General features: G+C 47.8%; 11 protein-coding genes and 1 long non-coding RNA gene across 16 annotated transcripts; 7 read left to right on the forward strand and 5 right to left on the reverse strand.

Annotated features, from left to right (window-relative positions):
* Positions 1-18,878: 18,878 nt before the first annotated feature.
* Positions 18,879-23,796, forward strand: LOC135805505 (uncharacterized). Its single transcript, XM_065319545.1, has 3 exons — positions 18,879-19,651; positions 20,748-21,098; positions 21,651-23,796. Exons 1-3 carry the CDS (start codon positions 19,507-19,509, stop codon positions 23,057-23,059), a joined length of 1,905 nt encoding a protein of 634 aa, XP_065175617.1. The 5' UTR covers positions 18,879-19,506; the 3' UTR covers positions 23,060-23,796.
* Positions 23,797-24,774: 978 nt separating this feature from the next.
* On the reverse strand, positions 24,775-25,236 carry LOC135807370 (MORN repeat-containing protein 4-like). Its single transcript, XM_065321236.1, has one exon. The coding sequence runs from the start codon at positions 25,234-25,236 to the stop codon at positions 24,775-24,777; it is 462 nt and encodes a 153-aa protein (XP_065177308.1).
* Positions 25,237-27,231: 1,995 nt separating this feature from the next.
* LOC135805506 (tartrate-resistant acid phosphatase type 5-like) lies at positions 27,232-34,208 on the forward strand. Its single transcript, XM_065319546.1, has 7 exons — positions 27,232-27,668; positions 28,990-29,130; positions 29,529-29,733; positions 30,784-30,865; positions 32,499-32,610; positions 32,821-32,947; positions 33,862-34,208. Exons 1-7 carry the CDS (start codon positions 27,372-27,374, stop codon positions 33,921-33,923), a joined length of 1,026 nt encoding a protein of 341 aa, XP_065175618.1. The 5' UTR covers positions 27,232-27,371; the 3' UTR covers positions 33,924-34,208.
* Positions 34,209-35,111: 903 nt separating this feature from the next.
* LOC135805507 (ABC transporter B family member 1-like) lies at positions 35,112-45,943 on the reverse strand. The gene is made up of 18 exons (XM_065319547.1): positions 44,809-45,943; positions 44,290-44,410; positions 43,507-43,631; positions 42,965-43,014; positions 42,668-42,728; positions 41,963-42,098; positions 41,470-41,658; positions 41,174-41,208; positions 40,109-40,184; positions 39,733-39,806; positions 39,294-39,387; positions 38,966-39,027; positions 38,468-38,594; positions 37,973-38,106; positions 37,545-37,598; positions 36,963-37,079; positions 36,463-36,585; positions 35,112-36,205 (listed from the first exon to the last, which is right to left on the reverse strand). Exons 1-18 carry the CDS (start codon positions 45,409-45,411, stop codon positions 35,918-35,920), a joined length of 2,469 nt encoding a protein of 822 aa, XP_065175619.1. The 5' UTR covers positions 45,412-45,943; the 3' UTR covers positions 35,112-35,917.
* A 1,117-nt stretch (positions 45,944-47,060) lies between these two features.
* On the forward strand, positions 47,061-48,146 carry LOC135805508 (eukaryotic translation initiation factor 3 subunit H-like). Its single transcript, XM_065319548.1, has one exon. The coding sequence runs from the start codon at positions 47,110-47,112 to the stop codon at positions 48,073-48,075; it is 966 nt and encodes a 321-aa protein (XP_065175620.1). The 5' UTR covers positions 47,061-47,109; the 3' UTR covers positions 48,076-48,146.
* Positions 48,147-48,947: 801 nt separating this feature from the next.
* LOC135805509 (estradiol 17-beta-dehydrogenase 8-like) lies at positions 48,948-56,358 on the reverse strand. The gene is made up of 8 exons (XM_065319549.1): positions 56,081-56,358; positions 54,540-54,844; positions 53,847-53,939; positions 53,592-53,677; positions 52,260-52,344; positions 51,812-51,854; positions 50,235-50,309; positions 48,948-49,516 (listed from the first exon to the last, which is right to left on the reverse strand). Exons 1-8 carry the CDS (start codon positions 56,115-56,117, stop codon positions 49,500-49,502), a joined length of 741 nt encoding a protein of 246 aa, XP_065175621.1. The 5' UTR covers positions 56,118-56,358; the 3' UTR covers positions 48,948-49,499.
* Positions 56,359-56,821: 463 nt separating this feature from the next.
* LOC135805511 (uncharacterized) lies at positions 56,822-62,250 on the forward strand. The gene is made up of 3 exons (XR_010551147.1): positions 56,822-57,076; positions 60,284-60,437; positions 61,703-62,250. It is a non-coding gene; the product is annotated as an uncharacterized LOC135805511 (long non-coding RNA).
* Positions 62,251-69,471: 7,221 nt separating this feature from the next.
* Positions 69,472-81,033, forward strand: LOC135805512 (syntaxin-1B-like). Its single transcript, XM_065319550.1, has 9 exons — positions 69,472-70,071; positions 71,864-71,947; positions 72,942-73,041; positions 73,508-73,582; positions 73,763-73,833; positions 74,532-74,714; positions 75,922-76,011; positions 78,854-78,901; positions 80,329-81,033. The coding sequence occupies exons 1-9, from the start codon at positions 70,033-70,035 to the stop codon at positions 80,479-80,481; spliced, it is 843 nt and encodes a 280-aa protein (XP_065175622.1). The 5' UTR covers positions 69,472-70,032; the 3' UTR covers positions 80,482-81,033.
* Positions 81,034-81,180: 147 nt separating this feature from the next.
* Positions 81,181-82,323, reverse strand: LOC135807386 (zinc finger MYM-type protein 2-like). The gene has a single exon (XM_065321237.1). The coding sequence runs from the start codon at positions 82,321-82,323 to the stop codon at positions 81,181-81,183; it is 1,143 nt and encodes a 380-aa protein (XP_065177309.1).
* A 6,835-nt stretch (positions 82,324-89,158) lies between these two features.
* Positions 89,159-93,930, forward strand: LOC135805514 (putative phytanoyl-CoA dioxygenase). Of its 2 annotated transcripts, XM_065319556.1 has the most exons (5): positions 89,159-89,514; positions 91,345-91,434; positions 91,982-92,115; positions 92,521-92,605; positions 93,075-93,930. In XM_065319556.1, the coding sequence occupies exons 3-5, from the start codon at positions 92,012-92,014 to the stop codon at positions 93,186-93,188; spliced, it is 303 nt and encodes a 100-aa protein (XP_065175628.1). In that variant the 5' UTR covers positions 89,159-89,514; positions 91,345-91,434; positions 91,982-92,011; the 3' UTR covers positions 93,189-93,930. The 2 variants fall into 2 exon arrangements, with proteins under 2 accessions (XP_065175628.1, XP_065175627.1); XM_065319555.1 differs by lacking the exons at positions 89,159-89,514; positions 91,345-91,434 and adding an exon at positions 91,778-91,885.
* Positions 93,931-95,588: 1,658 nt separating this feature from the next.
* LOC135805513 (hormone-sensitive lipase-like) lies at positions 95,589-104,511 on the reverse strand. 3 transcript variants are annotated; one of them, XM_065319551.1, is made up of 4 exons: positions 102,855-104,506; positions 102,424-102,507; positions 101,700-102,082; positions 95,589-100,285 (listed from the first exon to the last, which is right to left on the reverse strand). In XM_065319551.1, exons 1-4 carry the CDS (start codon positions 103,248-103,250, stop codon positions 100,093-100,095), a joined length of 1,056 nt encoding a protein of 351 aa, XP_065175623.1. In that variant the 5' UTR covers positions 103,251-104,506; the 3' UTR covers positions 95,589-100,092. The 3 variants fall into 3 exon arrangements, with proteins under 3 accessions (XP_065175623.1, XP_065175624.1, XP_065175626.1); XM_065319554.1 differs by lacking the exon at positions 95,589-100,285 and adding an exon at positions 100,316-100,490 and having other exon boundaries at positions 102,855-104,511; XM_065319552.1 differs by lacking the exon at positions 102,424-102,507 and having other exon boundaries at positions 102,855-104,500.
* Positions 104,512-124,527: 20,016 nt separating this feature from the next.
* On the forward strand, positions 124,528-139,245 carry LOC135805515 (pleckstrin homology domain-containing family A member 4-like). Of its 2 annotated transcripts, none has more exons than XM_065319557.1 (11): positions 124,528-125,541; positions 128,356-128,455; positions 129,207-129,315; positions 130,899-131,017; positions 132,091-132,320; positions 132,932-133,025; positions 133,630-133,711; positions 134,113-134,145; positions 134,474-134,580; positions 136,400-136,526; positions 138,274-139,245. In XM_065319557.1, the coding sequence occupies exons 1-11, from the start codon at positions 124,890-124,892 to the stop codon at positions 138,394-138,396; spliced, it is 1,776 nt and encodes a 591-aa protein (XP_065175629.1). In that variant the 5' UTR covers positions 124,528-124,889; the 3' UTR covers positions 138,397-139,245. The 2 variants fall into 2 exon arrangements, with proteins under 2 accessions (XP_065175629.1, XP_065175630.1); XM_065319558.1 differs by having other exon boundaries at positions 133,633-133,711.
* Positions 139,246-141,259: the final 2,014 nt, after the last annotated feature.

Here is a 141,259-nt window from a genome sequence, read left to right on the forward strand (position 1 = left end):
TACTTTATGCGACCTTGTGTCAAAAGGACAAAATATGCGAAAATATGCGCAAGCATATTCGGGCCCTCCCTACTTTGTATTCATGCAATGTAAAACCGTGGAGACAATGTGCAATAAAACGATGAAAATACTTCGAAGTATGAAGAAATAGTGTAGAGAAAAATAAGGATTCAAACAAGTTTTCGTACAACACTCATCAGGAATCGTCGTTGTACTAAAGGACACTGAAACAAAATTGAACTATTATAGAAAATCTAAGTTAGAGAAATTACACGAAGAACAACAGCAGTGAAATTTACAAGTGTGAATTTTAACAATGAAAGCGAGAGCAATAACGATTGCGTGTGCTAACAATAAACAAATGTTTATTTTCCTGATTTCTTCTCCAGTGTATGTTGTATTGCATTTTAAATCACATGGCGCCAGCACCCCTGCAGAGATAGGGGAAGATCCAAGGAGTACGGAACCCGCACTTAGGCGCACTATCACCTCCAGCTACAAAAAACCCCGCCCCCTGCACCAGGGAAGTCGCAGCTCTGTGGCGTCCAGCCCGTCAAATATGCAGCTCTATATGTGGGAGGGATTAATCCTGGCTGCCACGCAGATGGAATTGTACATTGGTGCAGGGATCGGGACGTTGAGGTCGTATCATGCAACATTTCAGAATCCAAATACTTTGGCACCGCTTTTGCACATGTGCTGATAGACGCAAAGGACATGGATACAGTCAGCAAACCCGACTTCTGGCCGTCAAACGTCTCTGCCCGACCCTGGAGATTCAAATCCGATGATGATCGCACTTCAGGCAGAGAAGACCAGCGTCGCTACTCAACGGACGAGAAACAATGACTGAAGTCAGATCAAATCTAAATCCTCTTGCCCAACCCTTTGTGCCCCACGCAAGTTCTTCACACCCTTCCCCTCATTGCATTACATATTCTTCTATATCTATTGGTCATATTAATATTTGTAGTTTGCGAAATAAGCTTTTCGTGTTGTCCAAGCTTGTCCGGGTCCATAACTTAGACATTTTAGCAGTATCAGAAACATGGCTCGACAACAGCATCTCGGACTCAGAAGTCGACATCCAGGGGTTCTCAATGCGCCGTCTCGACAGAAAGTGCAATTACAACTGCTCCTGTACAAATGGAACACCTTGCCAAAAGCGCGGCGGTGTAGTGATTTACAGCAGGTTGCAACTTGGGTTTAAGCGGATGTTGATTCAGCACATCGACCTGGAAATGGTTTGGTTGCGTTCCAAAAAACGAGAAGCAGGTGAATCATTCCTCATTGGCTGTCTCTACAGGCCACCGTCCGCACCGGCGGCTTTTTGGCAATCTTTACAGCAAGTCATGTATGACATTCAGGGCGAAGATCTCATTCTGATGGGCGACTTAAATGTTGATTTCTTGTCCCCTCAAACGCATCATTTTGACAATTTGAACACATACCTGCTACTTCCCCTTGATCTGAAGAATATGATTACGCACCCTACACGGATCACACCTACATCTAAAACACTTCTCGACTGTGTACTAACGAACATGGATTGTGTTGAGCACGGAAGCGTTCACTCCTGTGAGTTCACCGATCATGAGTTTGTTCACACCAGTATTATTTTTCCGAAGTCAATTCCAACACAAGGACAAATATATCGATCCCGCCGCCGTGATTACAGTAAGGGCCTAAGGCCTCTGCCTCTGATCTCTCTCATTTATTGTCAATTTCTGATCTCGGCTCCTTCTCGTCCCCGTCGGTCGATGTAATGCTAGAAGAGTGGCAAGGAAAATTTGAAGACGCCTTGGATGTGGTTGCACCCTACATAATATCACGGAGACAATCCCCTGGAAAAAGGAAGAAGTGCCCATTCATGACACCGGAATTACTAGCTCTCATTAGGCGACGTAAAACCGTCTACAGAAAGTACCGCTCGTCTGACTGCAGTAGTACGGTTCTACAGAAGGAGTTCAAAGTTTTGCGCAGCAAATGCAATTATAGCAATAAAAACTGCTTTATGGCAGTTTTCTAAAAAACGTTATTGTGTTCTAGTCCATGGACCTCGTCTAAAAAGTAAGAAATTAACGAAATGTGATAGCCGAAAATTAAAATTTCACACAAAACCTCACAATAATCACAACACTTGAAATGCTGCTTTCAACACTAAACTTGTACTGCACCAACAATTGGCAACATGCATGTATAGGAAAGAGGATCACGAGGAGAAAAGGTCTTCTACGGTACATGTAGCTTTTCATTCTGTGTGTGATTATTGTGAGGTTTTGTGTGAAATTTTAATTTTCGGCTATCACATTTCGTTAATTTCTTACTTTTTAGACGAGGTCCATGGACTAGAACACAATAACGTTTTTTAGAAAACTGCCATAAAGCAGTTTTTATTGCTATAATTTCTTTTGTTTTTTTCTGTCACCAATTAATGGAATGCCCTATATCATAAAATGAATAATGGAAATGATGGCCTTCACATCAATACCGTATTATACGCATGTTGTGCAAGCCTTTTCTTGCAGAAAATGGCACTAGCATACAGTAGAGTCGCGCGCTGAAGAACGTGGAGCCCAAGAACGTCCAGCCTGAAATACTAAGAACGCCACAGCCTGAAGCTAAGAACGTCGGTGTTGGTTTTCTGGCGGCTTGTGGGACACATATGATTCAGTATGGATTGGTTCTAAGAACGTGTTATAAGAACGCAGCCAGCCCAGATTACTGAAAAATAAGAACGTCCCAGGCTAACCCCTCGGAAACAACGTTCTTGGGCGCGCGACTTTACTGTAATGCATGTTCTTCGGCGGGGAAACATGTGAGTCGTGGTCTGGTGGTGGTGATACTTTTTTTATACGGAGGTCATTCTGGGCATGTTGCAACTTGCTGTTGCAGAATTTCATGACTCTGTCATTATCATAAAATTGTCTTGCCTTTCAGATATTTCAGTTTTCCCCACCCTTGATCAGATTTATTTGAGAAATGTAGCCAGATGTTTTTGTTGATTCTGTGTTCATAATGGTTTATAATCATGGGTTATCGTGACAAGGTCATCCTGCATCATATTGCACTGAAATGGTAATCCTGTTGATGCCGATACAACTTTTGGAAGTAGTTCAATGACTTCAAACTGTTAATCCACGATTTTCTAAAACAACACAGCAAAGGAGGAACAATAAACATGTATTAGAATGTAAACGAATACATTGCTGAGTCCAAAACCTCGTTCCAACAACTACACTGATCCTGAGGAGAAAAGGGGCAAGGCTATGGTTGGAGGTACTGAGAGATAAACAAGGCACTCCACATAAAATCTTACACATCTTTTGGTGAGTATGAATGATATCCAGTCGAACCTCTTTATGACGAACACCAAAGGACCGATGGTATTTATTCTGTGAGCTTAACCTATTTTATAACCAGAGAATACAATTATATCTCCAATAGACATACGAATGGATTTCTTCTACAGCGAAAGATTCTAAGCCACACCAACTCATTGACTCGTCTCGTATGAAACAATTGAGTCACTAGAGAGATTCTGCAAAACGAAAATGCGTACAAACTTTCGCTCTACATCATGAAGTGCGAAACTTCGCACCTTTGGACGCGAAACTTGCAGGGAACGCGAAATGAACTGTCGTAGGAACTTTCGTGAGATCGGGTCATGGCGTACGTGCACTTGGCCCGCGCAAACTACGAAAATGTGCAGAACGCAAAGTTCGTGCAAAATTCGCACACACTTTCGCAAGGACTGTCGCGGAACTTCGTTCGAATTTTGGTTTTGCAGAACCTCTCTACTAAACCTTTCTTTAGCAACATGACGGCAACTGAAACAGCAACAGAGAAAGTACGATACATGTACTCCACATCCTTACAGGTACTACAAACAGATTGCAGATCGTAATTCTTGCTTTGGTGGCACGAAACTTTATTTGGGGCAGTGCAATCTCGGTGGTACTCACAAATCAAACAGCCCAGACTTGAGTAAACAAATCCAATCATACAAGTACGAGATTTTCACGAGACGAGACTGCACCCATTGGCTTGTTTCGTATGAAACAAACAAGTTACTGAACCTCTCCACAATAGAGATTTCCCCTGATATGCGAATTTATTCTGCAAACTCGGTCAATGGGTCTTTGAACCTTTCCCTCCAGATTGGGAACTGCCAACGATAGTATGCCACTGACCAGGGCCTTACTTGTAACGTACCAATGTACAATGAATATGAGTATTTCGACAACACATCTAACATAAGCCTTACCGTCAAGAAGTTGAACTCGCGTTCTTCGCACACTGTAGACAAGGGCAAAGGGATAAAAATGGATCTAAATCCGAATAAAATCAGCACACGTTTCCGTAAATGAAAGGTGAACATAAGCAAATGAATCGAAGGAAACCGGTCAACTTAGAGATCACCTGTCATCGAGTATTCCGTAAAAGGAGGCCTCGCAGCTCGGCAGCAGAAAAGCAAAATTTAGAGAAGAGATCCTGTCAACTTTTCCATTATTTATTGCATTCCGCCCCAAAATCAGCACACTTTTTCTGAATGAAAGAGTCAACACAAGCAAATGAATCAAAGGCAACTGGTCAACTCACCTGTCATTGAGTAATATTCCGCGAAAGGAGGTCTCAGCAGCGCCGAAACGAAATAAGCCAGGCCATGAGACGAAATATCCGAAACAGCTCATGCAAGAAGCAGTTCCAAAGAAGGAAGTTCCTCGCGCATGCACATCCGAACACGGATCCGCGGACTGCATGCACAACTGTCTGCCGTGCACGTGCACAGCACACGGCTACCACGCGTTGGTAGATCTAATACCGAGCACCTTACGTAGAGACTTACGTAGCCTAACTGAAATACCGAGCACCTTACGTAGAAACTTACGTAGCATAGCGATGTCGTTTTTTCTGCCATGTGAACACAATAATAGAAAAGCTGACAGGATCGCTTTTCTAAATAACCTTTATCGCCAACTCCGAAATGCCCACTTCCGCTCCATCTGTGACGATTACCGGCGAGATCCTAGGCGTCTTTGGAGCACCATCAACTCAGTCACCCGGCGCACAAACCCTAGAACTGAGCCTCTCCTCCAGGCAGATACCTTGAACAGGTATTTCCATAGTATTGTGTCAGATCCGAACCCGGCTTATGTTGTTCCAAGTGGTACCTCAAGACCGTGTGACTTGCACGAGTTTCGCCCTATTTCTGAGGATGAGGTACTTCGGCACCTTCAGAAACTCGACGGTACGAAAGCGCCTGGGCCAGATGGTCTTCTCCCGAGCATCCTGAAGGCCGTTGCACCAGTTATCGCCTTCTCCCTCACCCTAATATTTAATACATCTTTGTGCACTGCTGTGTTCCCGACACAATTCAAGTTGGCTAATGTCACGCCGATATTGAAATCCCGTATGGGCGATCCTACTTCTCCTTCGAACTATCGTCCTGTGTCACTCACGTCGATTCTGGCTAAGACTCTGGAACGCCTGGTTCTAAATCAGGTATGTGACAGTTTGACCATCGAAAATCACCTCCACGATCACCAATTTGGGTTCCGACCAGCTCGTTCCACGACACAACTGCTCACACTTGCTGTAAATGATTGGAAACTGGCCCAGGACCGCGGAGAGACTACCAGTGTAGCCTTTGTCGACCTCAGCAAGGCGTTTGATCGCGTCCAGCATCAACAGTTACTCATTGCGCTCCATGGCATGGGTGTTCATGCAAGCGCCCTGCGTTGGTTTGCGTCGTACCTCGCCGGGAGATCTCAGCGTGTCGTCACGCCAGCCAGCCAGTCCTCAAGTCTTGCAGTGTCTCGAGGAGTTCCTCAGGGAAGTATTTTAGGCCCTACCCTCTTTAATGTCTACCTGAGGGACCTTCCCCGGCTTGCGGAGACAGCGGGTTCAAAATTACTGATGTTCGCAGATGACAAGACAGTCTACTCTAGTGATCCGTCGAAGGCGCGTTCCGAAGCCAAGTTGTCATCGGCACTGGAGATACTAAACAACCACCTTGACTCCATTGGTATGCAGATAAATACCGACAAAACCGTTGTCATGCAAATCCATCCCAAACGTGCCACAGGGAGTCAGCAACAACAACAAAGGCAACAACTGCAAATCACCTTGTCAAATGTTACGCTAGGGGAAGTGGAAAGCACCAGATGCTTAGGAGTCGTTGTTGACAATAAGCTGTCCTTTGACCAACACATTAACAATGTCGTCCGGAAAGCCTCACGGAAGATCGGTGTACTGCGTCGATCTTTCCGCCAGATGAGCCTGTTTGCCCGCCGTACTTTCGTTGTCGGTGTTATTCAGCCTGATCTAGAATATGCTCTCCCTGTATACCTTTCGTTTCTATCCGCTAAAAATAGAAACAAGCTAGCCTCACTCCACCGGCGCGCTGTACGAGTTGCTTGTGGCGCATCACCCCAAGCTAATATCACGCCACTTCTTCACCACCTCAATGTTTCCTCTTTCCAATATCGATCAGTATTTTTGTTCCTTGTATTCATTTTCCACTGTTACTGTATTAAGCCGGCTGTTTGCTTGCAGTCCCTCTTTCCCATCTGTACGTCTACCCGAACTACTCGCGGCTCTACAACTCATAACATGAGTATCAATCGCTATAGATCTATGTCTGGCTTTCTGTCCTTTTCAAGTAAATCGGCTCTTGCTTGGAATTATTTACCAGACGACCTGAAGTCCTGCACTACTATCGCAGATTTCCGCGTCAAATTGGCTATTTGGCTAAAAGACAGCTTAACTCTTAATCATTGTTGTGATTTGCTTTCAAGCAATGTGCATAATCAGTAACTTGATGTTGCTGTTTTTGTTTTTTTTTGTTTTTTTGGTTTCCCGTTCTCGGGGCCTTCTATTCGGTACTCTTTGTAGTTGTACTTCTGTACTGTTGAGCTATCCGAATTCAAATAAACATTAAAAAAAATAAAAAAAAATAAAAAATACATTGTGTTAATTTTTGCCCGTAAAAGAGGCTTGCACTTCATAAACAAATGTTACTTGCAAATGAAAAAATGAACAAACAAGAGAAAGAAAGAAGGCAGGACAAAGTGATAACACATAACAGCAGTACATTTCACCTAGAACATTAACGGCCAAGCTTGGCCGCACCAAACACGACACGTTGCTTGAACAATTTCAACCCAATTATACTATCTTTCTGTACACACAAATTAGGCTTGTACAGACGCTGATAGATAGCTTCCAAAACTTGTTTGAATCCTTATTAATTTTTCTCTACACTATTTCTTCATATTTTCATCGTTTTATTGTACATTGTCTCCACCGTTTTACATTGCATGAATAAAGTGTACACAAATGTCGATTCAGATTATTGATTGCGGTTATCCGTAATATACATGTAATATAATCTTTATTTCAGGATTACCCAAAGGCTGACGCCTATCGGGGGGATCTCCTATTTGTGTATATACAAAGAACTGATTGGAGTTGGAAAAGAGAAAATGTGCAAAATAAGTTCGGAAAAAAGATAGATGCTGTACAAAAGATACAGTGAAAGAACAAGCAGTGTAAATCAATGATTGCACATCAAAGGGATACCATGTACCAGTGCAGTCGAACTGATACTTTGCAATGTAAATACGTAAATGACGCTTGAATTCTGTTAGGGAACCTAAAGTTGTCAATCGGGGTGGGAGACAATTCCAAAGTGCACCAGTTTTCTGTAGGAAGAGAGGCATGAGAAAATGCGGCCATGTGAGTTAAACATGAGCTTTTTGGGCCTACGCGCACTACGTGAGATGGTAATCGCAAAGCGAGAGAGATAGTCTGGGTGGAAATTGATGAAAACATCCAGAGAAATGAAGATACGACGAAATTGCAGGGATTCCAAGTGACACAATCTATTCAAATTCGATTTTGGTCTATTTTCGCAGACCTCAGGAGTCGCCGGTAAACCTTAGCCTGGAGTACATCAAGGGACTCTAACCGAGCGGATGTGATCCTAAGTAAGGGGCCATACAGGAATGGCATACTCAATTGCCGGACGTGCGTAAGACTTATACAAGAGAGCAATGTGTGATGATGGTAAAATGTCGGCCCATGAAGCATAACAGATTAACGCGTTGCTAGGGACTTCCTGAAGATGGTGTGGAAGTGGTCGTGGAACTTCAAACCATCACTGAGCTCTACACCAAGGTGATTAGCAGAGCGCCCAAATCCGATTAAAACGTTGTCCATGGACACAGAGGAGGATTCAGGAATGTTGTAATTGGACAAAATGAAGTTTTTTTCAGGAGAGAATTTGCCATGTATTTTCTGTGCCCAATATTGGCAGGTGGCGAGATCCTGCTGGAGGTGGGATAGGTTCTCATCTAAGGAGTTGGATACATCATGAGCATTTAGAAGAGTGACATCATCTATCAAAATTTGATAATAATAATAATAATAATAATACTAATAATAATCAGCAAAAAGAAAGGGTGAGCTATGGTTAACTATATCAGGAAGGGAATTGATATACAAAAGAAAAAGTGGAGGTGCAAGGTGTGAACCCTGGGGGACACCACAGTTTAGCATATACTGGGATGACTGAGTTGCATCGAGCTTCGCACTTAGACTATGGCCAAGCAAATAGGATCTAACTCAGACATGTGCCTCTGGCGCCATGAAGGTATTCATGTGGCTCAGGAGCGTGGGATGGTGCACTTTATCAAAAGCTTTCTGGAAGTCAAGAAATGCACAGTCAAACTTCTGCCCTCTATCAGAGAGACGGGCAATGTGATGGGTCAAAAGAATGAGTTGATCCATAGGTGAATTGACTGGGCGAGATTATGCAATGCCGATGAAGATAGCTGTTCAGATGATGGGCTATGCGGGATTCGAAGAGGAGGCTGATGGGATGAAGCAGTGAAATTGGTCGATAGTTCGTGGGCAGAGAGCCTTTGCCCTTAAAGAGAGGAATGACCGTTGATGATTTCCATGCAGTGAGAAATTGTGATGTGGATAGACTAGAGTTGAACAAGTAAGACAAGGACTCACATAATAGATCGGTCATGGAACGAAGAATCGGAACAATTTGACTGAAGTTACTTGGAGTGGATTTTCGAGACGAAAGGTGTGTGAAGTCATAGTGGACTTGACCTGGTGAAAATGTAGGCAAATGGAACTGAGTAGCGCTTTAAATGTGGGTAAGGCTCGACGACGGTTTTCCTGTTGCTGCTTGGTCAAGTCATGGTTCACGTATATGGTGTGTGTACCATGCTCGAGGCCAAATCGGTTCTGTACGAGGTGAATAGCAATTTCTGGACATGAAAATAAAATAGAGGCCCACTGGCTGTGTGTTTTACATTTTTCATATCTTTTCATATCTATTGTATGGCCTAATCCTTCATCTTTCCAAATATGTGACAAATGCTCATGCTGTGATCCCAGAACTTTATAGCAGGATGTTTTCGACAGGCCAATTTTTTGGCCTAAATTTCAGTGTATGGAATTCTGGACATGAAAGTAAAATAGCGTCAATAGGCATCCTACACTGCACCATTTTTGTTATTTTTTCTATTGGTGGACTACAGTTGGCCTCTTCACACTTCCAGCCACCAGGTCCAAGACTATACAGCGTCTGAAGTGGAGTGCACATGGGGAAGCCAACGATTCGTCCATTACTTCTTATTTTACTCAAAATTCTCATGCGACATAGTACCACAAAACTCGTCGAAATGCCTCCCAAGAAAAGGCTATCAACAAGGCACCGACACGAGGAGAAACTACGACACCCCAGCTGTCAACTACAACAAGAAAAAACTTCATCAACCTGACTGACTTGACTCTACACGCGACGAAAAATTATTTCACTCGAAATGTCCAGAAATGTACAATGTCCAGAAATAGCAATTTACCTCGTAGTAGCGTGGACTTTGTCGCAGCATTGGCTTTGACATGCACAAGCCTTGGTTTGGGTCCTGAAAGCCTCCCAATGCGCTTCGCCTCAATACCTTTTGGGTCGACATTTCGAACTAAAGTGCTGATAACGGTTGGGGGATATTCTCAGCATCGGACTCTGGGAGTCCCGAAATGACGTTGTTCTGGACATGGATGTCTCTTCCAAAACAAGTTCCCGTACTGCGTTGCTTTATGTGGGATTCGGCAGCCAGTGTTGGGTGCGTTTTCGGAGCCGCAGTTCTGGTGAACGACTCAACTGTAGTGCTGAGCTTGCGATTGTGGTGCTCCAGTGACTCGACTCTCTCTCATTTAGGTCACGGCAAGTTTTTTTCAAATCGTCTACAGGCACTTCCAAAACAATGGCGGCCATACGCTCATCCCAAACTTCATGCATTGCTTTTCGAAACTCCCCAATGAGACACAACACCCTCCACGTGCATGCTCCCTACCAGTTCAACATCTTGATTGGTTCTTTCTTGATTCGTTGCACAATGGGACAAGGCAATGCAAAAAGGCGCCTCATAGAGTCATTTGGGGAGGAACGGCCAGTAATGGCCGGTATCAGCTTGTGGTGGATGGCCCTTTCCAGTGGCTCCAATGCCTGCTCGGAAACCTTCATCGTCCGGCATACCGGTACAAAAGACCATTTACTTCGTATGGCCTGGCACAAAGCGGAATATGCTGCCTGGGGCTGACTCTGAGCTATCTCGGCCAGGGGCAAACTTCATCGGTCCACTAGTGACTTCCGGAATTTGTTGTTAATTAATATACTCCTGGCAGAATTGGGAGGTCCCTATCGCAGCCCCTAAGTAACGTGATCCTTCACAGGTTTAATATGATTATATCCGGGATATCCGTAGATCTACCCTGGAAGAGAGACTGGGCCTCCTCCAAGGCTCCATGCACTGCTCTTTCACAACCAGCACTGGTTTACATTTCTTACATGACACGTGATCGTTGCCGGGGCCATGGCCAATAGGCGATCTTCCCGCCGCGGGCATAATCAGGCCATCAGGACCGTTTGACGTCATTTCGGGAGTTTCAGGACCGTTTGACGTCATTTCGGGAATGTTCGGACCGTTTGACGTCATTTCGGGAATAATTTTTTGACCTTTCGACCTTTGACCTTCCCTAATATGTTGCTTCGCGATGTAAGAAATCAAATCAAGCACGCTCTGTCTGTCATGCATGATGGCTGAATCTTGCCCTTGCCTGCAGCCCTCGGGCCTACGGCCCTTGGGCTGCAGGCTCGGGCAAGATTCAGCCATCATGACCTCCTGAGCGTGCTTGATTACATACCTTATTGGGGTATGCCCGCATAATCCGCCGGAGCCTAATTCATCAGACTACAGTTTCACTATGATAACTATCTACTTGTACTTGGTGAAGTAACTTAGTTGTAGCAAGGCTACCGTAAAATGTCGTACACTGATAGATTATGTTCTTGACAGGTGCATAATCGTCATTAATTTTACCGGTACATGTGTCATGTAATTTATCGGAGTGCTTTGCTGCCACGCGTACAATCATCTGGCAAACTGACATACTCAGTACAAGTAAACTGAGAAAAATGTGTGAACACACGAGAGAGCTTTACAATGAGTATGTAGGCTAGAGTACACTGCCCAGTGAGAGCTGCTAAACACCTGGCAGAGAACACATCGCAGTTTACCTAGTTATGAGACCTTGGTCGTTTTGAGAAGCTGAATCCCTGTAGATCTACTCTCCTGGCCTGGCTGTGGTCCGCAGTGCTCCTGCGGAGTGCCCTCCAGTCCAAGTGAATCTTGGTTGGTTTGGAGTCATAACCGTGTTGAGCAACCAACACAACATTGAACAAGACTTGGCCGACTCGGGACTGGCGTCTTGTTTGAAGCACAAAAGCAGCTCCCGAGTCTTATTCAAACACAGTACGTACGTAGATCTACGGCTATGTAATCATTATGGTTTTTCAGACTCAGGAGGATTTGAAGCTGCTACTGGGACAGTGGGAGTCCCCCGGACTGCTGTCGGTGGCTCTGAACGGCGAGGACAGACCGGACGGTCTCCACGCGGATCCTGTACAGGCATGATGCTCAGGACAATTCTGTTTCATTGTCACCGATTTTGCCAGGCTCGACTGGCCGTGATTCTGAGCTGCTTGTTTCTAATTGTGGCACTGCTATACTCGTTGGTCGTGGTGCCAGTCAGAGAGAAGCAACTTCGAGCCGGCAGGATTCTTCGGCCCCTATTCAGGGAATTGTCAGTGCAGCCTCCTTCTCCCAGTCCTGCTGCAGCCGCTGACGTTAGGCCGGCTAGGCGAGTTAAAGTGCCATTGGAACATAGATCAACGACTAACGCCGGTCAGACACATACAGCACGTCCTTCAAGGGCGGACGCAGCGCAGCTGATCAAGTCTAAAAGTAAAACTGCTCAAAACAATGGATCAATGCATGGTGGTCTGTTCAATTTTCAGGCCCCTGATGGGATACTTGTTGCTAAAGCATACCGCATGAGCAACGACACAATAGTGGCAATTGTCCAGCGGCCTATACCAGCACCAAACCCATCCCAGTGTTCCTTTGGCAAATATAATTCTACACACGTCACATTCAAGAATGCAGCCAAGGATATTCATCATGCGTACGTTGGTCCGATGGCCATAGTCTGTACTTTTGGTCCAGGATTTCCGAGCAGCTTTGCAAGTATCCCGGCACAAACCAAACTTCAAATCCACGGCCTTGTGGACGACTGGCATGAGGCACAGGCCATCCCTGTGTTTGACTTTCGTCCACAGCTGACCAAGGTGTTTGGATGGACAGTATGCCTTCCAGCACTACACGGCGATCTGCGCTACAAGTGGTTGGCACAGTGGATGAGTCATTATGTGGAAAAACTTGGTGTGCAGCACGCCTTCATCTACAGCACCATGACACCGTCGTTGACACTTGCACAGCTTGCTGACCAGGGTGTCCAGTATGCCAACACACATGCAAGTCTCTTAGACATCGCATCACAAGTCCTTTTCCGACCGTATTACTATGCTCAGAATTATGCCATATGCGACTGTCTGACTTTGAACCGACACATACAGACTGAGTGGGTTATGTTCCAAGATTTCGATGAGGTGTTGAGCATCCCGTCGGATTTTTCCAGTCCCCTGAACTACTTTCGCTCTTTTAAGCATGCCAGCGCTTTAACATTTGGCTCGTGGGGAATTGATATGCAGTCTTGCCTTCCCGCGGAGAGTGTGACAGAGTCAGATAGGCACTGGCCATGGATAGCGAGGGGCAAACGGAAGCCAGAGCCACACTGTGGCATCATGTGTACAGTGAAGAACACAGGTAGACGGAAATATGTTCTACGGCCGCAGCATCAGTACATTCTGACTATACACGAGGTTAGAGGTCATGAACACAATGTACAGCATCTTTCAGCAAACAGCAGTTGCTTGCTGCATTTTCGAGGTGCTACCGGTTCTACACAGCAGTTTAAGTGTATTTAGTTGATAGTGTTGTTCTCTGTGTTGCAGCCACACACACACACACACACACACACACACACACACACACACACACACTCACACACACACACAAACACACACACACACACACATGCGCGCATGCACGCATGCACACACACACACACACACACACACATTTTCTTTATTTTTCAGTTTCTTGACCTTTACACTTCTCGCTTTTGTATTCAGTGCGCTATTTTGGCCGTGATGCTGAGACCTGAGGTCAGCGGAGCCGTCAGATGTGATAAAAAATGTCGTTGTTCGTGGGCTGTGGTATTCCAGAGGTCGAAAGTAAGCAGTCGAAATGGTCACTGCGTCTGAAGATGATGTCGTCGTCGGCGAGTTGTTATTACACCCGAGGTTCGTATCCACGAGGTTGACTTCAACTTAAGTTTAAAAAGTCCATAAAATGTACGCTAGTTAGCATACACCATCCCATTGCACTGCTAGTTAGCATACACCATCCCATTGCACTGTGCTTGCTTCTAGAACTGTGGCTTTAGTGCTTGGGCCGATTGGCGAGGCTTTGCTGTTCATTTGACAATGGTTATTACTACAGGTCATTGCCGTCCGTTCGACCAGTCAATCCCAGCACCGCCAAAGACGCCGCCTTACAAGTTCGAACTGACCAGCTTTCCGCAGGATACTGCGCACCCACACCGGTACTGGTACCTACACCCAGACCACTGAGGCCAGTGACCACACACGTATCCGCGGCACTGACGAACGAAACAGGACTTCCTCAGAGTCGACAGCAGACCATGCCAGGCTCGAAGTAACTGCGAGTGGTGTTTGGGGAGGTCGATTTTTTAGTACTAAGTCCACTATGCTCCGGAATGAATGCGGAAAGTGGTGGCGGCACGGGGCCCTGCTGCTCAGCCGACCTTGGTGGTCCCGGCGTCTGCACAGACAAAGCGCGCCAAGAAAAATAGAGAAAGACATAAGAGAGGGGGAAAAACAAGACGAGAGCAAGACATGTATACGGAAGTGCAGCGCCCAGTATTAGCGCCCACACATCCACTGCAGAAGGATAACGATTAAAAGATATGTTGGATAGGGAAATGGGGGTCAATCAGAACTTAAAGAGCGCAAGTTGCTCTCTGCCACATTTCCTTGAAGGACTGCAGCTGTTGTGGGTGCGGTGCAGATTGCAAGACGTGTCCTGACAGGCTGTTCCACGTTGGGATGGCGCAATCGGGGAACCCATTGCGGAGGCTACTTCGGGTTTGTGCCGGGAGTGTTGCTGAGCAGTCTTAGTAGCCAGCCTGGTCGATGGTCTGCACGGAGGGCGTGGGTCGGCTGGGGCTGGTAGCATGGCCGTTTAAAGCGGATTCGCCGGGGGAAGATACGATAGCTTGAAGAGGAGCGACAGGGATGCAACCATTCTGCGGTGCTCCAGGCTGGGAAGCCAAACTCCGGGGCCGATGATCTTTAGCGGCCTGTGTTGCATCTTGTCCAGGCGGGAGGTACTGGAGCCCATCCACGCCAAGGAGCAGTACTCCATCAGAGACAGAGGGCGGACAACCCCCTTGTACACAGTTGTGCGACCTCCGGCGTCTAGGACTCAGAGGAGGGCGGGGGCAACCTTGGCAAGGAAATGGAGCCGCTGCGCAGCCTTGGTTGCAATGGAGTGGAGGTGGGTTGAGAAGGACAGCTGAGTATCAAACGTGACACTGAGCAGCCCGCTCCTCCGGGATGGCAACTCCTGCAAACAGTACTGGTGGCATGGCTGGCCAGTGGGGGTGGCTTACGGTGGTCAATGGTCATCGCCTGAGACTTGGATGGCTCAAATGTCACTCTCCAGTCTGCGCCCCACTCAGCGACACTGTCCATGGCGGCTTGGAGCTGCACTGTGGAGTCGGCGATGTCGGATGTGGCAGACAGGCACTGGTAGAGGGTCGTATCCGCATAGGTGGCAAGTAACATAGTTCGGAGCCCGCAGGGAGATGGTCCCCACAATCCACAATCGTTCACATGCATGTACCAGCTGCAGCCTACACGTAGTGTGGATTCGTCTGTGCTCCAGGCAGTCAGTGATGCTGCCATTCGCTAACTGTTCTTGGTTCACTTCATGTATCCATTTTGTTATGACTGTGTAACCGAATGGCGCCTAGTAGCATGCACTATGATCCGACACACCGCCAAAGACAACAACCGACCGCTCCTTCTTCGTTCTAAGATTCTGTTGAGTAAGAAAAGTATACGGTATTATATGTGACCAAAAAGATAGTGAAAGAAAAACCTAGCAAAGCATTGCAAGCCACGTTGGTTCGGCTGCGTTGGTTCAGCTGCACGCTAGTGCAAACATACAGATCGACAATGTTGTGCGGAAACCAAACATCACAACATTTCCAGAAACTAACTTGTTCACACCTACATACAATCATGAGTCCATACCGACGGTCCGTGTCTGGTCTGGTTTGTTATGTTAGCAACCTAGATTAGAATGCATTGACCACATGGATTCGATCACAACTGTATTATTATTTCACAGAGAAGGCGGAGAGCGCGAACGAGCGCTTTTTTCTTATTTTCACGGAGAAGGCGGAGAGCCCGATATACATACGATCGTACGAGCCGTACTCCGGAACATTTCACTACCCGAAAACGACGTATAAAAAATCCGTAGCGCCTACAATGTAGCTCTACACAGACTACAGATTTTGGCACGGAAAATCGTACTCCGGAACCTCGTACCTCTCTATGCAAAACTAATAATAATACTGTCTGTAAAGAAGAGCAGGGAGTAGTATAATACGGCTTCCTGATGAAGAGTAATACATGTCATTGGTCGGGTAGGCGCAACGGATTGCAGAGAGACGACAGCAGTGTATTGACTATTGGCAATGATAACCGCTAATCTGAAGTGAAGAAAGAAAGTGAACAGGCTATGATGAAAAGGTTGCCCAACACCGCAACAGCAGTCCTGTGAGTCTAGAGAGTAGAGTACAGGAATGTATAAGGGGAGCATGCATCCTGATATTTAAAGTGTTCCTAGAGAGAGTTAGTGGCCCAAAGCCAATGGCTACGGCGAAGATAGTGGTGCGCATTTGCCTTGAAAGCTTGGAGGCTCTTGAGGGATGGTGGTTTGGTGAATAGGGAAGCCGGGAGCGTGTTCCAGGTGTCAATGATGTTGAACGGAAATGTACGCTGAGGGGAGAGTGTTAGCAAATTGGTATGGATGGCCGGCGGTTTGCCGACATTGCCTGCAAGTTACAGGCTCAACAGGGGCATTGAGGCGAGGAGGAATCATTGTTGTGGGTAGAGGGGGACCTGGCAGGCACAGCAGCGTGTACAGGAATGACCATGCTGCCACTGTCCGCCTTGCCTGAACCCTCGAGGCTCTACAGCAGCACGTTGGGCCCCAGCAGGATGTGCAGGGTCTGTCGCTGAGCGCGCCGATGGTGCTCCGGGTTGGTGGGAGCAGCTCCCATCCAGGCAAGGGAAGCATACTCAAGAAGTGGCCTTACGAAGCCACGGTGCACGACAACTTGCCAGGACCGTCCAGGACTCGAGCTGCCTTGTACAGCAGTCCAATGCGTCAGTTCGCCCGGGCCGCAACTGTCCGGATGTGGGCGCCAAACCTGAGCTTGGAGTCAAGCGTGACATCCAGGTTCTTCAGTTGCTGCTGCTGGGGGATGACCTCACCACCAAACGTGGGAGCCGGCATATGCCAATGCTGCCGACGGCTGGAGATGTGGAGACGCTGAGATTTTGGAAGGCTCAAACTTCACTGGCTACTTCGTTCCCCAGGCATGCAGGCCCTGCCAGGGCATTGACTGAAACTACCTCAAGTAACTTTACTTGCAGGTTCTCCGCTTTGTTCACGGCGTCTGGACGTGCTTGTGCACAAGCGCACGGAGTGGTGTTGTCTGCGAATGTTCCCATCGGTCAGTTTCTGGTGCCAGGCAACCGCCAGCATCATCGAATGGATAGTTAAATGGGCCGAGTATACTGCCTTGTGGCACCACTGCAGAGATGGGAAACCGGTTGGAGCTCTGGCCACAGATGGCCACTTGCAGTGAGCGGTCTGTGAGGTAGGCGAGGCTAGAAGAGGACCCTGGACGCCAATGGTGCACGATTTGTGTAGCACGCCGGTGTGTGAGACCTAATCAAAGGCCCCAGCTACATGTGTAGTGTACCGGTGTCTACAGTAAGGACCTCCACACATGATCCCCGCACTGGCACAATACAAGGCCCGAAGTGAGTGTCAGAGGGGCCTAGAGTCCACGTCGTAAGCCGACGACACGACTGCCAACAACAATAATTATTAATTTTGCAATGGTGATAGTAAGTATAATAATATGTACCTATACTGAGCAGGTACAAGGCCAGACAGGATAGCACCATCATTGCCATAATTCCAGCAAAATGTAGCATAATCACTGGCATAATTTGGGCATACTGGAAAGTATAATTCAGCATTTTACCGAGCATAATCTGCCAAGGGCTGTTTGTACTGAGTTCACCATACCATTAGATTGGAACGCAGCATAGTATAGCACCATCGTTGGCATTATTCCAGCATAATGTACATGTAGCATAATCACTGGCATAACTTATAGTTTGGGCATAATGGAAAGCATAATTCAGCAATTTACCGGGCATAATCCACTGTAGGGCTAAGCAAAGGCTAGCTCCCAAAAGTACAGTCATGTACAAGCATAATAATTCTAATGTACCGGACGACCAGCACCACAAACTATGGAATCCAGTACCGATGAACGCGATGTCGTCTTGCGGAGTCTAGTAGAGACTAACTGTAGTAGAGAGTCAAGGATCTGCAACGTTGCTTTATTTGGGCCATGCGCAGGCCTTATCCCAAGGACCACCGAGTGGATATCACTCAGCAGTCTGCATCTTTCTGCAGAATGTGTCACTTCGTGCCCGCAGACCTGTCTCCAGTTATTGAAGTCCACAGGCGCAGATCAAAAGGCGTGCTGCGTGCACCACCCCCCCCCCCCCCCCCCCCCACACACACATCTCTACAATCATGTAGATCTACACGTAGGTCTAAATGACTGTACTACTGACTGTACTACTGACTGTAATACTGTTATAGTATTATACACCCATATCCCTCTTATCCCGACCTCGACGTTACGGGCCCCTCACTACCTCAGTCTACCGGGTAGATCTACACCGTGGGCAAGTTTTAGTGGAAGACTGAAAATATTACTACAGCACTCTTTTGCCAATTTCTGTGGCAATAGTGTTTTCATAACATACCAGATCTCTGGCACTTCCCCATCAAAGCGTAGATCTACGTGATTCAGAGATAGAGATATGAATAGTAGTCTAAATGGTGTCTCTCTCCCTCTGAACGACTACGTGCGGATTTCGAAGGTGTCATCGATGGATCCCCTGTCATATGAATGCGCATCGAATCACACTCATTCGCGAACATTAGCAGTGTTTTACCAGAGCTTTGACAAGGACAAAATCTTTTCTTCGCCCAATATTATTAGCACACCGTTGACAAGGACAACATCTTTTCTCGTGCTCGTCCGCTCCAATCAATGGGCTGTTTGATTCCTCCGGAGCATCAGCTTGCTTGTGAAACCCATTATATGATCAAAGATAGAATCTGAGGACAGAGAAAGTTCATGGTTGATGTCGTGAGAGGACTTTCCTTTTCGGTATTAGCGCTCCTTTGACTGGTCGCAATCCACCAATGGCACTTTCCTGAGAGCAGTCGGGAACTGGAGATCTTATAATAATATTATCGGCTATCTACGTATTCCTCTGTTTGAGGCAAGCTGGATCTCTCGCCACCGTGCGTGCTACCAATAAGAGCGACAAGAAACCATCTGACCAGCTGTTCACCTCCCTCCGCAGTGGGTGTGCAGGCGACGGCGAAGTAGCGCTCCCGGGAATCGCTGCACTAGTGGCACGGGGTAGTACGTTGTGGTGTGTGCTTGCGCGCGGGCGCGAGTTTGTGTGTGTGTGTGTATGCGTGTGCGTGTGTGTGTGTGCATGGTCCCCACCTACGTGTGTGCATGTGCATACTCGTAGTCAGCATCGCGTCATCTGTAGACAAATAGCTGTGCGTGCACCGTGGATGCGGCTAAGATCACAGCATGCAGCGCCAATGGACTGGACATATACAGTGCAGCCCTAGCCCTGTCTGTAGACGCATGATTATCACTTGGCTGAGTATGCCACTGATCAGCACACTGATAATGCTGGTCGTGATCTTGCAGCAAGGGGCCAGTTTAGCTGAAGGTGAGCACATCAACGAGGGACGTTGCACCGTAACACGCTAACACTGTTTACACATCTGTACTGTAGTAACTCCAGCATTCCGGGTTTTTTTCTGGGGTATGTCTGTCGGTATGTCTGTCTGTATGTCTGTCGGTGTGTCTGCCTGTCTGTCTGTCTGTCTGCCTACTGGTTTGTCTGTGTGTCCATCTGTACCTTTCTCTTCTTGTCTATACATACATACCATGACTGTCCGCGCATCCGCCCACCCATCTACCCGCAACTGCGTCCATACATCCGGCAGTCCTTCCATCTATTCCTCCCTCTTCATATCCATCTATCCTGCCATCCTTCAATTTTTCTGGCCATCCATCCGTCAACCCACCCATCCGCTCAACCCGTCCTGTCCATCTATCCCCCACCCCCAACCATACTTCAATCTGTCTAGTGATCCACCCATCTGGCCATCCATCCATCCATCCATCCCTGCATCCATCCATCCATGCATCCATCCATCCATGCATCCATCCATGCATCCATCCATCCATCAGCCCATCTATCCTGCTGTCCACTCATGAACAATTATCTATCCAGTATCCACCCATCTATCCATCCATCTATCTGTCTGGCGATAAACCTATCCAGCCGCCCAATCATCAACCCAGCACTCGTCTATCTATCCTATCATCTGAACACCATCCACTCATCCATCCATTTGACTGTATCCAGCAATCTCTCCATACACCCCCCCCCCCCAATATGTATCCATGCATCCACCCACCTGTCTTATATCTACCTCTGTACTAGTGGCACAACGAACAGCAAATTCCACCACTGTTAGTACCGGAATCTTTGTTGTCATTTTTAAGACACATAAACACCAGGCCTAACCAGATATTCTAACCTATCATTTCAAACTTGCAAATTTGAGAATTCCTTTCGAAATAATTCCTAGAACTGATCTTAGCTCAAATAGCGTTTCAATAAGTAATTGAGTGTTCATTGCATTGCTAGTTTGTATGTGTATCACATTGCTATGTTTCTGAGTTGATCACTGTAAGGTATGAACATTATGTATGTGATTTGTTGTTGGTTGATTCACTAAAACTACCACCTGCAGACAAATTCATCGTGAGCTTACCGGCCACGACTTACTATGATGAGCACAGTATTGCATCTGCCTCGCTAGTGCTTCTAACCTGCGCCATCAGGGGCAACTCCAGCTCGACGAGAATTTCTTGGTCAGGGGTGATGATCGATGCCGGGACAAGTGGGCAGGTTGGATCACAGACTGACCACCGTGTCGGACCCGGCATTAGTTCACAGAATGTGACAGAAGACCAAGGCGACTCGCTAACCATCAGCACCATATCACTAAACATGACCGACCTACTGCGGCGCAAAATCGCACACGTCCGCTGCAGGGCTGACAATGGCAACCTATCATCAAGAACCGAGCTGAAACTGGCAGGTATGGACATCATTGTGAGAGCACTTTCAGCTTGCACTGTGGCTATCCAGGGTTTTCTGACCAGTCATTTCACATGCCATTCTTGAACACAAACAGCTTTCTGGTACAGTATTCTGCAGCATGCGTATATGAAGGGAAATATGAGAGGCGCTGGTTACTCCTACGTGGGCGGCAGCACTCCTTCTGCCGAATTTGACTTTTGGCCAACTCACGATCGCCGTCATGAGCACACGAGGAGACTGCCAATATGCTTCTTGTGTGCGACTCCAGATAGCAGGGCATGAAGCGTGTGGTCCACGTAACGTTAGAAGCAATCCGCTTTGTCTGCTATCACTGCCCAAGTTGCTACTTGCAATTTTTGAAATATGAGGCTTCATGTGATAGTCGCATCGCAAAATTTTCACTTTTCAGTGTTTTCAGTATGGTCCAATCAGCCATCATACTGGTACCATTCTTAAGCCGTCTCTCCCCTGGAAATTTCAAAATTCGAAATCTTCCCCTTTTCAGTCCCTCAGACTTGTGAATATTGGTTTTTCTTTTTGCTATGTGTAGGTCAACCCCTGACTTGTCCGACCGCCGCTTCCGCCATGGATCGTGCAACATCAGCACAACGTGCTGCGGCCTCGGCAAGCCCTGATCCAGGCCAGAGTGACTGCGTGGTGCCACTGATTGGGCATACAACACTCTTCTGGGCGGTGGTGGGCGGAGGAGGACTGGGCTGGCTGGTAGCCCTGACAGTCACCGCCATCTCGTGCTCCTCTGCCAAGCGCAAGGGTAAGGACAGTGGCAAGAGGGATAACCACAGGGGTCCGGCGCAGAACAATCAGCGCGGTGTGCCAGAGCGGACGAGACGCGAAGAGCAGCGTCGGCAGCGGGAGGCCGGCGAGGTACGCCTCAGCATCTCCGCGCATCAGCTCATGCACGCCAGCGACAGAGAGGAGGACACGACACTTTTCACCAACCCGCTCTTCGAATCGGAGTCGCTAGCTCGCCGTGTGCAGTACACTCAGCAGAAAAGCACGGCGGCGGCACGCAGACCGTTGCCCCTACCGTCTGAGATGCACGAACCCGGGGCAGACCACTCGCTCACTAAGCAACACCTACCTCAACACCATCAACAGCAGCAGCACCATCATCAGCAGCATCACCATCAACAGCCGCAGCACCAGCAAGAGCAGCAGCCACAGTCAACATCTGCACATGCCTCAAGACCTATGTCGATTGATCTACGTCCACCCGCGCCTTTGCCACATAATGCCAAAGCCGAACTGCCGACCACCCTTCCGAGATCAATGTCAGCCGATAACAGCAGGCCTATCACCAGCCCCACTCATCCTGGCTCTGCCCAACTGCAGGGACAACTGCCCCAGGTAGCACTACAGCGCCTGGCGTCGAATCAAGATGTGCGCGCACCACCCGCGATACCAACAACACAACGTCCCACTCTGCCCCGACCAACGCGCTCTGCCACCGACCTAACCCAGGACCCGGGGACGGGCCAAGTCCTTTTCAACACGTCGAGGAAAGAGAATCAACATACTCCCGCGGCGAGCGGACCCGCATCTCACGAGTCAACTTTACTGGCCTCATCGCATTCCAATGCGTCGGGACTGGAGAGCACTGTTAGTGATTATCTGCTACCGATGACCATTAGTGAGTCAGCGGCGTGGAGTAAGCAATATCCATCGCCTCAGCCGCAGGAGTATGTCATAATGAACGACGGCGGAGAGCTGAACGAGGACGACAACTATCTCGACATGGTCCACGTCCACAGCGGCCAGCCGCAGTTGCCCGTTGGGCCCCTCTCACCCTCGTCCGACACTGAAGAACTACTGGCCAACGGCGGAGGAGTCATTGCAGAGCAGTCTCGGGTGGCCATTCCACGACGTACCCGCCGCTTGAGCACGCCGAGCGGAGCTCCACAGTTCCGTAGAAATGTGAGCGGGAAGATGAGGGAGTGACACAACGCGTTAGCCAATCTCAAACGCACTAGTACTTTGAAGACTGCCATGCAGTTAATTAATACGTACAGATCTAGGTTCTAAAACAAACTTACACACTCGCAGTCTTTCCATGGTCTGCAGAGCTGCTTCAGTTGCACAGAGCAGCATGCGAGTCTGTATGTACTGTCCGTGATAGACATAGTTAGAGACAGTTGTAAATTAGGAAGTTCACCACCGCCACCACAGGGTATGTCTCAGCTTCAAACTTTCAAGCCAATTTTATGCACCAACCTCGGTACTACGTGTAGCAGTTCAGATGCAGAATAATGTGCGGCACTGTTGTGGAATGATGTGATCGAGCAGGAAAAGACATGCCAACGCATGTTGTATAACGGGTACGATCACCTGTGCTTCCTCATAATTATTATGACATCATAGCGAACTTAGAGAGCCACACCAACTTGCCACTGATCACGACACACACATGTACACATAAACACACAGGAACACACACACACACACATACACACACAGTGACACACACACACACACACACATATATATATTATAATATTATTACAAGTATATCACTTGGTTCTCTGCCCTGTGCGAACCCATTTTTTTTAAATAATTGCCAATTTTACCTCAAAGCTGCACTGTTTGTATGTTGTAAACTAAGGTAAAAATAAGAATGATCACTGAGAATGCATATTGGCCTCACACACGCCTCACACTATAAATGTACATTAACTTTATCGTATAGTGTGCTGGCTCAATGAATGTTAGCAAAGTCACGGACAACAAAAATTAACAGATTATAACACGGCAGGGAAGACTTTGGGCAAGAAAGCACCAAAACAGTTTTAAATTAATCTTACTTTGAAGTTCTACATACTCGTAAATTAATCAGGACAGGGCTTTAAAAATGGTAGGCCGTCGCCATCGAAATAATTGATATCGATTTAATAGTGTCAAAAACGTCGCAAACTTTGGATTGCATCTCTACAGCTTCAGTTAGTCTACTTGTAGATATTATAAGAGTACTTGTGATCCAGCATGGATCTACATGGTCATCTACAGTGAACTTCTCTCACTCCGGTAGACTGCCAGCTGCTTAAAGTTAGTACAGCTGCCATGGTAAAAGGAAGTGAGCTGGCGACACCAGGTGCCTCCTGGGAACCTTCTTTGCGGGAATGGTATTGATAGAAGCAAACAATTATGCCACACCCATGTTCTGACGAATATGCACACACACACACACACACACACACACACACACACATTACGATGTCCATACTCAACTGCGGTGGAGCTACCTTGTTAAATTGTAGAGTTTTGCTCCACTCGGTCTCTATGTGTGGTGCATGTGTTTTCTCGCCATGTGTAGAATGCATGAGCAGGTGTTACCAGCAACAAAACAAGCACTGCTCAGACTTTCAGTGGTGAAGAGGTCCATGGTATCATCAGCAGGTCCACGGTCTCATCAGCAGGTCCACGGTCTCATCAGCAGGTCCACGGTCTCACTACAGGTGCATGGTCTCTTCGCTACATTCTGCAACAGTTACACAGTACATGTACCAGTTACTGTCCAAACGCACTACATGATTGTATTCTGATCGGCGATCATCTTATCTAACCCAGTGCAGAGCTGTTGAACAGAAGAAGACTGCTGACTTGCTGCCATGATCCTCAAGGGGATAGCTGTGAACATGACTGTTATGAGACTGGAGAGATTACTTGCACCTGGCTGCCTCCTTGTCAGCTTGCTCGGCACACGCCACTGCCTTGCTAACAAGCTCGTTCACACTGGATTCCGACATACGCGACACGGAGCCATTAGCAAAAGACCCACTGACGGACATCAGCCGTTTGCCAACAGTCGTCTGCAATCTGCCCGAGGTGACCTGGCCAGTGACGAATTTTCCTTGGAAAGTGGACGAGCCCTGACGCAGCTCACCAAATCCGTGGAATTTCCCCTCTCTGAACTCCCCTCGGTATGAAGAGTTATCATCATACGTCAGAACTCCCACACCATCACAGTAGCCATTGTCGAATCTACCAGAGTATACTTTTCCATCCGCCAGGGTGAGTGTGCCAACACCTTTCTTCCGGCCATTCGAATTCGACAGTTCTCCTTCGTAGGTAACTCTGGCCCCGTACTCCACCAGCCGATGAGTAGTTCCCTCGGTCGCCATGTGACGTCCTTATAGGATACCACAACCTCTACCTGACAAACAACTACCGGTATTACTTTCCTCACAAGTAAGTTTCAACAGCCCATTTTCCTCACATTCACATCACATTTCTTCTTCTTTTCTGCAAATGTGATGCTCCTGATCATTTTTCTACACTACAGACCTCTGAATCACGTGAAACATCGTACTTAAATCTTTGCGTACTATTTTGCGTAGCATTTTTCAAAATCATGGGAGTGTCCTACTACTAGTATCTCTTCTGTCATTGAAATAATTATGTGGTATTATTATCATGTTACAGTATATGTATATGTTTGATCAAATTTTACAATGTGAACTGCACAGAACTAACTTCAGAAGACTACATGTACATGTTCAAGGACAAGATGAGGTGTGCATTTTCATTACGGATGTGCAAGAGTTTTTAGCTGGCATGCCGTACTGGAAGGCGCCAGGCCCAGATCATACGGTGTTCAGTGGTACTGGATGAAGAAGTTTACTTCTTTGTATACTGCAATGGCCCGAATGCTTAACGCATGTCTGCAGGATGCCGAAGTGCCAGCTTGGATGAATCATGGTCGCACAGTTCTGATCATGAAAGACCCTGGCAAGAGTGCAGCTGATGTCACCAATTACCGACCAATTACCTGCCTTCCAGTCATGTGGAAGTTATTCTCCAGCATTCTGAGCAATAAGACCACACCCCATCTTGAGGCGTCATCTCTGCTGCCTGATGAGCAGAAAGGTTGCAAATGCGGAACTTATGGCACTAAAGATCAACTCGTCATTGACCTGGCCGCTATGGCGGACAGTAAGCGTCGCAGAACCAATTTGGCCATGGCGTGGGTCGACTACAAGAAGGCCTACGACATGGTTCCCCACGATTGGATTGAGCGCTGTTTGGAGCTGTTTGGCATACACGAATCCGTACGCAGACTTATGACTGTTAGCATGGCTCAGTGGAAGGTTGACCTTTGGAACAGCACGAGCAACTATTACTTGGGATCGGTGGCCATTCAGCGTTGTTTACCTACGTAGCTACCATCATATTTAATATCCATATGATGCATGGCCCCACCTTTGGCTGCTGGATGCCAGCCCGGTGGGTGCCTATCTCCGGCCTTCAGCCGAGTGCTAATGGATAATAAGATGCTCGTGGATCCTTCTTTTGCAACACATATGTTGGACTCAGTAGGCAGTTCAGCCCCTATATGAGGTCCGCACCCTCTACAGAGTCCATTGGTCCAAAGAAACCACTATATACAGTTCAAACTTGCAATCAACTGTAAGGACATCAACTGCAAAGTTTAGACGTACATCACTCCCTGTATAGAGTCCAGCCAATTGGCTTCACAGTAAATAAAGTTCACTTGTCCAAAATCCATACTGGTAGTACCGGTACCGGTATGGTGACCGTACTCAGTTCAAACTTGGAATCAACTGTAAAGACTTTTAGGTAGACATCATTCACTACATAGTCGGTCCAACATATATATTTTATACATCGTATAGACGACCTCATTGCGACCGGTTGGGCCAGTCACTCTCAACTCCGCTGAGGAGACCTAACAAGGTGGAAATAGCTACATGACTGTGATGATGTAGACCTACAGTGACATTATGCAGCTGTCCAGAGATTGAGTGCACAACAGGAAGATGTACATGTACATGTACTTGAAATACTATGCATTGTAGTTTGAAAGTAACATAGTTGAAGTAGAAGTTTCCCTAGACAGTTGTCTAAGGTCCTCGTCCTGGCTAGTGCTCTATCAGTCTATGTCTTTGGTTGAGGCTTCTTTATTATTAATAGTACAATGGTAGATGTAGACATGTAGACCAGCAGACTCTACCTGCATACTCCGAGACTCTAGTAGATCAGCTACCATGGCTACGGTTGGGGGCGTAGATCACAAAGAGGTCACGCGGCGATACTGAACCTGAACAGGCTGAAGTGAAGCTGTGGGGCATTTTCAATGATTTGCAGCACAGGCCAAAGACATACTATTACTAGTATAAGTGTTCAGTTTTCAGAAGCCAGGCCTCGAAATAAGAAAACAGTGCCTTCACTTCAGTGGGTTTGTTGCGTGGATTTATCATTATTATCACTTGGCAGTCGTCGTCAAACAAGAAGAATCATGCTCTCGGCTAGCGCGTCGTTCAGTGTTGTGGTCGCTTTGCTAGCCACAGCCGGAGGACTGCAAGTATCCGCAGCTTCGGTTGAAGTCGTTGATTCATTGACGTTCCTGGCGATCGGTGATTGGGGCGGATCGGGTCATGAACCATACACGACACCGGCTGAAAAGAGCGTGGCCAATCAGATGGGCAAACTTGCCTCTGCAATCAACTCCAATTTCACGCTCGCCCTAGGCGACAACTTCTACACCGAGGGAGTGAAAAATGTGGATGACCCCAGGTTTAAGGAGACTTTTGAGGTGAGCTAGCGATAATCGTGATCGTGCTCTGCTCACTCGGTGACTGTACTGTCTGCAGCAGCACTTGGTTGCAGGTGAAGTCTGAGCACTGGGTTTTGCAGACATGAATGCCATCATACCAAACATAATAATACAATACATGACGAGATGAAAAGAATGACTGCATCAGCGTGCTGGGAGATTGCATACCTACACGTACACGTATTGACCCAGCGGCGTCGGACACACTACGGTCACTACGGTATTGACTGTACCACTCTTTGCCCTCGGGCCTCGACACCCCATGGATCAATAAAATGCACCCATTTGGGCTTTAAATTTCGAAAAATATTTCAGTGGAGCCACTCCGACCCCACAAGTAAATTCTACTTCCGGTGGTTGACCGTACCACCGTAAAGTTGGCGTAAAGTTGGTGTTTGATTACTGTACTGCTTGATGTCTGAATTCCAATTTTTTTTCTATTTTTCTTTCTTTTCCTTTCCTTTCCACTTATCCCGTTATCGGCCCTCTTAAGAGTTGTGTGTATCACTGTTGAGGCATCCGATGGTAAATAAAATAAATACTACTACTACTACTAAGTATCTTCCGACACCATGTGACCACTTTACACCATGTGACCACTTTGCTTCTTTCAATGCCAGAAATGACGCTGAAGAATAACTATTATCTATTTCAATAGCATCAGGATTCTAACAAGGAAACAATTGTAGGGGCTGGGGGAGGGGGAGGGTTAGGGGAAACAAACAGTTCACCCGTTTCTCCATGCTCCACTATTGCCTTGTCACAAAAAGTGCAACGCACGGTTGCACCAAACGCCCAGAACGATTGATCTGTGGCCACATTTTCGCTGTGTGAGCTGAAAAAGGACAAAATCGAAAAATGAGTATGGTGGCATGCTATCAGGGTAGGGGGGCCGGGGGGGGGGGGGGGGGCTCTCCCCCCCCCCCCCACACACACACATACACACCATTTGGCTAGAACCCTGAGCATGAAAAGCAGGGAGAAGGTATTGTACTACTCATTGATGGCCCACACAAAGCCTGTTGACCAAGTCTATGAGGATGGGACACTTCTAGGCTGTGCCAAGTCACAGGTCCAGGCTGAATTCGGATATCATCTGTCAGCATCACACATGCCGCGCACAGTGTGTGTCAGGGAGTCGTAAAATACCCTGGTGTGTGTACATTGTGAATGATTGTGTCCAACGATTCATCATGCTCACATTGCATCATCATGCTCACATTGCATCATCATGCTCACATTGCATCATCATGCTCACATTGCATCATCATGCTCACCGATTGCAACTGTGTTTGTGCAGGATGTATACACCGCCAGCAGCCTGATGAGCAGATGGTACGTTCTGGCCGGCAACCATGATCACTACGGCAACGCCACGGCCCAGGTGGCCTACACAAAGCGTAGCAAGCGTTGGTATTTCCCGGAACTGTACTACAGTGAGGTAAGATCACAGTGTGCAGCACTGTACACTGTACTCGTACTACTACTACTACTAGTGTGTGCAGCACTGTACACTGTACTCGTACTACTACTACTACTAGTGTGTGCAGCACTGTACTCGTACTACTACTAGTGCAGCTGTCACTGGTCACAGGCAGTGATGCTACGCATGTACCATGCAGCAGTTACATTGTATGTGTGCCCTATAAGACGTCAGGATCCGTACACGTAGCGGGGGAGAGGGGGGGAGGGGAGTGGGGCATGTACCGGGGGGATGGGGGGTGGTGCTATGTACTGAACACAGTCATGTTTGATGATAATAATAATAATCTCTCCCAATCTGCATTACTTCTTTCTAATGACACATTGTGTATTCTGAATCGCCATGGTACCTACAAGACTTTGGCCATTCCTGGAGGAGCCACGGTGCAGATTGTGATGATCGATACTGTCTTGCTGGCTGGCCTATCGCATCCCGTCCATCGCTCACTGCCACCCGTGCCATTGGAGGACCAAAGTCTGGCCGATCAGCAGCTGCAGTGGTTGGAGCAGACGCTCTCACAATCGCAGGCCACCTGGCTGTACGTGTGCGGTCATTATCCAGGTAGGGTGTTGTTGTGCAGTCATTGTCCAGGTAGGGTGGTGTTCTGAGGTTATTATCCAGGTAGGGTGGTGATGTACAGTCATTATCCAGGTAGGGTGGTGCTGTGCTGCTGACCAGCCACTCAGGCTGTGCGGCCTCATGTCACAGAACAGCAGCCATGTAGACAGGCCACAAGCCATGCCTTGTAGGGCATAGACCCCCCCCCCCACACACACAGACACTACCGTGTAGGGCATAACCCCTTTCTACCTTGTAGGCCACGGAGCACAAGTGAGCAAGCCAAAACTTAGTCAAGTAGTTGCATACCCAGCTCAGAGTTCAAATGTTGGTGTGTGATCCCTAATTTCAGAAATTTTAGGTGCTCAAAACTTTAGGTATGAGAGCCAAAGTCCAGGTTCGGTGAACAGAAATTCTAGGTACAGAGAAGCAGTTCCCTATTGGATTATGTGTGTTAGTGTTTGTTCGGTTATTGAAATCATTTTAGGTATGAAACAGATGCACCGAAAGCACTGAATATAGGAGTGCACTGAAAATTTGTGAAATTACAGAACTGAACGCATCCACGGTTGGTGGCATACATGTGCTTACATTCTACATGTAGGTCCATCCCCTTCGGCCGGGGCCGGCCCGGGCTATATTCCATACATTCTGGCATACATACCGTACATGCAGGACGGGTGGATGCTAGCAACACTACAGTACAGGGGGTGACGAAGTGGCTTGTAAAACAGGAGAACCGTGACATCACATCGTGTATCCTGGTAGGTGTTGAGTCATGGCCGACTCTTCACCGCTGCGGATCTACACACACTAACTGTTATAGTGAACAGTGGATTCAAAATCTACAGCTTGTATGCATACAATGCCTGTGCGCTGGCTTTCTGTGGACGTGGGACTCAGTGTACATTCCACTGCCACTGAATTCCCATTTCAATTCCCGCCCTCATGCATGCAACATCTATTGCCGTGTTGGAAATGATGTGTGTACTTCACTGTACTGGCCACGGCTGGTTCACTGTGCTACTTTCTTGCACCAATGTCGGTGTGCAGTCTGGTCTATTGCAGAGCACGGCCCTACGCAGTACCTTGTAGACAATGTGCGTCCACTCCTGGAGAAGTACAAAGTCACAGCGTACGTCACCGTTGTGTATCTGTGCTTTGTTGATGCTTGTGTTATAAAGAAGAGGAACACCACCGTATTGCATGATGCGACTCTAGCAGTGATACTAGATGTGCTGTCACCAAATTAACATTGGTAACCCTAAATGGGTAGATGTCTGTATTTCGTGACAAAAATCCGGGTGTGGTTTATACTCCAGTGAAGCGTATACTCCAGTGGAGCGTATACTCCAGTGGAACGTATACTCCAGTGTGGCTTATACTCCAGTGGAGCGTATACTCCAGTGTGGCTTATACTCCAGTGGAGCGCATACTCCAGGGTGGCTTATACTCCAGTGGAGCGTATACTCCAGTGTGGCTTATACTCCAGTGGAGCAGATACTCCAGTGTGGCTTATACTCCAGTGGAGCGCATACTCCAGTGTGGCTTATACTCCGGTGGAGCGCATACTCCAGTGTGGCTTATACTCCAGTGGAGGGTATACTCCAATGTGGCTTATACTCCGGAGAATACTGTAGACACTCAGTGGGGATTGGTAGCGCATGGACTCAGTGCTGTGCCTCTGTTTGGAGGAGTCACCTTGCTGTCTCTGTGCAAGGAGTTAAGCTTGCTTTTTGCTTTTTAATGCCCACGGGATATGTGCCAAGGGAAGGGAAGGACGCACGATAAATAAATACCGCAGTACCGCTGCTGTTTGTTTGTACTGGATGCGTCCACTATGTATACCATCTCACCAGGTCTCTAGCCACTATGTATACCATCTCACCAGGTCTCTATCCACTATGTATACCATCTCACCAGGTCTCTATCCACTATGTATACCATCTCACCAGGTCTCTATCCACTATGTATACCATCTCACCAGGTCTCTAGCCACTATACCATCTCACCAGGTCTCTATCCACTATGTATACCATCTCACCAGGTCTCTATCCACTATGTATACCATCTCACCAGGTCTCTATCCACTATGTATACCATCTCACCAGGTCTCTATCCACTATGTTTACCATCTCATCAGGTCTCTATCCACTATGTATACCATCTCACCAGGTCTCTATCCACTATGTATACCATCTCACCAGGTCTCTATCCACTATGTATACCATCTCACCAGGTCTCTATCCACTATGTATACCATCTCACCAGGTCTCTATCCACTATGTATACCATCTCACCAGGTCTCTATCCACTATGTATACCATCTCACCAGGTCTCTATCCACTATGTATACCATCTCACCAGGTCTCTATCCACTATGTATACCATCTCACCAGGTCTCTATCCACTATGTATACCATCTCACCAGGTCTCTATCCACTATGTATACCATCTCACCAGGTCTCTATCCACTATGTATACCATCTCATCGGGTCTCTATCCACTATGTATACCATCTCATCAGGTCTCTATACAAGGTCATGTAGTGCAGTGACATTTCAAGCCACATTCACCCATCACAGTCAAACTCATAACCTACCACAGTAGTAGTAAAACAGGCCGTGAAGCCCGGCTGCCGCAAGAAGGGGGAGCGACACTCAGTCGGTCCAAACACAAAGTAGTTGTTACTGTCATTAGTGTTATGATTGAAATCTGATCTTACGTGTATGGCCGAACTCTGCTGTGACCCTTTTCAAACTGTTCAGTTATGTCAATGGACACGATCATAACATGCAACACATCCACCCACATAGCCAGGACGTTGACTACTTTGTAACGGGTGCTGGACATCTCATCGATGATTCCACGGCACACAAGGTCAGTGTGTGTGTGTGTGTGTGCGTGCGTGTGTTCAGACCATTGCCTGCACAACGATACAAAGCGTATCGATGATTGCATTAGTTATACCGCTGCTGTTTTCTTCTAAATCTTCTTATGACATTTCAACACTATTTGGATAGGAACTGTCATAATGACTTACCGGTATCTCTATGGTCTATCTTCATATGCATTACTCATTACATGCAGGATTCTGTGCCAAAAGACTCTGTTCTTTTTCACTACGGTCCATCGGATCACCTCTCAAGCAAAGGTGGCTTCACCAGCTTTGAGCTAACTGCGTCAAAAGCCACTGTTACCTTCTATGACTACACCGGTAAGGCTTCTATGTATGTGTGCTTGTGTTTGTGTGTGTGTGTGTACGTGTGTATGCGTATACGTGCATGTGAGTTAGTTCGGATGGTGGGTGCACGTATGCCAGATAGTGTTGGGTCTGTTGCCACCTGGCTCGGCTGCTTGAAGGTGTAACGTTGTACCTGCCACCTTTGTTTCAGAATTCTTATACTTTCTATTTGAAGCCCATACATACCATACTATACAATACCAAGTGTAACTGTGGAAAACTTCGGTATGTGTGCGTGTGTGTGTGCGCACATCCGTGTGTGTGCAGGGGCGTCGGTAGGAAGTGGTACGGCTCGACATTCAGAGGGGGTCCGGGGGAGACTTCCCGCAGGATTTTTTTCAAAAAACACTCAAAATACCCCTCTCAGAGGGTCTCCAAAGGTACAAAGTTCCGTAGTCGACAGTCTACGCGTTACACGGTGCAGTGAGTCCCAGTGACCTGACTGGTGCACCGGTGACGGATCGCAGCTCACGATCACGCGTGGTCATGTACAAACTCGATACCTCCATTTTTTTTACACCGGATTTGGACGTTCCGCGTGGACCACCTGGAGCCAAAAGTGGTACGGCTCGAGCCGTACCAGTCGTACCGCTTCCGACGCCCTTGGTGTGTGTGCGTGCGCGTGCGCACATGTGTGTGTGTGTGTGTGTGTGTGTGTGTGTATGTATGTGGAGTACTTCAGGTTGGACATTCTTGGTTTCCACATTCTTCCACGCACAACTCTACCGGATGAATCATGTCCAGTGTATTTTCTTTACCAATGTACAGTTTGGTATGGCCTAACAAAGCATTGTGTGTGTGTGTGTGTGTGTGTGTGTGTGTGTGTGTGTGTGTGTGTGTGTGTGTGTGTGTGTGTTTGTCCATTCCGGCTCTGCCACTGATTATAGGCAAAGTTGTCTACACCACAAGCAACACTTCACCTAGGAAGGAGGTGTCTGACAGAAACTAGTGATCTTCAACCCAGCGTAAACCTGTACTGCTGTGTATGGATGCTACTCCCTGTAACCATGCCGACCTGAACCAATTCTGAGGATGTCTGGCAACTACATGTGTCATCTTATTTTTACTCCATCTCCGGACAGCTTGCTGTTCTGACCCTGTTAGGTTAGCTTGTGATCATCTTATTTATACAATGTATGGTGGGAAGTGTTTTACAATGCTGCCAGTTACAGCCTTTGCTTACATAAAAATATGAAAAAGAAAATTATTATTATGAAGTGCTTTCAAAGCGAGATCTACGTTGCTGTGAGTGAGTCTATCGCACATACAGCAGAGTCGCGCGCTGAAGAACGTGGAGCCCAAGAACATCCAGCCTGAAATTCTAAGAACGCCACAGCCTAAAGCTAAGAACGGCGGTGTTACACTGTTGGTTTTCTGGCAGCTTGTGGGTACATATGATTCAGTACGGTTTTGTTTCTAAGAACGTGTTATATGAACGCAGCCAGATTGCTGAAAATAAGAACGTCCCAGGCTAACCCCTTGGAAACAACGGTCTTGGGCGCGCGACTCCACTGGACCTTGTTATCGTGGTATTAAAATCACTGTTCGCTTGAGACTCAGTAACTTGAGACCCAGTAAGTTAGACTGAGTTTTCAGCATCCGTAGGAACACCACCCGGGGCACCCTGCAACTTGAAGATCTAAGCGCAGATGCAGCTCCTAAAGCGGTGGGAGGGGAGTAGATCAGCCCACCAGCAAAGGGGTCAAAGACCGAAAAAATCCCATTCACTGCATCCATGTTTCCCCCGTGCCAGGCCACGACTCGAGTTCCCAATGCAGTTAACAGTAACTGGGTGTGGTGAACATACTGTAGGTAAGTGTAGCTCTGCTGGTCAGCTGATCAGCGTGCCCACTGCCCGGTGCACCTGCAAGCATGAATGCACTGTGTCTGTACATGCAGGCCGGGGGCGTTCCAGTCTACTGTAGTGGACTGTGGTGCGGTGCGGCAATATGCACACATCACATTGTTTTGCATGTGCACACCTGCATTGTCGAGTATAGCTGCACCACACTTGCTGTGTTGTCATGTCTTCCCCTTGGCTCTGTCTTCACTTCACGTTCTCTGCTGGACTGTGCATTTCAGTCTGAAAATTAAAATTAAAACTCAGTAGCACACACTCATCCACAAGAACGAAAGATCTTGAAACAGATTTTTATAATCATTATAATCTTTACTATCTTGTAACAGCATCTAAACCAGAAAGCTCTAGACCCACACGGAGAAAACGAAAAAAATATTGAAAGTAAACAACTCGAAAAAAATGCACTCAGACGTGCAGAGTAACACTGACAATTAAACTTGCCAGACAACCTAGGTGTCAAAATCCGTTCAAAACATACAAGTGGTAAGAAAAGGTAGAAAACAGCTGCTAATATAATACTTAATATAATACTAAATATTGTAATATGGCTAACCGGTTACTGTGAAATACTCGAGTCGGTACGAAGGCCAGACCGGCCACTACTGTCGTAACACTATGCATATATGGAGAGCAGGGACAGCAGTGGCAACTCGGTCACACACCACCAGGAGTACTAATCTTATGACTAGAGGATGATGTGAATGTGCGTACTGAATTGCCAGCACATGCATAGACTATAAATATTGTTTTAGAGTCAACGTAGATTATGTAACAGAGCACACACAATAGCATGAATAGACTTTGAGAGGATAAATAGTGCAAAAGTTGGGATTTTCCAATTGGGGCAATTTCATTACTCTTCAGGCCCAGAGGCCAAGGACGGAAGATGGGTACAGGTGAAGGGGCAGGGACGGAGAAGGAGAGAGAGAGAGAGAGAGAGAGAGAGAGAGAGAGAGCTGGTAAGGAGACCGATAACTCACAGAGAGGTGAGCTCGCAGCTAGGCACTGCAGCAGCAGCTGCGCAGGTATTCACTAAAACACGCTGCAAGCATGTACTCACGCATGTCTAGCAATTGTCTCAGCTAAACCTTAGTACTTGTGTACAAGGCTGCACTAGTACTAGTAGTAACCTCTGTCCGACGGCTGATGTCATCTTCGGTGGCGTTGACATCCGCCTCACTACTGCTGTCATCTTCGGCGTTGATTGGCTTTGTTCCAAGAAGGGCATTGCCAGTGCCAGAAATCAACAGGTCTTGATCACCCTTACCTGCCAACTGCCTCAGGACAAGGCGCTTGTAAACACCATTGATGGCGATCAACTCATCGTGCGTACCCTCCTCCACAATACACCCACCCTTCATTACCAGAACCTGAGGGAAATTGCAGTGCACACATGAGCAACAATGTCAAAAACATGCATTCACGACAACGTTACATTTTTCATGGAACCACTTCACATTGCGAGTTCGAGATCTTTTAAATATACTTCACTAGTGAAAGGATATTTCCCATGCACAGACCGTAATATGCCCATTAACTTAGTATGTGCTGTGTGACAGTAAAACGAAACATGTAGACTACCCACGAGAACAGGATGCATGGAAATGAGGGCTGTGCGACGGCTCACCTTGGATGCGTTTCGAACGGTGGACAAGCGGTGGGCAATGACGAGCACGGTGCGGTTCTCCATTGCACGATCAATGGCATCCTGAACCAGAAACTCACTCTCAGCGTCCAGTGCACTGGTAGCCTGGTGGAGAGAGAGTGAGTGAGTGAGACAGAGAGAGAAAGAGAGTAAGTGAGAGAGAGAGAGAGAGAGAGAGAGAGACAGAGAGAGAGGGAGAGAGAGAGTGAGAGAGAGGCAGAGAGAGAGAGCCACACAGCACACAGCACACAGCACACAGGACCAACACAGACAGTACGTGTGTACATACTGGTATCAACAACGGGTTTTTCACTGGCATCACGTCAGCGTGCCACTGTTACACGTACCAACACAAAAGGGCCAAATGAAGGTTTTCTCTTGCGCACTCTCACTGGACTGAGAGTGCAAATCACCTACTTTGTCAAAGCACTCGAAAATAGCCCTGTACGCATGCACTACTGTTTAAATGTGAGCAGACGCACCTCATCAAGAAGAAGAATAGACGGATCCATGAGCAGGGCACGGGCGATGGCAACGCGTTGCTTCTGGCCGCCGGACAAACGAACACCGCGCTCACCGACAAGCGTGTCATATCCGTCCTGCAACAACGCAAGAGCAACAAGCCAACCAACACACACACACACGCACGCACACACACACACGCACGCACAAACACACACACACACACACAACGCAAACAATTTATAGCTAAATGCATCCAGTGCTCCCGTGGTATATCCCAGAACAGCAATCACACATAACAAAAACACCCATTGAACCAACAGCAGCAGCAGCAACAGCAGAAGCAGCAGCAGAAGCAGCAGCAAAAGCAGCAGCAGCAGCAGCAGCAGCAACAACAACAACAATGAGAATAAAGATTTGAAACAACGCCATCGTGAGAATAAAGATTTGAAACAACAACCGCAACAGCAACCGCAACAGCAACCGCAAAAGCAGGAGCAGCAGCAACAACAGCAACAGCAGCAGCAGCAGCAGCAGCAGCAACAACAGCAACACAAAGAACTTAGCCATCTTGGGTACGAACGGATACAGTGAAAACTGACCTCAAATGCCGTGATGAAGTCATGAGCATTGGCTTTGCGAGCTGCTGATTCAATCTAAATCAGAATCACAAGTAATACAAGGAACAAGCAAGAGTTATACCACGTAGAATGCTCAGTGCTGTGTGCGTCTCTTAGTGTAACCAGCAATGAATCAATACCGATACTTCTTATTCGCATTGCCGTGTGTGTCCATTGTACCCAGCATGAACTCTACTTTTCAGTGATGCAAAAAAGAAAAGGAAAAAAGAACAAAATTTGATAGTACATATACTAGAAGACTTCTTGAAACCACTGGATTGCATGCTGTGAAGCCACTGTCACCTCACATGCAGCACTATACTGTACATAAGCATGAATCAGCATGATACAGCACGAATCAGCATGAATCAGAATGCATGCACAGTAGGTATTGTGCTGGCAGGCAGTACCTCTTCACGTGTGGCCGCTCGCCCATAGGCAATGTTCTCCGCAATGGTGTATGCAAAGAGAACTGGCTCTTGACCGACTAGGGCCACGTGCTGCCGGAACCAGGATGGGTCCAGCTGGTCCAGCTTTGTGTCCCCTACAAACATCATTCATGTACCACACACACATACACACAGACACAGACATACAGACACAGACACACACACACATACGTACACGTGCCCGGAGAGTACACGAAAAGGCATGACAACACGCAGATAGCTGTGTGACAGCAGGTGCTGATCAACGTTTATGGGCATTGTTTACATCACTATGGTAACAACAGAACTATATCTGGGACTGCACTAACAAGAAATGAACTTGAAGTAGTGGCACAGTCACATGACTAGTACATGCTGTATAACACTGCTGGTCTGGGTATAGCAGGTGTGGGCAGACCCTGCCAAGCCAAGTCTACGACATCCTACCCCCATCCCATCCCTCTCCCAACAACATACCTAGCAGGATAGTTCCAGAGTTAGGATCATAGAACCGTTCAATTAGGCTGACGACGGTGGACTTTCCACCGCCAGATGGGCCAACCATGGCCACCACAGTGCCAGGCTTTACCGAGAATGAGAGACCCTGTCAAAGAAAAGACACATCATATACACACAATGCACATACACACATAGCATGCACAAACGCACACCAGCAAAGCAGAAGAGCATCTTACAAAAGGCAATTCAACATGAAAATTATAAAGTCTCCAAAACACTCACAACCTTCGATGACATGCTTTCTAGTAACGCTTGTCTTTAAAAGCGGCTTAGCGCGATGCACTAAACAATTTAAGTTGAATGCCCATACCGGTGACACACGCCACACTGGAATGTGACAACGCCGTGACAGGCAGCGCCTCTAGCCGCCTTAGCAAACATCCCTGCTTCTCCTTGCCAGCGCGCGGCGAAGAAGGAACACCTCGCTGCGCAGTGTGCACCAGCATGAGTACTTACCTTCAGCACCTCCGTCTCTGGGCGCGACGGGTACGTGAAGTGAACATCCTCAAAGACAATACCTGACAACGCAGCATCGCAAACGCAAACACAGAGCACGGAGAAATCAGCATCAGCAGCGTGTCAATCACGTACTAATGTAAACCACACAACTCTGCAGCTCTGGCTAAACTATGTGCTGCGCTTCCACATCGACACAGCAAAGGAACGCTTCACACGTGAGACCCTCGGCAATGGTGAGTCCGAAACAGCCACCGGTCTACACAGTGACCAGCATTCATCAAGCCAAGAGTACAATCGCCAACTCTGCCAAAAATGTTCAACTTACGGCCCTGCAGGGTATCCTTGGAGACACCACCCTTGCAGTTCATTTCCGGCTGCCGGTCCATGAGCTCGAAAATGCGGGTAGAGGCGCCAACAGCCTGAAAACAGACAACCATAATACCAGCAGGTAGACCAGCATACTATGAAGATAAAAGCACAAAGACTGCACAGTCACTGAGATAGTGATGTGACAATGTCCCTGTTACATGCTCTGCTTGAATAATGGTGTTGGGAGATGCAGTCTGCAAAGGACACATCGTCCAGCATGTAAACAGCTCTGCCCTGGCCGAGGTGTGCTTTCGCAACACAGAGCTTTGGCTTAGGAAGTACCCAGTGCCCAGTCAAGCACAATCATTCAGACAAACATGGAAACCACTACATACACTAACAAAGCAACCCGCCCCCAACGGCAGAGGACACAAACACAACAATCCGAAACTAACCTGCATAAAGTCGCCGTACAAGCTGGTGATAGTTGCAAACGCGGCGGCAATGGTGATCGTATACAGCATGAATGCTGCAGGTGAAAAAAAGACACAGGACTGATCCTCTTCAGTGCAAATCCAATCACAAAATGAGCTCTTGCTCTCCAAGGACACTGGACCACAGAGACAAAGAGCTGGTACATTGTAAATTGTCTCCGGCTCGATTTTGGTGCGGGAGGGCCTGGGAATCTCTATTTTTTGGTCTCGCCGAACAGTGCAAAATACTGATGTCACAGACGCATACACGCACACGAACACACATGCTTGCACACATGAGCATGCATGCACGCACACGCACACACACACACACAAGGAGAAATCCCGTTGCGCTTACAGAACAGAATTCCCTTGGTGATGTGTCCATCAACCACCAGCTTGGCACCATACCACAGAACCAGGGCAATGGCTCCCTGTACACATACAAAACATGACAACAAGCAAATCATGATCAGGGAAAACAGAAAAGACTTGCACCACTGAAGATGAAGATTCGTTGAGAGAAATAACTTATAGCTTGATACTGAGCAACGCGTTTTGATAGGTGTCAGACAGTTTCTTTTCTTCGCATCCTAAAATTGACGAAAAGAGCAGCAACCTCTTAAGACCATACTTGCGTATTCCCCGCTACCAAGACAAATGAAAGGGAGCATACATCCCCTATACAGGTGTGCGTTAGAAACACAGCCAGCTTAGGAAGGACACTGGATAGAACCGTACTACTGGTTCTACATCACACTACCCAGAACTCCCCAGCATTGGTACATGCTTGCAAAGCCCGGCTACAGGAGTAGCATTCAAAGCAGACGACTACATGTACCTACTGTAAAGGCCCGTAATAAGGCCGTGGGCGGAAACATTAGTGAAGGGCCAGGACGTGGGCGTCAATTCGGACCCGGGCGCTAAAAGTGAGCCCGGGCGTTATTTCGGATAAGTGAAGTAAGATTTAATATTTTCACATCATGCCGTACTGCCGTATGTACATAACAGTTATAAGGTAAGCACAGTGTACCATGGTGTACTGTACACTAAGTTTTACTACGGTACCGTACATACACGTCGAGCTGTGCATGCACTGCACTGTGTGTACTGGGCCCGTGATGTCGCCGGCGGGCGTTTACACGGAGGTGGGCTAGAAAAATGGGACAAGAGTGTTGACATCTGGGCGTGCACATGGGCAGCGGGCGTTATACTGGGTGGGTATTAATACGGGCTTTTACAATCCCTGATGATGGTTATTTTTATGACCGAAACGTTGAATTGAATTGTTTTCTGAAATGAATTTGTGAAAAGCAGTGATTGAGTGTGAGCCAGTGTTGCTCACAAGCCAAACTTTACTTATGAAGCTGCGTGATGCGTCCTACAAGATTTTTTAGCCTGAGTTTTACAGTATTCAGCTCACCTGAGATATGACTGCCACGACTCCAGTGAAAGAAGCTGTCCAGCATACACACAGACAAAAATGACCCAATGAGACAGAAACAGGTACAAGCAGTTCAACCACTCAGCCATTAGAAGAGAAGAAGAGACCTGGACAAGTCTGTATGTACAGTGTGGAATGCAGAAAGTCACAGCGGCTCACAAAGCACAGGAAGGTGACAGTAAAACGATAGAGCGAGCTGTCATCAGTACTAGTATATTCCAGGCAACGGGAGAGATGCGGGTAAGGATTTAGGACTAACTTGGACAAGGACATACCAATGGCTCTTGCTAGTTTCTTGCCATACATATAGCTCTTATCAATATGCTTGGCATAATCGTCTTTGGATCTGTCTTCGTTGGAAAACGATCGCACTGTGCGGATGCTGCTGATTGTTTCTTCAGCGGCCGTTGACGCATTGCCCAGCTCTTCCTGGAAACTCTTGCGTACAGATTTCAAGACAATACCTGCACATGAAGACAATCAAATTCAACACGTTAACAGCTAAATACAATGTGAAGCTGAAGCACCCAATTATATTTACACGACAGGGTTAACCTTTAGAAGCCTCTCGCTCCCTCTCCTCTCTCTGTCTGCCTAAGTCTGCCTCTGTCTGTCTGTCTGTCTGTCTGTCTGTCTGTCTGTCTGTCTCTCTGTCTGTCTGTCTGACTCTCTCTGTCTCTCCACCATCACTCACGACTACGTACTCTTACACACAAACGCTGCAGGACAAACGTACAAGATGTGGTGGACCGGTATCTGCAGGCTTACCATACTGAACAGCACCAATAGCGATAACAGGCACAATCGACAACAGCACCAGTGTCAGCTTCCAACTGAGCGCCATCATGAAGCCCATGGAGGCCATGACGTTAAGGCAGTTGCGTATCAACATGGAGATGTTGACCTGGACAGGAAGCAAGAATGAAAGAAGTCGTCTATGAGTAATTCCGATTTCGGCACTTGTCTTCCGGTCCGACCACTCAGCCACTCACTGAGCCATTGTCCAACGCGCACATAAACACCAGGCTGGGCAAGGAGTGATTGAGTGATCACAGCAAAGGGAAATCCCCCAGCTAGTACCATCCGAGGGTACAGCAGGTGCATTGTTTACTTGCTACAGATTGAAAAACCTATTAAAACAATGCAGCACTCAAAGCAATTATACACTTTGGTAGGGCTTGATTCCCTCATGCCTCCCCCAACCAGCTTACGAACTAGGATCATCTCCTGATGCTGTGTATGAGGAAAACTAAAGTGCGAAGTCACACACACACATGCACAACACAACACACCGTCACCGGTACTGTCCAAGGTGCAAATGCAGCAACCAGACATGAAAAATCAGGGATTGTGTTTCTCACTAGCAACAGTGCTGCAAAAGGAACACTCAGAAGCAGCTACTCATACGATCTCCCTAAACGTACATTACGCCTTACATTGCTCAGCAACTCCAGGAAAGAAGGCAACACTTACTGTAAGGGCGTTCTGCAACACTTGCGTGTCGGATGACAAACGATTAGTAAGATCTCCAGTTCTGCATACCAACATACACAGATACAGTCCACACAACTGATCATGACACCACACAGATACAGTCCACACAACTGATCATGAAACCGCACAGATAAAGTCCACACAACTGATCATGATTCCACCTCATACCATGGCATTATCAAGCACAACCTTAACCCTACGATTCGGAGTGAGCGCTTCCTCTTTGTCAAACTGTCGGTTAAAAAACTGAACATGCCTGAGCAAACGCACACTTACCGGTTCAGATCAAAGTAAGCCACTTCCTGGTCAATGATTGCCTTGTACAGCTATGCAGCACAGCCATGAATACAACAGCAAGCATCACACAAACAAAACCCAGGTTCATCACATGATAATGTACATGACATGATGTCCGATGTGTACAATCATGCTATCATTAAACAGTTGAAAAGGATCGATAGGGCAGCCAGATCACATCCACGAGCCAAAATCATACTGACGAAAGAGAGAGAGAGAGAGAGAGAGAGAGAGAGAGACGGAGAGAGAGAGAGAGAGAGACGGAAAGAGAGAGAGAGAGAGAGAGAGAGAGAGAGAGAGAGAGAGACGGAGAGAGAGAGAGAGAGAGAGACGGAAAGAGAGAGAGAGAGAGAGAGAGAGAGAGAGAGAGAGAGAGAGAGAGAGAGAGAGAGAGAGAGAGAGAGAGAGAGAGAGAGAGAGAGAGACACACACACACACACACACACACACACACACACAGAAGCAGACAGACAGATAGACAGAAAGAAAGAGAAGCAGACACAACATGGTGCCGCACTTACATCGACGCGAATTCGAGCCACCAACCTCTGGCCAGCCAAAGTAAACAAGTAGCTACGGAACATTGCAGCAACTGCACCCACCATGAAGACTACGGTCAAACTCAAGATCTTCTTGTTCACATGTGCTGCAAAACAGTGGAAATACTTGTGTAAGCATAATATGTTCTCCTGGTATACTGCAGCGCGGGCAGGCGGTTAGACAGGCAAATGTGAGGCGTACATACATGGACCTGTCTATGGTCCATGGAGCAATATTCTAGTGTAACAGACTCAGTGGAAAGTGCAATCACACTACTGTAGCGTGCACACCAGTTGCAGCACGCCTGATGTCGATGGAGGAACGTAACAAGAAAGAGCTTGTCGGTTCAAAGACAATAGTCACAATTCACTTCGAAGTATTTCGAAGTACTTGCAAGACTCTTTCATGTCATTGTTGTGATCACTCTCTACTGTCATCCTCCACTGATGTACGCCATCTCATTGCATGGCCAATGAAGCATGTTAGTCTGTGGCCATCATAGAGACACACCACAGAGTGCTGTATGAACTCATCAGCAAAAGGTTATTTTAGGACACCACCGAATCTTCTCAAAAACTAGCAAGGCAACAGCACCTAGGAAAGCTACTATATGTGTGTGTGTGTGTGTGTATGTGTGTGTGTGTGTGTGTGTGCTGTGTGTGTGTGCTGTGTGTGTGTGTGTGTGCTGTGTGCGTGTGTGCTGTGTGCGTGTTTGTGTGTGTGTGTTTGTGTGTGCGCGTGCGTGTGTGTGCAGCGTATTATACCTTGCGCATGATTGGTAGCACTAGTAGCATCAACGACCTCGCCGAAGAAACGCGGTGCCAGTGTTGTGCTGGCCGTGGAGAGTAGAAGAAAGAAACAGCCTGGAAGGAGTAGTTCGAGTTCCTGCAGTCACCCAGCAAACACAAGGTATGCAGTTGTAGCAAGTTGAGACCATGAAACAGAGGCACAGAGATAGTGGTAGGTAGTGGTAGATGTGAAGCGGATGAAGCAGCAATCAGCCCTAACATTTTCAGTTATAATGTGCAAGCTAGTGATTTGCAGCTCAACTACCAGCCGAGTCTATTCACATTGCTTAGTGCAGACTGAAGCTTGTACCTCTTGTTTAAGTTAGGACTGCACACCATACGCACACACACACACACACACACACACACACACACACACACACACACACACACACACACACACACACACACACACACACACACACACACACACACACAGAACACTGCATACTATGTCCAGGACATCTCAGGACAACCCATGATCTGAGGACTTACCCGGCGCATAAGTGATCCCATTCGCTTCCAATCGACTTTCTTCTTCTTACTGTCCTTACCATCGCTACCTTCAGCATCATTGCCTTCACGAGACTCATCTTCGCTGGCTTCCAGGATCACTCGATTGCGCAATCTGTGCATTGCTCGCCAGCCGTAGGCAAAGACTGCAATTTCCAGAAAGCAGAGACCAGCAGTGACACTGAGTCCGATCAGATAGAACAAGTCCATTTTGTCGTGCTCTGGAACGTGCCGATCCACCTGGTTCAGTATCACCATCACTAGCTTGACGACGAAGAACAGCGCGCACGCTCCCAGCACGAGCCCCGTCACGCGGCGGCGAACGGTTATGTTGTCTTGGTGTTCCTTGTTGTGCATATCACGTCCGGATAGCTTCACGAGCTTCTCAATGCTGATGGCACATGCGCAGCATACCGCCATCCGCACCAGGGCCAACACAACTGCATCCAAGATCCCAGTGCGGAACTTAAAATGTGTGATGTGGTCAACGAAATAATCGGAGTCTAGCTTGTCTGCTGTAATCCACGTGCATACTACAGCTAGGCAGTCCACTGCCAGCAGGAAACAGAACGAAACAACATACATTCTAGCAGGCAGCTGACGATCCAAAATAGTGGTATTCTGCAGCTAACAACTACTTCTTGACAAGTACATTAAAGTGCCAGGCCGGAGAAGAAGTGATCATGCGAAGTATACGGCCGGTACAGTTGGGACGCACGCCCAGACTAAAACCTGATGATCACTTGCACTCGGTTTTACCTGAGTAATCTGATTTCGCAATCAATAATTACTGTACTTGCATTGACCAATCTCTGACAGAAGAGGGGATGAGCATGAGGTTGACAAACTGCTTCCAGTAGTTAACAAAAGTGACTAATGTACGTCCACGTCTCTGGTCAGATAACAATAATTAGATGGAGTTGGAAATGACGCGTTCTTGCAGGAGGCTGTTCAGACGACACTGACGTGAACGTGAACTGATCCTGGAGCACACTCTGTCTCCGGAGCTCCAATGGTCTCAGCTCGGGAACATAGTCATTTCAGACTCAAGTCTCTCTCCAAAACACGTTCACATGGGTCATGGCATGGCATAGCTGATGAAAGCTCGACCAGGTACGCACGTGCACTCATTGCGCCAATAATGCAATCCATGCAGGCTGAACTGTACTAGTCATAGTAGTCTGTACTGTACTGTGCCGACCGTGTACGACTACGAGTATACAGCTAGCTGTAGAGGAGACGGCTCGATACCGGGACGTTTTGACAGCCAAATTTGTATAGACCCAAACCGATCATCAGCGTTGATTTTTCACTCGAAATATGTTTGTGGAAGGAAACTGGCATGTTGAAGTTTGCTCTGGGGCCAGAGTCAATCGAACTGAGCCACTCCTTTGTGTTGACCCATTGCCTCCAAGTTGCCCAATTTTTCGCTTCAAAAAAGTTCAAATCAGAGGTGGCTCCAAACCGGACACGTTTTAGAGTGCCCGTCAAATTCACTCTGAGTCTGAAATTAGGTAATTGCTATCGCTCCACGACGGCCAGTACAGAGTAACAATAAGCCGTGTGTGTGCTTCCATTAGTTTTGATTGGTATGCGGTGCTTTATTGGCGAGAGGCGAGCCGCTGTTTACCTGCGACAAGAAGTTGATTTTTCGAAAGTCGTAAAACTCAAGTCGCAGTGCGAAGCAACACGTCAAAAACTCACCTGCTTGATATGGCGCTTCTGGTCATCGCAGAGCCATGAAATTTTGGCTCGGAGTATAACACATCGTAGTCTCACTGTGACATATGTTTTCTAATCAAAAATACAAGAGAGAAAGTGAATATTGAGTCCGTTCCGGTTTGCAACCGGTGTCCTATTTGTCTAATTTGAAACCGTCCCCTCTACCTGGTGTACGCGATCGATCTGATCTTTTGCTTTTTGACTGAACCGGTCCATGGCATGTGAACCGCAACCAACCACTCACACTTTTTTTTGGACTGCACCATGGAGTCGTAAAATACCGGTATTTTACGACTCCATGGACTGCACAATGACGCGACGCCGCATTGACACGTGACGTAACGTGACTTGGGATTAATGGGAATGAGCTCATCATGCACGCACTCCACGCGTGCACGATTGAGTACCATCATACTACCATGGCAACTTTCGACAAAATGGCGACGGCTGGTTTTTTGCCATTTTTCGCATAATGTGCTTGTAGGTTGGTAAAAAAGCAAGAGAGGCAAAACTTTCTTTGTGTTGTTCTGCTTTCGGCAGAGTATTTTTTAAAGTTTAGCCATGGCGTCGGCCACTACTTCTGTTCGAGTGGACGGCCTGGTGTTGCTTAGAATCCTTAGACACTGCCATGGATACTCCAACGAAGCTCCCATGGACATTTGCAGCGGTGTTTTGCAAGGCATGATCAATGGATCAGTTTTGGAAGTTACTGATTGTTTCGCCGCACCGATGGAATCAGAGGAAGACGAATCAGATGAGACGATGGAGTACTCCGAGCAGATGCTTCGGCTCGTCCGCGAAGTCAACTCAGATCACGTTCAGGTCGGCTGGTATATCTCCTCACTGGAACGCTCGCCGTTCAGCCGTATGATCATGGAAAGTCAGTATCAGTATCAGCGCAGTCTCTCGCACGAGCACTCTATCCTGCTGTTGTACAACCCAATGGAGACATTGCAGGGCCGTTTGAGCTTGGAGGCTTACCGTCTTAGCAGTAAGGCTATGGAGGTGATGAATGAGGGTACCTTCACTGAGAAGAGCCTTCACGACCACAAGCTGTCTTGGTCATCAATGTTCGAACAGGTACCACTGGAGCTACATCGTTCCACTCTTGCCAACTCCCTTCTCTTGGAGCTGTCGTCATCTGGCGCAGTTGAGCCTCCACATGAGTTCCTCACAGTTGGTGGCGGCTCGCAACTGGAAACTTGCATGCGTCTAATGATGGACACAGTCGATGACGCTTCACAGGATATCAACCGCTACAGCCAATTCCTCAAGCAGCAGCAGCGCCAGCAGCAACAGATCTCAGCGTACAAGATGCGCCGGCAACAGGAGAACGCCGCACGCCAACAGCGTGGCGAGGCACCTCTGCCAGATGAAGACCTTGACAAGATCTTCAAGCCCATGCAAGCACCGCAGCGTCTCGATGGTCTGATTATCAGTCAACAGCTTAGCTCGTATGGAAAGCAGCTGAAGGATGTTGCCAGCTCAAATCTCTCCAAACTGCTTGTACTGAAGTCCATGCAGTAGACACTTTCTCATGCTCTCTTGCTTTTTAAACATCTCATCCATGAGCAACAGGCGTGCTGGCAGATACCATAGACGGACAGACATACTGTGTGCAGGTGTACACCAGTGTCGAGATGGGGGTGGATGGGGAGCGAAATGTGTGCATGTACTGCTCATTGAAATCCAGTCCAGTCACTCAAGTTTGCGCCTTGCACCATGTCGCAGCCCAGTGTTCGCAGATCTAGAGCTGCGCAACGCCTGGCGCGTACCTGAGTAACGCGACTGGATTGCATTGAGCAGCATTGTACATGATTGTCTGTCGTGTGTGTTGGCATTGTTTGTGCCCATCATGTGTGTGTCACAGTGTGTGTGTGTGTGTGTGTGTGTGTGTGTGTGCTGGCTTAGCTTCTGTTCCCTTGTGGCGACCGTATCGCAACATGAAATCCGATATCCAGGAGCAAGTGAAAGCCTGGCTCAGCCCAGTTGTATAGGTATCTTTAGAATTGGGCCGGTATGAATGCTCTGATCTTTGCCGTGCAGGTTCTTATTGGCTATGTTTAATTTCGAGTTTGGGTCCACCCAGCCTTCCATTTTACCCCGCCATCTGGCACCATCAATGTACCGGCATTCTGCACATCTGCAAGTTCGATATGTGTTCTGTTTGAAGAGCTTGCCGATCCGATGATGGAATAGGTGGTGCCCAGGGAGCCCTACACATAAATTATTATGCTACCTGGTGTGGTCCTTTAAAGGCATCTTCAAGAAAATTGAACAAGTTGGCACATACTGGGGTTGCCGGGATTTCCACTCGGAAGTTTTTCCAGGAGTTGTGAAGCAATCATCGCCCTAGCTTACGCATACTGTGCATGTCCTCTCCTGGGTTCAACTGTTGGTATTATGATATCTTGGGTCACACCGACACAGACCCAGACTGATCTCATTCTGCCTGGAGCAGACAGTGTGTCTGTTACATTAGAATTATTGCGGAGACAGCCAACTAAGATCAAGGACAGTTGAGAAGAACTAAGCCTACGAGTGTACTGTAGCAACACAGGTTCTGGCACTATTTTGAAGTACATGAAAGAAGAGAAGAGGAAAAACAAAGGGTTCTCTTGTCAACATTGTTATAAATCATTGATAATTTATTGCGGAGATAAATGGGCAGATTTCTCAAGGGAACCAAGAAAGAAAGATAACGGTGAAAACAATGCTAGGGGTTACAAATTTCAAATACGGTTACTGTAAAAGATCTAGACAAGCCCAACCAGTGAGCTGTTTTATGAACAAGCAAGTCAAAGAGTATTTTGTTGTTGTAAGAAGGGATTATCATGCACATCCTGTGGTTATCGAGCAGGATGCCAGGCACATAGCAAAGCTGTGCGCACCAAGTGATGTCAGTGTAGCTTGCAATTATATGCTTCTCCTCAAGTGCAGCTCCCGCATTTTCACATGTACAGCCCACCTAGCAGGAAAAGATGACAAACGGACAGGAGCCCATAGTCAGCTATCACATACACACATACACACACTACAGCCCCGGCATCCCGATCACCATGAGTCGGACAATTGGTGCTCGGGGTAGCAAATGTGGAAATACAACAACCTAGTACCTGTGAATGAAGTGCATGTACTCGTAGACCCCATCTCATTCAAATATGGCACAGTTGGTAAACGGTTCGTCGTACCCATCTTCTGCAGGTCCCCGCAAGTCAAATTCAAATGAGTGATTCGAAGTACAAAGTGCGCCCGCTGGATAATTCGAACTCTGTTAACTTTCCGCTTGTTGCGGGGAGTTTTCTATGACATGCCGTCTGTGCATGAAAATTTTGTCAGGTGCGGACAGGATTCCACTTCATGCAGGGTCTGGTAAACACAGGGTTTACAGTGCATGTACACACATTGGCAACATAACATGTACACACACACACACCATTGGACGCCCATCGCCGGAGGCGATGATAGCGATGCTACAGCAGAAGCCATAGCAGCTTGTGCTGGGATTGCACCATTCAACAGCTTGCAAAGCTGAAGAATTGGCCGCCACTATTCAGCCTGGTCTACACCACACAGCTATGAAGTGGCTTTTTCTGGCCAGTGAATCCCTACTTTTTACACTCACACACACACACACACACACATCTGCGCGCACACGTGCACAGACATCTGGATCTGAAACATACCAGTCACTTCAATGCAGGTTCCTGTAATGTAGGAGCTTCTTTCAGACGCCAGGAACGCTATGCAGTGAGCCACTTCTACTCATCCCCGACAGTGGACAAGTTGGTAGGGCAAAACAGGCACACAGAGAAGAGAGTACACACAGCAAAACACACGCACATTAGTTGCTTAGCTCTTAAAGCTACGGCTAGTTTAAATCAGAGCCGGGCATAGCATGTAACTTCTTCGGTTCTCAGGAAACCAGGCCCTGCATTGCAAGTAAATAATTAACTACAACAGGATCTGTATACTATAACCAGTCCTAGATTAGATGTAGCCTACCAAAGTAGAAGGGAGCTTATCCATCTACACCTAAAGTCAACACCAATATTTACGTATGGAGACGGTTTATGACTCGGTACTGCAATACTGGCCAGTAAACCCCGACGCCTGGCACACGTTTAGCACCCCGAGTGAAGCAGTCCTTGATACAGTGAAGCTGTGCAAGCTTACCGGTAGTTCAAACTTCCACCATGCCACTGGTACCAGGATTGTAGCCAGTCTGACACAAAGAGGGGGGGGGGGGGGGGGGGGGGCTGGTCAGCTTCTAGATACCGTACGCGTTCGAATACAAGCCCCCCTTCGAATAAAGCCCCCTCCCAAATAGAGCCCGTGTGTCAGAGGGAATCGAAATAATAAAGCCCTGTCTCGTATAAAAGCCCGGGGCACGCAAAGTCTGTACTATGCAGTACATGAACCGTGTACAGTATGCACGTGCAATAGGGTGTACTTACTGCACACACACTACAGGCATGCAAGGGTACCTACCGCACAACAAATCGAGTGCAGTCACTGCATGACTGTACTAATCAGCAGGAATAGGGTGAAGCAATTGATGTTTCTATTTTAAAAAAATAAAGCCCCCTCTCGAATAAAGCCCTCTCTCAAATATACCCCCCCCCCCCCCCTCAATGTGTCTTCTGGAAAATAGAGCCCCAGGGGCTTCTATTCGCGCCTATACGGTAGTTGCTAGATGTGCACGTTTCAAACATGAAGATGGAGTATTGCATGCCGGTACAAATGCGGATCTATTTTCATTATTTGCTCAACTACTGCACTGAACCAATGCATTGGGTTACCCTTCAGCCGCTACATGCATGCATTCCATCGTGTAGACTTGTAGAGGGAAATTAGGCGGCTGTGCTACAGTTGTGGTCGGCGAAGTCCACCCAAAGTGCATATTTGGCGCCCTCAACTTGCACGACCCTTGACGAAGTAGCACGAATGCGGCTGGACGTACACATGAAGTACAGTGATGTAAACGGAACTGGTTCAAGCCGCCAGTTTTGCACTTTGGGTCGGATTCCAATGACCATAACTGTAGGTCCAACCAGGCATTGTACCACCACAATCGATTTTGAAAGGGGGCGGTGAAATTGAAATTGATTTAAATTACAACACTGTGGGCAGTTCTCGAGTGAATGGCCAGATTTGCTGGTCTGCAGCAGCAGCAGCATTTCCCTTGCCGCTACGGGACACTGCATATACCGGTAAATTACTTGAAGTACTAGTAAGTTATTAAGCTGGATGGTGGACATACCCTCAGCCAATCCCATGCGCTTCATTGGAATTTGCGGTACGATCTGTGAGAAGCGCAAGAGTAAGTAACACAAATACAACTCGCCCAAAAACAGGCACAGTCAGAAAAAGAAACCAAGGAAAGCCTACATTGGACTTGCAATGTTCTGCCTTCACTACACTGCTTTGCGTGGTCCATTCTGCTGGATCGCAAGACTAGGCTGTAAAGTGATCATTGAAGCCAAAACACGCAGCCGGCTAGCAGTCAATGTCCAGCGGTATAGGTGGACTGGTTCATGGCGTTACGGGGAATCAGATAATCCTGCTAATTCTGTCATCAAAACCCGGTATTGTACACTAGTGTGGGTTGTTAATCGGCGTGTAGAGCGGTGGTGTGGACGGGAGCTGGCTGCTTTGAAGGCCACCTAGTACCTGGGCCACAGTGCTGATGTCACTGCAGCTTTCCCTACCTTGGCAAGGACTTGGTCAGGTACACCCTTCGTCATCGGCGTTTCAATGAATCCCGGCATGACTGCGTTGCACCGAATACCATGCCTTTGGAGCAAACAGTGAAAGAAGATAATACTTCATTGAACACGAACGCATACATGTTTGCAGACGACATTTGCAGTAATACCATATTTTACCTGTTATAGTCGAACCTCCTGTACTTAGGGCCTCAATTTTCTGGGGTAAACCCGGTTGTAAGTCGACTGCCCCTTATTTACTTCGGTTGTTAGGTCATAGGGTTGGTTCACATATCGCCGGTACGTGCCGGGAGTCACCGGGAGTGGGCCTCTTGCAACCTCTCCCGGCGCATTGCGATTATGTGAACCAGTGCAGTCGTAACAAAATCATACGGTAAAATGTCGCAAGGGACCGCCGGCAAAGTTGGACAGTGCCCAACTCTTGCGATCTGCCCCGGCGCCGATCCCATAGAATTTTGACCAAAAGTGGTTTGTGAACTGTTCGCACCGGTGATCGCCGGTGCCGGGAGCTAGACTTTGTGAAAATTTCAAACCAAGACTCATCCTAAATTTTCCTAAATTGAAGCTAAAGATGAGGTCCGTTCGCCATTCTTGTAGTCGTTTCAAGGTGGCAAATTAAGTCAGCATACCAACCTGTCCTTCTCGGATGATCTTCTTGACTGTTGTGCAACTTGACAAATACAATTGAAATAATAAATGAAAAATACGAAGGATACATAGACAAGTTCGTGTGACTTCATCAATGTTTGCACGCATAATTTCGACACCACCGCTTACTAGACTGCAATAAAAGGTGTAGAAGTAGTATCATGATCTCCAGTAAAAGGTAGCACCGAGTGGCCATAACCGAAAGACCTTGAAATACTGAAAAAACAAAGAATTCAAGCTTCAATTGGCAAACGTATCGTAGCATTTGGGCGCATTCTGTACTACTTTGTAGTAGATTCGGTACTCGAACCGTATGCGCAACGGATCGGGAGCTGGCTCACCGCCGATGTCTTGTTGCGGCCTCGATTTGGCTTATGTGAACCAACCCATAAAGAGACAACTTATAATAGTTGAAATACGGTATCTCCTATGCTTGGTAATCAGCAAAAAGTGATCAATCACATGGAAATGAGAGACTCGAAGAGAGGTTCACAAAGGTTGTCAGCTTATAAGCTACATGTACACCAGTATGGGGTTTCCACACTTTGGAATCACGTTGCCCAGCTTCTTCATTACGCTATCAAACAAAAGGAATTTTAGAACAATGAACATGCCTTCGGCCATTTATCTGGCCATCTTTAATAACAGCACCACAGTTATGCTCACCTCGCAAGTTCTTTTGCTGCAGTCTTTGTCACGCCAACAACACCAGCCTTACTTGCGGCATAGTTTGATTGTCCCAAATTGCCCACCTGCAAGCAAACACACATACAAAATCTCTGCCAAAAGAATCCAATCCTCGAGGGCGTGCACACTAGAGCTGAAAGCAAGTGTTCAGACAGGCATTCGCATGTTGTTGAGCGCATATTCCGCACAGCTGCCACATGGCATGAACAGACGGTACCATACCATTGAACTAACCTTGCCAGATATGCTGGATAAGTTAACGATGCTGCCACCTGCACCGCCTTTCTGCATGACATCCGCAAACGCCTGCGACATTAGGAAGGTTCCCTAGTAGACAAAGAAAAACCATACAATCCAAGTTTCTTGGCTAGGTAAGCCCACACACACACGCGCGCGCACACACACACACACACACACACACACACACCTCAGACCTGCCCATTGCAGAAGCGATGATAGCGAACAGCTATGTTAGACATAGTAACTTGTGCTGGGATTACACCATTCAACAGCTTGCAAGGCTGATGAATTGACCGCCACTAATTTTAGCCTGGTCTACACCACAGAGCCGATTGAAGCGGCTTTTTCTGGCCAGTGAATCCCTATTTTTCATTTTTACATTCTTTCTTCATTTTTCGACACACACACACCACACCACATACTCCGGCATGCACTGGCTTCACTCTCTCTCTCTCTCTCTCTCTCCCTCCCTCCCTCCCTCCCTCCCTCCCTCCCTCCCTCCCTCCCTCCTCTCTCTCTCTCTCTCTCTCTCTCTCTCTCTCTCTCTCTCTCTCTCTCTCTCTCTCTCTCTCTCTCTCACACACACACACACACACACACACACACACACACCAAATTATCAAGAACCATATTCACGCACACCCCTATACAAAAAAATACACAAAATACATTCCAACAACAACAGACCTTCAAGTTGACGTTGATCACTTCATCAAACTCCGCCTCAGTCATCTTCAGCAGCCAGTTATCACGTGTAATGCCGGCGGCGTTAATTAGAGCTGATACACTGGAGTCTGGACGCCATTGTGAAATCTCTTCCACCAACTTCTTTACTTCACCAGCCTTGCTGACGTCACACTCCACTGCCAGGCAGCGGTCTTTGGGCATGTTCATCTCGAGCAGAGAGCCACCGATCCGATCCACGGCAGCAATGTGCATGCCCTCATCCAGCAGGATATTCAGCGTGGCTTTCCCAATACCACTGGCTGCACCTGGAGAAATCATTCACATCAAACAAAAACTCTGCTTGAGTCATTGTGCACGCCATGACTGCTTTGCAAGATTCATATGTGCACAGGTCGTCTACCAATAATGGTAACAGACCAGGGACTAACCAGGGACCAGGGAAAAGCTACGCACAGAGCAGTGTATGCCTGGCAGCCATTGTTGCTACCTATGTATATATAATATACAGCTATACAGTGCACTTTGCATACAATCGCACACAGCCAGGATCGGAGGATTGCTACCTTTCACCCAGCAGAGCGGTGCAGCGCCCAGCACTATATTTTCCGTGTGCAGAAAGTATGGTTTCATACTTTATAGGTTTGGCGACACGGCACGAAAAGTCTCAGAGGCCTGCTCTAGCCTACGCTGCTGTCACGCTAAGTGGACGTTTGAATGGCGTGCAGACAGTCAAGGCATTTTTTGACATCAGGCATATCATCGTGCTGTACCTCTTACTAACCCCCAAACCTGTCTGCCACCCACAAGCTTCATGAGCAGGACATGACGAGAGAATTCGCGAAGCCGAGCGTGCCACTTTCTCGCCTTTATTTTTCGTGTTTGGTCGGCACTAAGAGCGTTAAAGCGATGCAGTGCACCATGCATCTCATCTGCATGCTGTCTGCGACGTCTGGGGATGCTACTAGCCGCATCATGGGACAGCTCCGCCGCCAAACTGGATGCTGTCCTGCACACGGCGGTGCTTCAGTGATGGTCCGTGGCAACAGATGATCCGTCCCGCAGACTTGGTAGTGGTGACTGCTCGTGCGAAGTACCAGTGATCCACTACAATGCCATATCGTGATTAGTATGTGTACATGACTCTAATCTACTGTTGTCGACATTGAACTACATTGGAAAGTCAAGCGGCCACGGGACGCTGGCCGTGAGCACTGCTGGATGCATGCTGGTCCATTTTTACAGCGTTACAGTGAGTGTACGCGCTAAGCAAGTAAGGGTGCCGCCAACCCCAAGGACTCAATAGACGTGTGTATCTCACAGTAAATACCTTGTGCTTCGCAGTCCTGTTTTATAGTCCTGCTTCATGGCCCTGCTCACACAGTCCTGCTTTCCCAGCTCTGCTTTACCCCCCTGTTTCATTGCCTTGCTTCACGGCCTGTATTCACAGCCTGTATTCACAGCCCTGCTTCATAATTATTTCGCCCTGTGTACTCCAGCTTACTCCAACTTACTCCAGCTTACTCCAGCTTACTCCAGCTTACCAGTAATAACTGCAACTCGACTTGCAATCCCAGCCATGATGATTGTTTTCTCAGTAGAGCTAGATATATTCGAACATCCAATTTCAGCCAGCCAGAATAATGTTCAGTGCAAACAATAAGAATGTCTACAGCTACAGAGCGCTTTATCAACAACGGAGGGCCAGGATAGGATATCGCACAATTCCCAATCGCTTTCCATCACCCTCCAGCAGCTCCTTTTGTGTTTGGTTTAAATACAACAAAAATAGTTGACATGCATGCACATCATCGCCACATGCAAAATTTTAATGCAGTCGCAAAAAGCAAATTTCGCTCGAAAACTTCTCGGTAGATCTACGAGGGAAACTCCCTGTTCTGACTTGAGTGATACGTCAGTGCAGTGCCACTGGCATGGCGCAGTGCGGTGCAGCGAAGAAGAAAAAAAGAAAAAGAGAAGTCTACAGCACGAGGTATTCCCAGGCGGTCACCATGGTCACCCATCCAAGTACTAACCTCGCCCGACGTTCAGGGCTAGTACTTGTACGCGAATGACTGTTGGGACATTCTTCCAAAACATGACGTCACAGAATTCGTAAAAAAAAGACAACTTTTGTCGCAAGCGGCTAGCCTGTCGCGCTCGCGAGACTCATCTTGGGCGCGCTCGAGCTGCGAAGCGCGACACACGAGCGCGACCCAAACTGTGTCACGTGTGTGTCGAATCTGACTGATCGCCTTCGATTATTTATTTTCGTTCTACTCGACAATTCCAAAAATCAGTGCCATTGGCTTTAGCTTTGCCCTTGAACTTGAAATCTCGTGCCTTATTCTTTCCGGCCTGGGGACTGGTGTTGGATATTGAACGGGCGGAGTTATCGCCGGGATGATGGATGAAGGAGGTGATGGATGAAGGAGATGATGGCCTAAACTTGGCTGCGCGCATTCTCATTTTCGCGTGGCCTGCCACTAGTGTTTCGCAGATTCACAAAGGGTGTCACAAGCATAGCTGGAGGAAGAAAGGTGAGAGAATCGGTTGCACAGTGCAGATCAACCCAACCATTTGGTTGTTTTAATTTTACTTCGCACAGTCAAACGGGATGACCACCCAATAAAATTTCCGAACGTGACATTTTTGTAATTTATTGATTTTCCCGCATTATACCACAGTTTATTATTGTTCAGGTTATTTCACTTCAACTTTTGAGGTATGAATTCCTTAACTGCAGACTCGACATGCAAGCTCCATACTGACCAGGCTGTGTCAACATCAGGTCACGGCTTGTTTGACTTTGTCCGTTAGGCTGTGTTTGCATAGATATTCTGATGGCGTCAAAGACAGTTAGAGATTTTGTTGGTCGTGTGTCGGGGGTATTCACGGTCCCCGCCGAAACTGAGAAGTGTCCTGTGGGTCTAGCCCTCAGCCCCTCTGCGGCAAGCAGTAAACTATATTTACACCAAAAAGCGCAAAACAAGACTTGATTTTTTACGCGGCTCTTTTCACCATGATAATTATTGTACACGTGTTTTGAAAATTTGAAATACTCATGGCAACTGGTGGGTGAATCATTCAAAAATGCAAACGTGCCCGCTGTTGAGTGCAGCCATGTGAATCCACACAGTCAATTTTCTCGTAAATCACTCGCCGTAAAACGTGCAAGTGGCTGTCGTGTGAATCGCCTATAACTGACTGTCTGCAGTTGTCGAAGTATTTCCCTGCACTCACTGTACTTTGTTAGAGATGTTCCGCATAACGTAATTACGTTACTTAAAAAATGTAGTCGATCTACGGAAAGTCTTAGGGGCCGTCCGTAAATATCGATGTTTTTTTAGAGACGATATTGGTGCTTCTCTCCCTTGACCCCCCTCCCTCCCCCCAGAAGACGCACATGTACATCTAGATCATGGAATCAATATTTTTGGATGCTCATGAAGTGCCCAGGATGTTGAGGGTCCGGTGTAGGCGTGAAAATCCCGCCGCACTCACGCAATAGCTGCATCGCCTGGGGGGAGCGAACCGGGTTGGCGCTGCAGTGCTCACAGCCATCGTGTACTGGTGTAGCCAAAGCGGCTACGCTCGGGCTTGAATTTTTTCAAATCCTTGTTCAGACAGTGAAGACTGCAAACTCTTGTGGAGTTCGTCCGTGTTTGTTCGCACTGCCTCTACGTCTTGAAAAAGGTCCTGCAGGCATCGTTCGGCCGATTTCCACAATCAATAGCTCATTCTTTTGCTCTTGAAATTCGCCATGGGCGTACAGCTTCCAATTTTTGATTTTGTTCTTGTGTCGCGAGTTTTAGCTCCGCGAACGGAAGCTGGTTTCACATTTCTTGTATAGCCATTTAGACGTCCGCGTGCAGGGATCGGCGAAACTTCAGATATTTACATCGATATTTTTCTGATGCTCGAAAAGACGCACATGGCTCAAACCCCCTCCCCCCCAGACGCACCAATATCGTCTCTAAAAAAACATCGATATTTACGGACGGCCCCTTACGTAAACTGCATGCGCATCTGGGTTCCGCCATACGGAGTTTTCAAATCATAGCAGACTCAGCAGAGGACGTTCAGGTTGGTTGTAACTCTTGAGTTTCATGCCGTTAGGCAAACATCAGGCAACTGATACTCGGGTCTACCCAACAGTGAGTCAGTATGCTTATAAATACATAGGGCCAGAAGCATAAACAAATTTAGCGCTAAATCTGGTGTAAGGTATGGGAAGAACAGCTGGTGCGGGCCACGGCGCGACAGTAGAAGTGCCAGGAGGGTGGCAGGCAACAGGCAGGTGTGAGCATGAAAGCGCAGAAAGAGGCGATGGGGAGGCAGTGTACAGCAGATGGGTGGAGGTGCCAGGAGGATGGCGGGCAATGGGCCAGTGAGATCGCTAGGGGGTCTTTGGGTGATGGGCAGGCGTGGGCATACTATTGACATCATGGATGTGTCCTCACAACAAGGCTCCGCCACGAGCATGGCAAACTTTACAAAGTAAGCCTTTCAGTGCAAGTCTTGGTGGCATGGTGTCTTTTGGGTGTTTTCTTAGGTTCCAAGAGACGCGGAGCTACATTGTGTGTGTGTGTTTGTGTGTGTGTGTGTGTGTGTGTTTGTGTGTGTGTGTACGCGTGTGTGTGTGTGTGTGTGTGCATGTGTGTGTGTGTGTGCATGTGTGTGTGTGTGTGTTTGGCACACGCCATGTACTCTCTTGTGCAGGTACTACACGAATGCGAAACGCGACAAACTCTACAACGTCATTAGCCTGGAGTTCACCAAGACTAAGTTGGAGCCTCAAGTGGAGTCACCCAGTCTGGTACGTCAGCAATCCTACATACATTTGAGAGAATCAAAAGCGTTTCTGCTGTAACTCGTGAGTTTCACGGTTTTAACCGATCATCAGACAGCAACTTGGACTACAATTTTCAGAAGATATGATTGATATAAGCTGCAATCAATCAATCCTATGCATGTAACGTTATATGTAGTACACTCTAAGTACAGTGAGTAGTAGGTCTACCAACGGCCATACACGTCCTACAACTACAGTGGCCCCTCTATAATCCGGCACCATTTGTGCCACTGAAAATCTGCTGGATAAGGGAGGGTGCTGGATTAACAAATCTGATTTACTGCTGCAATGTGCATGAAGAGGACATTTTGGCTACTGAAAATTGTGCTGGTTTATCGAGGGTGCTGGTTTATAAAGTGCTGGATTAGAGAGGGACGACTGTACATGAAAAGTCTGAAAAGTCATGTATAGTAGATACTGGTGTTTGCGACAATCGATCCTACACTACGTCTACAGCAGGGAGTCGTAAATACAGGTATTTTACGACTCCCTGGTCTACAGTACACTACACAGTCAGTGCAACAAGTGTGTGAAAGTCCCGGCCTGGAGCAAAAAAAAGAAAGAAAAAAAAGTACGAATAATCAAAAAAATTAATTCAGCCAGCACTCTTGACAACCCTACCCCTTTTTGCCCGAGGACGGATTTTTTAATTTTTCGAAAAATACGGACGACTCCTTACCTGTTCATTGGTTGAGGGAAAGATGCAAACGGGAAAACGTCTGAAGAAAAAATTGACTGGCGCCACCAGGACTCGAGCCAGGCGCCTTCACTTGAGGGCAGCGGTGCTCTAACCCTTCTTTACCGTTGAGGTTCAGTGTTAAAAGGTGTGACTAACTGTACTGTTTACAATGCGGCCGTGTGTGTGTGTGCGTATGTTTGTTGTGCACTGCAGGTTTTCTGGCTGATTCCTCCGACCCCAATCAATCTTCAGATCTATGAGCAGTGGGTGTTGTCGGGTAAACAGCAGGATATATTCCTGGGTGACATGGTCGAGAAGTGTGCCCGCGTCGAATTGAAACCAGGCTGGACTTTTGTCATTCCTACTGGTGAGTGAGATTGTGTAAGTGTGTATGTATGTATGTATGTATGTGTGTGTGTGTGTGTGTGTGTGTGTGTGTGTGTGTGTGTGTGTGTGTGTGTGTGTGTGTGTGTGTGTAAGTGTGTGTATGTATGTGCCAGCTAGTTCGGTTGGTGGGTGCACTTATGCCTGATTGTGTTGGGTCTGTTGCTAACGGGCTCGGCTGCTTGAAGGTGTAATGCGTGTGTGTGTGTGTGTGTGTGTGTGTGCATGTATGTGTGTGTGTGTTTGTGTGTGTGTACGTGTGTGCATGTGTACGTGCGTGTATATGTGTGTGTGTGGTTGTGTGTGTGTGTGTGTGTGTCTGTGTTGCCACACCTGCCGACATGTCAGTAGCCTGCTGATTTTGGAGGCATTTCACGACCCGCCGACAATTGACCTTTTCCTGCCGACAACAGACATGAAAATGTCCCGTTCTGACGTTATGCTTCGTTTAGAACTAAATTAGAACATAATAGAAGTCATGTTCCAGATTTTTGCTCTTACTGGTCATCGTGTTTGTTTTCATTGCTCTCTCCTATGGTGCTAAGTGAAATCATTATTCTGTCTCGGGGGAAAATCTGATAGCTCAATCTGAGTTTCACGCAGACCCGTGATTTTTTAAAGGGGAAGTATACCCTCTACAGCCACAAAGGAGGGTTCTCCTAGCACTTATCAGACAACCCCACTCGTACTCCAGCTCCAAAAAATACTTCTCATGGATTTTTTGGTCATACTTCGTAGGTAGCCAAAGCAAAAAGGAAGCCATTGCCCTCGAAAAAATCGCAAAATCCGAAGTACAAGCGTGCTGCTTGCTGCACGTTCTAGCGCCAGCCGCTGTGCAAAAACGTATGTTATTACCACAATGACGATGATATTGCTTTCACAACAATGACCACAACCTAACTGGGTTATCAGTAGGAGCAGTAACACAGCCTTACTGCTCTAAGTAGGATTTAGAAGAGAGTGAAGGGAGAGCAGACCGGGCCGGTCTAAGCAAGGAAGTAATCGGCATCAGAGGTGAGCACGCATCATCGCAGATCGTCTCGAATTGCGCATCACATCAGCGGCAAAATTGCTCCTGTGCATGCAAGTGGATTTCCTTGCACTTCTCAGTTTGGGAAATGCTCGATTATGATAATTCTGCGTGCGAGTGCACTAGCCCTGAACATACATGTAGGTGACCCGTTTGTGGTGTCTCATAGCCTACCTCACGACCTTCTGCTTTCTTTCTGCATCACTTGTATCTTGCAGGTATATCATCTCGTGACGACCACATTGAAGTCTGAATTTGAAGTGCGAAGATGCTTCAGCAACCACATCGTACTTTTCCATTGCTCATTGTGCTTCTACTGTGCATGTGTGTAACTTGTGGGGTATATATGTGATGACATTGTATGCTGGCGACACGGTCAGATTTTGTCCATGCGTGTAACGTACACCTGCGTGTTATGCATTGAAAAGGATCTGCCACTTGCGATCCTGGGACAAGTATCAGGTCAGCTTTGTCTTGTGTGGGCTGTACCAGATTGCTGTTCACTTTTCCATCTGTTGGATATGTGACTTTCTGCAAGTCTCTGGTGTATGGTGGCCACTTCTTTGCTTGTCACTTTGTATGATATTACATTCTGTATTCGCTGCTTCCATGGCGTGGTCTGCAAACTGCAATCCTTGGGCAAATGTCATGTTTGCTATGTTGTGCTTTGGCCGTCAGCTTGTCTACACGTTGTAGTTGAATTATTTTGTTCCACAACTGACTTCCTTTTAAAAGTACAGTGGCCACTGCTTTGCATGGCATTTTACATGAAGAATTTCCTGTTTGTGTCGTGTGCATGTGCGTATGTGTGCGTGTACCGTGTGCATCCGCGTGTTTGTGTATCTGTGTGCGGGGTAAGCGAGGTGGGGAGGGCTGGTATGTATCAGTGTGTTATCGCAGTCTCATGCCTACATACAGTACATCGCGCGCGTGTTCATCATGTTTACCTTCGGGGTTGGGGTGGGGAGGGAACGGAAAAAGAACTGAAATTATCCATAATATAAAAATCGCTCTGTGAGCGGTTCTGAAAAACCTTTACTGGCGCTGCCCCGTCGTAAAAGTAAGAAATTAAAACTGGCCCATTGTCCCCCCCAAATGTGAACTGATCCACCTAAATCGGGAATGACGGGACCCGAACGCACCAGTACTAGCACGAGGTCGGGAGGGCACAGGATCACAGCACATCATAGGGTAACACCATCACTAGTACATGGTATCAGTGGCAGTGTAACTTTGCTAGTACACATAGTTACTTCCATCGGATATCCAACATGGGAGTTCATCGACGACCATGGCCTGTGGACCAGCGTCCCCAGCTGCATCCACAGGTAGGAACCTGTTTGATTGATTGATTTTATTTGGATTTGCGAGACCAAACGAGCAGGAGTGCTCAATAACAGGGTAGCGAATGGTTGAGTTGTGCTATGTGACAATGTAGTGTGTGCGGAGGCCCAATACGATGTAAGGGGATGGGAGGAGAGAAGGCCAGCGGAGAGTCAAACTCAGAAGAGGGAGGAGAGAATAACTGAAGTACACATTTACTGTGCGAATTCAAATAAACCAGACAAACAGCAAAACGAGTACACAACTCACGAGAATAAAGAGGACTGGAGCACAGAATTGAACTGCTGAAGTACACAGCTGACGAGAATAAAGACAGGAGCACAGAAATGAACGGGAGGCAGTCTACGAAGTGGTGGTACCACCGGTGCATGCACCACGGTACATTATCACATTATCGGCTTTGCAAAGTTCGTGGGTACTGAATACCATGGTATGGCCAACTGTGTAGCAGTCTACAACGACTTACGTGTAGGGAATGGCAGCTTGGCGGAATGCTGGGATGTTGCCCATAGCTCGCACCGTGTCAGGTATATGGTTCCATAACAGGCAACCGCGAGATGCCGGTCGGCATTGGCCTGCTCGGCTTCTTGCTATTGGTTGTTGTAGGCCCAGACTGCGCTGAAGGCGAGTTGCTCCGCAGTTGCGAACAAACAGTGCCTGCAGAGCAGGACTGGCACGGTTATGAACGCACCGCCATACCAGCACGAGCAGTTTCTGGCGATATACCTCGTCCATGCGACAAACAGAGAGCCTCTCCAAGAGATCACTGGCCCTGGTAAATCGTGGTCGTCCGAACACCGCCCTTGCTGCGCGGTTTCGGGCCACCTGCAAGCGGTTTAGCTAGTTGTGGGTCAAGCCGGAGCCATATGCTGACGATCCATATATCAAATCCGGCATGATGACAGATAGGAAGTACTTGCTTCGACTAGCTAGAGTGAGGCAGTGTCGCGCCCGCCACAGGCTACCGATCTTCCTAGCAGTGCGTGAGATGCACCGGTCAACTTGCGGTTGCCAGGTCATTCGTTCATCGATTAAGACGCCGAGGTATTTCGCGCTGGTGGTGTGCGGAAGCACATCATTTCGACAGCGTACACCCACGCCCGGCTGCTGCCCACTGCTGCTGGCAAAAACCAATACATTACTCTTCTTTGCATTTAATACAAGACCACGAGCGTCCAGCCAACTTGAGAGGGAGGTAACCGCCAAGCTGAGCACATCAGACACCCCTTGCGCTGTCCGTCTTGCACATGTCAGGGCGATGTCATCCGCAAACTGCAGTGATGATGCCGGCGCAGATTCCGAGGGGATATCTCTGGTGTATATGGAGAACAGCATGGGTCCTAGTACAGAGCCCTGCGGCACACCACAAGTGCACCCTCGTGCTACTGCTGCGTTCGGGTCACGTCATTTGCGATTTAGGTGGATCAGTTCACATTTGGGGGTACAATGAGCCAGTTTTAATTTCTTACTTTTACGACGGGGCGGCGCCAGTAAAGGTTTTTCAGAACCGCTCACAGAGCGGTTCAAGTTATGTGGATAATGTAAATAATACTCAATATGCTACCTGTGGTGTGGTGCAAGCTCAGCACTGAGCTAAATCAAACATACAGCCTACACAGCCTCTAATGGCCCTCTATACAGTGCTGCGATGGCAGAACTTCTGAAGTTCACATCACCTTTCTTCCTCCAGCTATGCTTGTGACACCCTTTGTGAATCAAACACTAGTGGCAGGCCACGCGAAAATGAGAATGCGTGCAGCCAAGATTAGGCCATCATCTCCTTCATCCATCATCCCGGCGGTCACTCCGCCCGTTCAATATCCAACACCAGTCCCCAAGAAAGAATAAGGCACGAGATTTCAAGTTCAAGGGCAAAGCTAAAGCCAATGGCACTGATTTTTGGAATTGTCGAGTAGAACGAAAATAAATAATCGAAGGCGATCATAATGCAATGACGGCCGGTCAGATTCGACACACACGTGACACAGTTTGGGTCGCGCGCGCGCTCGTGTGTCGCGCTTCGCAGCTCGAGCGCGCCCATGATGAGTCTCGCGCTCGCGACAGGCTAGCCGCTTGCGACAAAAGTTGTCTTTTTTTTACGAATTCTGTGACGTCATGTTTTGGAAGAATGTCCCAACAGTCATTCGCTTACAAGAAACACGTGGGCGCCATCTTGGTTCACGTGACATGTGTCAGACCATGCTGTGTACAGGGCATCTTGCCGTACTTCGCGTCGACTCTGGCCTGTTCAAATCCACGCAAGTGAGCCACAGTTCTCTCTAGCAGGCTGGGATTTTGCAGGCACCGAGTTCAGATGTGGGCAAAGGGATTCACCGAAGGATTTTTTGATTTTCGCAATTTAGACCTCAAATAACACCCTCAAACTCGGTAAACGTGTCCCACCTCTAGGATCGTTTTGGCGAAATTCGCTTCGGTGAAAGTATGGAGCATCTCCTACTGAAAATTTTGAGCCATCGATTGTCAAAATCGGCTCATGTGGAGCTCACTTGTGTCGTTTTGAAGAACGCCGCGCCACGCGCGACTTGCGCTGGTTCTTTCACAAACGGAAGACACCTTCCAGTCAGAACTGCAGACTGTGACAGTGCAGTGCGCACGGCAAGGAAAAGAAGGAGACGTGCATTTTCCATTTGTTGCACTGTGTCCTTTGCTTTTATTGTTCACTGATAACGTGTTCGCAAAATCTTGAGCTAGAGAGAAGACTGACTTACACGATCTGATTCATCTAGGCTTCAGCGTGATGCACGTATCCAGACCATAGGAAATAATTATTGGGAAAGGAACCGGGAACCACGAGAATAATTTTTCTGGAGCGAATCCAATTATTACCATGGTTCCTTGTTCTTGAACACCGCGCTCCACATCGTCAATGTTCTGCGAGGTAAGGATTTCAGGACTACTGTCGGTTTGTTCGACCTCGGGGTGATCTGATCTACGTCCAGCTGGCCATGATACTGAGCCGAACTGGCCACTACAGTCCATTCATAAAAAAATGGGTCCTGGCTCTGGCGAGCTCCCGTATTTGGCGATTTTTCGTGATTTCATCGTACACAGTGCAGTGCTGCGAACTTTGAAATTTGAAAAAGGGTCCAAAAAGGGTGCCTGAACTGGGGTTCGAACCGCAGAATGCACTGTTGCAGGCGGGGTCAAACGGCCTGGATTTTGATGGTTTTTCCCAATTCAGTGCTTTTGGGGCAAAACCTGGCCGAAATCCTATTCTTGCTATGGCTTGCTTTTTGGACAAAAAACTTCAGAAACATAATTGGAAGAGGATTCCATATGGGATTGCAGAAAAAAATTCTAAAAAAACTCAACGTTTGACCCATTTATGGCCAAAAGCTAGAAGTTCATTTTTTTCTGAATGGACTGTAGTTCGCTTCTTTCTCGACTCGGGATAATCAAGCCGGTCAGAGTGCGATTTCCTACCCTGGATGCGATCCATGGTGCGGACTGAAAATAACTACTGAACACCTCCTTGTACAAGCACTGACATACAAGACCGGTGGTGGATACAAACTGACAACAGGAAACCCTAACAGCACCCGCTCTGTCAAAGAAAGTCGAAGGGAAGCAGTTCGAACTAGTTCCAGCACCATCAAAAAATAAAACTATGATTATAAACTAGCACTTGCTCTTGCAGCTACAAAAGACTGCACTGGCAAGTACACTTTTGCGCAGTCGCGATCTCGCGGCCCTGCATCACAAGCGGGTATCTGATGACGTTGGGTGGTTCAAGATGGCCTCTGACGTGTTTCCCGTTTGTGATCCCAAATACCAGCCCTGACGTTGCTTGACTTCGGTGATCGGACGAGAACCGGTATTTTCAACGTGGTATGGCCGTAGACAGAAAGAAGAAGTCTACGGCTGATTTTGTACGAGGTGATTTGGCTTTTTTTAACATTTGGCATTTATTGTGTAAAATTTGCTTTTCTTCTGGCTGTTTCTCTGCTCCGGATGGCTGTATCGAAACATGGGTGGTGGCAAATGGGAGCCAGTTTATCGTAGATCAACATTGACCAGAAAATTTGGTGCATATAATTTAATTCTCCCTGCCACATTGGTATAACTAGTGGTGGGTGCTTTGCCATTTTGTGTAAAATGTGTAAAATGAGCCCCTGAATGGACGAGGAGGGCAGTGAATTGCTTCCGCAGGGCCTTTGGACGACGTCAGGCCCTCTTGCCATCACTAGAGACAGTAATGAAGAACAGTAGGTCACGGAATGCACTCTGTGAGAACGAAAACATCGCTGCGATGCTATGCTATCTATCCAATTCCACCGTATAACACAGCCACTAGTTACAAATACAAAAACACGGCTTTCGCAGCATACAATGCAGTTCACTCCTCTGTTGACAGATTAATTTTCATCCACTAGCAATCCTTGAAGTGATATCTATCAACTTCAGAACATTGATGACCGAATATCCCAGTTTGTGATGCCATTTTACAAATTTGTTAAAAAATGACACACCAATTATTTGAATCCTGAGAATACTATGAAAGTAGGACATGATTCAAGACACTTTCCAAAGTGGGATCATTCCCATTTTTGGACACAACGGGCATGAAGGATAGCACTTCCACTTGCAACAATGTAAGACAAGTGGGATAGGTTTTTGTATTCTTGTTGTATATACAGCAACAACTGTAGACCATCCAGTAACGGTTACAGGCAGGGAGTAGTAAAATACATTATTTTTACTACTCCCTGGTTACAGGTGACGTAGGTCCAGCGGTTGCAGGTCCAGCAACGGTTAAGTTGCAGGTCCAGCAACGGTTGCAGGTCCAGCAACGGTTGCAGGTCCAGCAACGGTTGCAGGTCCAGCAACGGTTGCAGGTCCAGCAACGGTTGCAGGTCCAGCAACGGTTGCAGGTCCAGCAACGGTTGCAGGTCCAGCAACGGTTGCAGGTCCAGCAACGGTTAAGTTGCAGGTCCAGCAACGGTTGCAGGTCCAGCAACGGTTGCAGGTCCAGCAACGGTTGCAGGTCCAGCAACGGTTGCAGGTCCAGCAACGGTTGCAGGTCCAGCAACGGTTAAGTTGCAGGTCCAGCAACGGTTGCAGGTCCAGCAACGGTTGCAGGTCCAGCAACGGTTGCAGGTCCAGCAACGGTTGCAGGTCCAGCAACGGTTAAGTTGCAGGTCCAGCAACGGTTGCAGGTCCAGCAACGGTTGCAGGTCCAGCAACGGTTGCAGGTCCAGCAACGGTTGCAGGTCCAGCAACGGTTGCAGGTCCAGCAACGGTTGCAGGTCCAGCAACGGTTAAGTTGCAGGTCCAGCAACGGTTGCAGGTCCAGCAACGGTTGCAGGTCCAGCAACGGTTGCAGGTCCAGCAACGGTTGCAGGTCCAGCAACGGTTAAGTTGCAGGTCCAGCAACGGTTGCAGGTCCAGCAACGGTTGCAGGTCCAGCAACGGTTGCAGGTCCAGCAACGGTTGCAGGTCCAGCAACGGTTGCAGGTCCAGCAACGGTTGCAGGTCCAGCAACGGTTGCAAGTCCAGTAACGGTTACGGGTCCAGGGTTATCATGCTCTTCACCGTGAGTATAATAGAGCTGCTCGGGGTTCAGTATTATTTTGGATCATCTCCACCCCAGCGGGGATCTCCAAAATGACGAACCGCTGAACCAGCTGATCTAAATACTAGTACCGGTAACTAACTTTGCAATCAGTTTATTACATCTTGTACAGCATACTAGTAGCTACATGTAGCTGCTTCATGTAAACGCCAATTAGTAGAATTTAGTATTTTGATAAGGAAGGTCCTACAGACGTTGCCGTCTTGTTCCAGGGAACCCTAAGTGCTCTTTACAGAGCGAAACCAAAACGGATAGATGCTCAACTTGACGAGGTCAGGCTGTCCAGCTACGATCAAGCGAATAGTAGCTACTTTCTTCGAAGCCTAAAACCCCCAAAAATTGTATAATAATGTTTCCACAGTGATTTTCTTTCCTGCCCTACCTATAGGCCTAGCTACTGCAGAAGCAGAAATAGTCGGTCTTTTTCGTCCAATGCTTTTGGCTTTTCAATACAATGTACACTCATTTGGTCCCCGGACGAAATTTTCAAACCGGACGAAGTTCCTTTCTTTGGGGTTGACCGACTGCCAGCTACATGGTCGACCGCACCGGTCTGTAGCACCGGTACGCAGGGGTCATGAGAGCTGGTGTCTTGCGCCCGTCCCACCGGTGAACATTTTACAGGCTGGATACTGACCTGGGAGAATGAAGTAACTTTTTTAGTTGAAGACACCACTGCAGCTGTACTTATGGTTGATAAATATGGTGGTAAAGACAAGTAAAGGTTATCGTGAAAGACTTCAGCGACACCCAATCTTTCACAGTTTTTTTCCGTTGAGCCGCTATGATGCTATCCTGGTGTCTTTACCACCATATTTATCAACTATTTGGATACTGACCTGGTGCAGATATACAGAGTCAGTGATTACCAAGATTACAGACACAGGTCTGTCATGACTTGTATGAAGAGGTCAGGAACTGGATATTTTTAGCGCACGGAAACGCAATCATTCATAATACAATGTATCCGTTGCGTGCCGCTCATGCAGCTGTACTGTAGGTACAGCCTACACTACAGGCGCCGCAGAAGAAGCTTCCAAGTGCAGTATTTTATTTAAAAATAGTCAATACAATGTCAAGATTGTACCATTTTGTTAATTTTCTTGGTGGTCTTGACTCTTGCCAGTCTTGGCGAACTGGCCCAGGCCCCGGTATTGCAAATCCAGTTTGTGCTCTAAATTTGCACAGGCCAGGCTGTCTGACTACGAAACCTCTACCGAGGAAGCACAGTAGTCACTGAGTCAGTACGGCTGCGAGCACCCACCAATCGTACCGGTGCGAGCGAGGAGCAACAGAACTGTCATACATCTACTCTGTTTGGAATCGGTCGCTGTTGATAATCAGTGTGCGAAGAGCGTTGCAAGCAAGACGTTCTAGTGTTTCATGGTGTTCTGGTCGCCGACACGCACGTCGTCAGTCAGCTGGCTAGCGTAGCGGTAGCACTAGCACTAGCAGGACATCGTCAGACAGCAGCATCTGCTACCTGCTGTATGTAACGCAGTCCCTGCTAAGTAGCTGCTGCTCGAGTACTACAAGTAACAGTTGGGCCGATTGGGGGATTGGGGCCTCTGCGAATGTTCTCTGGTGCGGCAGTGTTGCTGGCAGATCAAGATGCGTGACAGGCTTGCTGACTTACAACGAGCGGTTCCGGTAAGGCAGATCGCAATGCCACTGCATGCAGCAGCCTAGCCAGGCGAGAACAGGGAATCAGGGGACCGAGCACACTCAGTATGCATCTGATCGTGTTTCACACCAGCCTTATTACTTTACCTCAGCGTTCTGCTCATACTCATAGAAACACTTCGCTCCTGAGTCCTTGCCAACAAAATTCCATTCCAAAATGCTAGAAAATGAAGGGGAATTACAAAACTTAAAAAAGAAAAAGAGCACTGGTCCTGATTCAGCATGATGTTGATATGTTGTGGTGAGGCCACCCTGCACAGTGAGTGAAAAGGGCAAAGGAAATGTTCATTCCATCCATAGCCAACTGACAGAGATGACTTCTTAGGTGGCTAATTGAAATAGCAAACGGTGAATACTATGCGAGTCCACTTTGCCGTAAATCCGCGTATAGAGGCCAGATCGCTGCCTATCAGTGAATTTATGCACATGCTGGCTGGCTATCTGCTCGCCAGCTGCTTGAATCCACGGTTATGTGAGTTATTGTTCAAACCCACGTCAAGATAGAGAGGCACAGTGTCGCTTGGGGTACTTGGACCCGTTTGAAAAACGAATTCCGGGTCACTTGCGACCTGGTTGGGAGTGTGCGCGTCGAATACTTAACTTGTTTTATACTTGACGGGAGCACACACTTACAGGCTCCAGATGCGGGCAGAGTGCCCAGTACGCACTGTTCATAGTAGTACGTGTACCGGTACATCAGGGAGTCGTAACATATTTCACGACTCTGCGGCCCGCACTTGAACGTACCCGGCTCTGACCCGGTTGCGCGGGTCGCGCCAGGTGTACATGTGCCCGGCGGGTTTGAAATCCTAGAGCAGACACTGATTTAGTCTGATCCTGGCACCGCGGCGCACACCTTGGTGAGATTACTGTCATACACGTCTACCCTCGTTAGTACCACATAGGTTACAAGACAAATCTCATTCAAAATCGCCGGACGAAATGCATGTGACAGTCGTCCCATGCACGTCCGGGATAAGAGATGATTTGTTTGTAGACAAATGTTGTTATAACGCCGCCTTCAGCTGTCCCACAAGTTCGATTCCCTCATTACAAGCCAAAGCAAATGGCCATGGATAGCTCAATCGATGTTTCATGTTGTCTTGTATAGGGGTACGATGGAAAAAATTGTCTTGTACAGGGTCTGGGAGAAAGCTTTGTCTTATAATAAGGATACATCATTTCCGAAGTGGATACTACATATGCATGATGTAAAACAGCAGAAAAAATGTTCAAGTCCTGATAGTAGATAAAACTCGACATAAGGCAAGAGTGTTGAAACCCCTGAGGTTGTCTAGTAATGAGCGTAGACCTATACCCAATGGGGAAGCTGCTGCGCGGGATTTCAGCATACCGTGGTGCAGTCCATTGCGGGAGTTGTGACCAAAAGCATTTGAAACAGTGCCGGGACTTGTGTAACTGAAGCTTCCTGTCCTCTCAAGGCCTCAAGGTGAAATATTACGTGTCAGATATGATTAGATACATGTATGCTCCAGGGTACTGAAGATCAAGGATAGTACCAGAGTAGAACTGTACTTGCGTTTGCAGAAAAAAACACTTTCAAGTACAGAATTGGACTGGCAAAGCAAGTGCGAAAGTCTATGACAATATCCACAAACAGCACGTGTCAGTACGCAAGGGAATGAGAAGGTCTTGACAATACTGGCAGATGATCACTACGATGTCTATGTTTGCTGCTGTGTGTTCTGTCATGCCGATCCTTGCATTGCCATTGTCAACCTGTTTTGTTTTTGTAAAGGGCGCAGTGCCAGAAGAGGCTGGGCCCCATGGCGGTGGATACTTTGAGGAGTACCCCAGTGATTTCTCTGTCGTCTTTGATGAGGTACGATGTTATCTTGTATCTCTCTATCACCTATCTCTCTCTCCTCTCCTCTCTCTCTCTCTCTCTCTCTCTCTCTCTCTCTCTCTCTCTCTCTCTCTCTCTCTCTCTCTCTCTCTCTCTCTCTCTCTCTCTCTCTCTCTCTCTCTCTCTCTCACACACACACACACACACACACACGCACGCACGCACGCACGCACACACACACACACACACACACCTTGGTCCTTGGTAACACTGCCATCAAATGGTCACGTGTCCCCTGTGCAGGGGTCGACAGCACTGAGTTCAGCATTGGATCCAGAAACGCCGCTCTACTTCCTGGACAGGAAATTAGCACAGCTATGCAGGTCGAAACCACGGGATGACTTGCAGCAGCGACCGTAGCCGAGACAATGCGCTCTGCAGCAGGGCAACCCGCTGCTTCCGGACCGAGTCTGCCGATGCCACAGACGAGACCGACGCCACTTCAGCAGCCGAGTTAGAGAGACACTTATGTGAAGCTAGCCCGCCAGCACTCAAAAACCATCTCTAGCACACACACACACACACACACACACACACACACACACACACACACACACACACACACACACACACACACACACACACACACACACACATTTTCCTGTTCTTTGATGATCTATTTTTTTTGCATGAAACGTGCAGTCACAACAACATACCTGGTCCATTATCTCCACTCTGCGTGTCTCAAGCATCACATGTAACTGGTGCATACTTCACAGTATGCTCAGTCTTGCTCCACCTGCCATACTAGCATTATTACAGGACCCACATGACCCGTTCTATGACCATGCCATCTCCTGATCTTTTGCAATGGCCCTTTCTGTGTGCCTCGGCTTGTCTGTTATTTGGTGCATAATCTCAGTTTAAAAAAATCACGAAGTTTCTCCTTGTTGCTTTTCAATGTGACCTCTCTATCTTTAAGACCCTGGGACCCAGGTTAGTTTCTTGTTATCCTCTTACTGCTACTCAGGTGGAAGGTATCCGCTCACAGATCACTGAGCTAAGTGCCGAAGTTAACCAGGCACACCAGCTACACAACACGCTACTCAGCGCAGCACAGCCAGACCAAGGTGAGAGTGACGAGTGCCGGGCGGAGAAAGATGTGTTTGCTGAACAGCTGCTGTTCCTGCTGCTGCTGCTGTTGCCGTTTCAAATCTTTATTCTCACGATAGCCAGTGGCCAATAAGAGATGTTGTTGCTGTTGTTGTTGTTGTTGTTGTTGTTGTTGTTGTTGTTGTTGTTGTTGTTGTTGTTGTTGTTTTTGCTGTTTTTCTGTTGTTGTTGTTGTTGCTGCTGCTGCTGCTGTTGTTGTTGTTGTTGTTGTTGTTGTTGTTGTTGTTGTTGTTGTTGTTGTTGTTGCTGTTGTTGTTGTTGTTGTTGTTGTTGTTGCTGTCGTTGTCTTCGTCGTTGTTCCTGTCATCACAGTGGTACATGACCAAAAAGAGGTTCCCGCTGCTGCTGCTCCTGGTGCTGTTTTTCTTGCTGTTGCTTTTGTCACCATCCTGATTGTTGTATGCAATCACTGACTTATTCTAGAACACAAGATGTCGTTGGAGAGACTGACGGATAGCATCAAGAAGCGGTCAAAGACCATTCAGAACAAGCTAAAAGGTACGGGTCATACCCTGCAATGATTGATGTATCGGCGTAATGTGACACATGGACTTGCTTGCTGCCCTTCCCATCACCAGCCTCTTCCTTGAACTTCAGTGGGAACAATGGACAACTGAAATTCATTAAATGATTTTGTTGATGGTGCATAAAAAGATGTTATTTTGTTTCTGTGTGCAGCCATGGAAATGAGCCTAGACAAGGATGGGGTCAATCGGTCCTCTGCCGACTATCGGATTCAAAAGGCACAGGTATGGACATGTATGATTGTGTAGTATGACTGTGGATATTACGTTGTATAATAAAGAAGAGTTGTCATCATACAACACATTGCACCCACGGTTTCATGCATGTGTGTGTATGTGTGTGTGTGTGTGTGTGTGTGTGTTTGTGTGTGTGTGTCTGAACGCCAACAATTCAAATTTCACTGCCAAGTTTGCCACAACCGACGGTTCCGGAGGCGGCAAGATCTGGAACGCCACTTGGAGCATTGCCTTCCTCCCCCCTAACCTCTCTGACAGTACCTCCCATCTGGGAGCGGCGTGGCCAATCCTGGCAGCTCTCAATAGTAGTAGTAGTAGTAGTGTGTGTGTGTGTGTGTGTGTGTGTGTGTGTGTGTGTGTCTATGCATGTGTGTGTATGTGTGCGTGTGTCTACATGTATGTGGACGTGTGTGTACGTGTGTGTCTGTCCTAGCGTACCTGTACAATCATCATGTAACTTAGCGTACATGTACCGGTATGTTATTTCACTGGCGCTTGCTTTGCTGATGTACATACGCATGCACATGTATATATGTACACATACGCATGTACATGTGTATGTGTACATATACATGTGCATGTATATGAGCCAAGACAAGCCGTTGAAACTTCTCTGTGCCGTTCCTTCACGTGCCACTGTTGCCGACATTAACATGGCATGATGCAACTCCCTTTGCTGTATGTAGCATGCATCCCTGACGCGTACATTCGTGGACACAATCTCCGAGTATCATCAGATACAGAACCAGTACCGGGACCGCTGCAAAGATCGGATCCAGCGCCAGTTGGAGATAACAGGCAACGACAAGTCACCAGAAGAAGTGGAAGACATGCTGGAGAACGGTGATCCAGGTATATTCACACAAGGTGTAAGTAATGCTACTGAGAAGAATGGGGACACGGTTCAGGTCCTTGAACATTTTGAAAGTTTTCACTGGTATACAGTCAAACCTCGTTAGGACGAACTTCAAGGGACCGAGCACGTTTGTTTGTCTTATGCAGAGTTCTTCTTATCCAGATCTCTGAGATCTGACAAAAAAATTGATTTGCGTATCATATGGATTGTATTTATGTGAAGGTGCATGCTGTGGCAAATCATAACTTTTATCGATAAAACTTTCTTTTTCATAACATAACCCAGCAACAGGTAAGTGCAATGTGCAATGAATTCATGACAGCATTACATCCGCCTTGTAACATGCTTTGCCGGTAACGTTAGTTACAAGAGGCCTCGACTATCGGAAAAAAATACAGCCAGCGTACCCATGGGACCGAAAGTTCGTACATAACGCTGAGTTTGTTCAAGTCACGCTTGAAATTAGTTCGTCTTCACGAAAGTTCGCCGTACAGAGTTCGTCGTAAACGAATAAATTTGACTTGATATGATGCCTGGCCAACCATAGGATTGGCCCTAGTTCGTACCAAAGGATAGTTCACCTTATCAATGTTCGTTCTAACGAGGTTTGACTGTACTTTCATGCCTTATCAATAGATGAAATACGGGCAAAATCAAATGAACATGCACAATGAATTAAAATACAGCAGAGAGGTGATAGAAGGTGATAGAAGGTGATAGAAGGTGATAGAAGGTGTAAGTACGTGCTGGTTGAGCAGTGTCCACTCTTGCTATAGCGGTGTTGGATACTAGTAGCCGGGAATGGGACCAGGTATCAGTAGGTACTCGCAATTAACTTTAATGCAAGTAGCGCTGTCAGCACTCTGCTGCATGGCTGTGGTATGAGTGTATCTCAACAGTTGATGTGTGTGGGGGGGGGGGGGGTGGTGAGGGGTTGCGTAATAATATTATCTATACATGTGTGTGCATGTATGCACGAGAGAGAGAGAGAGAGAGAGAGAGAGAGAGAGAGAGAGAGAGAGAGATAGAGGGGGGGGGGGGTGAGAAAACATGATAGAGAGATGACAAGCCATGGGATACTCAGTGTCGGCCAATCTGCAGCTACATTGGAAAGTGTGTATAGGTCTGCCAATCCTGTCGTACCCATAATGACTACCGGTACATTACTGTTGCTATATTATGTTCCATGCTCTGCTTTGCCTCCGTCACGTGATGTGCAGATTCTAATGGAGACTGCGCAGGCCAAGATGGCGTACAATGAAATACAGGAGCGACACAATGCCATTCTGTCCCTGGAGACGAGCATCATAGTAAGTAAAACCAAGACATGTTTGCGTGCGCACGTGTGGGCTGAACGTGGACTCAATGTGTGCTCAATGTGGGCTCAATGCGTGTCCTATTACCACGTCAGGTCGATAGTGTTCTTACTCCGAGTTTCATGCACATGGCATTGCGCAGTTACAACTGGCAACATTAGAAGTGATGGCTATCATACAACGGGGAATGGCGATGTTGATGGTGTAACAAACTCATCTAAACTGCACGGTCCCTAGCGCTGACATACTATGAGAGTGCAGAATGAAGGTGTTATTAGCGGCACAATGCAAGACTTGACTATTAAACGTGCTACGGGGATCATGCAGGGGGGGGGGGGGGGGGGATGTTACTTGTCCTCTACACCCAGGTCAACAGACATCACCAACACAGGGTTTTCCGCACACACAAGTGAATGGTTTACTCCACGGCTCCGGGGCAGAACACAATTCACACTCTCAATCATAAACAGCAGTAACTAAAAGTCTACGGAACGTAACAACAGCTAGAACATGCAACTCTCGTCCACACACAACAACGAACAACTACAAATGAAAACCAAAACACAAGCAACTGCCAGAATGCATGCAACAGCAATTGCAAGCCAGAACTACAGACTCTACGTAGTGAAGCACAAGTGCCAATGGAGGTAACGCTTCCAACTCCGAGAGCTTCGAAACAGCAGCGGACAAAACAACACATCAACGTCTCGTGTCACGTTGCGCTACCGCAAACGGTCACCTATGAATGCACAGTACCGCACAGTCAGTGCATGCATGCACGGCGTAGTAAGTGGACTGCATGTAGTCCGACGACGGTCACCTTGCACCCTATTTAGTGGAGAGGCAGCGCCAACAAAAGAGCAGGGTGCGTGCACCCTCCAGCAGTACAGCAGTCATGCATTCTATCACACATCACACATACATGGTACTATCGAATAATAAGAGTAAGAAACGTAACATTCCCTCCATAACTGAGCGAATCTAAAACCTGAACGCTATTGTGCAAGCTGTAGCTTGATTCACGGCTATAACTAACTACAGTCAGTATCGCCTACAGCGTTGGTGTTTGATTTTGAGCATTTTATCACTATAAGCGATATATTACTATGACCGATACTGCATGCAATGGATGCGAGTAGGGTGTCAAACGACTCAGCGCACCGTGCACATACGCACTACATACATGTACAATGTCATGTAGCTGGCTGTAGCTCCTGACACACAAAATTAGCATTTCCTCATGATGGAGGCATACTTTGGCAACTTGTACGAGCAAAACTCACCAAACAACACTCACTGAGACACTGGACAAGTTCTTCACGAAGAAGTAACACCCTGTTCTCCTATGACATCACTTGATTCTACATCAATCACTATAACCGAGGCAAAAATAATGTAATAAAGGTCTTTTGAAATGTGAATTTGATCACTATAGGCGATATATTACTACAGACGATTATTACTATACGCGATAACTGTGTATACTTAGTTATGGCAAATGAAAATGAATTTTGAGAAATTGACCACTATATCCGGTATATTACTATAGCCGCCAACCTTATAGGCGATACGGACTGTATATATTTATTATGGAGCTGCTGCTGCTGCTGCTAGAAGCGACCTGGCTAGGTTTCTTCTCAGGCTGTGACGAGTCGCTTGATCGTGGAGTACCAGGGCTGGAGACTAATGTGCATTCCTTGACTCCATATTCCCTGCTGGGCAACGATTGTTGACTCTTCTTTGGGTGCTCCTACAACATTCATACCAAGGGTCAACTCAAGTGACAGACTTATAAACAGGCTGTAAGTTGTAGCGTGCAGGCTCGGTGACTAGTGTATGCATGAGCACGCGACCGCGTACTCAACTGTGTTCGATTGGGAATAAGGGCCGAACGCTGCATCGCGCCTTCTCGGACCAAAACCAGTTGACTCAGACGGTCCAAAAGACTACAACATACGGGCCAATCACGTTCATCCGTGCTTTTACAAGAATGAAACGGCGCTTTTAGTGACATTTTGCTTACAAATCCCCATCTAGTAGGGCACAGTCACCCAGTTTCGGGTTGCTAGTGGCGAGTTTGATTGGGAGCTTAGTAAAGGAGGAAGGGAGTGTCTCAGCTTCCTCGGACCAAGACCATTTGACTTAGCACCCTGAAGACTACGAGTCGTGAGATTATGATTCTGGACCATACTTCCCCTTAAAAGCTACTCATCATCAGAGTACTGGAGTGCTGGTCATGTGGTCTTGTGGGGTCTGAACACAAACCTGCACATGTGTTTCTGTAAACCGTGAAATTATTGCGATGGTCTAATTTCTGCAAAGTTCGCGACCACGTGGAAATCGTGAAATTTAGACAGCGCGAAAAGGAGATCCATGAAAGGTTTAGCAAGAATGCCACAGGTTTAGCAAGAATGCCATTCTGCAATCGCAAAATTAAAACCTCGCAAACCTGTCCGGATTCTGAAAACGCGAACTAAAAACGCTGCGAAAATTTCACGCTTTACAGTACTATTCGGTAAAGCGGGAAACTTTTATACCGGTTTTAGTTTACGATTTGCGAGCACAGACAATTTGCACCAGTTGACGTGTTTGCGATTGGAGTCAATTTCTTCAGTCTATTCACAACAGTTCTACGGCTGCACCGGCTTACTTTTGCGATGTCACACCCATTGCGAAAGCCGCGAAGCATTCCAGATTGCAAAGGTTTCCGGGTTTACTGCACACAGACACTGTCCGAACAGTGGTTTCTGTTGCATCCAGTCAATTGTGAATTTAATTGCTTCTACATGTATATCTGTGCCGCGTGTGTGCTTCTTATGTTGGTTGTATTGCTCAGGAGCTTCACTCCATGTTCCAAGACATGGCGATACTAGTTGAAAGACAGGTAAGCAGATCTTCGACCGTGGGGAAGCCCCTCAAACTAAGCCCCTCTTATTGGCATGACTACTACTGTCTGATGATCGTCCTACAGGTGAAACTTATACAGTTAAGGTGGAAGCAGCCTTGCATCTCCTGTATTTGCGTATGACTACTACTACTATGGTAGTACTTCAAGCTAGTCTGTCCCTCCAGGAAATCGCGATTCCACGGATGCAACAAATTCCGCGATTTTGGCCAAAACCCGCAAATTTCTGAAAAGTCCCCGATTTCCCGCGTTTTTTGTTGTTTTCTGCACTTCTTTTTACATTTTTCTGCACTTTTCACGCAGTATACAGTGCTTTCTATGATTCTGTACGTGGGTTATTTGCACAGTACGCAAATAGCGATTCTAATGATGCAACAAATTACGTGATTTGGCCCAAATCCGCAATTTCCCGCCAATAATTCCGCGAGTTCCTGGCAAGTTCCGCATCTTTCCGCACTTTTCGCCGCATCTTTTGTTGTTTTCTGCCGCAATTTCTTGCGCAAGTTTTCGATGACTTTTTCCGCAAATTCCCGCAGGGACAGGCTAGTAGCACAAGGGATTTGATACTGGCTGCATGGGTGAACCGTCTAGGCTGTCTGTCATCATGGCTAGAGCAGCGATGTGCGTTCTGATTGCACATTCCCACATGTATTAGTGATGCTCTGGCTGTGCAGTGCCGTCCGTGCTGGTGATGCAATGACGGCACGGTTCTGCAGCTGTTACCTGCATACGGTTGGGGTTTAGCCGCTCTAGCATGGCCCCGGGTGTCCATGGGAATATGCACACGTAAGAGGTTAGACCGTCTTGTTTGCTGGGCTGGTGTGTCCGGATCAGATTTTCCTAGGGATCTTTTCTGGTCCTTAGTGGGCGAGCTTGAGGAAAGGGAGGGTGTGGTGTATGTGTGTTAGGGGAGGGGGGGGGGGGGGGGAGGTAGGGACACCACCAGTACTGTTTACTTCAGTTGATGTTCTTATCCCGGACACACATTATACACTGTGACTTCTTGGACATGACTTTTGCTGTCACTAAATCATCACTCAGTGTAGCCGTCCTTTATAGTCCGCCTGTGCAAAGTATGATCAAATGTTTTGGTAAATCTGGCCAGCCTGGATACTAATGGGAGAGCGTACACAATACATTGATAACGCCTCTGAACATGTTGTCAAATGTCGGCCCGCAGGCCTGTTTGGTTCAATGATTATATCCTCCAAGTGCCGACAGATTATTTCACCGGGTGGTTGGCCTTGTGGGCATGGAGTCCCGCTGAAGCCAATGCAGTCTGTCTATGGTGACTCCGTGGGTGTTTGAGTTTCTTTGTACCCCATTGATCAGGGTGCAGTAGTAGGCAAACGAGAAATGATTTCATTCCCTACACTGTCTCTTTGTCTGATTTTCTGTTCTCGTAGGGGGAGATGATCGATCGTATAGAGTTTAATGTTGACAATACTACCGAATACACGCACCAGGCAGTGGAGAAGCTACGGCAAGCGCGCGAACTACAGCGCAAGACCCAATGTTGCTGCTGTCTGAAGTGCTGCAAGTGCTGCACCATCCTGTAACCCATGTCGTGTTGGCACACTGCGCTCCACGGCCGCCTTAGCTAAATGAACTCGTGAATTAACAATCAGCGGCTGCATGCTCTCCGGCGGTTAACTTTCATCATTCTCGTAGCGTGCAAGTGCATGATGGCGGCAGGCATGTTCAGTAGCTCGCTCAACAACTGGCCGCTGCTCACTGCCAATGGTGGCCGGTCAGTGAACATTTGACTTATCAATGTTATCCCGTATATTGCATTCGCAAATGCTGGAGGTGAATTTTCACGTATCTGCACTAGTGGTACTGTAAATGTCCACTCAGTTCGAATCTTTGAAATTGCAAGCAAATATTTCTAGCCAAAATTCAAATCCTTGTTCTTACTAACCTCGTTAATATTCAATTTTGATCTTGGGTAATTTACTAATTTTAATGGTTGACCTTTTTTTCTTCTAGGTTCGCTCTCTGTGATGGTATTTCAATGTACGCTAGGTGTGTGGGCAGGCTGGACGTGCTACGCATCTGTGCGCCTGCTTCCCATTATCTTTGAAAATACTGACCATTGTCACGAACACTGATATCCAGTGCAGTTGCATGTACACTGTTGCAGGTCTCTTTTTCCATTCGAAACGGCAGTCAGTCATCCGGTACGTCGGTGATCCATCACTACTGTATATTTACAGTCCTACCGGTACATGTAATAGAGTGGCGTTAATGAGGATATGCTACTTCATGTTGATGATCATGGTAGCTCCTTGCTGTGCATAGATGTTGCCGATGCTTGCGAGAGGAGACCTCTTTGCATCTGGCTCAACAGGCTCACTAGCTGCACCTTCAGCAGGCTTGGACATTCCTGAGTGCGCCGCTGATGCAGGGTTGAGCTGTGCCTTCTCTTCGGCTTCCGGTTCTGACTTCTTTGTGTGAGGAGTGCTCTCCTTACAACCATTGAGCACATCAGATGCACACATCTCGCTTTTATGCGACGTCGTCTTGTAGGCTCGGACGGACTCGCTGCGGTGACCGGTGTGTTCTTTAATCAGCTGCTCGTCCATGCCCTCATCGTAGAGGACGGTGGCACACGTTCGGCGGAGAGAGTGATTGGTGTAGTAGCCCTTCAGGCCAGCACGGGCACACATGTCCGACACCATGGTGCGCAAGGTATTCTTCCCAACTGGTTGTACTGAAAACCATTTCTCCTCGGTTGGTTTTCTCAGCGGCTTGAGATAAAACTCATTGCTATCTGGACGCTTGTCCGTGTAGGTTTTGAAGAGTGAGACAATGCACCGCTCGGGGCACTGCGGATTATTGAAGGCTTTGACCGTTTTGGGGGTCAGTTTCCGGGTCTTGAGACCACCCTGGTAACTCTTCGAAACTTCCTCCGTGTACAGAAGGTACGGGCGCTCCCCGTCCTTCTCCACCAGCTTGATCTGGCTGGTGGAACCAAAGCGCAACGCACGGTGCTCTTCTCCGCTGCGCAGTGCAAAATTCTTGCCAACAAGATAAAACATCGTGTCAACAAGCTGCTTTGGGTTTCTTCCGCCCAACACACCCGACTTCCAAAGAACATCTTCATCTTTAGGCCATATTGCCAGGGCCTGCTTCGTCTTTGGTTGGCCAAATCTTGCAGATTGCTTCATGAGGCCATCCATTACGTCCTGGAACGACTTGAATTCCCAGGAGCAAAAGAAGCTGCAGTCAGGCCGCTTTGTCCTGACAGCTCTCTGCAGCTCAACCATTATCTCGTGGACGGTTTTGGCACAGTACTCCTGGCCGCCACCGTCACGGACTTCGAGGACAAACCTTTGCAGGAGCCACACCAGCTCAATGTCGTCTAACTCCACAATTGGACGAGCGGCTGCATTTTTCATTTTTTCGTTTGGATACTGTGCTGAATCCCTTGATGATCTCCACTTGTCCCAAATTGAAACGGCCCAGGCCATTTTTTTCTGGTGTTCTTGGGCACACTTGACTTTGCCATGGCGCTAACCTGTTCGTCCGAAACCAGGGCAAAGCGAGTACTGGCGTTATCATTCGTGGAACTGGAAGACTCATCCGGGACACTATTATGATTATTATCGTCCTTTGCTCCATCAGCATCATCATCAGCATCAGCATTATCATCAGCATCAGGGACAAGCGAACAACAAAGCTCATCAAACTCTTCATCCTCCACATCTTGAACTAGCGAGCAGCAAAGCTCGTCAAATTCATTACTTGTAGTATCTGTGTCGCAGTTTTTCTCCGGAGCATCCGGAACAAGTGAGCAGCAAAGCTCATAATACTCCTCATCAGACACTTCCCATGAAACCAGATCTTCGTCCATGTCAAACAAGCTTAGCTACTCGTCGTTCTAGAACACAAACAGCACGTTACCTACACCTATTCTAGCTACTGTGACTACGCAAGTTATCGCACTGTAAACGCTACTAAAATACTATTAAGTATTATTACATACAGGCTGTCGAATGCACAGCCAGAGCAACAAAAGACAGCGGGGAGACGACGATCACAAGGACAGAAACAACAACTTGACCAGCATGAAATGACATAGAAAACACAACATGGTAGCACCGGTCTTTGTACAAGTCAAGCAGCACACAAAACAGCACACAAAACGTGTAGATCTACCACACTGATCGCCTGAAAAGGGTGGTCAGGACACAGTGTCCGCGAGGATTATTTTTTCATAATCCCCGCGGCGCTGCGCGCCTACAGGGGATTTGAAAGATAATCCCCTCGGAACCGTGCAATATCATACTTATTATTCTACTTTTTATAGTGCTCTCCAGGCACAAACATCACCAGGGATACAAACTTACTTACAGGCGAAGGACTAAAGGGACCGTCACTTAATTTTTGCCGACTACCCGCCAAAAAAATCTTTTCGTTTCACGTGCCAGACACGTCCGCGAGCGCGTACGACTCGCGCTCCACGGGTGTTTCGCAGCGGCCACTCGTCAAGATGGCGGCAAATCCGAGAGTACAAATATTTCGACTCTGGCTATGTGCGCGGCGGATGCGAATCTCGCACGTGCATGCAAAATCTAGCCTTCTGGCAGATCTGGGTAGAGCAAGTGTACGTGTGTGAGAACGACGACTTTTCCGAGAGAGAATGTGGCTCTTTTCATCCCAACATTTTACTCGCCACGCTCTCCCTCCCAGCTTATTGATACGAGTATCTGCTACCGAGTAGAAGTCTCCATCTTCACAGTAGGTCAGGCAAAATCGCAACGTTGAAATACTTTGCTCACTTGGTGTTTTTGGTCCTTTGAGATGATGTGGCTGTTGTGTACAACTCGAAGTGACAAACTTGAGACCCCGCGCCACAAAAAACTAAGGCGCGCCACAAAGTTTCGTTTGGCTATTCAATGAAAGGATGTATGGAAGCAGGGATAAAAACTATCGTGGCTGCCGGCAAAACTCCTGGTAATGTAAGAAACGGGGTGTGACTTTGGTAATTCCAAGGAGAATGTACGCACGGCCATTCCACAACGAAGACGAAACTACGAGCTCAAAAACGCTCCGATTTTCAAACAAACAACGCAGGAAAGAAGACATGGCCGCAGTGTTCCCGTGTGGTCTTCAAAACACCTAATTTTACTTCGATAGCGGCTGGTTCAGGGCAAATTCAGGCCCAATTCGACAGCGTCGTACCGCTCAGGTTCGCCCAAAACACGAGGAAATGTACGGTAGATCCGAATGCGTACGCATTTTGCGTACGGGGACGACTGGCCAGAGTTCATGCACTGCAAACACCCGTGGCTCGCCCGCGCTACCTTTCACGTCAAGCAATCTGTTCACGCCACATGCCATGGCTGGATTGGATAGCGCGTACATGCAGACATGATTGAAGACTTGCAAAATCAATTTTTTTACAAGTCCAGGCGCTAGGCGCTAGGCCTAGGCAGTACTAAGTCTAATGCCCAGGCAGCTGACTTTATTTTCGGAGAAACACTACTCATTGTAGTAAAAAGTAACAATGAATAGCGACATCATCTAGGAAGGATCGCTACCCTAACGCAAAGGAAAGGCCTTGCGCGGCTGCTCTACGAAGTGTTGAAGAAAGACTCATCAAAGTTAGTTGGTGGACGAACAACTCGCTGGCGCCGGAAAACTTGGCCCCCAACGATGGTGTTTGGTGAATCATCAAGCATAATGTCTTGTACAGTGTTTACCGAGGAAGGAGAACGCTCTAGCCGCTGCTGTTGTCCGTTTCATCCACGTTGGGCGTTAGCTGCACCGCGCCTATTGTGTTTTAGTATTCCATGGACACACATTAGCATTCAGAGCGATTGTGGAGCCACAATTTACTTCACACAGCGTTGTATTGTCCACGAGCGCAAACTTCATTATCAGCAGTAACTGTTACTCTTCATCCTACATGTAGATTTGGAGTATACACGGCCTTGTCATGACAGCGACAGCTCTACAGAGTGTTCAAGTGAGAAACATTAATTTCAATTGTTGGTGGACGAATAAATGGCTGGTTCCGAAAAACGCGGCCTGCACCGATGGTGTTTGGTGGATCATCAAACAGGGTGACCAGCAGTGTTCACCGAGGAAGGAGAATGCACTCGCCACCACTCCGATTCATCCAAGTGGGCGTTAGCTGCGCCGCGCCTATTGTGTTTTAGTATTTCATGGACGCACACTAGCGTTCTCAGCGATTGTGGAGCCACAACATATCTTCATGCGGCGTTGCACTGTCCAAGAGCAGAAACGTCAGCAGTGACCCATCATCATACATGTAGATTTGGAGTATACACACCATGCGCCAATGGGCCTTGGCACAACAGCGGCAGCTCTACGGAGTGTTCAAGTGAGAAACATTTGTTTCGAATTTTGGTGGACGAACAAATCGTCGGTGCCGAAAAACGTGGCCTGCGCCGATGGTGCTTGAAACATCAAGCATGGTATGTGGTGACTGCGCGAAATACACAACAGTAGCACAGCGGAAAGAATAACTGATTGAACAGAAGCGTTGCTTTGTGTGTTTGCGCACAGGGCACCGGTCAACTCAGTGCAAGGCCACCCGCAAGTGTAATGTCTGTTCTCGCATGGGTCACCAATCAGAGTCACCATCATGTCACGATCTGCCCTGAATCGGTCCCTTTAGTTCTTCGCCGAACGCGAAGGACTAAAGGGACCGTCACTTAATTTTTGCCGACTACCCGCCAAAAAAATCTTTTTGTTTCACGTGTCAGGCACGTCCGCGAGCGCGTACGACTCGCGCTCGCCCGCGTTACCTTTCACGTTAAGCCTATGTATTTTACTGCATAGGGTGCAAGGTGACCGTTGTCGGTTTACATGTACTCCAGTTATTACACCGTGCATGCACTGAGTCTGTGCTGCACTGTGCATCCATAGGTGTTCGTTTGCGGTAGCGCAAGGTGACACGTAAGGTTGATGTATTGTTTTGTCCACTGCTATTCGAAGCTCTCGGAGTCAGAAGCGTTACCTCTGTTTCCCCTGTTCCTCCCTGCGCGGAGTCTGTAGTTCTGGCTTGCAGTCGCTGTTACATGCATGTTGGCAGTTGCATGTGTTTTGGTTTTCAGTTGTCTTTATTTGTTTTGTGTGGACGACAGTTCAATATTCTAGCAGTTGTTGCACTTCCTACATTCCGTAGTCATCTGCGGTTGGTGTTCGAGAGAGCAAACTGTGTTCTTCTCCAGAGTGGAGTAAACCATTCGCTTGTGTCTGAGGAAAACCCTGTGTGTTGACGAAGAGGTTGACTTGGCTGTAGAGTGAAAGTACCACATGGTCACATGGTCCACAAAATCTTAGAACTAACTTTACTTAGGGTCTTCTGGCGTATGGTATAATTATATGAGCAGCATGAGAGTGAAGTAAAAGACTATTAGCTCAAACATTCAGTCTTTCAAGAGTAGGTGTTTCATCACGGAATAGGTTCTGCAGTTCACTTACACACTGCAACAATGGACCAGCAGTGTCCAGCATACAATAGAGTCATGTGAATATGTACCGTATGCATACTCACAGCTGCAAGGCCAGCGCCCCGTGGCTGCTTGACTTCTCAATCGATATAAATATTCACAACAGTAAGACTCTGTGATCAATCAGAGCTGTGCTTCGAAGTAGTCACAAATGCCCCATGATCAGTCACAAAACTAAACTTGGCAACCAGTCACAGCTTCCACGGTGCCCCAAGACCAGTCACCAGAAATGACCGTAGTAAATCTGCAGGGAGTTTCATAATCTGTTCATTGCAGAGTCCACTATACTATGATTCGAGAGGGGGGTAGCGTTCCTGCGGATGCGGAAAACTTGGCTGGAACCCGAGTGTCACGTGAACCCTGATTTTTAAGACTTTTATTATTTGTTTTACGATGAACCTATTATACGCGATACAGGCTCAGAACACACTTTTCGTCTATTTGGCATATCAGGGATATAGGGCCGAGCAGCCCATATCCCCAATTATGACACGCGAGTTATAGTGAAATACGATTGGCGTATTGTGCTGGACTGACTGCGGTTATGTAAAGCTAAAATCAAGCAGTCAGTTTGCCCTTAGCATGGCCTTGTCATGAGCCGCGGGTGCCACATCCGTGGAAAGGCAACATGCCGGCTAATCTCCCTGAGAAGTTGAGTGGTTATCAGCAGGCGATGACGCTGTGTCGATGATGACCTGTTGATGCCCGACAGGAACCTTGCGAGGAGAGTCATTGGGCCCGACGGGTAGGTAAAGCCAACTTCCACCTGAAGTTTGCGGATGGCCGACATGTAGACATGGACAGATCGGGGCTGAAAAGTTCTGAACAACTCGGCAGCAAAATAACACATAAAGTAAAAAGTCATCACCTGGCAATGGATTCCAGTCATGCCCTTGACAGAACTGGAAGTAACGGGTATCGGCGGAAAAATATTTCCGGCTGGTGCCAGTGCTGCTAGCTGCAGCACGGAGTCCGGCAACTGAGAGTTGGCAAGACTGGCTGATCTGGCTCAGCTGCTGCTTCCGGAGCCCTCGATGGTTCAAACACCATCGGCGCAGGCCACGTTTTTCGGCACCACCGATTTGTTCGTCCACCAAAATTCGAAACAAATGTTTCTCACTTGAACACTCCGTAGAGCTGCCGCTGTTGTGCCAAGGCCCGTTGGCGCATGGTGTGTATACTCCAAATCTACATGTATGATGATGGGTCACTGCTGACGTTTCTGCTCTTGGACAGTGCAACGCCGCATGAAGATATGTTGTGGCTCCACAATCGCTGAGAACGCTAGTGTGCGTCCATGAAATACTAAAACACAATAGGCGCGGCGCAGCTAACGCCCACTTGGATGAATCGGAGTGGTGGCGAGTGCATTCTCCTTCCTCGGTGAACACTGCTGGTCACCCTGTTTGATGATCCACCAAACACCATCGGTGCAGGCCGCGTTTTTCGGAACCAGCCATTTATTCGTCCACCAACAATTGAAATTAATGTTTCTCACTTGAACACTCTGTAGAGCTGTCGCTGTCATGACAAGGCCGTGTATACTCCAAATCTACATGTAGGATGAAGAGTAACAGTTACTGCTGATAATGAAGTTTGCGCTCGTGGACAATACAACGCTGTGTGAAGTAAATTGTGGCTCCACAATCGCTCTGAATGCTAATGTGTGTCCATGGAATACTAAAACACAATAGGCGCGGTGCAGCTAACGCCCAACGTGGATGAAATGGACAACAGCAGCGGCTAGAGCGTTCTCCTTCCTCGGTGAACACTGCTACAAGACATTATGCTTGATGATTCACCAAACACCATCGTTGGGGGCCAAGTTTTCCGGCGCCAGCGAGTTGTTCGTCCACCAACTAACTTTGATGAGTCTTTCTTCAACACTTCGTAGAGCAGCCGCGCAAGGCCTTTCCTTTGCGTTAAGGTAGCGATCCTTCCTAGATGATGTCGCTATTCATTGTTACTTTTTACTACAATGAGTAGTGTTTCTCCGAAAATAAAGTCAGCTGCCTGGGCATTTTAGCCTTTGGCATTAGTACCGTGAGTACTGCCTAGGCCTAGCGCCTAGCGCCTGGACTTGTAAAAAAATTGATTTTGCAAGTCTTCAATCATGTCTGCATGTACGCGCTATCCAATCAAGCCATGTGGCGTGAACAGATTGCTTGACGTGAAAGGTAGCGCTATAGCGCGGGCGAGCGCGAGTCGTACGCGCTCGCGGACGTGTCTGGCACGTGAAACGAAAAGATTTTTTTGGCGGGTAGTCGGCAAAAATTAAGTGACGGTCCCTTTAGTCCTTCGCAACTTACAGAGACGCTCCGTTTCCAGCGCGAAGGACTAAAGGGACGCTGGTCTAGGAGTGCGGCAGTTTTTGCGCGCCATGGCAACGAGGAGTGCGCGCACGCGAGAGCCACCAGCGCAAAGCGCTGCAGACTTGCGGCGGGACAGCGAGTGAGACACTTGGCCGTGACCCAGTACGAGTGCAGTCTTGACCAGGGAGCCCTACACATACCGGTATGTGTAGGGCTCCCTGGTCTTGAGGTAAAAAGTTACTCGATCGGATAGAGCGAAACTGAGCACCATGGGATGCGAGCAGCTGTTAGTACTCCCGACCAGGGAGCCCTACACATTGTGTAGGCACCTTGCTTGACAGCAAGGAACGCTTTTTTTTAGAAAGGAAGCTTCTTCTCCAAAATTTTAAAAAAAAATTAAAATTATTCCTTCTGAAACTTGACCTCGAAGCTGACTGCTGAATGCGATTAGGATTCCTGAAGATGCACCAGACTGATTCTGGCAAGCCGTCTGTCGTCTGGATATGCACTGTTGTTCGTCATGGTCAGCAATCTTCTTCGTTCGTCCTTTCGTTTTCGTTTTCCGCGTATTACTTCAATATTATTTTATTAGTGCAGTAATTGCCAAGACAGAAGACTGCAGTACGAACTCGTACTCGTAGCAGCAGCAATGCCAAGAAGAGCAGGCAGCGTAGCAAAAGCAGTCACAACAACGCAGACGCAATAACATTTTCAGCAGCCGTTCATCTCAGAGGGGATGCAGCGCCAAACTGCGAGGGTGGGGTGGTAACTCTCACAACCAATGCCTCCGCAGGTAAGTACTAGTAAAGCCTCTTGTGCGGGAAAAATGAATTGCACATATCATCAAACAAATTCAAATTCAGTAAACTACTTTGAAGTACAAAAATCAATTTAAATGCATGAATCTTCACTAGTTTGAGGGAAAGAGACAAACAGGAAAAGTCTGAACAAAAATGACTGTCACCACCTGGACTCGAACCAGGGACCTTCGCTTGAAGCCAGCGATGCTCTAACCACTGAGCTATGGTGTAGTCGTCATCCCAGCAGAGACTGTTCAACATTTTCTTCAGACTTCGTAACTTACACTTCCTGTGAATCCACGCAGGCGGGTGGGACGCAGCCCTCACTGTACCCACACACTTCACGTACACTCTAGCACGCGGGGAGCCCCAAGTCATAAAAATGCATGAATGTTAGTATTAAACACAAAAATATAAAGTAAAAATCAATTGGAACACAAAAAAGAGACAAAAACCCTAGGTAAAAGAGCCCACAGAAACATTACCGTACTGGCAAAGAACGGCAGCTATTTACAAAGGCCCTATTCCTACGCCTGTATGATGCCCGGGACCCTCTGATACAGATAAGTACTATTATATAACCCTGTTCTTACTCGAACATGCCTCCGGATAGCACACGACTCGTTGTTTTAGAAGACTGTATTATAATGTTTTACTCTGACTCTGATCGAAATCATCTTGCAGTACAAAGGAAAGTTCTGCCTCTCTCGAAGCAGAAGCGGAGATTCAAGAAACATTCAAATCAAAAGATTGCGCGAAAGCAGTGTACGCGACTACGCGCATCAGACGTGAATACAACATGAGAAGTGAAAGCAGTGTACGCGACTACGCGCATCCAGACGTGAATACAACATGAGGAATGAAAGCAGTGTACGCGACTACGCGCATCAGACGTGAATACAACATGAGGAACGAATGCGTAGTAGTATGATAATGCACAACAGTACAACAAGCAGTGCTGATAGACACATAAAACGGAGTGGCTCTGCACCATTATCAGTGGGCTGGATATAGACTGTACAAACCCAATACTAGTACAATACTAGTATTAGATAAACCTTGTTATAGTTCATACATGTTGTTAGTTTGACAGCATGAAACAAGGTGGAGGACACAACACCCAGCTGGAGAAACTGAAGAAGTCAGTTACGACTGCCCTTGAAGCTGAGAAGTTGTGTGAGCTCAGTCTGTGCGAGCGGTAGGTTCATCATCCAAACAAATGGCGAAATAAAAAGTTGCCAGAAGAATAACCTCTACAAATAACCACTTGTGTTATCCACATGTATCAACTACTTATCAGCATTTCAAAGAATATTCTGATTCTGAAAACAATCGTTTCAATGCTCGACCTTATTATAATGATGATAAACTGAACACAATTCAAGAATACTATAACTCAACACATAAGAGATTGGAACTCAGACGGTGAGCCAAGAAAAAATTGTAACATGGAAAAATGTGGGCACAAGGCACTTTCATGCCGTGGAATGTCTCCGTGCTCCTTGTCAGTTTTGTGCTGGATTGTGCACGTCCGACTCTTCAAAATCTGGCTTAGTTGGTAGACTCAATCGCATAACTTGTGCCCACATTTGTCCATGTTACATAAGTGATATGAATGTTATCTAATCTGGCACTCAATGTGTTACATTTTGTGTGTTATCTTGCAATATCACGCGACTCAATATCACATCAGACTAATTATACCAAAGTTCCGTTCGTTTCTCTGCAGGGACTGGGAGGATGGGAGTTGAAAAATCCACAGCTGATGCAAACCGGATTTTTAATGTATGATGTATATGTGTTTTTTTTCTGCACCCTACTAGGTTCATCCTTAGCTACCCCACAGCTGAGTGCCATACTGGTCATGACGTAACTACAGAAACAGGAAAACTTGGAGCTGAGCCAAGGGCAAGGTAAGAAACTAAGAATCACTCCTGGACATCTGAGGCTTCATGCAAACGGTGATAACGGCACACTCGCCATGACTTTGTTTTGTAGGCTCTGTTGAGAAGCGACACTCCAACGCGTTCACCTGTGACCACCACGGCACAATGTATAGCGCGACAAGGCTGGTGTGATATTCAGTACTGAGAACGTGACCGCGGTCCGAGCAACAAACAACACCTTTGTGCAGTTGACAAGACCCTTGTTCACCCTTGACCATTCCTGGAGCAATATAAATCTAAATCTGCAAAAAAAAACTCTCTCTTCAGCTACTTGTTTTCTCCTGCAACCTTCTCCAGGACTGTGCTGCTTTTTAAAACTACTGCCATGTCCAGCAAAATCCAGCCGTATCATGCTCAACTAGGGTCAGGACCATACAGTTGTTGCCCACAGGGACAGTTGTCTGTGTACTGCTGCGGGGTACTGATGTTTTATTTGGCTGGATTTCATCAACAACGACTACTTTACCATTCAAATGGTTGGTTGTTACCTGTGATCTCTGTGTTCTCTTTGTAGAACTTTATACCTGTGCATGGCCATGATCCCATGTACAAACAGCCCCAGAGAGTACCCATGCGTGCTGGCAGCTTACTCATCTGGGACCAGCGTGTGGCGCACGGCAGTCGGCCCAACAACAGCACGCGAGCAAGGTACGTCAGAACACTGCTACGTATATGAGTATTCGTGTGCGTGTGTGTATGAGTGTGCGCTCGTGTGTGTGTGTCCGTATTTGTTTTAAAGTTTGATGCAGTGGTTTGTACTAGGTGCTTTCCCGCCTACTCAGTTCTCACCAACCAGACTGATATCTATGATAAAGCTCTGCTCTACGGTACATGAGTAGATGATGCTCTCCGGATATCTAGCAGCATCTAGACCCTCCTGGAATACGGAGAACTTAATTATGGGCTGCTTATCGCTATAGGCTACTGACATGTATTGTACTATGGTACTTGAAGTCTTGAATAGTAGTCGTTGGTGGGAAAGGATCATCCCTCTAGGCTATGTGTGGGTTCGTGTTATGACAAGTTCTTGTGGACCTACAATGTCCTCTGCAGGTATGTTCAATTTGTAAAGATGTTCCCATCCATCAACCTCCACTCAGAACGAGCTAAGAATCGTGGACAGCTTATCAAGGACAAGGTATGTTGCGGGTGCTCCGCCGGCTGATGTGACCAGTAATGGATGTGTCTGTCCTGCTGCTAAGTATACGAGATCTCGTAGTCCTTAGGCTGTTTTGTTGTCCTGCTGCTGCCTAGCGGATCATGTGATTGTTTGCTTCCCTGTGTGTGCTCTGGGTACTGCCCCTCGCGTTGTTTCCTGTAGCTGTGTGCTTATTGTGCTGTTGTCTGTGTTCTTGTATTCACATGCCGGATTCCCTTGCATTCATGTATCCACATCATCCGGGTGACGTCACATGCCTATCATAGTGCCAGTGGTGTAATGATGTGCTAGTATTGTTTTCCTGTGTGATGACATTCCCCAAACTGTCTCCTGTCTCGCATGCGCACGTGTGATATGAGCATGCATGATTCGTGAGTCTTCAGTCAGCGAGTCTTGATACACACATGTAACACAGTGTTATCTCTGTGTTTACACGGTGTACTTGTAGGTTGAACTAGCTGGTGTCGACTTGACTGACCTGGGCAAGAAGCTGTGTGCCCTCAAGGCATGGGCATCCGCGGACACGAAGGTGCCCCGCGCCAAGGCTAAGAAAAAGACATAGACTACGTGTTCGCATGGCTCTTTGTACATTCACAGTTGAGTGCCTCGTTTTATGTGTGTATGTTTAAATCATGTACACCCTCTGATGGGAGTATGATAATGTAGTCATCTAGACGGCTGGCCTGTCCCTAGTGTTCCAAGTGCATATTGACGCTAACCTCCAATGTTATATCCAGCAAGTATCAGATCTGCACTATCGCACATAGAACTGGTGTATATTTCTTTACTGTGTTGATCACTACCCTACTAGCCACAGTCATATTTATATCAACAATAACGTGGGCACCGCATTATTTTTTGTTTAGGAGCTGTCGGTATGCCGGTAGCATGGGTCACGCTAGTGCAAAATAGGCTAGACTACATGCAGCCAAGAACCAGGCACTATTCCATCCAAGAAATAGTGGGAGTAGCTATCCTGATGCCTTGCAACATGTCCAAACCACTTCAACTTGATGCTTGGTAACGAGAGAGCTTGGAAGCCCAGGGCCCTACGCTATGCTTTTTTGCCTTGATGACCTAGACAAAAAAAAGCATAGGGATGTTATAAATTCTTATAAGTTTCTACTTTTTTTGTTTTTAGACATATTAAACCTGGGATTCGAACCCGCACTATCGCCCTGCATGCATCCCCCGATACACTTCGCATACATACTAATTCTTCCAAGTTGCTTCACGTTATGATCTTGTATTTGAAAGCCCTATTTGAATATGCATTGTGGCCAGCCGTTTTTGATTGTACGGTACGGTCAGGATAGGTACGGTCGAGGGTAATACGACACCGTCTACCGCCTTGATGACGGCAAAAAAAAGAAAAGGGATGTTATAAATTTTTCTCCTATTTTTTCGGGCATTACCTGGGATTCGAACCCGCACTGTCGCCCTGCATGCATTCCCCCATACACTCCGCATTCATACTCATTCTTCCAAGTTGCTTCACGTTATGATCTTGCGTTTGAAAGCCCTATTCGAATATTGCGGCCAGCTGTATGTGGCCAGCTGTGTTTGATGGTACGGTTCGGGACAGATACGGGATAGCGCCAGGCGTGACACAAACACCAAATTAAAGCTGTGTGGACCCTGGCTAGCGCCAGACGTTACTGAAGTAACGTCTTCAGTAACGTCTTCTGCATAGCTACGGAAATAAAACTAATTATGGACCTTACTTAAGTATTTAAAAAAATAGTTCAATACTCGTAAAATGAGTGCCAATGGGCAAATGTCCGGTGCTGCACTGAGAACGCATGAGTGGTGACATCTCGTACTGCAATAGGCACTACTTGTATCACGACTAAACATCTTGGTCGTGTTGCTTGATTGCTGCGTCCATCAACTCAATGCACACGTTGGTGGCTTGCTGCGCCAAGCGGCTGACTGCGATGATCTATATGTGCTTACCAAGGTGCTCTGTACACACTTCACATGACTGACTATTAGAGAGAGGTTAAGCTGCACGTTATTTCTGACGTGATGTGCAATATCACGTCAAATTAGGCGTAAACCTTCAAATTTCGACGCGAGCTGCAGGTCACTCGCGTTGTTTTCCAACACGCGAGCTGAACTTTCGTGTCACGTAAAGCTTAACCTCTCTATTAACACCCCTTCCCAGACACGCAACATGTCTCAGGCACAATCGATTTTCTATGGAACTCACATGGCCAGCTACTCATTACACACAGACTAGCTGCTCCATACATAGCTACTCATTACACACAGACTGCTCCTTGCATTGATCAGTAAGGCTTGAAAATGCTAACAGTACAGTCAGACCTCGCTTAACCGCACACATCCGTTTTCCACAAAAATATCCGGATAGGCGAGGGAACTGGATAACCGAACACCGGTTACATTGGATGCATCACGTATGCTGTAAATCTGTAGCCAGCTATTTTCTTCCGGGTCGCGAGGGATCCGGATAAGCGAGGTCTGACTGTACATCACACCCAGACCCAGAGCTACAGGGCACGGCCTGTCACAACATTGCTGACCTCTGACTCTGTGGCTCCAAAAGATCCTGTGAAGTACGTACATTGTTGTTTGTTTGTTTGTTTGTAAACTTTATTTAGAGTGGGAAGTCCAAAACAGGCCCTAGCCTAATAACAATGGTCCCACTAGTGAGGGAATGCTGTATATCTGTGCATAAGTATCAGTGAGTGTAACAGCAACTAGTAGGGAAAGAAAAAGAGAGAAGAAAAACAACTCAAAACAGGAGTTGCGACTTGCATAGGGAGAAAATAACGTAAAGAGCAGTGCATACAGCATTTGTAAAAAGGCTTATTTATCTGGTAAGCAAAAAGGCAAGAGCCATTGACTTAAAGCGATTGCGTTTTCTTTCTTGCCTGACCGCAGCGGGGAGCTGGTTCCATAAGATGGTCCCAGCATAGGTAACACGTTTGGCAAGATATGCAGTTGGGCTGGCTGGGACAATCAGTAAATTACTGTGCCCACCACGAGTTTGAGTGGAATTACTGCGGCTGAAAAAGTTAGCGAACAACATGCTGATGTTAGAGGAGTCATGGAGACAACGCCAGATAAAAACCAGAAGGTGCATGTTGGCGTATGTGGTCAATGTTTGGATGTTCATGCGCGTAAGAATATTGCTTGTGGGTGTCCCGGGAGGTACCCGACAGACTGTGCGTACAGCACGCTTGAAGAGCCCATTAAGCCGTCTACTTTGATACGCCGTGAGAAATGGTAAGTAAGCAGAAGCGGCATACATAAAGTGTGATAAAATGAAAGAACGAAAATAGGCTATGCGACATTGAAAAGGCAGGAACGTAGCGTATCGTCTGAGCACGCCAACTTTCGACGCGACGCCCCGTGCGACGTGGTCGACCATGGTGTTCCAGCTCATGTCCGCATCAAAGTGGAGACCTAAATATTTCGCAGAGCGAACAGTTGGCAGAGGCAGTCCATTACATTGCACTTGCAAGTCAAATGTTTGAGATCGTACTGGCGATATCGACATGATCTGTGTCTTCGTTTCATTCAAGATGAGACCGCGGTTCCTAAGCCAATCGGCGAGGTGCTGGACAGCACTTGAGAGATTTTGGGACACCTCATCCGTGCTCATGCCGCTGGATCTAATTGAGATATCGTCCGCAAACTGCAGGGTCGCAACGTTGTAAGGGGACAGCTCTTTCGCAATGTCACGGACGTAGAGAACAAACAACAGGGGCCCGAGAACTGACCCCTGTGGTACTCCGGAGAAGCTGGTGTATGGTGAGCTCTGTACCTGACCGACTTTGACATACTGTGTCCGATCTGAGAGGTAGTCTGCAAGCCATTGCAGCACCGTTCCACCAATTCCAACCTCGAATAGGTCCTGAATAAGGGTTTGGTGCTTCACCTTATCAAATGCTTTTGACATATCTACGAAAGCAATCCCCGTGAAGTACTTTTTTGTCTGGGCTTGGCATATGCCCTCAACGGCTAATACAAGGGCATCACATGTGGAATGATGTGAACGATAGCCGAACTGAGTTGGTGGAAATAGATCATGTCGGCACAAGTACTGAGTGAGCTGATCATGGATGACTCGCTCCAAAAGCTTTGAAACTATCGACATTAGAGACACGGGTCTGTGATTCTTTGCTATGCTGGGATCACCACCTTTAAACAGAGGTGAAATGCTGGCCACCTTCATAGGAGCTGGGAAATGTCCCTCCCTCATGGATTTGTTGAACAGTAAGGCCAATGACGGCGCAAGAACATCTGCATGAGCTCGAAGAAGGGCTGCAGGGATGCCGTCACTGCCAGTTGCCTTCGTCGGATTCTGTTGCTCTAGAAGCTTCCGGACTTTTGCAATAGATACAGGAACAAATTCCACAAAACTAGTTGCCGTTCGTGGCCCTTGGGGTAGGTGAAGATGAACTGGGCGGCTTGGATCTTCCACGATCTTGGCGAAAGCACTTCGAATTGCCTCAGCTGAGCACTGAAGCGGTGCCGATTTTCTTTGTTTCCCCGTCAACTGGTTGATGATTCGCCAGGTTTGTTTTACATCACAAGTCGCAAGCTGAAATTTTGTACTGTAGTACGCTTCTTTCAGCTTCCGGTTACAGGTAGTGGCCTCCCTTCTCGCCGCTTTGAATGTGGCGTACCTTTGCTCAGATCTGTCTGACAGCCACTTTCTGTGAAGCCGGTTGCGCTTACTCAAAAGGTGCAAGAGCTGGCTGTCCATCCACGGTACCGATTGTCGCTTGTGCTGCTTACAAGATCCAAGAGGGGCATGAGTGTCAAGCACCTGCAGGAAGCGACTATTCCACTCCGTCCACATGTCTGTTGGGCTGCCTTCGATGCTGCAAAAATTCTGCTGAATCAAGTCAGCTTTGAAGCGTTCATGATTGATCCTTCGGTAGTTCCGGCACAACATTGATGTCTCGGGACTCCTTGTCGGGTCAAGGTAGAATTCACTTATGACCGCTGCATGGTCGCTGAAAGCCACGGGATGGATCGTTGCCACATTGTGCTGGTCAAACGTATTGAAGAACAGATCCAATGTGGTGGGTGTGGAATTAGATGCAAACCGTGTCCGCTGATGAACGCCCTGGTGGAGACTGTAGCTTGCCGTTAGATCAGACAGGAAATGGAGCTGATGATCTGGAGCCGTTGATGGATCCACATTCACATTTAAGTCACCGCACAGTATAACGTTCCTGCCCGGAGTGATAGCTGAGTGTAGAAGACCATCAAGGCGATCCCAGTAGCCAATAGGTTCAGAGGGAGGACGATAGATTGTGCCTATCAAGCAACTCCCACCAGTACAGGGAATCTCGCCCCAACAACTCTCAACCCCAGCAGCAGCTATATCGCATCTCGGCTGGAGAGGCAAGGATGTTCGGGAATATAAGCAGACACCTCCACCAACTTGATCCTCTCGATCAGCACGCAAAACATTGTAACCTGCCAACGTGATTTCTCCATCAGTAATGGTACTATCCAGCCATGTCTCGTTCACACAGACAATATCAGGACAATGCTGGCGGGTGAGTTGTGCTAGGTCATTAATCTTGTTTCGAAGGCTCCTGATGTTTATCAGTAGAACTTTCAGCTTAGCGTCGCCACTCAGTCCTCCCCTGTCTCTGAAAGGTGCTTTCGGATGGCGCAATCTACCCGGAAAGAAAGTTGGAGCCTGCGCATTCAGTATCGAGGTGTTCATTGCGCCTCTGCTTGGTCGGACCTGAAGCGCCAGTCACGGAGAGTGTATGCAACTGTTTCAGGCCAGAAAGACTTTTCACTAACTTTGTTCACGTCCTCAGCGTCAACTGTTATTCTCGCGGAGGCCGTTCTGAAGTATTCAGAAGAGTATATAATACATTGCACTATCTCCACGTCCCGATCTCTGCACCATTCAGCGATGGACTGTGCCTGGCAACCATACGGGATTTGCCCCAGGTAGAGAACTTTCCGCGGGCCTCTGGGGACGGTGTCTAACGAAGGTGTCGGGTTGCTATCGGACGTACGTTCCCGGATGTAACGTGAAGACTCGTGGCGGCGGATGGGATTTGTCTGCGTTTTGCGACTGTCAGTCTGCCGTTCTGCAGGACTTGTAGCCTTCTCCGTCCCGGAAGGTTCTGATGCTAGCCGCCTCTTGAAGCGTCGACGCTCTTTCCTGGACATGACATCCTCGAAGGGCGCCTGATCAACCGATATGTCCATTGGAAGGTCGATTGGGGCAGCATCTCTAGATATGGCCTGTGAATACAACTCCTTGGGTTCATTCCTGGCAACGTCTTGAAGCATTGATCCTTCACCTGGGGATGTGGCATGTAGGTCTCTTTGTGCTCTTCCAATCTTCGAATAGCTCGCCAGTGGAGCAGTCACCTGCGGCCGGGCATGCTTGTGCTGTTTCCCGCCGCTGGCCCTCTCCAAGTCGCCTACTCTGTCAGAGAGAGATGCCAGTTCCCGCTTCACAATCGCTTCAACCTCTAGTAAGGGGATACCCTTCTCCTCTGCAGCCGTGATCTCCCGCCCCTGGCCGTCTCTCAGCGCTGCCAACTCGTCACTGATGCCAACGACAATCTGCATCATCTCACCCAAGCGCTCAACGACTCCAGCAGCTGATGGGTGTAACACACCCACACCAGCCTCGCGAAGTTTCCCGACCACCTCCGCGCGAGCCATACTGTCCAGGCCATCAATGCTATGCCGCCGAGCTAAACCTCGCAGTTCCTCGAAAGTGAGAATGGCTAAGTCTACAACGTCACCCAGGTTCATTTTGCACCAGACTACCGCAGACACGGCCGCAGCAAGTCGCGAAAATAGCGTCGTGAAGACAAACCACCAGTGTGAACAGAGGCGCGAGCACTCCACTCCAGCGCGTGATCCAGCTCGTGAAGCAGCGATGTAGCGATGTAGGTAATACAGCTAGACGCAACGCACAACCCAGCCCTAGCGCTAAGGATTAGACGAGACCTGGACCAGGACTTCATCCAATGGCAGGACACTGCCAACTCAGCCAAACTGAAGATATAACAGCAGCCCCAGTCAGCTCCAGACCAAACAGCAACCAAGCAACTCAGCAGCCAAGCAAGCTTCTTCCTCCTACTGTACATGTGCATGTACTTCAGAATTAGGTTGTTTACATGCTCATCATGTCACATGTAGAGACTACACAGAAGACTCTCTACTCTTGGTCTCCTTTTTGGTGAAACACACTTCCAACATTGCACATGTTGTAAGGTTGCCTAACTTAGTTACATGTACATGACTATTGCATCTAGTCACAATTCACACACCTACGTGTGGTATAGCAGTGCTTGGGTTTTCCGGGGCATCGGAAAGGTTCCTTCTCGAAAGAGTTTTGGACAGGGGTGTATTTGCGGACAGTTCCTGATCAATAGGCTAGCTTGTCAATACTATAAGTACGGAATTAGCACTCCTCAGCTACTGGTATGTGAATGCATAGCTCATACCGTACTGCCATGTGTGCTATAGTGGCTTACCAGCAATGCAACCGATGGTAAGCTGTGCAGCATCTCATCACTGGCCAGCAGTGGAGAGAGGTAAGCCGGCGAAGCATTCAGAATGGTGGCATGACAGTGGTGGATGCCCGACTGCAGCTGTGACAGGTGACCGGTGTTCGGGTGATACTCTGGCGTGCTGGACAGGACAAGAGAAGAACACCATGAACTGGTACTCACGGAGCAATCAGCGTTGCGGAGTGCATCCACAGCATAGCCTAGCAGTGCGAGCACAGAGAGACTGAGAGAGTGGATTCCGATGACTTTAAGGAGACTATAGCAAGGGCAAAGGCAAGTCACACGGTCCACGTCCACCAAACACCTGCCTCTAGTCACAGAGCTCTCTGTCCTCATCCATCACCAACGTTGCATCAGATAAAGAAAGCAAGACAAAGGAAGCGACGCAGTTTTGTTTCAATTCCAGGTGATGAAAATCAAAGCTCGAGGTGATGAAAATCAAAGCTTGAGGTGATGTGCACACAGCTACCCAGAAAGTGACAAAACCATACAATGCTGCTCAATGAAATCCGGTTGTGCACAGCATACACAGCTACCCAGAAAGTGACAAAATCACAGCTAACCAGAAAGTGACAAAGTCACAGCAAAGCACTTTAAAGTACAGTGCTGCTCAATGAATTCCGGTCGCGTGAGTCAAGTTTGCGCCTTGCACCATTTCGCAGCCCAATGTTCGCAGGTCTAGTGCAACACCCAGTACGTACGTGAGTGACTCGACTGGATTTCATTGAGCAGCACTGTAGGTTCTTTCACATTGCATAAGCACAAGACATGAAGTGTGAAAGTTGATTGTCGATGTGCTAAGAACGTGACTTGGTGTAGTTTCACCGTAGTACACGTGGACACACAAACACACACACACACGCACGCAGAGGGAGACTGCAGCCTACAGCCAATTCCGTCCCATATTGTGCGAACAGCTCTCACATTGGGTGAACTGAGCAACCTCCCAGAGAAGGTGCCTACGTTGGCGTGGACAAAGTAATGTAACGCCTATCATTGTCACTACGTCGCATACAGTCAAACTTCAGTAGAACGTATCAGGGAGTAGAAAAACACCGGTATTTACGTACTCCCTGAGCGTACCTCTAGGGCCAGTAGGGGACATCCACCTCAATGATTCACAGGTGAGGTACTTCACACATGAGGTCTGGGAAAGGATACGCAGGGTCGTCGAAACAGCACTCCACACCCGATGAAAGGAGAAAAGGGTGTTAGACCCTGGGTATTTAATGTTGAAGCCTAACTTTTATTTCATGCCACCTCGCTTGTCACACACCAATACCGCAACCACGTTAGCTATAGTTTTAAAAGTTACTGTCTCCACGCCGACTGTTCACATTACAAGGTAAGGGTATATATTGTGAAATGGGCAATCCTATTTGCACCGAAGGAATTTTTACTTGGAGTGACAGTCTATGCACCTCTTATCAGCTGTCACTATCCAAAGATGAACACGTTTGCCAATTCTAATGTGCTAATCCCAGGAATGCACTGTACAGTGAAATTTCCAAGGAAAAGAAGAACTGGTATCTCACCTGCCACTCCCCCGGTACGCATTCAAACATGCCCGCAGCGTTCCAATGGGTAACAGCGGATCCATTACGCTTAGGCAGCGTGCCGGTGACAGATCCAGTGAGATTTTCAGAGCAGGGTACGCGCCCAGAACCAGACACGGCTTCCGAAGCTGGTACTGCGCAGCGAGGAATGCCACTCCGAAGACAAAGTTACCTCCAGCCGAGTCGCCGGCCAGGATGACTTTCTCGGCAGTGGTACCCAGGCTGGTGGCGTTCCTCAGCACCCAGGCGTACGCGTAGAAACAGTCGTTGACGGCACGTGGGTACGGGTGCTCGGGGGCCGTCATGTAGTCAACGGACGCCACGGGAACGTTGAGCTGGTTGGCCCAGTGGCTTAGATAGCTCTGCATGAACAATACACCACAAGGAAGACACATGCATAGGGTATACTAATATTATGTACAGTGCTGCTCAATGAAATTCGGTCGCGTGAGTCAAGTTTGCGCCGTGCACCATTTCGCAGCCCAGTGTTCGCAGGTCTAGGGCTGCGCAACGCCCGGCACGTACTTGAGTGACGCGACTGGATGTCATGGAGCAATACTGTACTATTGTATATGGGGCCAAATGAAAACCTGGTGCACATCCGTGTTACACACATGACACAGTATCTTTTTATTGGCTAGGGCAGCGGAGAAATGGATGGAGCATGGCAGCAAAGCACACCCATTTGTTTCCAATGACCTACCACATGTAACTGTGACGTTTGCGCCAGAAACCCTCCACCATGGAAGTGAATGATGACTGCCTTAGAAGGCTCAGAGCTGGCACTCTGCAGCAAAAAGAGAGTGTTGAGCATGGTACAGAACAAATCGTCAACGTCAATCGCACATGGCATGCTGAAACTTTTGTTTGTTTGTTTTGAAACTCGGATGTTTTTTTCTTCTTTTTTCTCTCTACAAAATCCACATTATCTCCAGACAATGGGGCGAATAATGGAGTGTGCATGTGGTGGTGGGGCCCATTAAGCTCAGCCGACCAGAGGTCTCGGCTTTATATCTCCATGGACGCACCAAAGGGGGACCGGGTAGGAATATTTAAAAGACCACGGACAGCTATTGTACTCTACGGTCGCGGAGCACACATACAAATGTCACCTTACTTCTCACAGTGACTTACATGAAGGCCGAGGCACCGTCCATAGAAGCTTCTCCGCTCCATACTCTCAGCAGTGTCCAGAAAGTCGTCCGGAAACTGAGTATGATCAACGATCAGGTCGCCAGTCTTGTCCACTTGCACGACAGCGTAAATGACTTTAAAAAGCTGCGCGTGATCCCTGAGCAGCTCTGAATGTTCTTCAAGTGCTGACACAGCCTGTGCGAAATCTCTCCTAGTATTCGATGAGGTAAGCAGTGACTTGATGATGTCATCAAGCACCAATGTACACGTGGAGAATATGGATACACTAGATCGCAGTCCGTTGCTGGCTACACCCGGGTAAGTATTGTAGCGGGAACATTGCTGCAGCAAGTAAGGGATGGTGCTGAGCAACGACCCGATCGCAGCGCACAGCATATGACAAGCGGAAGCCAATCGGGACCTCTGCTCCGGGCTCAGTGCTCCGCCACTGTTGCTGCGCTGTTCCTGCTAGCATGCTGGAGACGCTGCACTTGCGCTAGCAGCCCTTGCAACGCTGCGTTTGTGACACGTGGTGGAGCGGAATAGTGACGCGCTGCACTGCGTGACGCGGGGCATTTCCAGTGACGGTGTGTCACCAGCGACGCAGTGTACTCGCCACTACCTGTGTCCGCTACACTCACCAAGTTCCTGGTACTGACAACAGCTACTGAGCAGGGAGCACCGGTATGCTGTTTCACAACACGGCTACACGGTGCAGCTGGGCAATACGCCGAACTGATACAGCGGGAGTGAGAAAGCAGCAGCTGTGAAGCAACGACAGGTCAGGTGGCGTTACGTGCTACTGTTGATGCCGCCATAACAAGAAGCTAGGCAATAAGAGTCCCTTGCCAGGGCAGGCAGTCCAATTGGTTTCAAAGGTCAGGCAAAATCACAAGTCCTGCGGAGCACGTACATGAACACATGTTCAAAGCGCATGCAAGGCAATTGCAAGCTCATACACACACAAAACAGTTGTGCACGGCACATTCAAAGTACACACTGCTCACACATGAAGACACATAAGCACATATGCGCGCGCACGCGCACACACACACACCGACACACAAGCAAACAGAGAGACAGACACACACAGAGATGAGACTCTGACCAAACACATGTACTAGTAAAAGACCGCATGCACAATGTCAATGTGATGCACACCTCCAAGACGGAATGGGCGCTTTCAATAGTACACATACTACTTCTGGTGCTTTGAAGATCCAGAAAACCCCAGTGTAACACCGGCTTTAGCCTACAGGTTTGTACACACTGTGGGTGACATTGCATACAAGTAGATCAGCACATCTAGTACATGTACGATTGTTCTTCCACTTCAAGAATCGTCCCTTCGTTTCACAGCACAGAATAGCTGTCTCTCAGCTGGTAATCAGCAGGGACATTCTCTACTTGCGAAGACTGAGTGATTGCCAGCACTCGCCCATTCCTTCCACAAGCGATGTATAGATATCACTGTTCGAGTATTTTTCTTTCAAATCTGAGACCATTGACAGGATCGGAAGGAGAGCTCTACTGCAAGCCAGAAGTCAGGCTGGCGTCAGGCTGTCGTGTCGTAACGAATTCAAACCGCTCCTCAACAAAATCATTATCAATCCAAGTAGAGTGACTTTCAGGAACTAATCCATCGTCTTGTTCATTCAGCAAGCATCGCTTTCCTATGTTTTTCGCTTTCTCCAGAAAAATATGCGCGAAAAAAATAGAGTCTACTGCAAGTACTCGTGCTGCACTGTACGAACTACTACCTGGGTCACGGCGAAGTGTCTCATTCGCTCTCCCTGCCGGCGTTCCGCAGCCTACAACGCTTTGCGCTGGTGGCTGTGGAGTCGCGTGCGCGCACTCCTCGTTGCCATGGCGCAAAAACTGCCGCACTCCTAGACCAGCGTCCCTTTAGTCCTTCGCGTTTCCAGCGCGACAAACACCTCGTGAACACCATCATAGCAGCGCGAGTCAGTGTCGCTCCTGGACGGTGATATAATTATTATAATAATTAGAACAGACAAGGAGGAAAACTTCCTTCCGCCAGCGGAGAGGGCTCAACACAATAATGATAACAGACGTAAAGGAACGCTGTCAACACTGTGTATTGAGCAGGGAGTGGTGCTTTCTTGCAGGTGTGCCGAGTCGAAGGTTCGATGGACTTCTCGTGTGCTCTGTCTGGATGGCAGTCGTGAGTCAGTCAAGTGTCAAGTCAAGTCGGCGGAATAGCGTGAGCTCCAGTGTGGGAGCTACTACTAGTAACTCATTCCTAAAAAATCATCGCCGAAGTCGCAACCACTATTTCGTACGTGTATACAATCATGTACCTACTAAACATGACGTAACCGTTGTAGCATGCCCGGAGATTCGACGGAGGACTATCCAGAAATGCAGCCTGGAGACTGGAGTAGAGTCTTATCAAGACGGACTGGAAGTATTCCCTGCCGCCCGATACAGCCATGCATGCAGTGTTCTCCCTACCATGCCATAATAATTTTTATATCTACTGAGTCGGTGCACGGCGAGTTCATAATACTATTAATGGTACTACAGTCATGACTGTACTAGTACTAGTCTGTAGTCCTACACTACGTAGTGCATGTACTGAGCCGTACAGAAGTCGCCACGTTGGGGATAAGGCAGTAGGAAATCAGCGTGAAGCAAAGACAGTGGATGCGAAAACAATGGGGATTTCATTATGTCCATAGCCATAGGCATAGAGCATAGCATCTTGATAATGATAGTGTCGGAGGGCTAAATAGGGAACGGAAAGCTTCCGCAAGCTGCCCAGGCGGGCATGCTGTGCTAAATTTAGCTTCAGCATGGGTGGAGTTGGGAGTACAGAGACAGCTACATGTACTAGCCAGGGTCAAGATACGCAAACTGACTTATTTCGGGCACACATGCCGCCCATCTGGCTGCGAGCTTGTACGTGACGTGATGTTTGGTGTCGTGGATGGTAAGAGAAAGCGTGGTCGTCCGAAGATTTCCTTTGATGACAATATCGTTTCGTGGACTGGTATGTTTCTGCATGAGAATTGCCAATTGGCATCTGACAGAGATGCCTGGCAGTCACATTGTGCATCTACTGCTTACACAGCTGCATAATGCCGTTTATTATTTTTATTTTACTATTAATATTATTATTTTTTCGGCAACGCAGATGATGATGATGATGATGATGATGGCTAGACCGTGTGTAAGCTGTGAGTAGGGACTTCAATTGAAAAATCAAATTCGCGAGTTTTGCATAAAACGCTAGTTTTTCTAAACCGGGAAGAATCGAGAAACAACCTGTGAAAATTTGAACCCAAAATTCCAAGGCAATCTAGAGATATAGTCGATTGAAGATCGGAAAACGGGGGAGAAAGTAGTCACAGAAGTAAATGCAAGTATGTATGGGAGCCGTGTGGTTTCCGTCCAGCACTGCACTATCTGGTGCATACATGGCGACACAGGATGTGTGCATGCATGCAGTGTGCACGAATGCCGTGCGCGCCGACTTGCACAAGTCACACGTTTTCACCGTCACTGCTTTTACCAGTGTGCGCGCAGTTCACTCGATTTTTTCGTCTACCACCAGGAAATCGCCGTGGGCTGGTTTCTGTGATCATTTTCCTTCTACGGCGATAAAGCGCGAGCCTCAATGTTGTAGAATCCTCTTGGTTTAGGCTAATTCGAGGCCGCTGAACACGAAAATCGGGTGTTCCCCGCGAAGCCGAGTACGGATCTGGTCGAAATTAGTACTTCGAAGTGCACCCGCGCCAAGCGCGGAGGCATTATTTTTGGAAGCATGGCATGTGTGGCACCATTGGAAAGGTAATGACCTCGGCTACCTAAAAATAGCATCGACAAGGCCGAAAAGGCCGCGGGAGAAGATACTCGGACCGCGAACTGCATCTCGAACTGCAGCCACGAGGCGCCCATTCACTTTGTACAGGCGAGCTGTGACTGCACTTTTCGCTTTTCAGTGACCGGAACTGAACTCCCTACTGTGAGTTCATAGCGTGGCCGTGGAGTCGCGACTCTTCGGCCGATGTCCAACGGCACAGCTACTTACAACAACAAGAGGAGGGAGAAAGAGCTGTGACTGAGTTTCACGCACAGATTCAGTAGGCATACAATGTAAGTTGTTGGGGTGACTCCACCAGGTACCAGGTTACTCGTCTTGTGCAAGACATCCACACCGCCCGGAACGCCCATAACCATGTTGGTTTAGTTTTCTTCGATCTTGCAAAGGCCTTCGACACTGTTTGGCACAGGGGTCTCTTAGCTAAGCTGCGAACAGTGTATCGCAGGGCCGTAGCAGGCGGTCCGGCAGGTCCGGCAGCTAGCTGCCGGACCAATATTCAGCCAAAAAAAAAAAAAAAAAAAAAAAAAAAAGCAGGAGCTCACACATGTGAGCAGCTCAGGATGTTCACCCATGATTATTATTATTTATTATTATTATTAAATTTTGAATAGGGCAGTCCCACAGGCCTAGGGCCTTTTTACAGGGTACCCTATGAATTGTTGAATAGATGAACGGAAGTTTCTGAGCAAGGAGATTGTGCGAATATCAGCAGGAAGCGCGTTCCAACGATCGGAACCAAGAAAGCTAAGCGAGTATAAACCATAGCGGCGAGAAGCTAAAGGAAGACTAAGTGACAAAGTGGACTGAGAGCGTGTATGTGCTGAGGTTTGTGAAGTGGCAGTGCGAGGGAGGAAGCAGGTCGAGAGCAGTGGACTGCATAGCTTATGGAGGGCTCGAAACACCAGTACAAACAGGCGAAATTGATATCTAAGGGAAATAGCAGCGAGATAGTTCCTAGCTAGAACAAGAGAAGCATCGTAGTACTTCGGGTAGCCAAAGACAATCCGAACAGCACGGTTAGATATACGAGTAATGCGGTCCATTTGCGAGACTTGGAGGCTGTGCGCAAATGCATTAGAGCCGTATTCAAGTTGGGCCTGAATGAAGGAACAGTAAAAGACTCGTTTGGCAGCAGGTGTTAGATTGTGTTTGATTTTCCTGAACACAGCAAGTTTAGTGCCTATCTTGCGTTCCAGGAGCGTGATGTGATCTCGGTACGTAAGATGCTCGTCGAACAGGAGGCCGAGGTATTTTATTGTGGCTGAAGGCGGTATGCTAGTGCTATCAATTGACAATTGGAGATTAGCTGGGACAGCCTTGGACTTTGGGCGGAATATGATGAACTGTGTCTTTTCCGCGTTGAGTTTAAGGCCGTGGTCCCGGAGGAAGTTGCGGATTGACAGAACGTCTCTGGCCAAGTCTGCAGTGAGCTTCTGTGGATCCCTTCCGGATTTGTAGACAGAAACATCGTCAGCAAACTGACGGACCTTGGTACTAGCAACACACTCTGGCAGTTTGCGGACAGCAAGATTGAACAAGACAGGTCCAAGGATAGATCCTTGAGGTACACCTCTGGAGGCAGAATAACAGGCACCTCTGCTAGACTTGGTGACAACTCTCTGCTGGCGGTCAGTAAGGTATGATGCAAACCAACGCAGTGCAACCCCTCCCACACCAATCTCGAACAGTTCTTGGAGGAGCAAACTGTGGTTGACAGTGTCGAACGCTTTGGACATGTCGAGGAAAGCCGCAGCCACATACTCGTTCTGGTCTAGACTTTGACTCCAATCATTTGCCACCAGAGCGAGAAGATCGTCGCAGGAGTGGTTTTTGCGGTACGCAAACTGAACTGCAGGGAGGGATTCCATGTGACTGGCGCTATCCATGTATTGCGTAAGTTGCTCTAGCGCACACCTCTCGAGAAGTTTGGACATGAGAGGAAGGAGGGAGATGGGTCTGTAGTTGCGAGGGTCGGAAACGTCCCCACGTTTGTGGATCGGACGGACGTGTGCTAGCTTGTAGGGCGTTGGGAATTCACCAGTTTCAAGGGATATCGACAAGAGAGAGGCTAGCGTTGGTGCAATTTGGTCAGACACAAGTTTGTAGACGAGCGGGGGGATGGCGTCAGGACCGCTTGCTTTGCGACTGTCCATAGCACGGAGATGGAACTTAACATCCCCCGCTGTGATTCGGGTAAAAGAAACTAGAGTGCCGTCTGACTGGGGGCCACACGGCAGAGCAGGCGGAATGTTGGATGGATGATCAGGCACGGATGCCAGCGTCAGGGCGTCAGAAGTCTCTGTTGGCGGCAAAGGCCCAACTATTTCTGAGAATATAGATGTAATGTCTGCAATACTAGCTCCAGGCTCACGGCTGACTTTCGTTCTGCCAAGTAGGCTGTTCATAGCGCTCCACTGACGTCTAGGGTTCCGTCTGTTGTTAATAAACTCGGCCTGAAAGTAATTGGCTTTCTTTCGGCGCATGGTGATTTTGCACTCTCGCCGAAGCGCTCGGAACAACTGGATTCGTTGCTGGTCACCCGGCTGTTTCAGCAGGAGTCTATGAGCTCGTTTTCTGCGGTAGAGCAGTTTACGAAGCTCGTCGTCGACCCATGGTGCGGGTTTATACTTGGTGGAAAAGGTAACTATCCTCACGGGGCAATGATGATCAAGTGCTTCGGTGATGGAGCCCTGAAAAAGTTTAATATTTGCATTGAGGTCAGTTGGTTGGTTCTCGACGATTGACATCTTCGAAGTGATCTCTGTCTGGAATGTTTGTGCATTTATGGTTCTTATTGGAGGTTTCCGGGTTCTGACCGGTGGATTCTGCGGCGCAGAGTGCAATGTAGCCAACAGCTCTAAAACTACTAGTTGGTGATCGGAAGCGTCGCATGGCTTAACGGAACAGCCTTGGTAGATGATGCTCTGTCTCCCTGAGGAATAGGAGACACGTGCTGGTGGATAAATTGTACGGGGTAGTAAGATTAAGTCTAGCACCGATTGGCTCGGAAATCTGGTTGGGGACGTAACTATGTTCTGTAAGTTGGTAGCGTGGCAGAAGCTTAGGAAGTGCCTGTACTGCTGGTGTTGGTGGTCTGCGATGTTGACGTTGAGGTCGCCTAGCACAATGGTATGAGCTTCTCTCGTGTGTGATTCGATGTCATCAACGGTGTTGAGCAACTCCTCCCAATATGTGACGGGGGATGAAGGGGGTCTGTACGTGCATACTATGTTCATGGGATTGTGCGGCAATAATAACTGGATGGAAACGGCTTCGATATCTTGGAGGATATGTAATTGTCTGTGCTTAAGTTTGTCATTGATGTAGATACATACACCGCCTCCTGTCTTTAGCTTGCGGTCTCTTCTGTGTACTTCGTATCCAGGCAGTTTGATTAAGCCGTCAGGGATTGCTGTTTTCAGCCATGTCTCCGAAATTGCTAGGACGTCAATTTTATGTTTGAATAGAATGTATTCAACTTCATGCAGTTTATTTAAGAGGCTACAGATATTTATGTGGGCAATTAACAAAGGAGAATCTATTTTAGAAATGCATGCACGGGTGATACTTAGCTTTCTGTCGTTGGTGTCAGTGGGTGGTTGTATCACTGCGGTGTTTCTTATTGCGTGTGATGGAGGGACTGCCCGGGCTGATTCCTATTGATTGAGCAGATCCTCGATGTCTGCGTCAGTCAAAGGCTTGCCATTCATGACGATGACATCCTTAGGCAGGTGGCATGGGTTTCCCTTAGCTCTCAGGGCCTTGAACTTCGCCACCAGCGGGCGTCTCCTCTGTTGCTGCTGGCGTGTCAGATCGTGATTAACGTAGACCGGCTGCCCGTTAATCTTTGCGCGAGTTTTGTTGCGCATCAGGTGCGATTTCCCACTTGCCGTGAGGACAGCTCGTACAGGGCGTGGTGGGTCTGGTGGCTGAGTGCTAGCGCTAGCACTGGCGGAAGCAGAGGAATCTGCCACACGCTGCTTTCTCCCTTCGAGTCGTGAAACTTGGATAATGTCGTCCCGTTTGAAGTCGGGAACAAGTGCTGCAATAAGTGCGGGCAGGTCTTCGCGCGAGTTTTCCTTTAGGCCGCGAAGTATCACATTGTTGTCACGGGTGCGCTGATCCGCGATGTCGTCGACCATGTCACGGATGTCGTTGCCATTTATGGGCGCAGTGCTGCATGAACCGAAACCAGTCCATGATCCACGGGGTCCCGATTTGGACGCACGGTCGGCTCCAGCAGACATGATGGCGCCAAGCTTCTTCTCCATGTCTCCCATGGCGGAAATTACAGTCGCGTCCGTTTTTGCGGCAATCTGCTCCACCGTCTTGCGTAGCTTCTTGTTTTCCGCGCTGATGCGGCTGATGTCTTCGCGCTGGTGCTGGGCGTGGTCCTCGAGATCACTGATGCGTGACGCAATAGGCGCGAGCAGACTGTCCGCGAGTGTTTGCATTTCGCGTTTCACGACATCCTTCAGTTCTTGTTTGAGGTCTCCCAGCACTGACTGTAGTAGGGTAGATACGTGCTGTTGGGATTCGCACGCGCACGTACAGTGGTCACTACTAGTACTAGGTCCTGGGTCTTGGGTAGCAGCATCTCTGCCTGGCTTGCAGGCTGCTTTACGTGGCCCTGACACCATGTAGTGGTTCTACAAACGCACCAAAGACATCTTGTAACTAGCTTCGTTACTACAAATCACAAATGATGTGGGAAATACAGTCAACTTTGCGAATAACGACATTCGGCGGGGCATCAGAAAAGTGTCCTTATTCGCGAAGTGTCCTTATATCCGAAGTCCCATTTGAATGTTTGTGAACCCATATTTTGTATAGTATGACATGCAGGGAGTCGTCAAATACATGGTATTTGACGACTCCCTGATGACATGCATATCGAAATGAAGCTCTTTTCATGCTCTACGTCAATTTGTACTTTATTTTCGTATTGCAATTGAAAGGAACAATAAAGTCAATAGACAAGGGAAATAAATTGAAAAATTAACCTTTTGGAGCCATCTACAGGGACATGTTCATGTACATGTACATGTATGAAGATTAATGTGCAATCATGTACTGTACAACTACCGTATGATGTCCAATAGGTGTGCTGATCATTCCAACTATTTTGAAGAAAAGAAAAAACACCCCCCCCCCCCTGGCTGTATCTTCTTGTATGTGTGCCTTATCCATCACCACGGGTTCTTCTGGTACTTCTGCATGACAGGTACTTGAAATAGCTGTCAAAAAGCCAGAAAGTCGTTATTCAAGCAGTGAATATGACCTCGGGGCACTAAAATCATGTCGCTATTCGCGAATTGTCGTTATGCAGATAGTCCGAAGTTAAATGTATACAGTCAGATGGGACTTTGCTTTGGGCATGGAAATTCTGTCGTTATTCGCGAATTGTCGTTATATCCGAAGTCGTTATTAGCGAAGTTGACTGTACGTAGAAGTAGTGAGGTATATACCGGTAAGTAGAGGTAGTGCATGGTAATAGCAAGAGTATCGTAAGAGTATAATCCTTGGTAATACTAATAGCCAATACCATGTCATGTACATACATGTAGAACTACGTGTCCTGTGCTGTAAGCTCCTGCCATTCCTCCATTGCAATGTCCTTTCTCCTCCCTCAAAGGTCCATTTTGGCTCTTTTATCACATGCATTTAGATACTGTTGCTATGCCTTCAAAGGCTTCAAGAATTAATTTCTGTTTGGAGAGATACAACATGCTGATGCCCTTTTCCTGACTCACGCAGAACATCCTTCTTCCTTTTCTCGCCCTACGTCATTCGAAGGCTATAGCGTGTGTGTTTCTGAACATTCAAGTGATGCTAACGCGGATCCCGCGAATATTATTATTAATATTACAGTTACTCTGCATGGTCACATGTACATACACGTACAATCATGTACACTTTGGGCTCGGGGGGGGGGGGGGGGAGCTTCGAGGTCGGATCCTGCCGGACCAACCAAAATGGGGCTGCTACGGGCCTGTATCGCATTGATGGCAAGGCTATCGGCTGGCTCTCATCGTATCTCTCTAACCGACATCACCTTGTACGCCTCTCAACTAGTCTATGTTGTCGGAGCCTTTACCCGTTACTTCTGGAGTCCCCCAGGGTTCAATCCTTGGGCCACTGCTATTTCTCCTGTATATTAATGACCTCCCCGATATTGCCCCTGGTGTCAGCCTTTTCGCTGACGACACAGCTCTGCTTTGCTCCAATGCTTGCCCTATACGACTGCATGAAACCATGCAAGATAGCATTGGCAAGGTTATAACCTGGATGCATGATTGGAAGTTGCAGCCAAACGTTGATATTACGGCAGCTACGTACATTTCCCCTTCTCCCCCTTCCCTGCCACTTTGTTTTCCTTCTTCAAGTGTTGCTATTCGTATTGTTGAAGAGCATAAGCATCTTGGCGTTGTTATTGACTTTAAATTGTCGTGGTCACCCCATGTGCAGTATGTCGGCAAGCGCACAAGCTCCATCCTTGGGGCTCTTCAAGCCCACTGTAGACATCTTCCTCTTTCTTGCAAGCGCTTGTTTTATCGTTGCTATATATTGCCCTTACTTGACTACTGTGATACTGCTTGGTCTGGCATAACTACTACTGTATTGAACAAGCTAGAAACCATAACCGCATGCTCCTTAAAATCTTATTTAGCAAAGATCGTCGCTTTCCCTCCGCTAGCCTTTATGAAATTGCCAAGATCAGTCCCCTTTCCACTCGACATAAGTACCACCTCTGTGTTCTCATACATAAAATATTACTAAATAAAATACCCTTGCATATGCAGGCTTATAATTGGTTCTCCGAAACACGGAATACCCGGAACTCATTCAGTCTCCCACGCGCTGCCTCCACCCTATTCACTAGATCCCCGATCTTTGCTGGCTATGTGTTTTGGGCAACATTACCAACGCAGGCCAAGACCAGCACGTCGATGGATAATTTTGTTGCTAAAATCTCTGCTCAATTATAGGTTTCATGTATTTGCACGACATCCTGCTGGTTTGTCTCCTCCTTTGCCTTTTATTTGTATTCTTTTATCTGTTTTACTGCTGTGTTTGGCTTTCACCCTTGTCTCAGTTTTACTGGCCGTCATCATGATGTGCCATGAGATAATGATATAAATACAAATACAAAAAGTAGACGCTCATCAGACATCATTAGACAACAGTATTGAGAATCTGGATGCTGGTTTATATGTTCTATAGTTTCACAAACATGCCAGCTCTTAAAAGAGCTGACAGTGTTTGTGTCGCTGCGGATGTCCAGTAACTTGAGCTTTCACCACTGCTGTGATTCAATCATTGGCTTTGTGGCCCGCAAAGCAAGTCAAAATGGCTGAATCACAGCATTGGTGAAAGATCAAATTACTGGGTGAACTGACACATCCGCGGCGACGCAAACATTGCCAGCTCTGTTAGAGCTGCCAATGTTTGTGAAACAATAGAACAATGTGCAAGAGTGGCACATTTCACAACAGAGACATTTCAAGTGCTAAGCTAAGTAGTAAGTACATACATGTACATGTACAGCGGGACTTGTTTGATCGCGGCTTTTTAGCGGTTTCTACCTCATGCTTTTCAATGTGTGAGACTTCATTCACTCTTTTTCTCTTTCTTTTCTTCTTCTTTTTAGGAAATTTATTTGGGTGTTTCTCGCATACCTTCATTTGCTGTTGCTTTATGCCTTCTTTTTGATGGTTTCTGTTGCTAATTTGGATTAGAATAAAAACGATTCGCCCAGTAAGTACATACATTGTACATTGTATATGATGTATGATGTACAATGTAGCTGGTTCTCTGCCGCTTGATCAGAAGATGCCTGTGGATGGTTTGAAGTTCAGAAGGTAGTATTAAAATGTCCTCGTGACGACACTTTTTGACCAGTTCTCTCCTAAGTGAGTTTAGAGACAGGTGCTTGGGTGTTTCAACTATTGCCAATTTTCCGCGAGTCATGGATTGCACATTTTGCTTCTGTTGCTGTATACTAGCAGGTCCCCGCTTTGCCGTGAACCACCCTTTGAAAGCTGTATGCTCCCCCCTCATCCCTTTTGCCCAGATGTAGTAACATTTTGTGGTAGTCACGCGCTCTTATGCCTATGGTGTTGTCTGGGACACAGAGGTGATTGTTGGTTATAATCGTAGTACATGCAGCTGGTATTCCGGTGTTCATATAATAATTTCTTCTTCTCTGTATCTATGGAGTGTGGTGAATCTTGCCTTGTCCACCATGCTCTCCGTTAGGCATGCTCCGTCCACAGGGCATACTTCTTTCTTCCGACAGCTGCATGTACAACTACAATTACAAGTCCCCGGGCCATTGTCACCTCCGTTGGCTGGTGGCTTGGGTCGTAGGATCGTGTCTGTTTCCTTGTTTGTTTTTACTTTACTACAAGTACATCACTGAGATACACAGCGGCATTTCTGCCTTCTCGTCTAACCATAATACGTATGCCTGCAGCCTAGACTCTCAAGTAAAAGATGACGAATATAAGTACATGTTACAGAAGACAGTCGGTTCTCTCACTCAGCCGATCTGAAGATCGACCTATGGATCTATGGACCTATGGATCCACCGACTTAAACGCGGCAGTGCTTTTAAAATACAAGGCATGCTATTATGAGGGAATGATGTGAACATGCACTGATGATAGGAATAATTATGGGTGATGGGATGGGGTTCATGATACGTGAAGAACAATCGCATGCTGATGTAGCGTCTCTGACGTTCTCGCATCATGACATCATCATTTGTTTGCATGTACACGTCATATTTTCCTCATCATCACAAACACTGATTCACCATACTCTCGCACACATTGTAATACCTACTACACGTACTTCGCTACCATAATAATTACGTAATGTTTGGCTAGCATAGTTCCAATCCACATTACGACATCTTTTGATGTTACGCACTCCTCGCCTACAACGCTATTGTAGAAAAGTAGTCTTTACTCATCTCTTGTAAGTTCTGTTTGCATCCAAACACTTCTTCCAAACAGCACACGTCAGATATCTAACAAAACAACAAACTTCATTGCACAGTCTTCTATCACAATCTCTTTCCTATATAAACCTCCTTTCTCTTCACTTTCTTCATGACATTTAGTGTTCGCCAGTCTTGTAAAGATCTTGGAAACTAACACTCGTTGCACTGTATCTAGACTACTAAATTGGTGACCCCCGACGTGAGTAAAGTGCAATATGTCCAGCAACGCTGGTTCTTCCGCTTCCGCTCGCTTTCGGGCAGTAAGTCTCTAGACCCGACTATCCTGCGCGAGCTGTTTGTACAGCGTTTGCCCGTGACTGGTGCCTCAGCCTGGCCGACCTCGCCGCGCTTGCTGACAAGAATAGATGGTTGATAGCACGTGCTCAACCCCACTCACCGGTACAAGTGTTCACGCTCTGAGTGCAGCCCCTGCTCGGTCTAGTACGGCCTTATCATGTAGATCTACAGCGTCCACAGATGCGGAACAGGCCTGCACCGCTGACAGGGTTGAGATGGCCCAGCTCCGAGCTGAACTCGCCAAGCTGACGTCCGCTGTGAATGTGATGACCCGTGACACCGGTGCCCCTTCCCAGCGTGGCCGCCAACGAGAGCGTAGTCCCGGGCCACCGTCACGCCACCCAAGTGCCTCCAGGTCTCCCGGCCGTGACAATCACGACGACCTTTGCTGGTATCACCGTGCGTTCGGTGCGAAGGCGAACAAATGCCGAGACCCCTGCCGATTCCTGTCGGGAAACGGGAAGGCCAGCCACTAGTCGCGACCGCTAGTGTGGTTGGCCCCTCGAATACCGCTACCGGTCGCCTACTATTCGTCAAGGATCGCTCCCAGTCCGTCGAGTTCCTTGTCGACACCGGCGCCGCCGTCAGTGTTCTTCCTCCGTCATTCGTAACTCTGTCTCGTCGTGTTCATCGCAATAGCCCTCGCCTCCGTGCAGCGAATCAGAGCAGCATCGCCACGTACGGTCAGCAGCTGCTAGATTTAGACTTAGGTCTCCGACGCACTTTCAAATGGGTCTTCGTCGTTGCTGACGTCAGCTATCCGATCCTGGGTGCGGATTTCCTTGGCCACTTCCAACTCACTGTCGACCTGGCCGCCAGATGTCTCCGGGACTCCACTACTCAACTTGCCGTTGTCGGATCCGCCTCGGATGTCAGCACCTCCGCTACCAACCTGCTGGACACTGATAGCCCTAGTGAGTATTCTGCCCTGCTGAGTGAGTTTCCTGACCTTGTCCGACCGACCACTGGTGACTCGCCTGTCAAGCACAATGTGACACACCGCATAGTCACAGATGGCCACCCCGTCCACGCTAAGCCTCGCCGTCTGGCACCCGACCGCCTTGCTGTCGCTAAGTGTGAGTTCCAACACATGTTAGATTTAGGCATTATTCGTCCCTCCTCTAGTGCATGGTCATCCCCTCTGCATATGGTGCCAAAGAAATCCGGTGACTGGCGACCCTGTGGTGATTACCGAGCCTTGAATGACTGCACGATCCCCGACCGCTATCCCATCCCGCATATTCAAGACTTTACGTCCCACCTGCATGACAAGATCATATTCTCTAAGATTGACCTCGTCCGTGCATACCACCACATTCCTGTGCACCCTGACGACATCCCGAAAACTGCCATCACCACCCCCTTTGGACTGTTTGAGTTTGTCCGCATGCCCTTTGGCCTTCGCAACGCAGCCCAGACATTCCAACGCTTCATTGACCAGGTAGTTTCAGACCTTCCCTTCTGCTTTGCATATCTGGATGACTTGCTCATTGCTAGCGCCTCACCCGCTGAACATATGGCCCACCTTCGCTGCATATTCTCCCGCCTTGCTTCACATGGCATCTTGATCAACGTCCGGAAGTCGCAGTTCGGCCAGGATGAGCTTGACTTCCTGGGACATCACGTGACTGCCTCAGGTATCCGACCTCTCGACGCTCGCATGACCGCCATTCGTGAATTCCCACAGCCAGCTAGTGTTCGTAAGCTCCGTGAGTTCATCGGCTTCGTCACGTTCTATCACCGATTTCAGCCACATCTTGCTGCTAAGCTCGCACCTCTGCACGCTATGCTTGAGAAACGCCACCGCACCAAAGGCGCGCTCGTCTGGTCCGACTCGGCCATCGCTGCTTTCAATGATGTCAAAGCTGCGTTCACTGAGGCCATCACACTTCACCATCCTCGCCCGGATGCCGCCTACAGCTTGATGGTCGACGCTTCAGACATTGCTGTTGGTGCCGTCCTCCAACAAGAGCTAGATGGTGAGTGTTATCCTGTTGCCTTCTTTTCACGCAAGTTAAAGCCTGCTGAGACACGCTACAGCACCTTCTGTCGAGAGCTCCTCGCTATTTACCTAGCCATTAAGCATTTCCGACACTTCCTGGAAGGGCGTGTCTTCCATGTGTGCACCGATCACAAGCCTCTGACACATGCCATCCACAGCCGTTCACAGACCCACAGCCCGCGTCAACAGCGCCATTTGTCGTACATTGCTGAGTTCACGACAGATATTCGTCATGTCAAGGGTTCTCAGAATGCTGCCGCTGATGCACTGTCACGATGCCACCTACCCGATGAGCCCGTCTCTGCCATCACTGCCATTGACACAGCTTCCTTTGCCGCCGCTCAACAAGATGATCCAGACTTGCCCAGTCCTGGTAAGGATCCATCCACTTCGCTATGCTGGCAATCTATAGCTCTGCCCATGACTGATCACTCGCTCATCTGTGACACCTCTACTGCGTCTGCCCGCCCGTATGTACCTGCCAAGCTGCGCCGTGCTGTTTTCAATTCGCTTCACGGCCTCTCCCACCCTGGTACCCGCGCTACCAGGCACCTGATTACAGCTCGCTACGTCTGGCCCGCGATGAACAAGGATATTAGTGAGTGGTGTCGTTCCTGCCACGCTTGTCAGCAGTCTAAAGTTCAGCGCCACACCACATCTCCCGTGAGTGCATTCAAGCAACCTGATGCCCGTTTCTCCCATGTCCATGTCGACATCGTAGGCCCGCTTCCATCTTCTAGTGAGTCTCGCTACCTCTTGACGATGGTAGATCGCTTTACTCGCTGGCCCGAAGCAGTACCTATTCCCGACATTACAGCCGAAACCGTCGCTCGCCAGTTTGTTGCCACCTGGGTCGCCCGATTTGGTGTTCCCACTGTGCTCACAACCGACCGAGGTGCCCAATTTGAGTCATCCCTGTGGTCATCGCTCATGTCACTACTTGGCACGTCTCGCATTCGTACAACGGCTTACCACCCTGCTGCCAACGGCATGGTAGAGCGCTTTCACAGACAACTGAAAGCTGCACTCCGAGCTTCCGACAATCCACAGCGCTGGACGGAACATCTGCCACTAGTCCTGCTCGGCATTCGCTCCTCCCTGAAGGCTGACCTCAACTGCTCAGTTGCAGAAATGGTCTACGGTTGCCACCTCCGCCTGCCAAGTGATTTCCTCACTGACGAGCCTGAGCCATTTCCGGATCCGACGTCCTATGTCAGCCGCCTCAAACAAGCCATGTCCGAGCTCCGCCCTACACAACCCCGCAAGCCACCCACCCAGCATCCGTTCATTCCAGCTGACCTCTCGACATGCTCTCATGTCTTCATTCGCACAGATGCAACACGAACGCCCCTCCAACGTCCTTACACTGGTCCACACCGAGTCCTGGAACGTCATGATAAGTACTTCCGCCTCGACCTCAACGGCCGCTCCGACACAGTATCCATCGACCGACTCAAACCCGCATTCCATGACAACCAGTCTGTCGACCATTGCCATCCGACCAAGCCGACGCCATCGCTCGCATTCGACGTGCCTCCGCCACGCCAAACACGAGCTGGTCGTCAAGTCAGATTTCCCGCCTATTTCTGACACTCTCTCGCTTATCCCATTTGCTTGCTCTCACTTTATCGCGCTAGTTATCGCTCATTACTCATTCACTAGGAGGGGAGCTCTGTAGCGTCTCTGACGTTCTCGCATCATGACATCATCATTTGTTTGCATGTACACGTCATATTTTCCTCATCATCACAAACACTGATTCACCATACTCTCGCACACATTGTAATACCTACTACACGTACTTCGCTACCATAATAATTACGTAATGTTTGGCTAGCATAGTTCCAATCCACATTACGACATCTTTTGATGTTACGCACTCCTCGCCTACAACGCTATTGTAGAAAAGTAGTCTTTACTCATCTCTTGTAAGTTCTGTTTGCATCCAAACACTTCTTCCAAACAGCACACGTCAGATATCTAACAAAACAACAAACTTCATTGCACAGTCTTCTATCACAATCTCTTTCCTATATAAACCTCCTTTCTCTTCACTTTCTTCATGACATTTAGTGTTCGCCAGTCTTGTAAAGATCTTGGAAACTAACACTCGTTGCACTGTATCTAGACTACTAAACTGATATCACATTGTGCCACAGTGGGAGGCGAGAATTCTCTAGGCAAAATGTCGCTTGTATTGGCAGAGCTACTCAATACAGTCCAGAAGTAATAACAAGCGTTGTGTTGTTGTGCTGTTTCAGTGTTTGATGATGATGGCCTTATTCTGCATACAGTCAGTCCATAGCTACATGTACATGTACATCAGTACATTAGTACATGTACATGATTGTACATGTACTGATGTAGCTATCCTTTATTACTGTAGTGTAACTGATACATGTTACTACTACTACTGAGTACTACTACTAGTACTAGTACGCTGACAGTGACCATGGTGATACAGCGAGTCAGCGAGGCCGGGCCAGGGGGTTGTGTGCACATTTTATGAGATTAGTACATGTACACGTGACATGTACACGTGACATGGCACTGAAAGCTTACTTCCCATGGCACTGAAAGCTTACTTCCTGTACCGTTTGGCCCGGTCGTTATCATTCTACTATTGTACTTTGTAGTACTGTATTGAGGCAGTTCATACCATCCAAAGAGCTTGTGGTACACCAATCCAACCCTGTATGGTGGACACCGGACTGTTCTAACGCCAATCATGCCAAGGAGCGGGCATGGAAGCTGTGGCGACGCGATCCCCGCAACGAGAACCACAAGGTCCAGTACATCACAACTGTTAACCACGAAGTGGAAGCGTGTCATGCAGCGCAATTAGCACATCAACGTAGAATTCGCAACAAGCTTACTGCAGGTTCCCTCCGGGACAAAGAGTGGTGGTCAACCATCAAGAGCGCAGCAGGCAAGGGACGTTGCTCTGACATTCCCCTGCTGACCAACCCTGCAGGACAAGAGATCCACTCTTCTCGTGAGAAAGCTGAGTGCTTTGCAGCGCATTTTGCGAATAAGTGTAGCCTTGGCAATAACGACCTCTGTGCTGCTGACCTGCCTGACCTGCAACGACCTGCCTATGCCACGCTAAAGCACATTCACTTCCGCGCAGCAACGGTCAAACGGCACTTGGCGAACTTGGCTGTATCAAAAGCAACTGGAGCGGATGGCATCTCTGCTCGTGTGCTCAAGATGTGCTCATCTGAACTTGCAGACCCACTGGCAAAGCTCTTCGCCCTCTGCTTCTTAGCCGGTGTGCAACCTGGGGCATGAAAACTTGCCCATGTAGTCCCGGTTCACAAGCGGTCCTCCAGATCTTTGGCATCTAACTACCGACCAATATCACTGCTAACGATCATGTCGAAAGTCATGGAGGGCATTGTAAACACGCAACTGGTTAACTACCTAGAGAAGCATGAGGTGTTGCCAAACAGCCGGTTTTGGATTCCGACGTGGTAGAGGAACCGCAGATATCTTAACGGCTCTCCAACATGAATGGGTCCACACCATAAGTACTGGCGGTTGTGTCCAGGTCCTCGCCGTGGATATTGCCGGTGCGTTTGACCGGGTATCGCACACAGGAGTGCTGTACAAAGCAAAGCAGGCCGGCGTCGACGGATGCCTGCTTGTATGGCTACAGGACTACCTCACCAACCGAAACATCCGCGTTGTGGTTGGAGGCCAGACGTCAGATGCTCAACCCATCCAGGCTGGTGTCCCCCAAGGCAGCATCCTAGGACCCAGCCTCTTCCTTCTATACACCTGTGACATTGAACAATGTTCAACTCCAGGAACGCAGTTGAGCAGCTTTGCAGACGACACCACACTCTACAGCTTAGTACAGCCAACTGACGATCTCCAACAGTCCACTGCCTCCCTCCAACGGTCCCTCAACAGTCTTGAGGAGTGGGGCCGCAAGTGGCGTATCTGTTTTGAGCCAGCCAAGACACAGCGCATGACTCTACATCGCAAGCACGTTCCCCCTGCACTCCACCAGTCACCTCTGGAGGTGAAGCACTCCAGGAGACAGATACCCTGAAGCTGCTGGGAGTCATGCTCGACCCTACTCTCTCCTACAGAGCGCACACTCGCAGTGTTGCACTGCGCGCCTCCCAAAGGCTGGGTTTCCTACGAAAGGCAGCACCCATCCTGGACGGCCATGGTCGAGTGACGGTCTACAAGGGATTCGTGCGACCCCTACTTGAATATGCCCCACTGGCCGGCCTGGTCGAGCGCAGCCGCAACTAACATGGCCCAGCTGGACAAGGTTCAGCAACGTGCCCTGCATTTCCTGGGACCTGGAACCATCCTCCAAAATCTTCAGCTTCGTCGGATGGTGGCAGCCCTGTCATACTTGTTCAAGCTGCACTACATTCCAGGGCCTCCCCGTAAAGGCCATGCTGCCACCAACCAAGCCCCCTGCCGTAGCTAGCATGTGCATACGGCAAAAACGTCAGACGCACCATGCCTTCCAGCTGAAGTGGACACCCCCTCGCACAGCCCCTGACTACCTCCTGCGATCCTTCCCCTTCTTCGCCATCACACCCTGGAACAAACTGCCTGCGGACCTCCTGCTTCACGAACCTCATTCAAGACGCCTCCAAACCTTCACTGAGGTCAACGTATGTAAGGATCTAATCCGAAAGAGATGGCTGTGGTCCACACAGTACCTGTGATGATGATATTGAGACCCATTTAGTACTTACCTCTCTACTAGTACTTACTTGTTATGATTATTCTCTTTCTTATTTTTTCCCTTCTGGTTTAGTCATTACACGTATTTATATTATTTGGTGCAATACTAGCGCCCCTTTCTCGCACCAAATTATTATTTTTGCTACTTGACCATGCAACCCCCCCCCCTTTTTTTCGATGCCAGGTTGCATTGCAACGCTAACGCCGAGACCCCTGGTCGGTCGAGTTGCTCCCTGTACATCGGCACGTCGTCCCTACATCCCCTGTGTCTTGTCTTGTGTTTGTCTCCACATGTCTCTTTGTAGGGCTGTGTTCCCAATAAAAAAAAATAAAAAAAATTGAGGTCTGATCAGCTGTGCTGTGCGTTGTGAGCGGTGAGGCGGGCATGCATGCAGCATAGCGACAAAGTTTCATTTTATTTTTATTTACATTTTTTGTTTTGTTTTGCTTTGCAGTTGTTGCCGCGGTCAGGCCAGTGAAATCATGTTCTGTGATTGCCCATAAGAGGCTTAAAAAAAAGCATAGCGACTGAGACTGACACCAAGAGTTAGTGGACAACTCCGGGGGGGGGGGGTCAACATTTTGTGTCTTATGACGAGTTTTATCAACAATTATCACTAGTATCAGGCAATTATTTTTTCTGCTGTTTTGCATCATTCGCTTGAAAGTGATGACGTCAAAAACGGCCTGGGAGTAGTAAGTTGACATCAGATTTCTATTTTGGATCCACGAAGGTGTGACTTTGCTATTGCCTCAGTATGTGGGTGCATAGCAAGTATTAGCAACCCACTCATGTCGTATGCAGGTGCGACTTTCACTTCGCCACCAACTAGTTGTCACCCCGCCCCCACTAGCCAAATCAGTCAGTTTCACTGGCTACATCACCTTGCTGTAAGACCGCTTGAAAAGTGCTTGGATCCATACAAAAAACTGGATCCAGGTGGATCCAGTTTTTGAATTTTTCAAATTATAATTGTTGCTATGCCATTGCTATGCTGTGACGTGGCACTTTCAAGCCCTAGTATCCGCTTCAGAAAATGATGTTTCCTCATTATAACTAGTATTACTTACAATGTGCTCCCCAAGACCCCAGTACAAAACAACCCGTTGGAAGACGGTTTTTTCCATTGCCATTGCCCCCCCCCCCCCTACAAGACGACATGAAACATCGATCAAGCTACCGGGTATCCATCATGGGCCTGGGCAGGGTGTACACGTAGCATGCTCGCGTCCCTGGCCTACGCACGTGCGAACGAATAAGAAAATCTTGATACTCGTACAGCCTACATGTACAGGTCTACCCTCGTTAGTACGACATCGGTTACAACAAGACAGACAACGATCTGATCATCACAAGATTCGTTATAACGTCGCCTTCACACGGCTTCAGTGCACTAGTAGTAGTGGCACAGGTTCCCGGGCATTGCAAAAGCGCCATGCATCACGCATCGCCTGGACCTGACAGACTCAGTGACACCGCACCGCGCCGGGGACACACAGACACCATGCCATGGACACAGCCTAGCCTACGTCTCTGCGCTGAGCCTGTCCTACATAATTTTTATACATCTAGACCTAGTAAGTAGTAGACCTACTACTAGGCTACACACCCCTAGCCTGGCCTAGGCCTAGTGCCCTACGCCGGCTACGGCCCTAGCCCTATGCCCTACTATACACTAAAAATGTTGGTCACCATCGCGATCGCGTGGGCTCGTGTAGAAACGAGACCATTCTGCTGATCTGAGCAGGTGGCCTGATCTAGGCACTCGATCGACTCGGCGCAGGCGATCAGAAAACTCGTTTGCGTTCACCATGGTTCACCACTCACGAGGCCGGAGTTTGGTGCTGGTTCACGCTGCCACAGACAGTAAACCCACCACCTGTTGGTTGTTCTTGTAGAATATAATCTGATGTTTGGTAGGCATTCTTCATGCAAAAATAAGAGTAGCTCTGCGGCTGAGTAAGGTATCGCATCGTCCTTATGTAGAGCGAGTTGCCCACTGAGCCACCGGCTCTTCACCCAGACTAGCCGGCAAGAGTACTCGAGTCCAAACTGTGCGCAGCACGCAGAAAAATCCCCACCAATGCGTTCCGGACGATCGGGCCAGTTCTGCTCGTCTGAATAGGAGGGGGAGCGCGGCGAGCTGTAGGCATTTCTGCACCACAACAATGAGTCGGGCGGTGGAAAATTGGTCTCATGCTGAGGTCTGCCTGTGGTTGCGCACCTCCGGATTTGTCAATCTGACGGACAAATTTTCGCAGCTGAACATCGTCGGCAGCGACCTGAAGATGTTGGACGATGGTTACCTTCACGCTAAGATGGGAATAGCAGATCCTTTGGTTCGCTACAGCGTCCTCTCCGCTGTCGATAGTCTACTGGCCAAGGCTGGGCTGAAGCGTGGCATGTCGTACCACTCCGGAGGGTGCGCGCAGCCCGCCGCACCGGGACAACGACCGAATCAGCCGAACCTACCGTCCAGACCTTCAGTGATGCGTGGACAGACTGTGCCTGCATCGTTGGGCTCAGCCAGCACGATGGTGGCGAGCAACACGACCACAGCGAATACACGTACCGCCGATGACCATCAGGGCCAGCAGCGCTCACTCAGCTACACCCAATCGGCGAGCAGCATCCAGCATGCTCCGCACGCTTCGCACCACAACGCGCAGGGTAAGCGCCAGTCGCTGGGGTCCGTCAAGACGGGCACCATGTCGGCGGGCGTCGAACCATCGCTCGGTGTGAGTGCCCAGCAGCTAATGGCTGATGGTCATATGGACTGCTGTGGCTGGATTCGAAAACAGGGAGGAAGCGTTCGCAGCTGTGAGTACTGCAGCTGTGCAGATTCTTGGTACATTTTCATTAACATTTGTGTACATTGTGTGCATGTAGAATGTACAGCCGGCTTCCCTGTACTGTTTAGGATGATTGCTGCAGATTTTCTTTGTAAATTATTCCACATGCGTTAGACATCAGTTCCCGTTCACAGGTGCAGCGTGTTCAGTCGAGCTGACGTTGTAGCAGCAAAGGTTAAACCCGTTGTTGATAGCAACGTATTTCTTTGCGTCAAAGGGTACGCTAGTACTGTGCACCACAGTAGCAATAGCAATGCCAGTCTGAGGCAGTCGTACGAGCAAAAGGCAGAAATGTGTGACATTGAATACTATTTATACTAGCCATCCCGCAGAGTTATCTTTTATCACACACAGTCACCATGGTCACTGGCTGGATTAGGGATAGTGCTGGGGGGGGGGGGGGGGGGGGGGGGGACTAGGGTAACTTAGCCTCACACAGGCATGGGACTCAATCTGACCTGCTGGTCAGCAGTCTTGGAGCACTGAGTTCGATATGGTGAAGCATCAACAGCTTCTTCTTGCTCTCGCAGCTGTCGGTATTTCGGGAGTGGCCCTGGCCTGGTTCCGATCATACCTTTGTGCCAGACAACAGCGGGTGGTTACCCACACTGGAACATCTCCGTTGGTGGCAATCACTAGTGGCGTGCCACAGGGCACCATTCTGGGTCCGGTGCTATTTAACATATATGTACGGAAGCTCCCATTGACAGCAGAGGCCTTTTCTTGCAAGCTCCCGATGTTCGCTGACGACATGACGTTGTATGCCAGCAGACGTACACAAGCTGAGGCCGTCGCTACCGTTACTGATTCGTTATCTGCAATTTCTGTGGATCTAGACGAGCTTGGGCTGCGCATTAATACAACAAAGACTGTAACTTTGATGATTTCTAAGTCTTCTCAACCCCTCTCAACTCCAATCGTTTTTAACCAACAGGCTCTGACTCAAGTGTCTAGCACGAGAATCCTGGGAGTCATTGTAGACAGTGATGTTTCTTGGTCTGGTCACATAGACTTTATCGTTAGGAAGACTTGCACGAAAATTGGCGCTCTTCGACGATGTTTTCGGCAACTAAGTTTGAAGGCAACACGGCAGTTTATCCTCTCGGTTATCCTGCCTGACTTATTATACTGCTGCTCTTGCTTTGCAATGAAGCTATCCGCCAAGGACCGACAGCGACTCTCGTCCGTTTATCGTCGTTCTGTACGCGCTGCTTGTGGCTCGAAACTACAAGAGGACGTCATGCCGCTGTTAGCTAGATTGTCGATTGATCCGTTTGAACATTACCTTATTCGTAGCATTGCTAAATTTATCCATGTTAATCATGTCGTTTTCCCTCTCCCAAATCTGACGGACCTTTTCCCTCAAGTTTCAACCGGCCCTAGGACAACAAGAAGCTCTTTTAATGCTGCTATTGCAATATCTAAATTCCGGACGACTGACGGTGTCAATTCCTTTTCAAATCGTGCTGCCCTGTTCTTTAATTCTTTGCCTGTGGAGTGGCGCACCCAGCACCGCACTACATTTGCTAAGCACCTTCAGACCATGCTAAAAGACGCAGCGTCTTTTCAGAAGTATTTTGATCTTCTTTTCAGCAAACTCCCTCATTGATCTGCACCGCCTGTATTGTATAACTGTGTTTACTGCGTTCCTAGTTTAAATTCGTTTTTAAAAACATCTCTTTAATTCTTGCACTATCCCATTATGACCATGCTTAAAGACGCAGCGTCTTTTCAGAAGTATTTAGATCTTCTTTTCAGCAAACGGCCTCATTGATCTGCATCGCTTGTATTGTATACCTGTGTTTACTGCTTACTGCTTACTGCTGCTTTATTGTTCCAAGTATCAGTTTAGTTTAGTTTAAATATCTCTTATTATTATTATTATTTATTTTTTTCTCACCCCAAACCCCTCTACCCTGTTATCGGCCCTCTTAAGAGTTGTGTTCATCACTGTTGAGGCTTCCGATGGAAAATAAAAGAATACTACTACTACTACTACTGAGCCGGCAACCGATAGTAGGTGCCACAAGCGACCCCGAAGCATGTGAGAGTGAGGATGCAGCCATGGCTGACCTTCATGAGTTCGGTCTGGGGCTGAGAACTTCGGTATTCTGCTAAAGAAATGGCCCTGCGGGCCTGCAAGAGTGAGCGCTGCCGTGCCTGCAACAAATGAAGAAGCAGCAGCTATAGCAGACGAGGCCGGTATAATTATCCGATCTCTGTAGAGCAGAGTAAAAAAAATGGAGAAAAGTGATGCAAGTGCTCTAAATGTTATTCGATACCTACTTACAGACTCTGCACATAAAGAACTACATGAGGGGGGGGGGGGGGGGGGAGAGGATGGACAGGTACTTCAAAGTAGCTCCACACTTCCCCGCATTCAGTCACTTACAAGTACTACGGCACTGCAGACAGGTGGGCATGGGGTCGATTTGGTGATCAGTATGATTGTATTCTCTAAAGCCTGGGAAGCTCTCCCAGTAGTGACATTAGTAGAACCAGTACAACTAACGTTAGCCACTTGACCACTTCCCTGGGCACTTGAAAGGAACAGTGTGTGTTCTTGTTTTCTTGAGGTAGATTTCCACCGGGGGAAATGTGTGAAAAAAATGCAAATGTTCGACCATACCCACATGATGTTCTGACCTTGCCAACCATGTAGCATCCACCATTGTCACCTCATTTCAAAGAGCCGGTGTATTGTCTCAACCCCGTACCATTGTCACCTCTTATTTTACATGTTGATTCTTTTCTGACGTATGACTGATGTTGTTGCACTCAGGGAAGCGACGTTACCTCATATTGAAGAGCGGCTGTATGTACTACTATAAAGATGAGTCGTCATCCAGTGCTCAGGGACAGTTCTCACTAGAGGGCTACCGGTGAGAAGACTGATTCATGTTCTTTCCAGGCTTTGCATCTCTCTCTCTCTCTCTCTCTCTCTCTCTCTCTCTCTCTCTCTCTCTCTCGTATTGGCTCTCTCTTTCTTCTCTCTCTCTCTCTCTCTCTCTCTCTCTCTCTCTCTCTCTCTCTCTCTCTCTCTCTCTCTCTCTCTCTCTCTCTCTCTCTCTCTCTCTCTCTCTCTCTCTCTCTCTCTCTCTCTCTCTCTCTCTCTCTCTCTCTCTCTCTCTCTCTCTCTCTCTCTCTCTCTCTCTCTCTCTCTCTCTCTCTCTCTCTCTCTCTCTCTCTCTCTCTCTCTCTCTCTCTCTCTCTCTCTCTCTCTCTCTCTCTCTCTCTCTCTCTCTCTCTCTCTGTCTCCTATTGACTCTCCCTTTTTCTTTTCTGTTGGTCTGTCTGTCTAGGCCTCTCTTTCTCTCTTTCTCTCATGTATCTTACTCTCTCCTTTTCATCCCTTCTCTCCTGTGCTCCGGTGTTCTTTTCCTTGGCTTCTCTCTCTCTCTGAATACCCACGCTTGTGCTCTGCTGTGGGACGGAGAACTCCTTACTAGCGGCTATGCATTGCCTGAATATCTCGGCAATTTGACTGTACTGGTGACGTAGTTCGCCTGCCACCATGAGCATGGTATCCTGCATATCCCTACATGCCAGTAGTGTGCAGTGCTGGCACCCCCCCCCCCCCCCCCCATTTACCTATCTAACATGTGTGTATCTCCATGTGGTGATGCACTCCAGTATTGCTCAAGCAACAGACACCAAGTACCCATGGTGTGTCAAGCTTGTGCACATCAACCCGAAGAAACGCACCTACTTCATCAGCTTGTCCTCGGAGCCAGAGATGCGGGTAAGATGTGTGCTGTGTGCTTGTGTTTGCAACACATCAACACAGTGAAGTAGCGGGAGATGATACTACCACTGTTAGCAATTGCATAGGAATTGTCTCGGAGTGATCATGTGACATAACTCACCAGTATACATGTATAACCCTTAAAGGGGAAGTTAAGGCAAAAATCAAAATTTCACCAGTTGTAGTCTTCGGGGTGCTGAGTCGAATGGTCTTGGTCCGAGAAAGCTGACACGCTCCCTTCCTACTTTAATCCCAATCGAACTCGCGCACTTCCACCGAAACTGGGTGACTGCGCCCTACTAGATGGGGATTTGTATGCAAAATGTCACTAAAAGCTCCATTTCGTTCTTATAAAAGCACGGATGACTGCAATTGGCCCATATGTTGTAGTCTTTTGGACGCCGAGTCGACTGGTTTTGGTCCGAAAAGGCTGGGATGCAGCGTTCCTCCTTTATTCCCAATCGAACATGGTTGAACAAGTAGTCACGTGCTCCTGGGTGCCCAAATCACCTGGTCACCACGCCAGCAGGCGACAATTTTCACACCAAGGTTCAACTCGAGTGACAGGAGTGCACCCAAAAAAGGTCCAACAGGCTAGTAAGTTGTACCCTGCAGGCACGGTGACCAGGTGACTGGTGTACGCAGGAGCACGTGACCGCTTGTTCAACCATGTTCGATTGGGAATAAAGGAGGAACGCTGCATCGCAGCCTTTTCGGACCAAAACCAGTCGACTCAGCGTCCAAAAGACTACAACATATGGGCCAATCGCGGTCATCCGTGATTTTATAAGAACGAAATGGCGCTTTTAGTGACATTTTGCATACAAATCCCCATCTAGTAGGACGCAGTCACCCAGTTTCGGTGGAAGTGCGCGAGTTCGATTGGGATTAAAGTAGGAAGGGAGCGTCTCAACTTCCTCGGACCACGACCATTCGACTCAGCACCCCGAAGACTACAACTGGTGAAATTTTGATTTTTGCCTTAACTTCCCCTTTAACAGTCGTTAAGTCATGCACTGAAGCTCAAAGGCAAAAAATAGAAATGACGACGAATAGACTCGGATGGAGAGCCAAGGGTAAATTTATAGAAGAGAAAAAGGACCAAGGAACTACAAGTTACCCCTCCTATGTTATCATAAGTATAACTTAGAACCTTCCAAGTTGGAAGGCTGCTGGAGTGCGCATCCAAGATGTGCTAGAGTTGATAGCCAGTTATTTGTGAACGTCAGTACAATCCGTCAGTGTCGTGCAATGTTATCGCATGAGCTGATTGTTTACTAATTGGTGGTGTTAGTGGATATTATAGCATAACTTGTAGTTCCCTCGTCCTTTTCTTATACGAGAACATGTTGCTCTGAGATATCAGGTTTCTACCTGGAAACCCTGAACTATGCTATGAAAAGATGAGTGACTCGAAACTGTCCGGAATTGCATTGTCGACACTAGCGCAGCACACATGGTATAAGCCGCAAGGCCTTTCAATGTGTCACGAACAAATGATAAATATAAGCAAATACGGCACAATGTGCCCATTCTCTCCTGTTGCTGTTGTCCCCCCCCCCCCCCCCCCCGTGGTGAAGCAATGGATGGAGAAGATTGACCACGCGACACGGCAATGGATGGAGGTGACGTCAGGTGGCAGTCAACCGCCAGCATCACCCAGTGCTGTTGATGTAGCACCACCTCCGGTCCTGCCCAGGTAAGCGGCCACAACTGCTCAGTTTGCGGTATTTCCATCCTGTTCTCTCGCTTGGCTTAGCGAACATACTGAGCCACGGCCCACGGATGCTATGTGCACACTCTCCCAAATTATTTGCCTTTTACTCTGCCACCCAAGTTATAGCATTAGTTTTCATTTGTGTATGTGTGTGTGTGTTTGTGTGTGCGCGTGTGCGCGCGCATGTGTGTGTGTATGTATGTGTGTATATGCCTTGTACTCTCCCACTTACTGAGGTGTGGTGAGCCCATAAGTGGGATCATTTCCAAGTCCACCCAGAGTTAGGGATTTCAGGGGTTGTCAGCTGTTGGGCGATTGAATAGCCAGATGAATCATCTTTCCAAGATTCCCTTTGAGTCTCTCTCCCCTTTTCTCAAGGCAAGGAGAGAACCATGTGACCAGTTATGGCAGTGAGCAAGTACAAGCATGTGTGTGTGTGTGCCTGCGCGCGTGCGTGCGTGCGTGTATGTGTGTGCGTCGATTTCCAATCGAGAGGTTGCGGGTTCAATTCCCGACGATTATGGTCGCACACGTCTTTCTTCTTTTTCTCAATCTCCTTGCTCTTCTTTCATTCTCCTGGGTGGTTACCAACAGCCCGTGTATGCCGGTGTATGTGGTGTGGTGCGTGTCAAAAAAGAAGAAAAAAAGAAAGAAAGAAAAATGAAAAATGAAAAATAGGGATTCACTGGCCAGAAAAAGTCACTTCAATCAGCTGTGTTTTTTCTACAAAATCCACGTATCTGCAGACACTGGGGTGAATAATGGAGTGTGGTGGTGGGGCCCATTAAGCTCCGCCGACCAGTGGATACCAGGCTAAACAATTAGTGGCGGTCAATTCATCAGCCTTGCAAGCTGTTGAATGGTGTAATCCCAGCACAAGTTGCTATGTCTAACATAGTTGTTCGCTATCATCGCTTCCGCGATGGGCATGTCTGAGTCTGAGTGTGTGTGTGTGTGTGTGTGTGTGTGTGTGTGTGTGTGTGTGTGTGTGTGTGTGTGTGCATATGTGTGTGTGTGTGTGTGTGTGTATGTGCTGTGTTTGCTCACACGTCTAGACCGGCATCCACTCTGCCTGGCCATGCTAGATCTGCATCGGGGTCATCGGCCTCGTCTGCATCCAACGCCTTGCGGACGGCAAACTCCGATTTCGTAGAGCACGACTTGGATGATGAGGAGGATAGCGAAGAGGATGATACCAATCACTCACCGTCAGGTTACAAAAGAGCAAAATCATCACCTTCGCCGGAAGTGGCACCGCGTCAGCTTGAGCCGAGTGTTGAGGAAGGTGAGCGTGATGTATAGAAACATTACGGCAATGCTTAAAGGTGTATTGGGGGGGGGGGGGGGGGCTTTGCTCTATTCGTTGCATACCCCGTTGGTGCTTGGCACGGTGGATGAAGTTGTGAGCTGTGCCTCGTGTTCTCATGTTGTTTCCGTCTTCCTGTGAACATGCATTTTTCTCTACCCGGATGCGAACACACAATTCATGTGCATGCCTGGCCAACCGTCCCGATATCAAGGTTACTAACCCTGAGGTAACCCGATGTCTTGCCCGATGGCCGAAAGTGTGCTATTTTGTCCTGATATTGGTTTGAAAATCGGCCAGTTTGCTAAAAAACAATTGGCCTGTTTGCATGTGAACATGTCCACTGTAGCCCAGGTAACAGGAATATGGAGCTATGGACCCACAGTAGGAAACTGTACTGGTGTGCTTGTTTTGTCGAACATTTGGTCCGTTGGTCACTAGTTGACCCGATCTTGGATTGGCATAAGGTTGGCAGGTATGTGTGTGTGTGACTGTGAAAGTGCAAGACAAGATCAAGAGTCAAGATACTCAAGACCCACGTGTGTGTGCAGTGAACCTCACCACCACCTTCTTTGTCTGTTGGTATTCAGCTGAGCCGAATGACTACTTGCAGTTGAACGAAGGCTCCATCATCCCACCGGAACAGCAGCCACCGCCGCCCAAGCCAGTGCAGAATGGCGGAGGGTAAGTCCATCGTATCGCGTTCCTTCGCATGGTTCATGCTTGTTGCAGGTGTCCGATACACCACTGGCTGCAATATTGCCGTACATGCAGGCACAGGGCACACAGATTACATGCATTTTGATTATAGATAGTCAGGTCTCTAAGTTCCCAGGTGCATTCTTTTTTGGACGAGATCTATTTGGTTCAAGGGCGTCTTGGGTTCTCACTGCTGCGGTAGTATTGCCACCGTGATGTACGAGGTATTTATTTATTTTATTCCAAGCAATACATGGCTGGGGTAGCCAATGACCACTTTGCGTGGCGATTGCAGTGTTTTTATAGCCAACCATGGCTAACATGGAAAAGAGTAAGAAGTCAAAAAGAAAAGGAAAAGAAGAAAGGAGCAAATATGGACTAAAATTGTGGTCTACTGGTAAAGCAAGGCGTTCCTGAATGCTGTTAAAGTAGAAAGGCCCTTTGTCTCCTGGTGCAGCTTAATGTATGATGATGATGTGTTTGCTCATCACGATCTTAGCCTTGTTGTTTGTTGTTGCTGCTGCCGTCGCCGCCAATGCTGCTGCTGTCGTTGCTTCTACCCCTGCTGCTGCTGCTTGTGCTTCTTCAGCAGACCCATTCCAAGCCCAAGCCATGCTGCACCCACTGCCAGCCGCATTGCTCAGCGTTATGAGATTACTGATCTGAAAAAGGTGAGTCACCGGTGTCCACTTCAGGGAGCGAGGCTTCTTTTAAAAACTATTATCCGCATGAGCGTGATTAACTGCAGCGCTATGGCTGGTGAATTCTGTCATGGATTTTGAATATTTGAAGAGCAGGCTTACACTATGTTCTTCTCTCACTTTGAGACTGAACGACGCATGTATGAACGCATGTATGGTATTGAAGTGCTAAGGAACAATGTATCCACCTCCAAGTCACAACAGGTAGTATGATCAGGGGCCGTGATGGGATTTGTGTGCAAGGTAGTCATTAGATACGACCTGTTGTCATCGGTTGACACCGGTTTCATGACTCGCCAGCAGACTGTTGAGCTGTTAGCCCTTGTACTGTGCTTCTGTGTTTTTTTCCTGTCCCCGGTGTGGAAATGAAGGTGCCAGCAAAGACTAAGCCACAGCCGGAGATGGTAAGTTAGTGCGTGTTCCTTGGGGTGCTTCAGACGGTTGTGTGCATGTATTTGCAGTCCTAGGACTGGCCCGGTATCTTTTTAAGCTGAGAAAAATGGCTTTGGGCTGCATTTTTGGACTACATCCATCATCAGTTGAACTGTTTCAGGCGTAATTAATTTGTCAGGAACTGGTGCTTTCCCCTCGTAGGATAGTGTACACCAACGGCGACACTCGCATCACCTACAATAAGTATAAGGTGGACGCGCTAGCCAAGGAGGGCTTTTGGATTTGTACTGATGGAATGATGTGCCAATTTCCCGCTTGCCTGTTGTACTCTGTATCCAGTCGTCAGCGGATGAAGAGTGTGATTACATCTTCCCAGAAGTTGAAAATCGAGATATTCTACCAGCGTCTGTCTTCCAGGACGGCATGGATCGTGATACCGCGGAAGGGTAAGGACTTTGCCGAACTAGATTGCTGGGCTAACACGGAAACGAGTCGTATGTGATAAGTGTGTAACTGGAGGTGCTTATGTCTCATATCCATGTGATGTTGTGTAGTAGAATTGTACAACTGAGGTAGCTAGTTGGGAAAATGTAAATCCTAGCTGAAAGAGGTTGATACTGAGATATTTGGAGTGGAGCAGTACATGATAAAGAGAGAGAGAAATAGAAGGGGGAGGGTGGGAGGGGCTGTGGCATGTTGTTTTGTGCTTCAAAGGTCTTAGTTGATGGCTGACATGATGGGCTGTCACTGGTATTAAAAGTGTGTGCATAATGTATTAACTTTAGTACCCAGTCTTAACCTCTTTAGCATGACCCTACCTGAGCGCGCCCCACGTCAATACCTGTAATAAGTCCCATTTTCCCATGAAAGTACTAGCTGTTCAAGGATAGATAATTTTACCTTCCCTTGGACGAATTCCACGTTTTTGAGCTTCCTGGAAAGGTCTTGAGACGAGGGACAAACTAGTATCAAACCCAGCTCGGAGTGAAACCGAAAGCCCGTGCTAGAGTTTGGCAAACGTCATCCATGCGCCCGACAGACTTGAGCACGGCAAAGACAAAACGAGCTCAAATATTCAGCTGCCATTTCGATCTCCTTGCTCGTATCGAGCTCAAATATTTTTTGAGATCTCACGAGATCCACTACCATCATTAATTTTGAGTCTTGTTTCCATGGCATGCCGGCAGCAGGTAGCGCAAAATGATTCAAAATGGAAAACACGCGTTCTGCAGACTGCGCAAAAAAATCGAGTTGAAATTTGCCGTGTCGAGTCGCATATCTCAACAACCGGTAGTTGTATCGCTTCGGCGATTGTTTCTATCGCCAGCTGAGAGTTTACTCTTGCAGATACATGTTTCGATTGTGAGAATCGATCAAGTATTGAGTGAGTTACGATAGTTTGAACACCTCACTATGGACTCAATACGGACCCCACGGCTATGAAATGCAGGTTCACTGTACAGTGTACAGCGCACGTCATACTAGTACGACGGGCGTGGGGCACGCAACTCATGTGCGTCGTACTAGTATGAGGTTAACTTCTAAAATTAGGAAGCACTCTTCCATGTACAAGCCCCCAACACATTGTCGCTTGTTGCAAGTATTCCTGCTGCAAAGAAAGACATCCCCGATATGGCACTGAACTGGATGGTGTAGCTGTCAGACCATTGCGTGCCACGTGTAGGCACAACTACAGCTGCACACACCATCAGCAAATGTTGGCAGGCCATGACTCCACTTTCCATCTGATCTGAACGTGTTACCAAGGACCGAGAGTAGGTTTCCACTCGTGACATGCAATTGCCCTCCGGTGTGTTCGGGTGGTATTACACAGCACTGTCGGTGACTGTCCCGTGTCCTTAGCCACTGCAATACAGAACACTATGTGTCCTTAGCCACTGCAATACAGAACAGGAGCCTTTCTGCTACACATGCACATACAGCACTCTTGTAGTAGTTGAGCACTCTCATGTGGGGTAGTAGTTCCTTTGCTGTTTGCATTACGCACAGCTCACTGACTTGTCAGTTTGAGCACTCTGGCAAGGTACGTTCGGGCCTGGTTTAAATCTGGCTTTGGAAATTTTTTTTCATTGTTATCAGGTTCGGCCTCATTTTCTCTGTGCTGCGCTGAGGAGTTCACAAAGAACGAAACAGCATGCTGTCCGCAGATTGAGTACATGTACGTGTACTTCCAGTAGTAGTGCATCCTTTGCATTGGTATACAGTTACTATCCACTGTCTCTTTTCTCTTGACTATGACCACAGGATCCTGAAAAGACTAAACCACACTGGGAGCTATTTGATTCGCAGTGGTAGTGCGCAGCCTAACCAGAAAGTCCTGTCGGTGTGGACAGAGGATCGCTGCCGGCATTACAAAGTGTTCTTCGATGAAGTGAGTGATTGCAATGTATATCAGTAGGACTAGTTGTACCGTCATTCCACAGGGGCGTCGCACACGGTACGGTCACTACGGTATTGACCGTACCACTCTTTTCCCCAAGTACCCCGTGAATCAATAAAATGCACTGATTTGGGCTCTAAATTTCCAAACTTTTCGGCTCAGCCACCCCCCCCCCCCTCAGTAAATTGTACTTCAGATGGCTGACCGTACCACACTAAAATACCTTCCGACGCCCCTGTTCCAACACACACAAGTTCAACAAAGTCCAATTATGGCTAACCAGGACGTCTTCTTGAGTGATTGTACATGTAAATTTCTGCCTCTGGAGTTTTTTCTGCATGATGCCATGATTATGGGGTGTGGCAGGGAAGCTGATTAAGTGTTGATCTGGATATTGTACAGTGCTACATGGCTCGGAGTCATTGCAATGATGTCGTGTGCTGCGGTGTAGTTAGGACTGTGAAGCTGATATTGCCCGGCCTACTCGTGTCACGCGGCAGAGTGTACATAAGTTATATGCCGAGCTGAAACACCCTGGCTGACTGACACCCTGGCTGACTGACACCCTGGCTGACTGACACCCTGGCTGACTGACACCCTGGCTGACTAACACCCTGGCTGACTGACACCCTGGCTGACTGACACCCTGGCTGACTGACACCCTGGCTGACTGACACCCTGGCTGACTGACACCCTGGCTGACTGACACCCTGGCTGACTGACACCCTGGCTGACTGACACCCTGGCTGACTGGTATCGGGAGTGCAGCACGTAGTAGAGGATGAGCATAGAGTCTATAATATGCGTGAGGCAAGGCCTGCCAGCCATGCTGCTCTGTAGGCATGCGATGTCAGCTTTCCCGCCTCACAGTCACAAGCAGTCCAGTTGCACTGCCAGTGCATGGAGCACCTGCTTAATCGCCAACACATTCCCACAGGGAAGGCCGGCCGCTCAGGCATGATGCAACAGCTGAGCGCGTGGACCGTGATGTGTTCAAGCGTGTATATGCACCCTTACCAGGAGTAAACCACTCACACATGTTGCTCAAATATCAATTGTGCCTTGGAAAATTGTTACGTGTGACTTGCGTGTGGTGGACTCGAAAGTGGTTGCCTCATTGCAGGAGAGTGTAAATTGCTTTTTCCCTGCGAAGAACGTTGATTCTAAAGATGTCTAACAGTTGCATGATCCAAAGCCTTGGTCTGGGTCACCCAGAGTGTAATTGAATGGCGTATAAGCCAGTGACATCAGAGCATATGTTTTGTATACAGTGAAAAGTCAATGCACGTGCAACAGTTTGCCACTCCAAACAAAGCTTCTCAAACGATGACATAATAATTCCGAACCCTCATTTACTTAGTACCCCGGAGGGGTGGTTGTTTGGTTGGTATTTTCTGATTACTTCGCCAGAATGTACTGGCATTGCTGTCTTCTTGTCTGGAAAAATGGCTCGGATTGTCCAAGCTCCGAGTCACAAAATGACGAAAGAAAGGATAGAACTATTACATGAGAGTGTGAAGCATGCAAAATAAGAGAGAGAGAGAGAGAGAGAGAGAGAGAGAGAGAGAGAGAGAGAGAGAGAGAGAGAGAGAGAGAGAGAGAGAGAGAGAGAGAGAGAGAGAGAGAGAGAGAGAGAGAGAGATCCCCATCCATGTGCAGGTGTCTCTTTTTGGAAATGCACTTGCTCCCAGCCCGTTTAGTGGAGCTTTCTGTGTGGTGTTTCTCCTCTCTACCATAGAAGCTGAAGTTTTCGCTGCAGCGAGGTACTCATTTTGCTACGCTGCCAACACTAGTCCAGCACTACCACGCAAACTCCCTTCCAAAGTGCGAGTACAAGCTTTCTGAACCATATCATGGCTGAGTCCAGTACACGCGCGCTGGCGTCTGTTAATGGATACTCGGCATGTTTGGTCACTCCCCGTGGTTTTAAAGGCGACAACCAGGCTTTTGAAACGGGATGGGTGTAGCATAGCATGCGGCTAGGTGACGATCACATTCAAATCCATTCGATCTGTTCTCTAGCTATTTGAAATTTAGTTCATCTTCTATGGAGTATTTGTTCCATAACCATAGTCTGTATTTTCGATGATTGTATGTATTTTTGCTGAAAAGCGCTATTGTTGCCAGATATCCATATCTAACTAGAGCACCTATGGATGATTCCAATGTAAAGTATCATTATTCATTTATTGTGGCTCAGTTTCCATTGCCCAGTCACTGCCCGTGCTTTGAAAGACATGCTACCACTATGATGATTCAGTGTACGTGCAGATCAAAGGGCGTGTGATTTGTTTTTGCTCCAAACATACCAGTGCCCTGTATGGCCGAATAGCTTTCCTATCGTGACCTAACCCCGTCTAACTGAGTGGCTACTTCTTTTAACAGCCACGCACTCTCCAAGTCATGCAGCAATTGAGGAATAACAAATATTATACATTTTTATACAGGGTAAGCTCGGAATGATTTCAATTTTTGCTGGCTCTGTTCTGCCATGCTGACAGCGACAGTTGGCTAACTGAAGGTCTCATTGAACAGTCTCCTTGTTTTGTTTTCACCGGTGTGCGCTGGCAGCATTATCCATAACCTTTGGCCTTCAAACCATCTTTGTCAAACTTGTCACACGGTATTTCTTTTCTTTTCCGGAATGCTAGCCGCTGAAGCTCTGATCTGGTGATGTCTTATTAATTGTTGCATTGTGGCAGTATTTTAACTCTTTGTTGTGTGGGACGAACGTGCTGCTGCTGCGTGCATGATGACTAGCTCGACTGCAATGCTGTCTACGTGGTCTACCCAGTCCGCTGTTGCCCAGGAATTAGACTTACTGCTCTGTATCCAATTTTTGCATGCAAGTGATCCTATTGAAACCCGTGACCTCATGATGAGTCATGTACACGCAACAGAAGGAAAACCCCTTACACCATGTACACCGATCGACGCTCGACCACACAAACTCCAACGCCGTTACATGGTTACATTGTATCACAGTATTTAATTTTTACTCCGTTCAAGCAGCACTTTTCGGAAACTTTGGCCTGAAATCGGCCCCACGCATAAGAAAGGATGGGTCGACATGATGTAGCCTGCGGTGCAGGCTGTTCATACGCCGTGTCACAACACAACACTGGCAAACCGCTAAGCGCAGCCTGTGTGAAAGGCGGAATCTGGGCAGTCATATGGACTTGCATTTTCGGGCTCATCCGTTTCTCCTATCGATCCTCAAGTGTCGCGAAATCATGCTCAGACGACCGGTTTGTCATGAAGACCACCAACAAGGAATTACTAGTATAGCGCCGATGATGCATCGATGACTTTGAGCCTTCGGCTTCGGTAGATCTACGACTCGCACAGTAGAAACGCGAAAAAACCCAGTTCGCCTGGCATAGTGTCGCGTTTCCCAGCGTTGCAAAGCCTACATACATGTAGGCCGAAATACGACAACAGCGCATCGCCGAGCGCGAATGGCGCGCTTACGTAGGTACTAGGTGGTGGGTTAGCATGGCTTGGATTTGGAATCAGACAAATCTTGTCCATGACACAGCGTCACCATGGTGACAGCTTGGCTCAAATGCGACGTGCATAAATAATTATTATTGCTATCTGATTATTGTGAAAAAGGAGGACAAAATGTTATAGATTTATTATCTGATCATTGTACAATCATGTAGATCTACATGACGTTTTGTAGTACTAACCCTAGAATGATAAAAATCATTTGACTCTACAAAGTATAAATTACTATAATACCGTATTTTTCGGAGTATAGTGCGCACTTTAGATGTGCTATTTTAGGCCATAAATCGCAGGTGCGCACTATTATTATTATTTTATTATTATTATTATTATTATTATTTCACAATCACGATGACATAGTGCCAATAAGCATGTGATGCGGGCGATTTTAACCAGCCATGGTGGGGACAACTGAGAAAAAGAAGGAGAAGTAAAAGAGAAAACAAAACAAAACAAAAGGAGTACTATAGGAACCTGGAGAGAGCAGTATGAAGATTAGGCTAGCAATGGAAAACAAAGAATTCAATTCAATTCAACTTAGGCGCGGGCAGAATGGAACAAAATGCAGCGAAGGTGTCACGAGACTTTACCTCCTGCGGAAGCCGAGACCAATGAGAATAGGACTTGAACAGAGGGGATTTTAAAAGGATCGATGACCTGGCAAGTGGGAAATGGAGAGAACATCTAGTACGCGAGCTATTATTGAACCAGCTTAAATGCGCAAGTGCATGAGGAGGAGCAAGTTGAAGCTTAATACGGTGAATGAATTTGCATGCCGAGTGGGGAAAGCGTTCTGAGAGAGGGGAAGAGGAAGCCAAAATGTATAGCGTCTGAGAGGAGGTCAGAGGGGGCATGCGAAATATTAATCGAAGTAATTTACGGTGGGTGACTTCTAACCGATGCATAAGAGCGGAGGATAGACCGGAGGACCAAACGAGAGAGCAGTAATCAAACAAAGGAAGAACATAAGAGTGATACATTTGTATTCGACAACCATGGTGTAGATGGGAGATGTGAGGAGAAATGCAGCCTATCGCGGAGCAAACTCGCTTTTCAATATAGGTTACGTGCGAATCCCAGGACAAGTGTTCATCAAGAAATATACCAAGGTGTTTGTGATTTTTAACAATGTTGATAGCAATGGGATCATCAGGGAAAGTAAAAAGCCGAGTCGTAAGGAGGGTGAGGTCACTGGAGGGTCGTGGGGGGATACA

Source organism: Sycon ciliatum, chromosome 1, assembly GCF_964019385.1.
Source record: "Sycon ciliatum chromosome 1, ocSycCili1.1, whole genome shotgun sequence".
Lineage (NCBI taxonomy): Eukaryota > Metazoa > Porifera > Calcarea > Leucosolenida > Sycettidae > Sycon > Sycon ciliatum.

What these genes read in the sequence shown, in the direction of transcription:
- LOC135805505 (XM_065319545.1), top strand. Translation starts at nt 19,507, where the DNA reads ATGCAGCGCCAATGGACTGGACATATACAGTGCAGCCCTAGCCCTGTC. An exon ending in AGGGGCCAGTTTAGCTGAAG is followed by an intron (nt 19,652 to 20,747) that starts GTGAGCACATCA and finishes TACCACCTGCAG; the next exon opens with ACAAATTCATCGTGAGCTTA. An exon ending in AACCGAGCTGAAACTGGCAG is followed by an intron (nt 21,099 to 21,650) that starts GTATGGACATCA and finishes TGCTATGTGTAG; the next exon opens with GTCAACCCCTGACTTGTCCG.
- LOC135807370 (XM_065321236.1), bottom strand. Translation starts at nt 25,236, where the DNA reads ATGGCGACCGAGGGAACTACTCATCGGCTGGTGGAGTACGGGGCCAGA.
- LOC135805506 (XM_065319546.1), top strand. Translation starts at nt 27,372, where the DNA reads ATGCTCTCGGCTAGCGCGTCGTTCAGTGTTGTGGTCGCTTTGCTAGCC. An exon ending in GAGAAGTACAAAGTCACAGC is followed by an intron (nt 30,866 to 32,498) that starts GTACGTCACCGT and finishes CAAACTGTTCAG; the next exon opens with TTATGTCAATGGACACGATC. An exon ending in ATGATTCCACGGCACACAAG is followed by an intron (nt 32,611 to 32,820) that starts GTCAGTGTGTGT and finishes CATTACATGCAG; the next exon opens with GATTCTGTGCCAAAAGACTC.
- LOC135805507 (XM_065319547.1), bottom strand. Translation starts at nt 45,411, where the DNA reads ATGTATGTTGTTTCGTTCTGTTTCCTGCTGGCAGTGGACTGCCTAGCT. An exon ending in TATTGGTGCTGTTCAGTATG is followed by an intron (nt 41,659 to 41,962) that starts GTAAGCCTGCAG and finishes CTTCATGTGCAG; the next exon opens with GTATTGTCTTGAAATCTGTA. An exon ending in TCGTGGCAGTCATATCTCAG is followed by an intron (nt 40,185 to 41,173) that starts GTGAGCTGAATA and finishes GTATGTGTACAG; the next exon opens with GGAGCCATTGCCCTGGTTCT.
- LOC135805508 (XM_065319548.1), top strand. Translation starts at nt 47,110, where the DNA reads ATGGCGTCGGCCACTACTTCTGTTCGAGTGGACGGCCTGGTGTTGCTT.
- LOC135805509 (XM_065319549.1), bottom strand. Translation starts at nt 56,117, where the DNA reads ATGGCTGGGATTGCAAGTCGAGTTGCAGTTATTACTG. An exon ending in TATCCAGCATATCTGGCAAG is followed by an intron (nt 53,678 to 53,846) that starts GTTAGTTCAATG and finishes GTTTGCTTGCAG; the next exon opens with GTGGGCAATTTGGGACAATC. An exon ending in GCAGCAAAAGAACTTGCGAG is followed by an intron (nt 52,345 to 53,591) that starts GTGAGCATAACT and finishes TTTGCTCCAAAG; the next exon opens with GCATGGTATTCGGTGCAACG.
- LOC135805512 (XM_065319550.1), top strand. Translation starts at nt 70,033, where the DNA reads ATGCGTGACAGGCTTGCTGACTTACAACGAGCGGTTCCG. An exon ending in ACTTACAACGAGCGGTTCCG is followed by an intron (nt 70,072 to 71,863) that starts GTAAGGCAGATC and finishes GTTTTTGTAAAG; the next exon opens with GGCGCAGTGCCAGAAGAGGC. An exon ending in CATTCAGAACAAGCTAAAAG is followed by an intron (nt 73,583 to 73,762) that starts GTACGGGTCATA and finishes TTCTGTGTGCAG; the next exon opens with CCATGGAAATGAGCCTAGAC.
- LOC135807386 (XM_065321237.1), bottom strand. Translation starts at nt 82,323, where the DNA reads ATGAAAAATGCAGCCGCTCGTCCAATTGTGGAGTTAGACGACATTGAG.
- LOC135805514 (XM_065319555.1), top strand. Translation starts at nt 91,793, where the DNA reads ATGTCCAGCAAAATCCAGCCGTATCATGCTCAACTAGGGTCAGGACCA. An exon ending in TGTCTGTGTACTGCTGCGGG is followed by an intron (nt 91,886 to 91,981) that starts GTACTGATGTTT and finishes TTCTCTTTGTAG; the next exon opens with AACTTTATACCTGTGCATGG. An exon ending in AACAACAGCACGCGAGCAAG is followed by an intron (nt 92,116 to 92,520) that starts GTACGTCAGAAC and finishes TGTCCTCTGCAG; the next exon opens with GTATGTTCAATTTGTAAAGA.
- LOC135805513 (XM_065319551.1), bottom strand. Translation starts at nt 103,250, where the DNA reads ATGCTGTGCGCTGCGATCGGGTCGTTGCTCAGCACCATCCCTTACTTG. An exon ending in GACGGTGCCTCGGCCTTCAT is followed by an intron (nt 102,508 to 102,854) that starts GTAAGTCACTGT and finishes TTTTTGCTGCAG; the next exon opens with AGTGCCAGCTCTGAGCCTTC. An exon ending in AAACGTCACAGTTACATGTG is followed by an intron (nt 102,083 to 102,423) that starts GTAGGTCATTGG and finishes TTGTTCATGCAG; the next exon opens with AGCTATCTAAGCCACTGGGC.
- LOC135805515 (XM_065319557.1), top strand. Translation starts at nt 124,890, where the DNA reads ATGAGTCGGGCGGTGGAAAATTGGTCTCATGCTGAGGTCTGCCTGTGG. An exon ending in CCTCGGAGCCAGAGATGCGG is followed by an intron (nt 129,316 to 130,898) that starts GTAAGATGTGTG and finishes CCCGTGGTGAAG; the next exon opens with CAATGGATGGAGAAGATTGA. An exon ending in GATCGTGATACCGCGGAAGG is followed by an intron (nt 134,581 to 136,399) that starts GTAAGGACTTTG and finishes CTATGACCACAG; the next exon opens with GATCCTGAAAAGACTAAACC.